Genomic DNA, 106988 nt, shown 5'->3' on the forward strand with positions numbered 1-106988 from the left:
AATCGTCCCTGGCCTGGACATAGGGTGGGCTTGGCGATCCTGGGCAGCACTTTGTGCCTGCTGTGACCAGACTGTGACCAGCACACAGGAGATTTACTCCACACACCACTGCCAAGCACAGACCCTCTCATTCCCCAGATCAAAATAACCCTCCTCCTTGTCACCCACCCCCCTCTGGGACTCAGCCTCAGCACACCTCCCTCCTGTGTGCGAGGGGAGCACAGCCTCCTACTCACCAGTGATCCTGCCATCAATGGGGGCCTGTGGCATCATGGGGAAGGAGGAGACTCCCTCAGCCCTGCAGCTGAGCTCCACACAGTGAGATAAACTAAGGGACTCCTGCCTGCTGAGGGGCCAGCTGGCCAGGCCAGGGGCATCCACATGGCTCAAGGAGCTGGCAAGCCCCAGGGCTGGTGGCTGCTGCAGGAGGCCCCGATCCCCTCTGCAAGCAGAGGAGCACCATCGATTCTTTGGGCCCAGAGCCTCCCCCAACCCAGACCCCCTCAGTGACATGCGCAGGAGCCCGTGGGGCTGCACTCCTAGTGCTCTCCCCACACCCAGCCCCTGGTTAGAAGGTAAGGGAAGCACTGGAGGGTGTGGGTGAGGGCCAGACAGCCCAGGTGCTAACCCTAGCTCCCAGACAAGTAACTTAGATTCTCAAACCTGCTCCCTCATCTGTAAAATTGTTCACAATGCCAAGAGGTGACAGAGCCAGGTCCAGAACCCAGGTGCCCTCTTCATCCACCCAATAACTATTGATGGAGAAACTTCAATGAGACAGGCATTGTTCTAAGAATGTTGGGGACACATCACTAAACTGAAAAGAGCTTCTGCCCTCATGGAGCTTTATATTCTAGTGGGGTAGGGAGGGGGAGGAAGACAGATGATTAAAATAAAAAAGGAAATAGAAGTAGTATACAATATGGGGGGAAGGGATAAAGTACAAGGCAAATAGGGAATTCTGGGAAATGCCTCACAGACATGATAACGTTTGAACAGACACCTGAGGAGGTAGACGAGTGAGCTATGTGGGCACATAGAGAAGAGATTGCAAGGCAGAGGGAACAGTAAGTGCAAAGGCCCTGAGGCAGGGGTGTCTCTGGCTTGTTCTATGAGCAGGGAGGCTGGTGTGGCTGGAGAAGCATGAGCAAGAGGGAGAGGAGTGGGAGAGGACAGCAGAGGGCAGGGAGGTCATTGTATGGACTGGGGCTTTGACGAGTGAGATGAGAGCCACTGGAAGATTTTGTGCAAAGAAGTGACGTGACCTGACTTATGAATCTCTGGCTGCTCTGCTGAGAATAGATCATAGGAGATCAAGGGCAGAAGCGAGGAGACCAGTGAGGAGGTTCTCCAGAGGAGGCAGGGGCTGGACTCTGGGCAGCACTACAGATGTGTGAAGTGGTTGGATTCTGGGTAGATCTTGAAGGTAGAGCCAGCAGGAGTTGTTGACAGTTGGGATGAGGATGAGAGAGAAAGTAATCAAAAATGACATCCAGCGTTTTGGCCCGAGCAATTGGAAGGTTGCAGCAGTGAGTAAGGACTGGGAGTGACATGAACAGCCCTGTGTGCAGGTCCCTGGAGACCCTGAGGAGAGCAATTTCCACGGAGAGATCAGGAGAAGAGAGGGGTGCCACATAAACAACCCTCTGCTGGAGAGGAGAGCAGAAAAAGGGGGAGATGAGAGGCAAGGCCCCTCGGCTAGAGGACAGTCCCAGAGGGCAGGGGTGAGAGTTGGGGAGCTTGGCCCACACTGCTGCCTCTTTCATCATTTTGCCTGGAAGAAGCTCTGCCCTCTGATGAGGCCAATCTGGGGGAGGGTCTCAGAGGTCCAAAGAGAGCCTCCTCACCTTCCAGGCAGCAGGGGAAGGGCTGAGTGGCCACCCTCTGCCTGAAAGCTCTTCCGAAAAAGGGCCCACATGCCACAGCTTGCCGCTGGGTCTTGATGTACTGGAGCAACTCATACAGAATGTCAGCTGGGGGCGGGGCGGGAGGGCAGGCTGCTGACCAGGTGACAGCTGGCATGTCCGTCACAAGATTTGTGCTGATGGAGATGCTAGGCAGAGGCTGTAGGATGGAAATGGGGAGGGGAGACGGAGGGAGCAGGAGAGCTCCCCACCCCCACCGCCCGCTCCCCCGGGTTTGCATCAGAGAAGCCAGTGAGTGACCCTGACCTGAACCCAGGGAGCGGAATGGGAAGTCGTCCTTGGTGAGGATGCAAAGGGCTTGGCCGTTCATCTCAAAGTCCTGCTCCCTGGTGTGCTGCAGAGAATATTCCTGCTCAGCCAAGCGCAGCCAGTGCAGCTCGTCCTCGTTGCTGGAGAGCATGGGCTGGATGGGGTTGACGGAACCCCAAGGAGGTGCCCAGAGAGGAGGGCTTGGCTACGGGGTGCCTGTGACTCTCTGGCTCAAATCGCCTCACCTCACAGAGAAGACAGAGTTCAGCCTTCAGCATCCGAAGAGGCACTTCCAGCCTGGTCGGGTGGCCCAGTGGCCAGACAGCCTCACAGGCTGTCTGCAGTCTGACTGCCCTTTGTTTCTCCAGAGGCAGAACTACCTGGCTTGACTCTTGGGCTTGCAGTTTGCAAGCCGCAGGCCTGCGTGGGTGTTGGCATCTGGAAAACGGGGCTGGTGGTCGAGAACAGTGGACCGTGTAAAAGCGGCAGTATTTGGGTGGGCGGGCTGTGTTCATCCCTGCCCTTTCTCTTGAGTTCTCCCCAAACTTCCTTCTTCCCTTTCCATCTGAGCCTCTTCCTCTTGTCCCCACACCCCTCCCCCAAGAGAAGGGTCTCAGCCTTTCTGCCAAAAGCTATGTTAGGCGCTGGGGTCAACGAGGAAGTTACAACTTTTGAAGTTGCAGGCTGGAGGGGCAAACAGTGACCTGGAGCCCTTTCAGAGACAAGGAGCCGGTTTACATGATTTGAAGGCTGGGCACCTGCCCTAAAGCTAGGGCGCCTGAAATAGGGCCGGGCACGTGACAGAAGGCCAAGCGGCCCCGCCCCCGCCGTCCAGAATGGAGCCCGGGTCTCGCGGAGCTTGAACTCCCGGCTCGGCGTCTCTTCCCGCCACCGTGGCAGAGTGCCCAGAGCCCGAGGGCAGGGCGGCACGAGGCCCGGCCGCGCCCAAGGCCAAACTGCCGCCGCGGGCTGGACTGACCCCGCCAGCTAAGACCCGTCCGCCCTCCGGGCCGTGCGCCAGGTAAGTTGGCCCGGCCCCGGCGCCGCGTCCCCGGGCCTCCGGGCGAGACCAACTTTTGAGGCATAGGGGTTCGCTTCGAGCCGCCCCTGCTCTTTAGGAAGAGCTGCGCGCAGCATCTTCGTCCAGGGGAACTTCGGTCCCTCATCTCGCCCCTGCCCACCGCCCGGCTTGCTCGGGCCGGCTGGGGTGAGCAAGGGGCCCGACTTGCGCGTCCTGAGGGGACTCGGGGAGGGGGAGGAGCAGAGTCCGGGTTGGAGTCGCAGGGCTCCTCCTCCTGACTGCTGGGAATCGAGGGGGCGGGGTGGGGGTGGGGTCGTCTGTGCTGGGTCCCGGGGCTGGACTCGCTGCGTTGGGACTCAGCCTCTCAGCCTCCTAACCTCCCCTCCCCGCCCCCCTCACAGTAGGTTCCAATAATATTTAATTGCGTCTCGGGCTTAAAACTCATCCGTAGTCTCGCAGGTCCCTTGATTCAGCCAAGTCCCTCCGTGCTCCTTCCTCTATTAAAGTACCGGGGAGGAGGGGGCGGGGGAGGGGACTGGAGGGACCCCTGAAGCTCTGGCCCCGGCCGAAAAGGCGCTTCTGATGTTTTCATTTCCCTTGCTGAGCTGCTGCTTCTGGGTTAAATTCATTTTATTGCCTGTTCATTTTTAAAGCAAGACTGTCAGATCTCAAGACTGAGATCAGGGGTCTGAGCTCAGAGTAGGTCAAAGGCACTCACAGGTAGGTAGGTGAATAAAAATAGAAGGAGGGTTGGCAAGTACAGCCAGGACACCTGTGTTCATAGCATACTAATAAAGGCCAGAATCTCCTCATTTATCTCTGGTGGGAAATTCTGATGGTGTCACAGGATCAAACTCAAACCGCATCCAAACCAGGTGACTTCCCCTGAGCATTCAGTGAAAGGAAGTATCTGTCCATGGTAGGAGTGGCTGGGCAGTTTTGAATGGTCGGATGAGGGGAGTTTGCCTAGAATGGAACCAAAGATCTGCTCACGTATTCCCGTGTGAAGATGCACATGGACATCAAACCTATACCGTTCCTATCAATGCTCAGTCTCATGTTTATTCTTCCAGACACACTCCCAGCATCATTTATTGGGAGCAGGAGCCGTTGGGGTCCAGCGAGCTTCCCAACATGAGACAAGCACTTTCCTAGAGCTTCCAAACTGTTCTTTTTTTTTTTTTTTTTCCGTACGCGGGCCTCTCACTGTTGTGGCCTCTCCCGTTGCGGAGCACAGGCTCCGGATGCGCAGGCTCAGCGGCCATGGCTCACGGGCCCAGCCGCTCCGCGGCATATGGGATCCTCCCAGACCGGGGCACGAACCCGTATCCCCTGCATCGGCAGGCGGACTCTCAACCACTGCGCCACCAGGGAGGCCCTAAACTGTTCTTTAAAAATCGTTACTCTGAGGTTTGTGAGCTGTATTTTCATTGCGCTTCAAAGACTTCCTGTTTATCTCCCTGTCTCTGGTAGCAACGTAGCATTTTGTTTGAACCCTTGGCTTGTCTTAAGGAGGCCCTGGTTTCGGAGGTTTTGATTAAAAAGTTCCTTGTACTGGGCTTCCCTGTTGGCGCAGTGGTTAAGAATCTGCCTGCCAATGTAGGGGACACTGGTTTGAGCCCTGGTCTGGGAAAATCCCACAGGCCACGGAGCAACTAAGCCCTTGAGGCACAACTACTGAGCCTGCGCGTCTAGAGCCTGTGCTCTGCAACAGGAGAAGCCACGACAATGAGAAGCCCGCGCACCCCAATGAAGAGTAGCCCCCACTCGCCGCAACTAGAGAAAGCCCATGCACAGAAACAAAAACCCAACACAGCCAAAAATAAATAAATAAATTTATTTTTTTTTAAAAAAAGCGCCTTGTACTACAGGGTTTCTTGATCTGCAGTTGGACTTCTGATTTTAAAATACCACATTCCAGTTAGTAGGAAGCAAAGATGTAATTTGTTTCCACAGAACTTTTATGTAGTATTCCAGGAAATAGAGGCTTTGATTCTTCCCATCATCTGATGATTTGAGCCCACCTTCGTGACCAAACACTTTTACATTATACTGACTAGAAGGAATAATCACAGAGAAAAAAAAATGGGTTGGTGGTGGGATCTTTATTCTCATCTGCATTTGAATCTTTTGGAACCCAACTGAATGTATTTGTATGGTTTGCACCATGCATTTCTCTGTCTTCTCTTCACGAGTTCCCTCAAAGAGAACACTCTGGACCTCGATGGCCACCTTTATTCACATAAAGGATTTTTCCATTTGGAGGTAAACATGTTGGGAGGTGAGGAGTTAATATTGTGTAGAATCAATGTCCCACATTTTCAGAGGGACCTCAATCCAGAACAAAGAATGAGAAGAGAACTCTAATGGTACCAGCTCCATAGACTGGGAGAAAGTCTCTCTGCCAGTTGGGGAAGTCACTTCATGAGTCTTTGTATTCTTTAATCAGAGATATAACCAGAGGACCTGTATTTTATGCATTTTGAAGAGAAAAGAGGCTGAATTTGGCTTCTATATTTACTTTTTCCATTTTTCTCATGTTAATATATTTTTTAAAAACCAACAAAAACCCCTTTGGATCCCTGCAATAGCCCAAAGTCATACTGCCTTGGCAACAGTAGCTAGTCCACTGGAGTCTCCAAATATCAAGACAGAAAATTTTAAATGCACTTCCAGGGACTTCCCTGGTGGTCCAGTGGTTAAGACTCTGTGCTTCCACTACAGGGGGCATGGGTTCCATCCCTAGTTGGGAAACTAAGATCCCACATGCTGCATGGCTTGGCCAAAAAAACAAAAACATAAGATGCACTTCCAATAAAATGTCACATTTTTAAAGACATTAGAACTGACCTTCCGGGCTTCCCTGCTGGCGCAGTGGTTAAGAATCCACCTTCCAAGGCAGGGGACACGGGTTCGAGCCCTGGCCTGGGAAGATCCCACATGCCGCAGAGCAACTAAGCCCGTGTGCCACAACTACTGAGCCTGCTCTCTACAGCCCGTGAGACACAGCTCCTGAGCCCGTGTGCCACAACTACTGAAGCCTGTGCACCTAGAGCCTGTGCTCCACCACAAGAGAAGCCACGGCAATGAGAAGCCCATGCACCACAAAAAGAGTAGCCCCCGCTCACCGCAACTAAAGAAAGCCTGCACGCAGGAACGAAGACCCAATGCAGCCAAAAACAAATTTAATTAATTTTTTTTAAAAAAGATCCTTTGGCTTACAGGATCTTAGTTCTCCGACCAGGGATTGAACCCAGGCCCTCGGTGGTGAAAGCGCCTAGTCCTAACCACTGGACCACCAGGGAATTCCCTAGTAACTAGTTTTTAAAGCTAATGAATTTCTTCTTTAACCCTACTTATCACTTAGCAGTGTGTATAACATTCTGCTTTCCCCCCACCCCCTCAGGCTCTGTCTCTCTCAGGGCTGATTGCAATTCCTACAAGATGCGTTCACTTTATTTTAGTTTTTTAACTTTTAATTTTATATTGGGGTATAGCCAATTAACACTGTTGTGATAATTTCAGATGCACAGCAAAGCGACTCAGCCATACATATACATGTGTCCATTCTCCCCCAAACTCCCCTCCCATCCAGGTTGCCACATAACATTGAGCAGAGTTCCGTGTGCTATACATTAGGTCCTTGTTGGTTATCCATCTTAAATATAGCAGTGTGTACATGTCAATCTCAAACTCCCTAACTATCCCTTCCCCCCACCCTTCCCCCCTGGTAACCATAAATTCGTTCTCTAAGTTTATGAGGCTGTTTCTGTTTTGTAAATGAGTTCCTTTGTATCATTTCTTTTTAGATTCTGCATATAAGAGATATCATATGGTATTTCTCTTTCTCTGACTTACTTCACTCAGTATGACAGTCTCTAGGTCCATCCATGTTGCTGCAAATGGCATTATTTCATTCCTTTTAATGGCTGAGTAATATTCCATTATGTACATGTACCACATCTTCCTTTAACCATTCCTCTATTGCATGGACATTTAGGTTGCTTCCATGTCTTGGCTATTGTAAACAGTGCTGCAGTGAACATTGGGGTGCATGTATCCTTTCGGACCATGTTTTTCTCTGGATATATGCCCAGGAGCGGGATTGCAGGGTCATATGGTAGCTCTATTTTTAGTTTTTTAAGGCACCTCCATACTGTTCTCCATAGTGGCTGTACCAATTTACATTCCCACCAACAGTGCAAGAGGGTTCCCTTTTCTCCACACCCTCTCCAGCATTTATTGTTTGTGGATTTTTTGATGATAGCCATTTTGACTGGTGTGAGGTGATATCTCATTGTGGTTTTGACTTGCATTTCTCTAATAATTAGCGATGTTGAACATCTTTTCATGTGCCTCTTGGCCATCTATATATCTTCTTTGGAGAAATGTCTATTTAGGTTTTCTGCCCATTTTTTGATTGGGTTGTTTGTTTTGATGTTATTAAGCCTCATGAGCTGTTTGTAAATTTTGGAGACTAATCCCTTATTGGTCACATCATTTACAAATATTTTCTCCCAATCTGTGTGTTGTCTTTTCATTTTGTTTATGGTTTCCTTTGCTGTGCAAAAGCTTTTCAGTTTAATTAGGTCCCATTTGTTTATTTTTGTTTTTATTTCCATTATTCAGAGATGGACCGAAAAAGATATTCCTGTGATTTATGTCAGAGAGTGTTCTGCCTATGTTTTTCTCTAGGAGTTTTATAGTGTCCAGTCTCACATTTAAGTCTTTAATCCATTTTGAGCGTATTTTTGTGTATGGTGTTAAAGAATGATCTAATTTCATTTTTTTACATGTAGCTGACCAGTTTCCCCAGCACCGTTTGTTGAAAAGAGTGTCTTTCCACCATTGTATAGTCTTGCCTCCTTTGTCGTACAGATGCGTTCACTTTAAATCCACCCATTTGCCTGTCTTCTCTTCCAGGTAGCTATAGAGTCCACTGCCTCAAATGGGGACCCCAGGAACAGCTGTTCCCTGCAATACATCTACCCCTAGCAGCCCAGCGAGTACCTGAAGGCCTTGGTGGCCGTGGGGGAGATTTGCCAGGACTATGACAGGTATGAGACTCCCCATCTCTGTGGGTTCGCATGGCCCCTGACTGACCCTGGGCAGAAGAATGGAAATTAAGTCATTGCTGAGGCTCATGAGGGGACAGAATAAAGCCTGGCCCCAGACGTGTCATCTTCTCCCTACCTAAAGAAACTGAGTTTATACCAAGCTCACACTGGGCACCAAAAAAATCCTCTTAGCTTTCTTCTCTTACTTGGCTGGCAGGACCACTGGATAGTGATTTTGGTTTCCCTTTTGTAAGGTTTCAGTATGTGCTTTGCTACGCAAAGTTTGGTGCATGGACCAGCAGTGTAAGGTCACTTAGGAACTTAGAACATCAAGCCCCACTTGAGAATCGGAATCAGCATCTCCAGTGTAACACGATTCCCAGATGATTCGTGTGCACTTTGGAGTTGGAGAAGCACCAGTTTAGTGGGCAGCATTCTGTCTGATCCTTACATTAACCCTTCTGTCATGGATGTTGTTTACCAGCAGAGGAAAACCATGCAGGGAGGTAAAGTGCCCTGCTGCACAGCCAGAAGCAGGATTTAAACCCAGATCCAGCTCATATCACAGCATAAGCTCGTAATCATGGATTTCACTGACCTTAAAAGCTATTGGTAACTTTAGCAGAGGGTGTGTGTCTGCCCATGTGCACATGTGTGTGCCCATACCAGTGTGTGTGTGTTTGTATGTGTGCATATAGAAACACGATTTTGAGATCAGATGAGATCAGATCAGTATTATATTTATTTTTACTTGGTGGAAAACATTAACCTTTCCCACCAAGAGAATTCCCTGTAAGAAATGATTTACATAAGTCACATTAAACTGGATTTATTCTGCCTTTCCAGTATTTCCAGACTGAGGTGATGTTGTGCACACGTTTGATCCAGAAGGCTCTTTGAGGTAGAACTAGCGTAAATATAATTATGAGTCAGTCTCACTTGACTGCCTGGCATGATGGTAAAAGAGGGCTACTTAGTAATGAGCAGCAACTAACTGACCTGTTAAACCAGGAAAATAAAGTGACTCTGTCCTCTAGTTTCAGAGAGAATTCAGGGATAGCCTGAATTTCTGTTCCTTCTAGTCTCATAATTGGTGATAATCATATTAAAAACTTGATACCCCAGCACCATAGGGAGTGACACAACCTAGTGACCAGAAGGTGCAGAGAAACCAACAGGACAGGTAATAGGAAAGTTTCCATCAGTGTTCTTCCCGCTGGCGAGTCTCTGGATTCAGCTTGGTCATCGCCGGTCACTCAGATGGGTTTGAAGCCAGTTGGGGATGAATGAACAGGTCCAATCAAATCAGACAGCTCTAAACACTAGGTTCCTGCTGACACTTCCCCTCTTACACATTTGGAATAAAGGGCAATAATAACATTTTGTGTGTGTGAGTGTGTGTGTGTGTGTGTGTGTGTGGCCATGCCACGCGGCTTGTGAGATCTTAGTTCTCTGACCAGGGATTGAACCCGCGCCCGCAGCAGTGAAAGCGTGGAGTCCTAACCACTGGACTGCCAGGGAATTCCCAATAATAGCATTTTAAATTATCTTGTTGAAGTAATAGTTATACTTGCGATATTGTCTGTAAAGACAATTGGAATCTCAGCTCTGATTTCTTCAGGCCCCAATTCGGGGAGGATTCTTAGAGAGGCTCATGTCATGGAGATTATGCCAAGGAGGGAAAAGATGGACAGATTACATCCCCACTGTCAGAAACTCCTCCAAATGTCCCCAAGACACCAACACAGTAATTCTCTCCTTCTGTCTATCACACACACAATTTATTGAGGGGACAGTCCTTTCCCTGATGTATATCCCTGGCAGCTTTGTCATAAATTAACTGACCTCATATGTGTGGTTTTTTCCTGTGCTCTCTATTCTATTCCTCTGGCCCGTGTGCTTCTTTTTGTGCCATTTCTACACTGTTTGGTTACTGTAGCTTTGTAGTATGGTTTCACGTCAGTGAGTGAGTTTCCTCCAGCTGCTGTTTTCCTTTCTCAGGATCCCCTTGGCTGTTCGGGGACATTTGTGGTTCCATGCAAATGTCAGGATTGTTTGTTCAGCCTCTGTGAAAAATTCCATTGGAATTTTGATAGGAATTGCATTGAATGTGCACACTGTTTTGGGTAGAATGGACATTTTAGCACTACTAATTCTTTCCATTCATGAGCACAGGATATCTTTCCATTTATTTGTGTCTTCAGTTTCTTCATCAAATATCTTAAGGTTTTCAGTGGGCAGCTCTTTCACGTCTTGGGTTAAATTTATTCCTAGGTAGTTGGTTCTTTTGATGTTATTGTAAATGGGATTGTTTTCTTGATTTCTCTCTCTGATGGTTCATTATTAGTGTAGAAAAACACAACTGATTTTTGTGTATTGATTTTGTATCATGCAGCTTTACTGAATTCATTTATTGGTTCTAACAGTTTTTTGGTGATTTAATACAGAAAACTGGAATTAGAAATCCCACTGTTTCTACCACATCCAGGTCATACACAACACCCAAGACATAGTGGCTACTAATATAATCTTCCCACAGTGTCCCTTAAAAACATGTGACGTCCTACAAGGGTGAATTGCATCATCATTCTGGGTGAGCAGGATCTGGGTAGGGCTTGGCCTCTATAGCAAAGGTTGTTGTCTTCTCTACATTTCTGTCCTTTTATTGACATGATTGTTTTGAAAAGTAATTTATTTACCAGTAATTTCAAATGTATAGAAAATTTAAAATAGCAGTACAAAGTACTCAAATTTGCCACTGTACACAAAACACTTCAGTGTCCCCAAATAGGGACACTCTTCCAGGGAACCAGCACGAAACCTCCACATGAGGAAAATATTATGGTTTCCACATTATGATCCAATCCACAGGCCCACTTCAACTTTCACCAGCTGCCCCAACTCTAAGGATATGTCTCTTTTCATTCTGATCCTGTTTTGTTCTTCTGAAACCATGAGTGATACTTTCCCTCATTATCACAACCTTGATGGATTGAAAGTACACAGGATGCGTAAGATCTGGGTGACCTTTTCTGTATTGTAACATGTATCAGCACTTCATTCATTATTTATTGTGATTAAATGTACATAACATTTACCATTTAAACCATTTTAAGTACACAGTTCTATGGCATTAACCACACTCATATTGTTGTACAAATATCCTCACCATCCACGTTCAGATCTTTCCCATTTTCACCAGTGAAATTCTGTAGCCATTAAACACTAATTCCCCTCAGCAACTGCATTCTATTTTCTGCCTTTGAATTTGACTTCTCTGGATACCTCATATAAGTGGAATCATATCATTTTTGTTCTTTTGTGACAGGGCTATTTCACTTATCATAATGGATCAAGGTTAATATATGTTGTAGCACGTGTCAGAATTTCCTTAGTTTTTAAGGATGAATTTTCAGTGCTTTTTGTGTATACCACATTTAGTTTATCCATTCATCCATTGACACTTGGGTCGCTTCCACCTTTTGCTATTGTGATTAATATTGCTATGAAGATGAGTGTACCCGTATCTGTTCCAGTCCCTGCTTTCAATCTTTTGGGTATACCCTGATGTGGAATTGATGGATCATATGTTAATTCTATGTTGAAGTTTTTGAGGAACTGCCATACTGTTTTCAACAGAGACTACATCATTTCACTTGATTCCTTTTAAGGCAGAATAATATGGATCAGCCTCCATGTCACTTATCCATTTACCCATTGGTGGGCATTAGCATTGTTTCTACCTTTTGGCTGTCGTGAACAGTGCTGCTATCAATAGATGTGTACACCTGTTTTCAATTCTTTGGGTTCTATATCTAGGGGTGGAGTTGTTGAACCATAGATAATTGTATATTCATAGAGTAAACAGAGGTTGCACCATTTTCCATTTCCATAATAAGGTTTAAAAGTTTCAGTGTCTCTGCATTGTTGCCAACATTTGTTATTTTTAATTTTCTTGATTATACCCATTTTAGCATGTGTGAAGGCATTATTATTGCATTGTGGTTTTAAGTTGCATTTCCATCATATCTTTTCAGCTGCTTGTTGACCATCTGCATGTCTTGTTTGGGGAAGGGTCTATTTAAGTCCTTTGTCCACATTTAAAATTGGGTTATTTGTCTTTGTTGATGAGTTGTAAAAGTTCTTGATACACCTGGATAAACACTTATCAGATATAAATGTAATGTGAAATTATTTTCTTCCATTCTGTGGGCTGTCATTTCACTTTCTAAATTACATTTTTTTGATGCACAAAGGTTTTTAATTAAAGGAAATTAATTTTTTTCTTTTGGTTGCTGGTTATGAAGGTTTATCCCTGTTTTATTGGAGATTTTACACAGTCATCCTTCAGTATCCATGAGGGATTGGTTCCAGGACACCCCACAGATACCAAAATCCATGGATGCTCAAATTCTTATATAAGATGATATAGTATTTGCAAATAACCTAGGTATATCTTCCTGTATACTTCAGATCATTCCTAGATTGTGTATAAGAACTAATGCAATATAAATGTTGTAGAAACAATGTGAATGTTATGTAAATAGTTGCTGGAATGTGATAAATTCAAGTTTTTCCTTTTGAAACTTTTTGGCATTTTTTTTCTAATAGTTTTTGATCTGGCATTGGTTGAATCCATTGATGTGGAACCCATGGATTCAAGGGGCTGAGTAAAATTTTACTTTTTACATTTAAGTCTTTTATGTATTTTGAGATGCTTTTTGTATGTGGTATGAGGTAAGGGTCCAATTTCATTCCTCTGCATGTGGTTAGCCAGTCACCTAGCACCATTTGTTGAAAACACCATTTCCCCCCATTTTAATGCTGTTGACTGTAGTCTGAAATCCGTTCATCATAGATGAATGGGTTTATTTCTAGGATCTCCATTCAGTTGCATTCATCTGTATGTATATCTTCATGCCAGTATCACAGCGTTTTATTTAATGTTGCTGTGTGCTGTGTTGATTTTCTTTCTAAAAATTGTTTTAGCTCTTTAGGTTCTCTTGAAATTCCACATTTCAGGGTGTCATATTCTGCTCCCTTTCACATGGATGTACCCCAGTTTGCTTATGCATCACCTACTGAAGACATCCTAATTCCTGTAAGGTTTAGACATTATGAGTAGAGGTTCTGTGCATAATAGCATCCTTGTTTTTGTTTGGATACAGTTTTCCAGAGCAGTTGTGTGAATACTGGAGGCATCATGGATGGATCTCAAGGTGTGAGACCTGTTTGGCTTTGGAAAATACTGCCAACCTGTATCTCAAGAGGCCATCTGTGCATTCCATCAGCAATGAAGAAGAGTTGCTGTTGTTCCCCATCCTCCAGTAATCAGTATTGTCATTTTGGGAGGAGGTTAGCAGCTCTAATAGGTGTGTGGTGCTGTCTTGTTGTTTTGTTTATTTATTTTTTAAACTTATTTATTTTTTTATTTTTGGCTGTGTTGGGTCTTTGTTGCTGCGTGGGCTTTCTCTCTAGTTGCGGCGAGCGGGGACTACTCTTCATTGTGGTGCGCGGGCTTCTCATTGCAGTGGCTTCTCTTGTTGAAGAGCATGGGCTCTAGGCACACGGGCTTCAGTAGTTGTGGCACACGGGCTCAGTAGTTGTGGCTCGCAGGCTCTAGAGCACAGGCTCAGTAGTTGTGGCTCACCAGCTTAGTTGCTCCTCAGCATGTGGGATCTTCCCGGACCAGGGCTCAAACCCATGTCCCCTGCATTGGCAGGTTGGTTCTTAACCACTGCGCCACCAGGGAAGTCCCTGTCTTGTTGTTTTAATTTGTAATTCCCTAATGATATACGACATTGATCATATTTTTGTCCACTTATTTATTATCTGTGTATCTTCTTTAGTCAGGTGTCTGTTCAGATCTTTACCCATCTGTAATGAAGGTGTTTGCTTTATAGTTGTACAAAATCTTATCAGATATGCATCTTGCAAGTATTTTTTCTCCCAATTTGTGGCTTGTCTTTTGGTTTTCTGAGAGTTTAAAGTTTAAAAATTTTAAAGTCCATGTTCAAAATGTTATTTCTTTTGTGGATAGGCTTTTGAGGTTTTGTGTTAAAATTCAAGTCCAAGGTTATGTAGATTTCCTTCTATGTTTTCATCTACAATTTTTATAGTTTTGCATTTTAAATTTGTCTATGGACAATTTTGAGTGAATGTTGGTGTAAGTTGTAAAGTTTGTGCCTACAGTCTTTTGATTGCATATGTTTTCCAATTAACTATTCTGTAACGGTTTTGGAGAAGTCATGGGATATGTGGCTCCATTTCAGTTTGAATTTCCAAATTTAGTGGTTTCTACAGGCTTGCCAGCTGGGAGCGTGGGCTTCACATAACTGAGAGGTTGCGGCCTGCACTTCCCAGCTGGCCAGCAGGTGGCGCCAAGCCTGCCTCTCTGACCGTTGAGGTGCATACGCATTCCCTCTCTCCTGTCACAGCCCAGGGTCTGAGTGTCCCCTCCCTCCTGTCACAGCCCATTGCCTTTCGACAATGTTGAAGGTGACCTGAAGGTCCAGAAATCCCCTTACCCTCTGTGTTTGGGAAACTGCTTCCCTCAAACACCCTTCACCGCAAAGACTCTGCTGAGACTCAGGATCCCCCCTTTCCTGACCAGGCCACACAGACCCAGTCCCTCCCCCAGCACATCAGCCAGGAAAAGATGTGCTCCTTCCCAGAATCAGTCAGAACAACAGCTGGTGACCATGCATTCCCCTCCTCCCCAGCCCAAACCGTAGCCACTGTCCTCCACCTTGGGCAGAAGCCCTGCTCAGGGCATCTCCCCAGTCGGGGCCTCTGATCCACGTGCCGTCAGGCCACCTTTCATGCCAGCCCCATACCCAGACCTTTATACTTGTGTTTACACCTCTCCATGGAGAAACCTCCTTTACCCCAAATATCCAGATGTTTACAGACCTTGTCTCTTTTCCTCCAGCTTTTCAGTCTCAGAATTACCTGACTATCACCACTCACAGTCCCTGCAGAGCCCAGAGATTTCTCCTTGAAGGAAAGGTTCTGGAGAAATCAGAGGGATAAATAAAGATGCCCAAGAAGGTGAAGAGTGAGTGTTTTCTGGTTAGAATTTTAAAGTCCTCCAACTAATAGATCATTTGCATTCTAATAATATGTTGTTTCTGAATTTTAATGGGGGAAATTCTTTATCTCATAAATATGCCAAGTGGGAAGTCCATTTAAAAAAATGTTATCGAGGTAACTCTGAGGGTTTACAAAGAATGAGGACACAACGTCCTTTGCTCAGACACTGGCTGAGAGCTTCCCACCAGGAGCCTCAGCCCCTCGGAGGGCGGGGTGGCCATGACCCTCCTCCCACAGGTGGGCCTCCTCAAGTGCATCCTGCACACGGGCCCAACGCCATCACAGAATCCTGGATTGGCCAATGGCAGGCAGCTGGCTAGAGATGCGGACAAGAGAAAACTGCCCAACAGCCTGGGACCACCCTGTGGCATGGCCTCAGGACCCTGGTCCAGCCCAACAGCACCTCTGCGTAGCCACACACCAGACCAAGAGCTCTTCTGGTCTGGGATAAGGCAGGAAACCGTGAGTTGAAAGGAGGAGGAGATAGCCTCATCCACCAGAGGGCAGACAGCAGAAACAAGAAGAACTACAGTTCTGCAGCCTGGGGAAGGAAAACCACATTCACAGAAAGATAGACAAAATGAAAAGGCAGAGGACTTTGTACAAGATGAAGGAACAAGATAAAACCCCAGAAAAATAACTAAATGAAGTGGAGCTAGGCAACCTTCCAGAAAAAGCATTCAGAATAATAATAGTGAAGATGATCCATGACCTCGGAAAAAGAATGGAGGCAAAGATCGAGAAGATGCAAGAAATGTTTAGCAAAGTCCTAGAAGAATTAAAGAACAAACACCTAGAAGAATTAAAGAACAAAACAAACAGAGATGAACAATACAATAACTGAAATGAAAAATACACTAGAAGGAGTCAATAGCAGAATAACTGAGGCAGAAGAATGGATGAGTGACCTGGAAGACAGAATGGTGGAATTCACTGCCATGGAACAGAAAGAAAAAAGAATGAACAGAAATGAAAGACAGCCTAAGAGACCTCTGGGACAACATTAAACACACCAACATTCACATTATAGTGGTTCCAGAAGGAGAAGAGAGAGAAAAAGGACCGGAGAAAATATTTGAAGAGATTATAGTCGAAAAATTCCCTAACATGGGAAAGAAAATAGCCACCCAAGTCCAGGAAGCTCAGAGAGTCCCAGGCAGGATAAACCCAAGGAGAAACATGCCGAGACACATAGTAATCAAACTGACAAAAATTAAAGACAAAAATTTTTGAAAGCAATATAAGGGGAAAATGACAAATAACATACAAGGGAACTCCCATAACATTAATAGCTGATTTCTCAGCAGAAACTCTGCAAGCCAGAAGGGAGTGGCATGATATATTTAAAGTGATGAAAGGGAAGAACCTACAACCAAGATTACTCTACCCAGCAAGGATCTCATTCAGATTCTATGGAGAAATCAAAAGCTTTACAGACAAGCAAAAGCTACCAGAATTCAGCACCACCAAACCAGCTCTACAACAAATGCTAAAGGGACTTCTGTAAGTGGGAAACACAAGAGAAGAAAAGGACCTACAAAAACAAACCCCTAACAATTAAGAAATGGTAATAGGAACATACATATTAATAATTACCTTAAACATGAATGGATTAAATGCTCCAACCAAATGACACAGGCTCGCTGAATGGATACAAAAACAAGACCCATATATATGCTGTCTACAAGAGACCCACTTCAGACCTAGGGACACATACAGACTGAAAGTGAGGTGTTGGAAACAGATATTCCATGCAAATGGAAATAAAGCTGGAGTAGCAATACTCATGTCAGATAAAATAGACTTTAAAATAAAGAATGTTACAAGAGACAAGGAAGGACACTACATAATGATCAAGGGATCAATCCAAGAAGAAGATATAACAATTATAACTATATATGCACCCAACATAGGAGCACCTCAGTACATAAGGCAACTGCTACCAGCTATAAAAGAGGAAATCAACAGTAACACAATAATAGTGGGGGACTTAACACCTCACTTACACCAATGGACAGATCATCGAGACAGAAAATTAATAAAGAAACACAAGCTTTAAATGACACAAAGACCAGATAGATTTAATTGATATTTATAGGACATTCCATCCCAAAACAGCAGATCACACTTTCTTCTCAAGTGCACATGGAATGTTCTCCAGGATAGATCACATCTTGGGTCACAAATCAAGCCTCAGTAAATTTAAGGAAATTGAAATCATATCAAGCATCTCTTCTGACCACAATGCTATGAGATTAGAAATCAATTACAGGGGAAAAAAAAGTAAAGAGCACAAACACGTGGAGGCTAAATAGTACATTACTAAACAAGAGATCACTAAAGAAATCAAAGAGAAACTGAAAAATACCTAGAGACAAATTACAATGAAAACATGACAATCAAAAACCTATGGGATGCAGCAAAAGCAGTTCTAAAAGGGAAATTTATAGCAATACAAGCCTACCTCAAGAAACAAGAAAACTCTCAAATAAACAATCTAACCCTACACCTAAAGGAACTAGAAAAAGAAGAACAAACAAAACCCAAAGTTAGCAGAAGGAAAGAAATCATAAAGATCAGAGCAGAAATAAATGAAATAGAAACAAAGAAAACAATAGCAAAGATCAATAAAATTGAAAGCTGGTTCTTTGAGAAGATAAACAAAATTGATAAACCTTTAGGCAGACTCATCAAGAAAAAGAGGGAGAGGACTCAAATCAATAAAATTAGAAATGAAAAAGGAGAGGTTACAACAGTCACTGCAGAAATACAAAGCATCATAAGAGACTACTACAGGCAACTCTATGGCAATAAAATGGACAACCTGGTAGAAATGGACAAATTCTTAGAAAGGTATAACCTTCCAAGACTGAACCAGGAAGAAATAGAAAATATGAACAGACCAATCACAAGTAATGAAATTGAAACTGTGCTTAACAATCTTCCAACAAACAAAAGTCCAGGACCAGATGGCTTCACAGGTGAATTCTATGAAACATTTAGAGAAGAGCTAACACCCATCCTTCTAAAACTCTTCCAAAAAATTGCAGAGGAAGGAACACTCCCAAACTTATTCTGTGAGGCCACCATCACCCTGATACCAAAACCAGACAAAGATACTACAAAAAAAGAAAATTACAGACCGATATCACTGATGAATATAGATGCAAAAATCCTCAACAAAATACTAGCAAACAGAATCCAACAACACATTAAAAGGATCATACACCATGATCAAGTGGGATTTATCCCAGGGATGCAAGGATTCTTCAATATATGCAAATCAATCAATGTGATACACCATATTAACTGAAGAAGAAAAACCATATCATCATCTCAATAGAAGCAGAAAAAGCTTTTGACAAAATTCAACACCCACTTATGATAAAAACTCTCCAGAAAATGGGCATAGAGGGAACCCACCTCAACATAATAAAGGCCATATGCGACAAACCCACAGCATATCATTCTCAACCGTGAAAAACTGAAAGCATTTCCTCTAAGATCAGGAACAAGACAAGGATGTCCACTCTCGCCACCGTTATTCAACATAGTTTTGGAAGTCCTAGCCATGGCAATCAGAGAAGAAAAAGAAATAAAAGGAATACAAATTGGAAAAGAAGAAGTAAAACTGTCACTGTTTGCAGATAACATAATACTATACATAGAGAATCCTAAAGATGCCACCAGAAAACTTCTAGAGCTAATCAATGAATTTGGTAAAGTTGCAGGATACAAAATTAATGCACAGAAATCTCTTGCATTCCTGTATACTAACAACAAAAGATCAGAAAGAGAAATTAAGGAAACAATCCCATTCACCATTGCAACAAAAAGAATAAAATACCTAGGAATAAACCTATCTAGGGAGACAAAAGACGTGTATGCAGAAAACTGTAAGACACTGATGAAAGAAATTAAAGATGATACCAACAGATGGAGAGATATACCATGTTCTTGGATTGGAAGGATCAATGTTGTGAAAATGACTATACTACCCAAAGCAATCTACAGATTCAATGCAATCCCTATCAAATTACCAGTGACATTTTTTTAACATATTATTATTTTTATTGATATTAGTATAGTATTTTTTATAAATTTATTTATTTTTATTTACTACTTTTGGCTGTGTTGGGTCTTCGTTGCTGCGCACAGGCTTTCTCTAGTTGAAGCGAGCAGGGGCTACTCTTTGTTGCGGTGTGTGGGCTTCTTGTTGCTGAGCACAGGCTCTAGAGCGCGCGGGCTTCAGTAGATGTGGCGCGTCGGCTAAGTAGTTGTGGCTCGTGGGCTCTAGAGCGCAGGCTCAGTAGTTGTGGTGCACAGGCTTAGTTTCTCCGTGGCATGTGGGATCTTCCCAGAGCAGGGCTTGAACCCATGTCCCCTGCATTGGCTGGCAGATTCTTAACCACTGTGCCACCAGGGAGGCCCACCAGTGGCATTTTTTTACAGAACTAGAAGAAAAAATCTTAAAATTTGTATGGAGACACAAAAGACCCCAAATAGCCAAAGCAGTCTTGAGGGAAAAAAATGGAGCTGGAGGAATCAGACTCCCTGACTTCAGACTATACTACAAAACTACAGTAATCAAGACAATATGGTACTGGCACAAAAACAGAAATATAGATCGATGGAACAGGATAGAAAGCCCAGAGATAAACCCATGCACCTATGGTCAACTAATCTATGACAAAGAAGGCAAGGATATACAATGGAGAAAAGACAGTCTCTTCAATAAGTGGTGCTGGGAAAACTGGACAGCTACATGTAAAAGAATGAAATTAGAACACTCCCTAACACCATACACAAAAATAAACTCAAAATGGATTAGAGACCTAAATGTAAGACCAGACACTATAAAACTCTTAGAGGAAAACAATAGGAAGAACTCTTTGGCATAAATCACAGCAAGATCTTTTTTGATCCACCTCCTAGGGTAATGGAAATAAAACCAAAAATAAACGAATGGGACCTAATGAAATTTAAAAGCTTTTGCAAAGCAAAGGAAACTACAAACAAGATGAAAAGACAATGCTCAGAATGGGAGGAAATATTTGCAAATGAATCAACAGACAAAGGATTAATCTCCAAAATATATAAACAGTTCATACAGCTCAATATTAAAAAAACAAACAACCCAATCAAAAAATGGGCAGACGACCTAAATAGACATTTCTCCAAAGAAGACATACAGATGGCCAAGAAGCACATGGAAAGCTGCTCAACATCACTAATTATTAGAGAAATGCAAATCAAAACTATAATGAGGTGTCACCTCACACCAGTTAGAATGGGCATCATCAGAAAATCTACAAAGAGCAAATGCTGGAGAGGGTGTGGAGAAAAGGGAACCCTCTTGCACTGTTGGTGGGAATGTAAATTGGTACAGCCACTATGGAGGACAGTATGGAGGGTCCTTAAAAAACTAAAAATAGAATTACCATATGACCCAGCAATCCCACTATTGGGCATATACCCAGAGAAAACCATAATTCAAAGAGACACATGCACCCCAATGTTCATTGCAGCACTATTTACAATAGCCAGGTCATGGAGGCAACCTAAATGCCCATCGACAGATGAATGGATAAAGAAGATGTGGTACATATATACAATGGAATATTACTCAGCCATAAAAAGGAATGAAATTGGGACATTTGTAGAGACGTGGATGGATCTAGAGACTGTCATACAGAGTGAAATAAGTCAGAAAAAGAAAAATATCGTATATTAATGCATATATGTGGAATCTAGAAAAATGGTACAGATGAACTGGTTTGCAGGGCAGAAATAGAGACACAGATGTAGAGAACAGACATATGGACACCAAGGGGAGAAAGCGGCAGGGGTGGAGGGTGGTGGTGTGATGAATTGGGAGATTGGGATTGACATGTATACACTAATATGCATAAAATAGATAACTAATAAGAACCTGCTGTATAAAAAAAATAAATAAAATTCAAAAATAAATAAAGAAAGAAAGGAGAGGTGTTTGCGGGGGTGGGGGAGCTTTCAGCTGAAAATCGTTTCTGTTCCCACCCCTGCCACCGGCTTGGTGTTTGGCCTCCAACAAGCCTCTTCCCTGCTTGGCCTCGTTTTTCTCACCTGGGGAGAAATGAGTTGGATGACAGCTTACTGAGTTTCCTCTGAGTTTGTGGTGCCTCTGCGAGACCCCAGCCCCACAGGCACCTCCCTCCCACTCAGGCACCTAGTGATTTGGGGTCCTCAGCTGATACAATTTTAATAGGTTTCCATCATTTCTTGAGGGAAAAGTGGAAAGGAGGGTGGTTTGTTGCCGAGACGAATCTCTCAACACCTGGGAAGGCAGGACGCTCATTTCCCCTTTAGCTCCGCTGATAACCCTCCACTTTCATCAGCAGGTGAGTGAGTGTGGCTGTTCTTTCCAAGTATGGTGCAAAATGTAGAATTTCTCCCAAAGAAATTTGACTTTAATGAGAGACTAGATCATAGGAGAGAGTAATTATTTGGATGGTATGCACGTGCCAGGTTAATTTTAAATCAGCTTTTAGGTCAGTCTGTCTTAATTATTCCATTAACTGTTTTCAACTAGCAATTTCAATAATTGTATTAGCACAATGCCTGTGTAGTATAATTGCTTTTTGGATCCTGTTCATTGTGACCTCAGAGTCAGTGCCTGGGCGGTCTCCTTGGGCTGGTGTTAGTATGAGTGTGTGTGTGAGTATGAGTGTGTGTACATGCACGCTGGTGGGGGGGAGGGCTTTCTCCTTATTTTATTTCTACTGTAGGACCTTGTGTGTTTATATATTTTATATATAGTAGTTTGTACCTGCTAATTCCAAACTCCTAATTTATCCCTCCCCACCTTTCCCCTTTGGTAACCGTAAGTTTGTTCTCTATGTCTCTGAGTCTGTTCCTTTTTATGTAGATAAGTTCATTGTATCATATTTTAGATTCCACGTATAAGTTATATCATATGGTATTTATCTTTCTCTTTCTGACTTCCCTTAGTATGATAATCTCTAGGTTCACCCATGTTGCTGCAAATGGCATTATTTCATTCTTTTTTATGGCTGAGTAATATTCCATTGTATATATGTACCACATCTTCTTTATCCATTCCTCTGTCGATGGACATTTAGGTTGTTTCCATGTCTTGGCTATTGTAACTAGTGCTGCTGTGAACATTGGAGTACATGTGTCTTTTCGAATTAGAGTTTTCTCTGGATATATGCCCAGGAGTGGGATTGCTGGATCCTATGGCAACTCTATTTTTAGTTTTTTGAGGAACTTCCATATTGTTCTCCATAGTCACTGATTGATTTAAAGCCAGCTCACCTGACTTAAAAGGCAGGGCTGACTGATTTAAAGTAGTGGGATAGTCTAGGGAGGGGTGATTGCCCTGGGAGACTTTGAGAGAGAAATACCCCCTCTGTAGGGCACTTCATTGCACTTAGAGGGAGAGGAGGTACGAAATCAGGCTGCAGGTGCCCAAGTCGAGTGCAGCCCCCAGGGCTGGGGAGGGAGATAGGAGGAAGGGCTGAGAGTTGGCATTAGAGCGGATGGCCACTAGAGGGCGCCAGAGCACCGGCAGAGCCACCCGCAGCTCCCCGACTGGACCTCCAGGCTGGGCAATAGGGTTGGAGATGGGGTTGGCGGAACCCCAAGGGCGTGCCCAGGGAGGAGGGGTTGGTTACCGGGAGCTTCTGACTCTCCGGCCCAAATTGCCTCACCTCACAGAGGGAAGAGAGGTCTGCCTTCAGCATCTGATGGGGGCACTTCCAGCCTGGTCGGGTTGCCCAGTGGTTGGACAGCCTAAAAGGCTGTCTGCGGTCTGGCTGCCCTTTGTGTCTCCAGAGGCGGAACTCTGGACCCAGAAATACCTGGCTTGACTCTTAGGCTTGCAGTTTTCAAGCTGCAGGCCTGTGTGGGTGTAAGCATCTGGAAAGCGGGGCTGGTGGTTGTGAACATGGAGCATGTAAAAGCGGCATTTGGGTGGGTGGGCTGTGCTCACCCCTGTGCCCTTTCTCTCAAGAGTTCTCCCCAAACTTCCTTCTTCCCTTTCTATCTGAGCCTCTTCCTCCTGTCCCCACACCCCTGCTGGGGGGACCTGACCTAAAGCTGGGTCACATGACTTAAAGGTGTCTGATTGATTTAAAGCCAAATCATGTGACTTAAAGGGTGTGACTTTGTTTTCTTCTGATTTGAAAAGAAACTGGACCATTTTCATGGGCCCCTAAAAGTATCAGGGGCCCTGACACTGTGCGTGCTGCGATGAGTCAACCTGGCATTTCAGTTAGTGTGGTGCTTCTCCTCCCCAGAGCTCTTTATCCCTCACAGGCCCCCAGCTGTGTAAGAGTAGAAGGAGCTCAGGGCTCATCAGGTCCAGCCTGACAGGTAAGAAAACTGAAGCAGAGGAGGGAAGCAACTGTCCGAGGCCACACCTTGACAGTGACAAGGACTAAGCCAACCTCTGACTGACAGGTCCCAAAACAACACAAGAAAGAAAACTAGTTTTCATGTTAAGAAAAAAAAAAAAGACATGCATTATCACTCCCTCACTCATTCCACCACTGTCTATTGAGCATCAGCCATGTGCCAGGCACCATACCACTGCTGGGGACACGGCACAGGGTGAAGCTGGCAGGAGGGAGGGACCCCAGTAACCAATGACTATCTAATGACCATCCTGATCAGCGGCACAGAGGGAAAGTGCACTGTGTTACAAACACAGAAAGCAGAGCAACGTAACCCAGCGTAGGAGGAAGGAGAGGCTTCCATTATTTATTTGGGGACCTAGGAAAGAATAATAAGAAGAAAAATATCTGAATTGACCCAAAAATTATTAAAGGGGAAAAAAAGGAATAGAAGTGACAATTGGCCTTTGTGATGCTACAAAGCTGCATAATCAAGATCTGATGATATTAACCTAAGATTGACAAGTATCACTGGAAAAGAGGAGGGACCCCATGTGTGTGTATTTGACATTAATTCAGTGGGAAAGGATAGCTAATTTAAGATATGATAAAACCACAGCTGGCTCTCTACCTGGAAAAATCTGTATTTGGACCCTCACCTCCCACCAGTCACAGAAATCAATTCCAGATGGATTAAGGCCTAATGAATTGAACAACAGAAACCCAAATAGAAGTGGGAATAAGAAACCATATGACTGAACAAGGGTAGCAGAGACTCAACCATGACAGGAAATGCAGAGACTGCAAAAGTGAAGCACACATTTGACTACATTAATTTTTGCATATGTGTCAAAAGATACCATAAACAAAACTAGAAAAGGATGGATTTCGGGGAGACACTTGCAATGCAGATGATAGATAAAATGCCTGTGATAGGTCAAGAGCATCTCTAAATTGATTTTTTTAAGACAGAAAAACCTTACCAGCAATTCACAGTGCAGCAGAATTTCTCAGCCTGAGCACTATAGACACTTTGGACCTGACAGTCCCTTGCTGTGGGCGCTTTGTAAGATGTTTAACAGCATCCCTGGCGTCTACCCCCTAGATGCCAGCGGCACCCCTCCCCCATTCACGAGTTGTGACGACCAAAAATGTCTGCAGACATTGCCACGTGTCCCTGGGGAAGGAGAGAAAAACCGCTCAGTTGAGAAGCTCTGCAGTAGAGCAAATCCACTAATAAACACGTAGCAGGATGCCTCAATAGTCAGGGACAGGCACAGAGAAGAATGAGATGTCATTTTAATGATAATATCTACAGCTGGCACTAATGCAAGGAAAAGGATGCATGGAGGATGGAAATAGGAATTTAGAGCCTCAAAGGGAGATCAGTCTGGTGATACACAAAGCTGTGTGGTGTAAAACTCAGAGAGTGCTTGATGGTGTCATGCAGGTGTCAGGGGCAAGCCTGCACAGCCAGCCAGGATTTCCAGGAACTCTGGAGACCAACTGCCAATTGCATTTTGTACATGGTTCCCTAATCCATGGTATTTGAGACTATCAGCCTGAAAATTCAAAACTACGATTCCTGAGTGAGAGGGGTCTGTTTTCCTGTGTTTGGCCAGAGGATGACGATGGATTCCACACCCCTCTGGCTGTTCTGCCTCCATGAAAACACAAAAACTACACTGAGAGGGAAAAACCCTGAATTTTGAAGACATGATCAACCACAGATGAGGTCCTGCTCCCAGGTCCAGAGAGATGGGCAGGGGACTTCCCAAGCTGTCTCTGAAGGACCCTGAGGTCACACACAGCCCACAGTAGCACCTGAAACTTTGAAGCCTGTCATCTTTCTGGAGTGCAGTTTGGTTTTTCTTTCATTTCTTCGTGCTCACTCCTACCCTCACCTTTCATCCCCTTGCAGTCAGCTCCTCCAGTCCAGTGATAAATAAAAGGGACTTTTTTAGTCTGCAAATAATAAATGCTGGAGAGGGTGTGGAGAAAAGGGAACCCTCTTACACTGTTGGTGGGAATATAAATTGGTGCAGCCACTATGGAAAACAGTATGGAGATTCCTCATAAAAACTAAAAATAGAGCTGCCATATGATCCAGCAATCCCACTCCTGGGCATATACCCAGACAAAACTATAATTCAAAAAGATATATGCACCCCAATGTTCATAGCAGCACTAGTTACAATAGCCAAGACATGGAAGTAACCTAAATGTCCATCGACAGAGGAATGGATAAAGAAGATGTGGTATATAACTACTAAGGAATATTACTCAGCCATAAAAAAGAATGAAATAATGCCATTTGCAGCAACATGGGTGGACCTAGAGATTATCATACTAAATGAAGGAAGCATTTACAATAGCCAAGATATGGAAGCAATCTAAATGTCCATTGACAGATGAGTGGATAAAGAAGATGTGATACACACACACACACACACACACACACACAATGGAATATTACTCAGCCATTAAAAAGAATGAAATTTGCGGAGAGATTATCATACTAAGTGAAGAAGTAAGTCAGAAAGAGAAAGATGAATACCATATGATATCACTTATATGTGGAATCTAAAATACGACACGAACATATCTACGAAACAGAAACAGAGTCACAGACATAGAGAACAGATTTGTGGTTGCAAGGGTGGGGGTGGGGGAGAAATGGATTGGGAGTGTGGGATGAGTGGATATAAACTATTACATATAGGATGGATAAACAACACTGTCCTACTGTATAGCACAGAGAACTACATTCAATATCTTGTGATAAACCATAATGGAAAAGAATATGAAAAAGGATAGATACATGTATATGTATAACTGAATCAGTCTGCTGTACACCTGAAACTAATACAACATTGGTAATCAACTACACTTCAGTATAAAATAAAAAGTTTTTAAAAATATGAGAAAGAATATATACATGTACAACTGGGTCACTTTGCTGTACAGCAGAAATTAAACACAACATTGTAAATCAACTATACGTCAATAAAATTTTTTAAAAAAAGAGACTTTTTTTGTTCCTTGCATCTTCAAAGAATATTAAGGTGAAAAGGCTTTTCCCATAGGACTTGAACCCCAGGATGGGCCAGGTTCCAAGCACTGGGTCAGCCACCAAAGTCTCCATCAAACCCAGCAGTGGGTCGAAGCCCCTCACACCAAATTGCTGTTCACTGGATCAGCCACCTAGCTCGGGGCCAACTCCCCAAGCTGGGGTCTGGGTTCCAGCTCAGCCCCTTACCAGCCAAGTCACCTCATTTAAGCCACTCATTCTCTCTCAGCCTCAATTTCCCACTCTGTGAAATGGGATAATAACTCTCCTCCATTGGGCTGTTTGGGGGGCAGTGTGCTGCAGAGGTTAGGCACCCAGGCCACATACTGTACAACCCAGCATTCCCACCCCCAAGTAAAGACCTAAGAGACATGGTGAGTGCATCCACTGAAAGACATGCATGTGAATGTCCACAGTGACTCTGTTCACAATAGAAAAGAACTGGAAGCATCCCAACTCTCCATCAGCCAGAGAACGGACAGTCAAATCGTGATGTTTTCATGCAATGGAATGCTGCCTGGCAATGAACCAGAATGTACAAATGACTTCGACTCATGACACATGAATGAAGCTCAAAGATGCTGCACTGGAGAAAGAAGGCAGATGTAGAAATACCATCGAGAATAGACAGTGCTGGTACTTCCCTAGCGGTCCAGGGGTGAAGACTCCGCGCTTCCACTGCAGCGGGGGCACGAATTCAACCCCTGGTCAGGGAACTAAGATCCCGTTAAGCCACACGGCGCAGCCAAAGGAAAAAAAATTCAGAATAGTGGTGGCCCTGGCAAGCAGAATTGACTGGAAAGAAGCACAAGGGAACTTTCTGGGGTGTTGGAAATGGTCTAAATCTTTATCTACATCGTGGCTACATGGGTGTGTACATACATAAAAATTAGTGGAGCTGTACACTTAAAATCTGTCCACTTGACTGTATATAAGTTACACGTCAAAAAAAAAAAAAGTAAAAACATACAACAACAACAAAAACGACCAATGATGGTGCCAGGCCAGCTGTAAACATTGAGACCTAAATGACTCCCTCAATTTCCTCATCTTCAAAACAAGGACAATGACAAAAATAGTACCAGCCGCACAGGACCATCACGAGGACCCTACGAGTTAGTTTAAAGACCAGCGTCTGGCATGCGGTGTGTGCTTTCTGAGGCAGACGGAGCTCTTGTTGGTTGAGGGGAACCCTGTAAAATGCTTGGCACTGCCCAGCACACCAAGGAGCTCAACCAATGCTGGCAAGTGTCATCTAAGACTCCCCCAAGAAGTCTCCCTGACCTAGTGATGGATGAGCCTAAGCAGTTTTCCCCTTACCAATCTAACCAAACCTCTGGGACCAGCAGAACAGCCCATGGCTTCTCCTTCTCTTGGCAACAATCCACTGTATTTTCAGTTCCTTCACATCAACCATCTTTGTCTCTCAAAACTCCAGGCAGATATCACCTTACTCTCCCTGCCCCGGGGGCCTGCTCACTGGGGATTTCCAGCTTGGCTGGCTCCCAGCTTCTGGACAGATATAAACAGAGGTCCTGGCTGCCTGCCCAGGACCCAGTGCCGGGGCTCGAGTGTCTCCCTGAAGAGTCAGCACTCCGTCCCCCTGGCTTCCAAAGCAGGGCTGGCTCGGGGGGCTCCCCGTTGCCCCCGCCACCACCACCAACTGGCTCATTGCTGGGCTTCGCGCTTCCTTCTGTACTCACTGCATCCACCACTAGGAGGGCAGCTAGCTCCACAAGGCACACACTTTGCCAGTCTCGGTCACTGCTGCTTCTCCAACACCTAGAGCAATGCCTGCCACATAGTGTAATAGATGCTCAGTAAATATAAATTGTCCAAATGAGTGAGATGAGCAAATCAGTGTGGGGCTGGAAAGGCCTCTAGGCATCCTGACCAACCCCCTCTGTGGACACCCAGATGGCCCTGACCAGGTCTCTCTTCCCACAGCATCTCTTGCTCAAGAAACTAACATAACTTCTAACTATCAACTCCATCAAGTCACAGCCCCTCTGTCTTGGTTTCAAGACTCCCTCAAGCTGCCCCTCACCCAATCGAAACTACTTCTCACTACTCTTCACCACATCTCTGCAGTTTACTAGGTCGAGTGACCTCCAGGAGCAAAAAGAGCTGGCAATCTTTAGCAACCTAATCTTTGGTTGCTAATCTTTAGCAACCAAATCAGACCTAACAGCTGGCTTGTACCTACCTATCAGGGTCCCCAGGAGGAATACAGATAACAATGTAAAGTGCTCGGCTGGCCCCCTAAAAATGGGAGCTGTCACCATCTGATGCTGGAGGCTCTTGCTCTGATTGAGTGACAGCTGTAGGGTCTGCGGGACATAGGTTCAAATCCCAGCTCCACCATTTTGCTGGTGGGTGACTATGGACAAGCTAATTCACCTCACAGGCCAGTTTTCACATCTGTAAGGTGGGGATAATAAAAGAGCCTACATCCCAGAACTATGGAGGAATTTAATTAGACAGCATATACAGTATGCCCAGCACGATACCTGGTCAAGAGTAAAAACTCAACAAACGGCCTTTGTTATGATATCATTATCCTCTTTGGGGAACCTACCTGGAAACAGGGACTAGCTTGTTTCTCTGTCATGATGACTGTTGTAACACTACCATTGTCCTCAGTTTCTTGCATGTCACTGCCTATTCAGAGTCCCCTCCAATCCGTCACCTCATTGCTTACCCTGGTTGTCTTGGCTGATATTGCTTTTCTTGGTCATCACACTCAGTTTTATGGTTGTCACCAGCAGGGCCAGCACACACAGTTGTGTAGTGACCTGCACAAGGACACCATCTGTGGCGAGGCTGGGGACAGTGGGGAGGCTTGTCTTGGCTTCTTCCCAAAGGAGAGGTCATTTCCATTTGCACAAAAATGCACACGGTCTAGCCCAGCCCCTGAGTTTAGGGAGGAGGAAGCTCTTTGTCCTCAGATGGTTAGTTTGGGGAATCTTCCTTCTGTTTGTTGCTTGATATGTTCCTTTCATTTTCAGGTGATGACATCACTGTCAATACTCACAGCGTCCAGAACATTTACTTCTAGTCCCCATTCCTCCCCACTCCCCCCCGCCTCTCTCACCTCGCCTGCATCCATCTAACTTACTATTTCTAACATGCCATGATCTAGGACAGTGATTCTCAAACCATTCTGACCTCAACCCGCAGTAAAAATTACATATTATGTCATGACCCACACAGCCATGTATACATAAAGAGCCAAAACAAAGTATTCATGAAATCACTGCTACCTTTACTCTTTATGATGTACTCTGATATATATTCTATTTCTTTTCTTTTCTTTCTTTTTTTTTTTTTGGCTGTGCCACACGGCTTGTGGGATCTTAGTTTCCCCACCAGGGATTGAACCCAGGCCCTTGGCAATGAGAGTATGGATTCCTAACCACTGAACCCTCATTTATTATTATTATTTTTAACGGTATTTTTAAAATTATGTATGTATGTATTTATTTATTTATTTGGCTACATCAGGTCTTAGCTATGGCATGCGGGATCTTCATTGTGGCATGAAGGATTTTTCGTTGCGGAGCACGGGCTCTTCATTGCGGCGCGCGGGCTTCTCTCTAGTTCTGGCGTGCGTGGGCTCTAGAGGGCCCACGGGCTCAGTAGTTATGGCACGCAGGCTCTCTAGTTGTGGTGCACAGGCTCCAGAGCTTGTGGGCTCAGGAGTTGCGGTGCGCAGGGCTCTCTAGTTGTGGAGCTCAGGCTCTAGGGCGCGCAGGCTTAGTTGCCCTGCAGCATGTGGGATCTTACTTCCCTGACCAGGGATCGAACCCACGTCCCCTGCACTGGGAGGCGGATTCTTAACCACTGGACCACCAGAGAAGTCCCTCCCTCATTTTTAAAAAATACATATCTTGACCCACCAAACTGATTTCACCTCCACAGAGAGACTGAAAATCGCTGTTGGGACAGCTGCGTAAAGTGAGATCCTCGGATGCATTTCCAGCAGCCACAGCATCACCCAGCAGTTTATTAGAGATGCAGAATCTCAGGTCCCACCCAGACCTACTGAATCAGAATCTGCATTTCCACAGAACTCCCAGGGGATTCATGTGCACATGAAAATTTGAGATGCCCTGGTCTAAGATACCGGGAAGCCACGCTTGCCAGAATGGTATCTATTAAAATAAGTACCTGGGGACTCTGTTATCTGTGAAGGATGTGAACTTGAGCAGGGGCACAAAAAATCTGCTGGAGCTCCCCAAGGGCCCTTTCCCCTATTGTACACCACCAGGGAGTTGCCTAGAGGTGCCTTTCCCCTGCCTGTGACATCTGAAAGTCAGAGGTGGCTCTGTATGTCTTTTCATGTGGTTTAGTCACAACTAGGAGCTTCAAAAGCCAATTTCAAGACACAAAGATGTCTCAATCCCTCTACATCCAACAGTGGGAAGTTCACAGATTTTTCCAGGAATAAGCTCCTGGAAAATGAAGAGACTCAGGACCAAGAATTAAGACTCCTCTAAGGTTCTCCTCAGCAGCAACACTCAGGGTCTTCAGGTCTGACCCGAAGTCCTGTTTTCCTCATCACCACAGCTTGAGCCAGGAATGGAGCCCAAATCCTACCCTCTATTGTAAGCGTTGCCAGACATCTCCGTAGAGCATTCCTGAGCCCCAAGCTACTGGTCAGTCTTGGCATTTGGACGAAATGAAGCCACAGAGTTTCCTTACAGAGCTCCCTGCCCCTCTCCCCAAATCACACTGCCGCTTCCCTCTGCTGCTCTGAGGTACCAGGGCATCCTCCACGCTCTGGGGTTCTCCTACACTCTGGGGTTCTCTCATGTCTGTGAGTCCCCACTTCCCTCTAACCCTGAAAAGATAGGCTCTGTTCCCCATTAAAAGAATGCCAGTCATCTGGGGGCAACAGTGTCATCCCAAGGCCTGTGAAGTCATACACCACATTCTGCTCAATCCTGTCAGCAGCTCAAAAAGCAGGTTGTGTCCAGAAAATCAGAAGGGTGTGAAAATATAAAGCAGTGTTCCAGCCCCTGGGGCAACCAAGCAGAAAGTGACTTGGATGCTTCACAACCCAGGTCAGACGTGCCTGCCCCTAGACCCCCACCCAGATTAAAGACCCCACTGGTGGTCAGCTAGCTGCCTGTCCTATGATTTCCACAGCTTAGGAAGTGCATGTGAAAATCTCTTAGAAAGTTATCCGCAGAACCAAGGTTTGACCTTAGCACGGAAACCTGTGTGATCTTGAGCTTGTCTTTTAGCTTTTCCACCTCTCAGCTCTACCACATAAATACATTAATCTACAGCCTGCTCCATAGTTATGAGTTTCCTTGGGCAAGAGCATTACTTAGGAAAATGAAATGAAAGGATATAGCCAATATGTTTCCTGTGGTTATCTTTGAGTATATTTGATTGTTCTATGTATTCTTATGCTTCTCTGTCATTTCCCTATTTTTGATAATAAGCATGTGCTACTTTTGTAATAACAAAAATTAAATATAATTATTTGGGGGTTCCCCTGGTGGCGCAGTAGTTAGGAATCTGCCTGCCAATGCAGGGGACACGAGTTCGTGCCCTGGTCCGGGAAGATCCCACATGCCGCGAAGCAACTAAGCCCATGTGCCACAACTATTGAGCCTGCGCTCTAGAGCCTGCAAGCCACAACTACTGAAGTCCACACGCCTAGAGCCCGTGCTCCACAGCAAGAGAAGCCACCACAATGAGAAGCCTGCGCACCGCAACAAAGAGTAGCCCCCGCTCACTGCAACTAGAGAAAGCCCGCACACAGCAACAAAGACGCAACTCAGCCAAAAATAAATAAATAAATACATTTTAAAAAAAAGAATAAATTTATTTTAAAAATAAATAAATATAATCATTTGAAAGAGGGTTCTACGTACATATAACTGTTCACTGGTTAGCCCTGTCTGGCTTCCTCACTGGCAACGTCCTCAACTCTTTGTCCTTAGGCTGGAAAGGACCTAATAGCTCATCCAATCCCAGTCCTCCTCTTACCAACCAGGAGACTGCCTGTCCTCAAGCTTGGCCATGTCAGCTGCATTCCCTGCAGGAGAATTCACACTGACCTCCTCTGACTTCCTCACCAAGGAAAGGTTAAAGAAAACCTAGCAAAGGGACTTCCCTGGCGGAACAGTGGTTAGGATTCTGCACTTTCACTGCCATGGCCCTGGGTTCAATCCCTGGTCGAACTAAGATCCTGCAAGCTGCCTGGCGCAGCCAAAAAAAAAACAGCAAAGAGATAGCAAATGGGGACGTCCCTGGTGGCGCGGTGGTGAAGGCTCTGTGCTCACAACGCAGGGGGCCCAGGGTTCAATCCCTGGTCAGGGAACTAGATCCCACATGCGTGCCACAACTAAGAGTTCTCATGCCACAACTAAGGAGCCCACGTGCCGCAACTAAGGAGCTGGCAAGCTGCAACTGAGGAGCCCACCTGCCGCAACTAAGACCTGGCACAACCAAATAAATAAATATTTTTTTAAAAAAAGAAATAGCAAATGGGGGAAGGCAATTCCTTGGATAAGAAGTTTATGCATCACATTTACATTCTGTAGAAACATCAGCCTTTCTCCTCCCCTCTCTCATGGAGTCTTCCCAGCAGCTTGTAGATTTCCCCCCTCACCCAGCAGCTTCACTCGAGCTTCCCATCTGGCTTGGGCCTAGGTGTCTGGGGGTGGTGTGGCTGCCTCGGGATTCACAGGAGAATCAGCTCCCTCCTAGAGAGAGGGAAAACCAGGGCAGTCAAAGACGAGCATCTTGGTGAAGGCTCAGTCATCCTTAAATATATTAAGAATTTTTTTCAAAGGGGAGGAGTGTCCATCTCTGTGTCTACCTTACAGGGAGGAACCATATATGTCTTCAGCTTGGTACCATCAACATCTTGTACACCAGCAGTCCCCAACCTTTTTGGCACCAGGGACAGGTTTCATGGAAGACAATTTTTCCACGGACCAGCGGGGGCGGGGTAGGATGGTTTCAGGATGATTCAAGCACATTACATTTATTGTGCACTTTATTTCTATTATTAATACATTGTAATATATAATGAAATAATTATACAACTCACCATCATGTAGAATCAGTGGGAGCCCTGAGCTTGTTTTCACTTGCCACTCATTGATAGGGTTTTGATATGAGTCTGCAAGCAGTTATTTATTATGGTCTCTGTGCAGTCAAACCCCTCTGCTAATGATAGTCTGTATTTGCAGCCGCTCCCCAGCGCTAGCATCACTGCCTCAGCTCCACCTCAGATCATCAGGCGTTCGATTCTCATAAGGAGCGCGCAACCTAGATCCCTCGCATGTGCAGTTCACAGTAAGGTTCGCGCCCCTCTGAGAATCTAATGCCACCACTGATCTGACAGGAGGCGGAGCTCAGGTGGTAATGTGAGAGATGGGGAGTGGCTGTAAATACAGACAAAGCTTCGCTCGCTCCACCGATGATCACCTCCTGCTGTGTGGCCTGGTTCCTAACAGTCCGTGGCCCAGTACTAGTCCATGGACCGGGGGTTGGGGACCCCTGTTGTACCCAGCGGACACTCAGTAAATTTCATCTTTCCAATTCAAGCTTTTCGTGCCTCTGCCTAATCCTATCAGAAGGCTCCCCTGACAATACTTGACTTGTAAGCTGGAAATCTGAGAGCCCAGGAACCTTGGTGAGGACACAGGGAACCTGAGAGATCAGGATAAAAAGACCTTCAACCAGAAACATATAAAAAAGCAAATGCTATTTTCAAAAGAGAGAAAGAAAGGATGAATTTCTGAATCCCAAGGTCCCACCAAGGGAAGTCTTTATCTTTACAATGTTACAGTCATCCTGGCCCCTAGAGGTGATTTGGCTCAGCCATCAGAATGAGGGGATGAAAAAGTGACAGAATTTTGTAGAAACAGGGGGCTCCTTGGGGCTCATGCCCCGCCACAGGCTGCCACATTGTGAAAAGTAAAAGTGAAACCAGGGAATTCCCTGGTGGTGCAGCAGTTAAGAAGCCACCTGCCAAGGCAGGGGATATGGGTTCGAGCCCTGGCCTGGGAAGATCCCACATGCCGTGGAGCAACTAAGCCCATGCGCCACAGGTACTGAGCCTGTGAGCCACAACTATTGAAGCCCGCGCACCTAGAGCCCGTGCTCCACAACAAGAGAAGCCACTGCAATGAGAAGCCCGTGCACCACAACGAAGAGTAGCCCCCGCTCACTGCAACTAGAGAAAGCCCGCGTGCAGCAACAAAGACCCAACGCAGCCAAAAATTAATTAATTAAAAAAAAAAAAAAAAAAGAAACCAATCCCAGCAAGAGTCATTTTCTCACTCTGGGATCTCCAAGAGCATTATGTTCATCTCTTGGTGTCTGAGGACGATGTGCAGTGAAAGCCTGTCATCTGGAGCCAGCAAAGCAAACTCAAGAAGCCGTGGCCACTGCAGAAGAGGATTCGACACTTTTGGGGATACTTCTCACTGCATGTCTTGTCTGCTCCCCCCCCCACCCCGTCGCCCCACTTGGTACTGTACCCAAGTAACCCTGCCTCAAAGGTTGCAACCCAGCAGAGGGGGCTTGCCAAGCTGGAGAAGGGGGTTCAAGGCCTAGACTCACCTGGGACTTGCAGGGAGCTCCTTGTCTACTCCTCTGCCCTCTTCCAAGTGTGAGGAATGGGGAATTCCAGGCTGTGACTGCCTGGGAAATGCCAGCCAGGGAGCTGCAGAGAGAGCTCAAGGTTCCACATGAAGGCAAGGAAAACGTCTGATTTAAAATTTTTTTAAAAAGTGTATGTGGATATGGATCTTGGAGAGAGAGGAATGGAGAAGGACCTTGGAGGTGGGAAGGGGGCCCAGCTCTGGGGGCTTCTGAGGCTCCTAGGGAAATATGTCCAATGGAGAGGGACTGATAAGGAGAGGAGCCCCTGCGTAGTTGCATCTGCCAGCTGTGAGAGTGTGGCTTGTGCAGGAACTGCATCTGATTGGTGTAGAGGTGAGCAGGAGGGAGGAGGAGCAGTATATGACACAGAGGGGTTTCGAAGGGATTGAGTGAGAGGCTGGAGATGAGTGAGGTGGAGGAGAGTGAGAGGCGGTGAGGGATGGGTGAGGTTTGGGAATGTGCTGGAAAGTGAGATTCCAGCCAGGCAGAAGGTCTGATAAAATGGGTATGGAAATTGAGGTGGTGGAGAAGAGGCAGAGGGCAGGTGGCTCTGTGCACACGGCGTGGTTCAGCTGCCAGGCTCTTACCTGCATTACAGGTGGAGGTGAGGGAGCCACCCGGCTGTCCATCGTGAGCGCACCAGTGGCTGCAGCTGCTGGATCCTAGGCCAGCGCTCTCAGGCCCTCCTTCCCCAAACCCCTAACTTGGCCCCCAAAACTGGAAGGTCTCATGGGATGCAATCTCAAATAGCTCCGGGTGCTGTGCGCCCAGGTTCCCCGGGCGAGCAGGTGTGCAGGGTGCTCTAGTAGTTGCTGTCCTTCCAGGAAATGAAAACGAAAGAGCAAGATCCAGCTTCCACTCCCATCCTGGTCAGCTCGGGGGAGCACAGGGGCTGGCCCCTGCGGGAGGGGAGACCAGGGTGCCGTGGGCTTGCCCACTGGGAGGCATCGGTCCTGCTCGCATCCTTTTGCAGATGGACAGCCCCTCGGGCATCCTGGCACTGGCTCCCAGGGGGACAGAGGTAGGATTCTGGGGGATCTAGAGAGCTGAGGGAACCCCTGGTCCTGGGCTCGTGACAGCGACAGACCAACTTCATGGCATCAACTTCCTGTTCATCTCTGCAGATGGATAGGAGGGGGCCTCCCATGCTGTCCTCCTGGACCAGGTGCCTCTCCCCTTACGGGTGAGTGACATTCCCAGCTCCGACCCGGCCACGGCCTGCCCTTTGGCCAGGTGGAGGCCCCACCACCCCACGCCCGAATGCCAGCATCAGTGAGGCTATAATGCTCTTCTGACCTAGACCCAAGTACTCAGTGGATCCCAGCTGCCACCTTTTCCCAGGCCTCTGGCTGCTGCAAGTGTAATACCCACCCACCCATCACCCGTGTGTACCTGCCTTAGCTCCCTCTGCCTTGAGGAGAAGCCCAGAAAGCTTGTAAGCACTAAAGCAAACCCATACACGCAGAAGAAAAGGAGGCAAGAAGCCTTAATAACCTGCCAAAAATCTGAAAGTGTAGATGCTGTTGGCTTAGCATTAATAAATCATGAGCTCCTAGAAACCAGTAAGAACAAGACCAGAAACCCAATAGAAAAATGAGCAATAGAAATATGTATGTATTTGTACATATCCAAAAGGTACATGGTTATTTATTTCAGCATTGCTTATAATACCGAACGATTAGAAACAACCCAGGCATCCATTAAGAAGGGGCTGATGAAATAAATGATGCCACATCCATTTAACAGAATCCTGTGCATCCTGTCTGACAGAGCTCTCTATGGACCGTGGCAAGCTCTCCAAGAGGTAGTACAGCACGTGCTTAGGAACCCAGACTCTGAGAACAGCCTGCCTGGCTTGGTAACCCAGCTATGTCACTTACCGGCTGTGTGCCCTTGAGCAACTTAGTTACCTTCTGTACTGCCTCTCTCTACTTACTCCTGCCTCAGTTTCCTTAACAGTAAAATAGAGCTAATAATATTGATGATACCTGTCTCATAATGTTCTTATGAAGAGTAAATGAGTTAACGTTTGTAAGACAAGTAGAATGGTGCCTGACCACCATGCTAAGCAAAAAAATCAAGGCACAGAACAGTGTATATTACATGCTACCTTTTGTGTGTATATATATATATATTTACTGGTATTTGTACAGAGAAACTCTGGAAGGATATGTAACAAATTTACAAACATAATTGGGATTCAGTATAGAAAATAAGAGCAAGGGTTTTCATTGTAAACCTTTTTATACGGTTTTGATTTTTTTAACCATATGAATAAATAAATGCCTACTCAAAAGAGTTAAAAAAATAAATAAGAAAGACGTCTTAGGATCTGTTCCCTGCCAGGAAGCCAAAACCTAGGTGATAATAGGCATTGCCTGAGACAGACCTAAAAAATGAGGACATTTCCCTTTGGAAGGACGAAGGCGATGCTATATATGATCAAACTACAAAATTATGACCCCATATGAGCAGGAACAAGTGGAATCCCTCCTTCACAAAAGAAATATGCACAAGTGTTTCATGCTCAATAAAATAACCATATTTATTTCATGTTTTAAATTATTAATTTTTTAAATAACTCTTTTCCTACAAAGAACTCAAAATGCATATACAGAACTTATAATTTATAACAACAAATTTTCTTAACACTTGCCATACTTCTCAAAGGGTGGAGGGAGGAATATGAGGTAGACAGAAAGGTAAAAAGAGGACGGGGCACTGCAGGTCTGGACGTGGGCAATGAGAGTGGGGTCAACAGGCTGCTGGAGGGCCTGGTACCCAGGGAGGGACCCAGGAGAAAGCACCCATTCTGGTGACCTCTGGTTTGGGGATGAGGTTCAATTTCCCTCATAAGAGGAAATGTTCAAGGTTTCCTTACAAGGAGCACTGGGACTATCCACAGCGCTGGTGTTTCCTAAGCAACAAGGCCTCCTGGGTTCCTAAGTTCCTTGGGCTCTACCATGAGGCAGTCATAGACATCTTATCGCTGGCTGACCAGTGAACAGACAAATGGCCAGTGAGTCCGCAGTTCTCCAACAACCAGGCACAAAGCAACGATGGGTGAAAACAGAGGAGGTAGAGATGGGCCTTCTTCCCATCTGCCCCGGTGGGATGCATATTTTCTCAGAGGGTAGAAGGAAAGCAGAACCTGACATTTACGTTCCTTTTACATCACATGGTTATTCCAGAGAAAGCGCAACAACATGTGAACTCCTCCAAAGAAAACTAAGACAAAATGAGCCAGGATAGCTCTGTCTTCTTGTTGAAAATCCTGTTTAAAAAGAGAGCAAGAAAGAGGTTAAATTTGTTTTTTAAGTGATAAAATAATCCAAAGTTAGAAATTTGGTATTGATATTAATTCAATCAGTGCCACAGACAAGCAAAGCATCTAGGGCTGCTTCATGAAGTGTACGAGTGGAAGAATATCTTAGTCTGTTCCATAATGTCCATACCCTCCACAGAACCTTGGGAAGTTTTCCTCTGGACGTTTTCCTGTCTTCACCATCAGCAAATAGGGGCACTCTTTTCAGGGTTGATTAACCTCTTTCTCTGGCTTCCCAGAGCACTTTCTTAGTCCTTTCAAAGAAGTAAGGGAGTCTGCTTTGGGGTTAGAAGAACAGACTTAGATGATGGAGAGGGGTGAATATGAGCAAAGTTGGAAGTGACGAAGACCACAGCAGGTTTCTGGAGCTGTAAGTAAATGCCACTGGTTTTATGGGAGTATCAGGAGAAGAAGGCTGGGGGCCAGACAGAAAGGGCTCTCCCTGGCCCTGCCCTCCTGCAGTCTGTTCTCAACCCAGCAGCCTCGGGGACTGTTGCGATGCAGCCCCTCTGCTCAGTGCTCTCCAGTGGTTTGGCCGCACTCAAAAGAGCCCTTACAGTGACCTCAAGGCCCTGCCACCCACCCCTCTCTGACCGTATCTTTATGGCTTTCTGCATTACTCAGCTTCAGCCACCCTGGCCTCCTTGCTATTCTTCAAATATGCCAGACATGCCCCTGCCTCAGTCTTTGCTATTCACCTGCCTCCACTGCTCTCTCCCCAGGTCCACGGACCCTCCCCTACCTCTGTCAAGGTTTTGCTCAGAAGCCACCTTCAGTGAGGCCTTCCCTTAAAATTGCAAATCCCCCAACACTCCTCATGACTATCTGATAAACTATTCTTTGTTTGTTTGTTTGTTTATTGTTTGTCTCCACGAGATCAGGGAAGTTTTCTCTTTTGATCACTGCCATATCTCCAGCACTTAAATGGAGCCTGACACATAGTAGGTGTTCAATAAATATTAGTTGACTGAATTAATGAATGCGTGATAAACCATTAGCAGCAGGCTAAGGAATTTAGACTTTGTCCTATCGATAACTGGAAATCATGAAAGAACTTTTTTTCTCCCTTTTATAGTTGATATCAGTTACAAGAATTGAATGAATTTCCTTCCAGCAAGGCAGACAAGAAAATGTATAGAGCACTGAGTCAGATGCTCGTATATTTAAATTCCAGTTTTGCCACTTAGTTGCTGAGTAACCTTGGATAGGATATCTAATCTCTCTGAACCTCAAATGCCTCTCCTGAAATACTATTCCACTAATTCATAGAGTTATTTGGAAAATTAAATGAAACACATAAGAGTATCTCAGAGTACTTGGAAGAAAATGTTTAATAAATGTTCGTTTCCCTCTTATCTTTCTAACAAACTAAGAAATTCCTTATACATTACTGTCAGGGTCCCAGAGAAAACAGATGGCATACTCAAATTAGGAATAATTCAGGGAAGGTCAGATAAAGACACTGTCTACAAAAGTTGGGGGAGGAGGCATAAGGGTAGGCTGGCAACAGCAGAGTTGTTGCCACTCCTAGGCCTGTAGGGACAGGGAGGGGGAAGTTTCTAGAACCCAGGAGCGAGTCCTGTGGAGAAAAATTTCAAAGACACATTTAAGATCGTAAAAGCAACAGGAAGACTATATTTTTTATATTATTTATTTGGTTGCACCAGGTCTTAGTTGCGGCTCACGGGCTCCTTAGTTGCGGCACGTGAACTCCTTAGTTGTGGCATGCGAACTCTTAGTTGTGGCATGCGTGTGGGATCTAGTTCCCTGACCAGGGATTGAACCCGGGCCCCCTGCATTGGTTAGTTAGTTAGTTAGTCTCAAGACTAACTATTTTTAAACACACTTTGGGCTTCCCTGGTGGCGCAATGGTTGAGAGTCCGCCTGCCGATGCAGGGGACACAGGTTCGTGCCCCGGTCTGGGAAGATCCCACACACTGCGGAGCGGCTGGGCCTGTGAGCCATGGCCGCTGAGCCTGCGCGTCCGGAGCCTGTGCTCCACAACAGGAGAGGCCACAACAGTGAGAGGCCCGCGTACCGCAAAAAAAAAAAAAAAAAAAAAAAAAAGACCAGGTCCTTGAACCAGAACCCCTCAAAACTAGATGGCAAAATAGAAGATGTTATTTTGAGAATCAAGGCCTATTTGAAAACACAGAACACTTGCTTAAGGCCAAAAAATAAGAAGTCAAGCTATGTGATAGCTCAAGGACAATCAATTTGGTAGACAAAAATACACCTTGGTGAGCTCCTTGCCGGGGAGTTCCAAGAGCAAGAATAAAAGTTTCTTTAAATACATCAGAAGCAGGAAGATATCTGGAGAATCAATGTGACCGCTTGATTAAACAAAGTACAAAAGGTGAATAAATTACTATATGAAAGAAATATACCATGCCAGATTTGAAATTCTGTTATAGTTCCTTGAGGTAAGCCTTAAAGTAGCAGAGTAAATCATGCATTTTACTCTTTAGCATTTTAGAGGCAAACTTAGGAGGATTTTTTTTTTTTTTTTTTTTTGCGGTAGATATAGATCAATGGAATAGAATTGAGAGTCCAGAAATAAACCCCAAAATTTACAGTTAGTTGATTTTCAACAAGGGTGCCAAGGCAATTCAGTAGGAAAAATGTAGTCTTTTCAACAGATGGTGCTGTGACAACTGAATACCCATATGCAAAAGAATGAAGGTGAACTTTTAATTCGTACCATATACAAAAAATTAACTCTAAATGGGTCAAAGACCTAAATTTAAGAGCTAAAAGTCAATCTCTTGAAAGAAAACATAGGTATAAATCTTCATGACTTTGGCTTAGGCAATGGTTTCTTAGATATGACCCCAAAAGCACTAGGAACAAAAGAAAAATAGATAAATTGAAATTCATCAAAATTTAAAACTTGCACTTCCATGAACATCAAGAAGGTGAAAGACATAAAAGGAGGTGAAAGGTGAACTTCAGAATGGGAGAAAATATTTGCAAATAATATATCTGATAAGGAACTTACATATAGAATATATAAAGAACTCCAACAAACCAATTTAAAAATGGGCCAAGGATCTGAATAGACATTTCTCCAAAGAGTTACACAGATGACCAATAAGCACATGAAAGATGCACAACATTAACCATCAGGGAAGTGCAAATCAAACCCACAATGAGATTCTACTTCACACCCACTAGGCTGACTATAATCAAAAAGACAGTTAATAAATTTTGACAAGAATGTGGAGAAACAGGAACCCTTGTACCCTGCTGGTGGGCCACAATGTAAATAGTGCAGCCACTTTGGAAAATAGTCTGGAAGTTCCTCAAAAAGTTAAATATAAAGTTGTCATATGACCCAGCAATTCCACTCCTAGGTATGTACTCAAAAGAACTGAAAACATGCCTACACAAAAACTTCTACACAAATATTCATGGCATCATTATTTATAATAGTCAAAAAGTGGAAACAACCCAAACGTTCATCAAGTGATGAATGGATAAACAAAATGTGATATATACATACAAAAGAATATTATTCAGCAATAAAAAGAGATGAAGTACGCTACAGCATGGATGAACCTTGAAAAAACTATTGTGTTAAGTGAAAGAAGCCAAACATAAAGACAACATATTATATTAGTCCCCTTATATGAAATTCCAGAATAGGCAAATCCAGAGAGACAGAACATAGATTGGTGGGGCTAGGGGGGAAAATGGGAGGAAATGAGAAGGGACTACTATTGGATTTGAGGTGTCTTTCTGGAGTGATGAAAATGTTTTAAAATTGATTGTGATGACTGGCTGTACAACTCTATGAATATACTACAAACCATTTATTATGCTGTTGAAATGGGTGAATTGTATGTTATGTGAATTTTATATCTCAAAGTTATTATTTTTTTAAAAAAGAAAAGTGTCAATTTATTAAGCTGCAGAGGTAAATTTAAAACATAAGTAAATTACAACTTAAAAGGTAAGGGAAAAAAAATCATTACCAAAAAAAAGGTAAGGGAGAGAAAGAAAAGAAAAATGGAAGAATGGAAGAGGTGGTTACATGGGGAAGTGACTTCCTGATTGGGTTGAGGTAAACTTAGAAAATAGGTGGTTGTGATTTGTCCTACTCTGTCCTCCTCTTCAGAGAAAAAATTAGAAGGAACCAGGAGTATTCAGAGTGTTAGCTAACAAAGGAGCAGAAAAGTTGAACTAAGGACTTGCCCAGAATTCATAAAGCACAGTCATCAGTGAAAACTATAGAAGAAGCTGGAGCATGGAAGGGAGGTGGAGAGTATCATGAGCGCCCTGTAATAAATGATACACAGCAAAGAAGTGTTCAACTCCAAATAGTGAAAGGGCAAAGGCCAGAAACAAATTTTGGCTTCAATAACATCTATTGATCATTTTCTGTGGGTCAGTCTCTATTCCAAGTGATTTACATAGATTATCTCTCTTAATGTTCACAACAGCCTATTCTCCGCACCGTGCAGCCAGGCTTCATTCTAAACGTAAATCAGCACATGGCACTCTCCTGCTCTCCTTCCCCAGAAGCTTCCTTTATACTTGGCGCAAAACCCAAACACCTTACCCCCGCCTCTAGGACGGAGGCCAACTCCTGGACTTCAACACCCCCGACTCCAGCCAACCTGGCCTCCTTGTTGTTCCTATCCCAAGGGCTTTGCCCTCCCAGTTTCCTCTGTCTGGAACACTTTCCCCCCAGGTATTCCCATGGCTCACTCCCTCACTTCCAGTCTCTGCTCAAATATCGCCTCCCCAGAGAGGGCCTTCCCTGATGGCCCATCCAAAGTCACTCTCCACCACTCAGTATCCCCTAGAGTCTAGTCATCTGCTTTACTGTTTGTCTCTCCTACATTATGAGTCCTATGACAGCAGGCTCATCTTCCATTCCTGCTCTCTGCCTGGAACTGAGTCTGGCACATAGTAGAAACTCAATAAATGTTTGTTTGAGTGAAATTGGTCTATCAGTGCCTGGAACTGAGTCTGGCACATAATAGGCACTCAGTAAATATTTGTTTGAGTGAAATTGGTCTATCAGTATTTTATTTGTGTTTGTTTCCTTCTTACTTTCAGGAACATTATTGTTGGGACCTTCCATTCTTGTTTTGTCTCAGGGAATGTTTTATTTGAGGGCATGGCTGAGTACTGCCACATTTGGACCAGAGCATAGAAGAGGGCCTGGCACTCCCTGAAGTCAGCATGATGGCAGCAGCAGTGATATACAAGAAATCACCACAGGTACCTGTCCTGTGATGCATTTAAGGGGCGGAAGTTGGGCTCTGAGGGGCAGCCCCCCCTACCACAGAGCCCCACGTGATCATTCTCTAGCTGCTGCCAACTACAGGTTGTTCTGGAGGAAAACTAAGTGGGCTGTGGATTTCATCACCCCTAAGATTTGAAACAGTAATCATTATTCTTTCCTGTTTCCCTTATATCTCTTACAATAATCAGGAGAAACAAAGAAATCAGGGGGAGTTGGGCTTAGATCATAACCTGGTTTGGTTCAAGGAGGATGACCACCATCTAAGGCAAAGGTTCTCCTCCCTGACGGAGTGTTAGATTCACCTGGACTAATCTCTCAAGGTGGGGCCCAGCATCTGTAATTCTTAAAATTTCACAGGTGAATGTAACATGCATCCTAGTTTGAGGGTATGGAGCAAAGTTTCTCACACTTTAATGTGCACTCAAATCCCCTAGGGTGTGTGTAAAACGGTAAATTCTGATTCCAGAGTTGTGGGCTGGGGCCCGAGATTATGCACATCTGACCAGCTGCCAAATGATGCTGATGCTGCTGGTCCATGGACCACACAGTTTGAGTAGCAAGTGTGAGATCTAATACTGGCTTTGACCCAGGTTCACAATTTTCAGATCTAATGCTTGGTAATCCAGTCATCATTAATCTATGTGTTCTGCTAATTCCTGGGCATCCCAGCCACTTGACAGCCATTGGTCTGTTTATTCTTTCCTCCTCCCTGACAGGCCCTTACTGGGGAAACTGAATTCTCACCTCTTGAACCATTCTATGATCGATGCTGTCCCCGATGTTTCTCAGCTGCCTGGCCAACTTGTGGATTATTTCCTCCTGGTGATGGTTCTGGCCAATGCTGTTCTCCTTGGGCTGAGAAGGTGGGTTGTGATCTGCATAAGAATTCAAAGAGAAAACTCCATTAACTCTGTAAATCACTCACCACTAGTCACTAAAAACTGTCTTAGACAAGGAGAGGGATGAAATCCCAGCATCATAATGACTATCGAAAAGCAAAGCCTTGCACTGGAATAGATCAACTCTGTCCAGTAGAAATATAATTCAAGCTACATATGAATTTTAAATGTTCTACTGGTAAAATCAGGTAAAAATAATTTTAATAATATATTTTACTTAGGACAATATATCCAAAGTATTATCACTATAACGCAAAATCAATATAAAATTATTAACGATATGTTTTACACTCTTTATTATATTTAAGTTTTCAAAATCTAGTGTTTATTTTATATGTAGAGCACATCTCAATCCAGATATCAACTAATTTCATTGGAAAACCTTGTATTTTGATTTCATGAAGTTTACAGTTAAAAAGTAAATTCGTATATCCAAGTTGTTCCAAACATACCTAAAACTTCTCCAACAATTAAGTATCAGTTTTTTAAACTTAAATTAATTAAAATTAAATAAAACTTAAAATTCAGTTCCTCAATTGCACTGGCCACATTTCAAGTGCTCTATTATTTTCCAAGTATTGAATTTTTAATATCCAGAAGGAAAAAGTATCTCACTTTATGCTGAAAAGTTGTGTGGATATATACATATCCACACAGAGTTCTGAAAATGAAATTGTAGTCTAAATGACCTAGTGGGGAATTTGGAAAAATCTCATGGTTAATCTTTTTGAAAGAATAATTCCTTCATAAAGCAAATAATAAGCCTCAATGTATTGGAACTCTTAAAAATATTGTTGTATGTTGAGAATCCTTCAGTTGCATTTAGGAAAACTTTTAAGCCAATATGCTTCTAAGGTTTTATAAGTGCTTTTCCACTGCCAGCTATAATGTGAATATTTTATTTTCTCAAATGATGGTCATCCTTTTATAATCTTGATTTTGTTCACTAAAACTAGAAGTCTAGGGCCTTCTAGTTCAAGACTGAGCACAAGCACTGACCTCTCCCATTTCTCCTAGTCCTAGTCTTCTCCCCAAATGAAAGTATAAAAAAGAGTAAAACCACAACAGTGAAGAGAATGGGAAGCAGGGTCAAGAGCAGATGGGAGATCTGTGTATGTTTCTAGGAGGCAGAAAGCAGAGAAGACAAGATATGGACAAGTGAGCCAGACAGAGAAAGTGCCAAGAACCCACGACAAGAAACCCATTTACTCCACCAAGACCCTGAAGCTGGGAAAGGGAGACATGCCATTGACTATAATTCTGATGAGGATCAACTGTACCACTTGGTACCCTTGACAGCCCCAGCCCACTAGACCCATCAGATTTCAGGTAAAAAATCCAGATCACTCTTCTCTAATAGAGGAGAACAAATCTTGTGGAGAAAGCTAAAACTTCTTTATGAATGTTGGTGCCTTGGGTTAAAGGTCTCCTTGTTCTGGCATTTGAGGGACCTGGGGCCAGAAAGCCAGCTGCCCTAACTCATCACCCTAAAGCTCCCCCAACTCAGAGCCCCCACTTGAGTCCCCACTCAGTGAGGAGCCCTGGAGAAGCAGTTAGGCATAGTGGTAAGATTCTGAAGCCAGATCATTTGGGTTCAAATGTAAAATCCACTACAGATAAAACTATGTAACCTGGGAAAGTTATTTAATCTCTCTATGCCTCAGTTTCTTCAACTGTAAAATGGGAATGATAATGTATTATTTTATCAATTCTAAGATTTTTTAATGCCTCCAAAACAGAATGTGTTTTATAGTCTATGGCATGTCATAGTCCAACAGCATTGTTTCCCTTCTTAGCAGGAAACAAAATTATAGTACATTTTACAATTGATGGAATATTAAGCTTAATGAGATACCACAGTAACTACCTTGAAGAGGTGTTATTGAGATGATTAAATGAATTAATATATTTAACCTGTGCAGGACAGCACCTGGAACATGTGGCTACTGCTACCACCTGGGGAAACAGTCCTACTCACATAACAACAGAAAAACCCCACACCAGCTAACCGGTCAGTATTTCTTTAAAATAACAAAAGATCACCAGGCAACTGAGAAGAACCACAGAATGAAAGAGAAATGCCAGATAAACAACCAAAACAGTAACACTGAAGAAAACAGATATAATTCAAGGAACAAAAGGGAATGTTTGCAAATTCTAATGTATATGTTTAGAGAGAGTTAAGAAAATATTACATTTAGGAAACAAAAGAGAATGCTATGAAAAAAGAATAAACCTACAACGAAATCTTTCAGATTTAATAATATGATTGCTAAAATTAAAAATACAATTGATGGTCTGAAAAAATAAAGTCAAGGAAATCACTCAGAAAAAAATCAGAAATTTTAAAATATGAGAGAAAAGATAGGTGATACAGAAAACCAATATGGAAAGACCAGCATCTGATTAATGAGTCACAGAGGGACTTCCCTGGTGGTTCAGTGGTTAAGAATCCGCCTTCCGGGCTTCCCTGGTGGCACAGTGGTTGAGAGTCCGCCTGCCGATGCAGGGGACGCAGGTTCGTGCCCCGGTCTGGGAGGATCCCACATGCCGTGGACTGGCTGGGCCCGTGAGCCATGGCCGCTGGGCCTGCGCGTCCGGAGCCTGTGCTCTGCAACGGCAGAGACCGCACCAGTGAGAGGCCCGCGTACCGCAAAAAAAAAAAAAAAAAAAGAATCCGCCTTCCAATGCAGGGGACACGGGTTCGATCCCTGGTTGGGGAGCTAAGATCCCACATGCCATGGGGCAACTAAGCCCACGCGCCACAACTACTGAGCCCGTGCACTCTAGAGCCCACACACCACAACTACTGAGCCTGTGCGCTCTGGAGCCCGTGCACCACAACTAGAGAGAAGCCCGTATGCCACAAAAGAGCCTGCACACCACAACTAAAGATCCCGTATGCCACAATGAAGATCCTGTGTGCTGCAACTAAGACCTGACGCAGCCAAATAAATAAATTTTTTTTTAAAAAATGAGAGTCACAGAAAGAAATAGAGGGGGGAAATTGTCACAAGACAACTTCCCAGAGCTAAAGGACACCAAACTTCAGATTAGAAAGTCCCACCAAAAAACAGAAAACCCCACCAAGTTCTCAGGACAACAAATGGGGAAATAAAATCCTCACCTCTGGAGCATATCGATATTTCAAAATACCAAGCATAAGGAGATGCTAAAATTCTCCAAAGAGAAACATGGATTAGTTTGATGACTGATTTCCCATCAATAATGGGTACTAGAATATAGTAGAACAATTAATGCCCTCAAGGATTTTATAAAAAATTATTTTCAACCTAGAAGTCTCTGCCTATCTAATTCTCAATAATCTGTGAGAGGTGAAGAAAGACATTTGCAGACATGCAAGGACTCGAGAAGTTGTTCTCCCATGCACAATTTCTTAGGAAGCCTCTTGAGAAAGTTTTCCAGTAAAACAGAGTATGACTAAACCAAGAAAAAGATTAGCAAAAGGTGGATCCAACAGTGTACCATACCTAGAGAGTGATGAGATTAGAGCAAAAGAACGGCTCTAAAATGGAAGTCCCTGAGGAAAGGGAGATTCGGTAGAAGAGATAGCATGGTTGAAAATTTGGGGAAACTTGAAGATATCATAACTACAAATCATGTGAGGAGGGGCGGAGAGGCAATGAGAAAGTCCAGAAAACAATAAAAGTTCATACAGGAAGTTTATGGTCCAAAGTGAAGCCAATTAAAATGTGGCTTAGTTTAAACTGAAGGAATTGTTTTATAGTTTCTTCCAAAAGGGTATTCCTCTGTGTTAAACTTTACAGTACTTTACCTGCATCACTAGTGATGAAATAAAATTCATATTTTATGGCAGACAAGAAAAATTTAAACAAAACTTTTCTTTGCCTGTTTCGGCCTCCTCCTTCCCTTTTAGTGTGTATTGTGAATCTGCGGTAACTAGACTTCCCTAGGAGATAACCTTCCTTGTTACTCTTATAAGGGGCCACCATAACCCATGACCCACTACTTGTAGATCTGGGTTATGTAAATTGTCAACAATATGTCATTTAATGTACAGCCTCCTGCCTCAAAGACTTATATAACTGTGCTTTGATCTTTAACAGGCAGAACAGTTCTCAGAGCTTTCTGAGAGGCTGTTCCCTGGGTTATAATCCTCAATTTGGCTCGAATAAAATTTTCCATTTCTTTCTTAGATTGACTGATTAATTTTTTTTTGTCACTAGGCATAATTTTAAGCAATCACAGCTTTAATCCCCTATTTCATTACTGGGAGGTGATTATTCTCAGGGAACATCATTTCAGTACATATGGACTTCATTGCTGGTAGTGATCACTCCTGAATCCCAGAGCGTTAAGAGAGTATGAAGAGTATTTGCACAACCTTTTTTTTTTTTCTTGTTTCTTGAGGTAGGCTTGTATTGCTATAAACTTCCCTCTTAGAACTGCTTTTGCTGCATCCCATAGGTTTTGGATCGTCATGTTTTCATTGTCATTTGTCTCTAGGTATTTTTTGATTTCCTCTTTGATTTCTTCAGTTATCTCTTGCTTATTTAGTAACATATTGTTTAGTCTCCATGTGTTTGTGTTTTTAACATTTTTTTCCCTGTAATTGATTTCTAATTTCATAGTGTTGTGGTCAGAAAAGATGCTTGATATGATTTCAATTTTCTTAAATTTACTGAGGCTTGATTTGTGACCCAAGATGTGATCTATCCTGGAGAATGTTCCATGCGCACTTGAGAAGAAAGTGTAATCAACTGTTTTTGGATGGAATGTCCTATAAATATCAATTAAATCTATCTGGTCTATTGTGTCATTTAAAGCTTGTGTTTCCTTATTAATTTTCTGTTTGGAGGATCTGTCCATTGGTGTAAGTGAGGTGTTAAAGTCCCCCACTCTTATTGTGTTACTTTTGATTTCCTCTTTTATAGCTGTTAGCAGTTGCCTTATGTATTGAGGTGCTCCTATGTTAGGTGCATATATATTTATAATTGTTATATCTTCTCCTTGGATTGTTCCCTTGATCATTATGTAGTGTCCTTCCTTGTCTCTTGTAACATTCTTTATTTTAAAGTCTATTTTATCTGATATGAGTATTGCTACTCCAGCTTTCTTTTGATTTCCATTTGCATGGAATATCTTTTTCCAACCCCTCACTTTCAGTCTGTATGTGTCACTATGTCTGAAGTGGGTCTCTTGTAGACAGCATATATATGGGTCTTGTTTTTGTATCCATTCAGCGAGCCTGTGTCTTTTGGTTGGAGCATTTAATCCATTCATGTTTAAGGTAATTATTGATATGTATGTTCCTATTACCATTTTCTTAATTGTTAGGGGTTTGTTTTTGTAGGTCCTTTTCTTCTCTTGTGTTTCCCACTTACAGAAGTTCCTTTAGCATTTGTTGTAGAGCTGGTTTGGTGGTGAATTCTCTTAGCTTTTGCTTGTCTGTAAAGCTTTTGATTTCTCCATCGAATCTGAATGAGATCCTCGCAGGGTAGAGTAATCTTGGTTGTAGGTTCTTCCCTTTCATCACTTTAAATATGTCATGCCACTCCCTTCTGGCTTGTAGAGTTTCTGCTGAGAAATCAGCTGTTAACCTTATGGGAGTTCCCTTGTATGTTATTTGTCATTTTTCCCTTGTTGCTTTCAATAATTTTTCTTTGTCTTTAATCTTTGCCAATTTGATTACTCTGTGTCTCGGCATGTTTCTCCTTGGGTTTATCCTGCATGGAACTCTCTGTGCTTCCTGGACTTGGGTGGCTATTTCCTTTCCCATGTTAGGGAAGTTTTTGACTATAATCTCTTCAAATATTTTCTCAGGACCTTTCTCTCTCTCTTCTCCTCCTGGGACCCCTATAATGCGAATGTTTTTGCCTTTTATGTTGTCCCAGAGGTCTCTTAGGCTGTCTTCATTTCTTTTCACTCTTTTTTCTTTATTCTATTCCACGGCAGTGAATTCCACCATCTGTCTTCCAGGTCACTTATCTGTTCTTCTGCCTCAGTTATTCTGCTATTGATTCCTTCTAGTGTAGTTTTCATTTCAGTTATTGTATTGTTCATCTCTGTTTGTTTGTTCTTTAATTCTTCTAGGTCTTTGTTAAACATTTCTTGCATCTTCTCGATCTTTGCCTCCATTCTTTTTCCGAGGTCCTGGATCATCTTCCCTATCATTATTCTGAATTCTTTTTCTGGAAGGATGCCTATCTGCACTTCATTTAGTTGTTTTTCTGGGGTTTTATCTTGTTCCTTCATCTGGTACATAGCCCTCTGCCTTTTCATCTTGTCTATCTTTCTGTGAGTGTGGTTTTTGTTCCACAGGCTGCAGGATTGTAGTTCTTCTTTGCACAACCTTTTACCTTTGTAAAATAACAAGTGGACAAGAGGGTATTGGAAGTCTTGGCCTCTCCACATGCTGGACCATCTGCTTCCAGATTGGAAAACACATGCCTCCCTTTTTCAGAAACACACCACCTCAATGGAACTCAAGGCTTTGTCTCAAACTCAGTGTGACCTCTTCTTCAAGTAAAGGAAAATGGCTTCTTTTAGGAGAGCGTTAAGCCATTAGCTAGTGCTTAAGAGTCAATCATTTTGAACATTTTAATCTTTCAAGTATAAAATCAACAGTAATTGCCCCATCTCAAAGGACACACCCTCTCAGAATCAATTAAACATATTATAGTTGAATGTCCGATTGTTAACAGTACCTAATCTGAATAATAATTTCCAAAAAATGTGCTTACATTTAGCAGGACTACTGGTCAGTCTCAGGAAGGCTCAGAGTCTCTTACCAAGGACACTCTGCTCCTTTAAAAAGGGATTACCAGTATCACCCAGGATTGAAGTACAGCAAAAGGGAATTAGTCACGCAATGAGAATGAAAGGAAGTTTGCACAACTGAAGCGTGAATTCGAGCTACCAGACTAGACTTGGCATCAGTAAGTGTAGACTACTCTTCCAAGAGGTGCCCTGATGAAGGAATGAGAGAGAATGGACAGTAGCGAGAGGAAGCGGTGTGTTGAAGGAATTCTCTAAGTTGGGAGTCTTGAGCAGGTTTGTAGGTTGAGGAGAGGAATTAGCGCAGGAGTGATGGAAAATGGAAGGTAGAGTAGGGCAAATTGTTGAGGTGGAGTCCCAGAGGTTTAGGAGAAATGAGAACGAAAACGTGAGGAAGGATACATTTTGAGTGGGGTGGGGGGGTTCTTTCCTTCCTTTGAGATAGGATAGAAAGAGAGAAGATGTGATGCTCATGTAAGGAAGACTACAATAAGGGCTAAGAAGATTAAGGTGTTTACCCCCAATGACATCAGTTTTGTCCGTGAAGCAGAGAACTCAACCATCTGCTGAGAAAGAGGGGAATCCTGACATAGCTAAAATTAGTCACCAACAGAAATGGAAAAAAAGAAAACTGACCAGAGCTAAAGACCACCATCACCCCCCCAAAAAAGAGAAAGAAAAAATATGTATATATGACCTTGATGTGCATTCTCTTTCCAGCTGGCAAGAGTCCTAAACTTGGATCTAAAGAAAAGAAAATTTTATCCTATCCTCAGATAGGAGAAAGTCTTGACTCAGTTACTTTCTAATTTCCTGTTCTTAGATTCTCTGTGCCTCAGTTTCCTCATTTGTCAAAAGGGACTTTAAGATTATTCTGAATATTAAACAATAATGTTCATGAAGTGCCTGGTATACAATAGGTCCTATGTTATATGTCTTAGTTACTACCACTGGACTTGGTGTTAGACTATATTTACATAGATACAATAATGTAAACCAAGATTGTTGGTTTTTAATTTTAGAATCAACTGATGGAAAAGACATGGAAGAGTTGGTTGTGGCTGGAAGACAGAATGTATATGTTAAAACTCTGGCTAATAAAAATTAAACAGTACAGTTGTGCCTTGGTATCGAGGGCCATTGTTTCCAGAACGCTCTCCCCTCCCCTGGCAGATACCAAAATCCGAGGATGCTCAAGTCCTTTATATGAAGTGATGAACCTGACTGGGTTCAAAAGTAAAGAGCTCTGAGGCCAAGGGTCCCCAGAGCTCCAGGACGCTACACAGAATAGAGTGGGAGGGATGAGATGGGGTCAGGGAGAGCCAGGGTCTCAGTGCATTAATTCACCTCAGCCAAGGGTAAGCTCCTAAGTAGGTGGCTTAAATAGTAGGTGAAATATATGGCCCTTTGATCAAAATTGCAACCATATTTCCTGTCATTTCAGTTTCTGCTGTTGTTTCAAGATAGCTATCTCACCTCAAGCCATTTTGAAATGACACCCTAACAATTAACTGACACCCCAGCAAGGATAATTTGACAATTACCTGAGAAAAGGTGAGGGCACCAGTGAGGGCTGAGAGTTCACGCAAGAGGGAAGGTGCCCAGAGAGAAAAAAGGGCAACCGAGTGGGGACACCCTCCAAATGAATATCATCTACTTCAAAATGGGCTTAGGGCCAGCCCTACCTGTGCCAATCAAAAGCATAATGATTTGCAACTATTATTTTACCTGATTAATTGTCACCTGGGGAATACAAAATCTAGTATCTGCAGTAGAAAGATGGAATACAAGTTGGGTACGTTTCAGTAATGGATGTTGGGAGAAATGAAGGAGCTGTAAGGATGCCAACAAGCCTTGGGTATCCCAATTGGGTAGGCAAAGGGGCAGAGAAGGAAGGACCTAGAGATAGGATGCAACAAAAGATTGTGCCCAAAGCAAGAGGTGTGTTTTGCATTCTGGAACTCAACATAATAACTATTTGTATTTTGTGTATGTCTGACCAACTAAGTGGCAAAACCCTTGAGCACATGTATCTATTTCATAACTGGAACCTAGCTCAGTGCCCTACACAGATATTGTTGATTATGATTATAAAGTTGCATAAGGGGGTGGAGAGAATGGGACAGAAAAGAGTTGGAGGAAAAATGTTGGCTACTCTGTAAGTTGATCTAAGGACAGCCCTACCTTTTCCTTTGTCGTGAAGACAGCTCTCCTTTCATTTAAAGTTGCAAAATAGCAATAATAATGCACATTCACATATTTTAAACTCTTGGTATAGAACCTTATCAAAATCCTGGAGACCCTCTCACAATTGGTGGTGGAAGTGTAAATTGGTACTACCTCTGTGGGGGGCAATGTATCTAGTTATCAAATTTTACAAATGCAAATGTGCTTGAGGTTATCTATTGTAGCATTGGTTTCAATATTAAGTGTTTGGAAACAACCCAAATGTACATCAGTAGGAAACTACTTAAATAAATGATGGTGTATCCACACTATGGAATATTATGCCACTATAAATAAGAATTAGGAAGCTCTGTAAGTATTAATGCAGAGAGATCTCCAGATCATAGTGCTAAGTGAGAAAACAAGTAAAAACGGTGTGTTGAATGTTCTACCTTTGTCTAAAAAGGGAGGGGTATATAAATTTATATTCACAGTTGTTCATATTCGCAAAAAGAACCTCTGGAAGGATACCCAAGAATCTAAGAATGGTGGCTACCTATGATAGGAATTGAGCAGATGGGGGACAAGAATGCAGGAGAGACTTTTCACTATATGCCTTTTCTTATTCTTTAGTTTCCCAACCTTGAAAGTGTATTTTTTTTAAGAAAACACTTATATAGCACTTATAATGTGTCAGCCACTGTTACAAGCCATTTAAAATAAGTAATGCATTACTATTATTATTAACATAAATACTTATTCCCATTTTAATTTTAAAACTATCCCAGAATTGTCATCATTGTACTGAGATTATGCAGAAAAATATCTTTGTTCTTAGGAGACAATATGTGGAATTACTTGGAGATCAAGTTAGTTATGTCTGCAACTTTATCTCAAATGGTTTAGCAAAGAAAAACATCTGTATATGCATTCATGAGTATGTGCCTTTGTGTGTGTATGTGTGTGTGGAGAGACAGAGAGACAGAAAGCAAATGTGGCCAAAAAAATGGTAAATCCATGTGAAGAGTATATGCATAACCATAGACTTATCTGTAGACTTATCTTTTTTGTAGATTTTAAATTTTCCAAGGTCAACATTGGAGGGGAAAAGTATCTTAGAAAAGTCCATAAAACTTAAATAAAACATTTCCATTTAGTTTCTACAGAGTCTTTGGACTGGTTTTCAATGCCCTTAGAATAATCTCAACTTATCTGTCCGTCCTCCTCACTCTTCTTCTTGAACCTTATGCTCTAACTAAACTGTATCTCCATTCGACCAAATCTTACCTGTGAAGCATATCTCAAAAATTACTTTCTCTAAGTTACCTTTTTTGAGTCTTCCAAAATAATGTAATCTCTCACCACTTCGAATATCTATAACACTTTCAGTTCTATTGGATACATCGTAGTCTAGATTTTGTTACGATCATTGCATGTTTTCATTACGTAAAATGACATGATTATGCATATTAGATGTGTATATTAGCATACTTACCTATTGGATACACATTGTCTATAACAATAATTATGGGTTACCATTACTCCCTAAGAACTTGGAATTGAAAGAAAAAATTGTCTTCTGACAACTAAAAGGCAAGATCAATGTGTGTTTAGTGGAAATAGGTGAGATGGACAGTCATTGGAAGGGGAGAGGCTACTAGCTCTCCCTCGAACAAGCCATTCCCTCTGCCTGCAACTTGCACCCTCCTTAACCCCCTCAGGTCTCAGTCTTGGGTTACATCTCAAGGGAAGCCTTCTCTGACCTCCCTAGTAGGTCAAAGCCCCATTACAGCATCTGGACCTCTTCTTAGCACCTATCACATTATATTTAACATTGGTGTGTGTAATTGACTGCTATCTGCCTCCTTTACCAGACTGTCTGCTCCAGGAAGGAAGGGGCTGTTACTGTTTTTGTTCACCATTGTCACCCCAGAACCTAGCACAGTGCCTAGAATATAGTAAGCTCTAGTATTTTTTTTTTTTTGATGAATAAAAAAAGTAAATGTGTCCATCTAGAGGAGGAAAGGGAGAGGTGGTGAGCCTTAGAAGCACCAAAAAGAAAAAAAGGCAAAATGAGCATCCAGGCACTCTCAAAGGGAGAAAGAAGCTGAATAACTGGACCCTCTACTGACTTCTACAATTAATATATCCCATTTACACTAACTATACATATGTGTATGCATACATATATGTGTGTTTATATATATTTATTTTATTTTAAATTTTTGGCCATGCCACGCGGCTTGTGGGATCTTAGTTCTCCGACCAGGGATTGAACCCGGGCCCCTTGCAGTGGCAGCACAGAGCCCTAACCACTGGACCACCAGGAAATTCCCCTATGTGTGTGTAAATATTTTTAATTCTGCCCTTTCCTATCAATACTTATTACATTTTTAGAGGTGGGCAGGGCCTCTTCCACTTTTAATCATTTTTGTTTTCCCAAGAGTGTCTAATTTATCTTAAATGACGTATCAGGATGGTTGCTCTGGACTTCCCAAAATCCTACCCACCACCTCAACTTTTCTAAGAAGTGTCTTTAATCCCCCATACAAATACTATGGGTTGTTTTTTTCCCCAAAGAGTTATGTTCATACGTGTAGTGTAGATGTCCCCAAAGTAACAGAGATAAATTTGGGCTTCAGTGCAGTGAGTCAGTTTCCAGCCTCCCCAAAGTAACAGAGATAAATTTGGGCTTCAGTGAGGGCAAAAGCCACTAAGGGGCGAAAGGGACCTTCTCGATCAGCTTCTTCATTAAGAGTTTTACTTTGGGCAGTACTTGCGGTGTCTATCTTAAATAACCTATCTATCTAATCTATCTCTATCATCTATCTATCTCATCCATCATCCATCCATCCAATCAGGTTCCCAGCAGGATAGCTTCGCAGGGTCGTCTGCGTGACCTCCCACACGTGGGCGGGCTCCGCGCCCAGCTGCGCTGTTCAGACCCGCTCTCGGGCTGGCAAAGCGCTTGGGGCGGGGCTGGCGGTAGAAGTCACGTGTGCGGCTGTGACCAATGGGAAGCGCAGACGGCGCGCGTTTGCCGGAGGCGGTCTCCCGCGCCGGAGGTGGTGCGTCTTGCTGGTTCCCTGCCTCAGAGTAGAGAGGGAGGGAGGCGGGGCGCCCGGAATATACTTACCGGAACCTCCGACAACCCTGGCGTTAGCGTTCTCGACGCCGGAATAACAATTCTGTGTCTCTCTCACACCGCACCTCTCAGTCTGCACATCCCCCATTCCTTTAGTGATACCGTAAAATATAAGGGGGGAAAAGCACTGCTTCCTCCTGAGCCTGTCAGGGAGGGAAATTGGGCGGGGGGAGGTGGATTGTGTCTGCCACCACCTCTAATCGGGGCTTCCCTTGTTCCTGTTCGGCGGTCGTTGAATGCACACCGGTGATGCACCAGTCGAAAATGCCAGGCGCAATTAAGATTTTACATACATAGTAAAACGAGAGCTCTAGGCGAGAACACAAACAGGTAGATTAGGTTGTTGGCTGTTACTCCCTAACTCGAAGGTAGTAGCATTATTAATTCTTCACCCTGCTTCTGCCTTTGAGGTGAAACTGTAATTAGGAAAGCTTTGGGGGTAAATGTGGCAACCGCGCACAGTGAATCTCAGTTTCGTGAGGGTTCTGTGAGGCTTAAGTAGTATAGTGGGTGTGAAAACATTGGAAAAGGTTTACAATTAAATGCAAGCTCTAGAATAGTGCACAACTTTATGAATATACTAAAAACCATTGAATTGTGTGGGTTTGAACTTTATGGTGTATGAATTACATCTCAATTTAAAAAAACAAAATATACGTTCTAGAAGGTATTCATAGATGACACAGTCTCAGGCTTTGAGAAATCATTGTTGACACCTGCCCAGATGAAAATTCGAAATTTTAGTCGATTGAGTTCTTTTCTAGAAAATGGATACCATATTTGATGGGGTGGCAAGCGTCTATCAGGATGCTTGAAATTTCCACTTTCTCAGTGGCATGTAATTCTTTTAAATTGGAGAATAGTTTGAGATTAATTTTAATAATTCCTTTCAGGTGTCTAGCATATTTTTAATCTAAAATCTTTTTTTAAAGTCTAAAACCTCATACATATAACCCTAACGCTCTTTAATGCTTTTCAAAACATAACACTTTAATTTTCTGACATTTGGGACATTTAGGAATCACACGGTTTTGAAAAACAAAATTTCACATTTATCTTTCCCTCATGTTCCTTCCTATACTGACAAAATCAAGAAGGAACCTAAACTGAATTTTCCCTACCTTAACAATGCAGATATTTTCAGGTCAAGTTTAAACATTAATTTTTATTAAAAGATAAATTTGATCTATTTCAGTCAATTTGGGATCCTCTTAATTGTCACATCAATGATTCAGGGCTAATAGAAACTAAGAGATTTATACCATGAAGCAAAGTCAGTTTTAGATTTTTCTATGTAAGAACTTTGATGAATAGATTTATGACTCACTACTTATAGTTAATGTTTAATTTTATATCCTCAATATCAAGAAAAATACAAGCTAAGTAGAATATTGAACTTAGTTTAATACAAATAATATCTTACCTGGGTTCCTTGACATGGCTGAAACTGGCTGGGAGCTGACAAGTCGAGTCATGTAAGCCTTCTGAAAACTGTATTTCAACCACAGTGATTTGCAACAATTTGTTACTTTGGGAGAGAGATTCAGAAGTTGTTTAGGTTCACAAACAATGGCATCATGTTTTTTCTTCATGTTTTTCCACTGTTGAAAAAATATATTTTCAGAGGATTTCCCCCATTTCTCAGTATATATTTGGTATGTTAGATGAATACTGATGTTGTAACACAGGCAGCCTTTATTCCATATATGAAAAGGTTTTGGATTTGGGTGGGAAATGGAACAGGGTGATCTCTAGGTTCTTTTTCAACTTAAGTAAACATCTTTCCATGTTGTTTGGTCTTTAGATCTGCTACACCACGCTGCATCCTCATCTCCCAGCAGTTTTTCGTCAGTTTTTTTTTTTTTTTTTTGCGGTACGCAGGCCTCTCACTGTTGTGGCCTCTCCCGTTGAGGAGCACAGGCTCCGGACGCGCAGGCTCAGCGGCCATGGCTCACGGGCCTAGCCGCTCCGCGGCATGTGGGATCTTCCCGAACCGGGGCACGAACCCGTGTCCCCTGCATCGGCAGGCGGACTCTCAACCACTGCACCACCAGGGAAGCCCCGTCATCTTTTTAATAGCTACATTCCGTCAAGGGAACAGTCTAAATTAGTACACATTGAAGAAAAGAGACAAATTAGAAGCCAAAAGAAAAATAGATGAAAACAAAAACAAAAACAAAAACAAAGACAAAAAAACCTAGGGAATTCCCTGGTGGCGCAGTGGTTAAGAATCTGCCTACCAATGCAGGGGACACGGGTTCGAACCCTGGTCCAGAAAGATCCCACATGCTGTGGAGAAACTGGGCCCGTGCACCACAGCTACTGAGCCTGCTCTCTAGAGCCCGCAAGCACAACTACTGAGCCTGTGAGCCACAACTACTGAAGCCTGCGTGCCTAGAGCCTATGCTTCGCAACAAGAGAAGCCACCGCAATGAGAAGCCTGCACACCACAACGAAGAGCAGCCCCCGCTCACCGCAACTAGAGAAAAGCCTAGGTGCAGCAATAAAGACCCAATGCAGCCAATAAATAAATAAATTTATTAAAAAAAAAAAAAAAACCTAGACAGGTGGGGAAGGTTGGAGATGGAATATATTCTTCATCCTATTTTGGTGTGTCTGTGCGTGCGTGAGTTTCCTCCCCAGAATGATTCTTGTATTCCCTCTTTAATCCTCCATAAACACACAGTCCATCTCTACAGACACTAATGAAGGCTATTCTCCTGTGCTCACTCCTCCCCCTTTTTTTTCTAATATTGAAGCACCAATCCAATAATTTGAAGAACTGAAGCTTTTCATTGTCTATTAGTGCATTTAATTATCTTATTCTAAAGGTTGGCCACAGAGTTTCTCTTGCTATTTTACCTTGTAAACCTAAGCAGTTACCAGAAAGTAAAGGAATGGATGAGAGGTCAGACCCTAAAAAACAACTAAAGAGGTAGCAGGGAAGGTCTTCAGGAGCCTCAGATGAGTACTATCCAATAAAAATTTGTGAACCACATGTGTAATGTTAAGTTTTCTAGTGGCTACATTAAAAAAGTGAAAAGGAACAGGTAAAGGTTTTTAATAATATATTTTATTTAACCAAATGTATCCCTAAATAAATCCCAGTGTTATCATTTCAACAGGTAGTCAATATAATTATTAATGAAATATTTTATATTCTCATTAATGTAAGTCTTCAAAATCTGGTATGTATTTTACACTTGCAGCACATCTCAATTCAGACTAGCCCCATTTCCGGTGCTCAGTAGCTACATTTGGCCAGTGGCTACTGTACTGGATAGTAAATGCAATAAAGCAGTATTGCAGCTTTAGAGGAAGAAGCAAGAATTGAAAAGAAATGGCTTTTAGAGAAAGACAATAAGCAGCTATCTCAGCTAGAAAAACCAAGGTGGGGGAAATCATCAAGTAAAATTCTGATTCATCATTTTTCAAATGTACCACATTTTCCAGTGTAGAATGCTATTACAAATTTTGATTATTGTAATTTGGGCCAGATTAGGGGAGAGGGAGTTGTGGGATGAAGGGTAGCGTGTGCCTGGGCATTTTTAGTGCCTTAGGCTGCCTGACATTTTAATTATACTCATCAGGCAATCTTCTAACCTTAATTTGATTTCTCAAGTAAACTTTTCAATGGGAAAAGGATATCCTCTACAGCAAATGCATCAGAGCCAGATCAGCCCTGGATAAAATTATTAAATTACTAAATGGGCAAAGTTGACAATCAAGATGTAGTTTCGGGGCGAGAGTCTTACCTGAAATAGCTTGCTAACAGCCTTACCCATCAGCACATTGTGAAACTGTCATTTTGTACTGGGTGTTCACATGACATTGCTAGATAACTGAGAATAAAATATCTAACCACGGTCTTTTTTTAATTAATTAATTTATTTTTAAATTTTGGCTGTGTTGGGTCTTCGTTTTTGTGCAAGGGCTTTCTCTAGTTGCAGCGAGTGAAGGCTACTCTTCGTTGCGGTGCACGGGCTTCTCATTGCGGTGGCTTCTCTTGTTGCAGAGCACGGGCTCTAGGTGCGAAGGCTTCAGTAGCTGTGACACGCAGGCTCAGTAGTTGTGGCTCGAGGGCTGTAGAGTGCAGGCTCAGTTGTTGTGGCGCATGGGCTTAGTTGCTCCGCGGCATGTAGGATCTTCCTGGACCAGGGCTCCAACCAGTGTCCCCTGCATTGGCAGGCGGATTCTTCACCACTGCACCACCAGGGAAGTCCCAAACTGTGGTCTTCTTTTTTTTTTAGAAATTGACATTTTAAAAAATAAATTTATTTATTTTATTTATTTATTTTTGGCTGCGCTGGGTCTTCGTTGCAGCACTCAGGCTTTTCATTGCAGTGGCTTGTTGTGGAGCACAGGCTCTAGGCGGACGGGGTTCAGTAGTTGTGGCACGTGGGCTCAGTAGTTGTGGCTCACAGGCTCTAGAGTGCAGGCTCAGTAGTTGTGGCGCACGGGGCTTAGTTGCTCCACAGCATGTGGGATCTTCCCAAACCAGGGCTCGAACCTGTATCCCCTCAATTGGCAGGTGGACTCCCAGCCATTGTGCCACCAGGGAAGTCCCTAACCATGGTCTTTTAATATTAACAATCGAGAATGTTGGACTTTATTTTCCCCAAATAGGTTTGTATTTTAATACAATTATTACCAAACAATTCTACAGGATATTATGAGATATTTATTGAAAAATAATCAATGCTAATTATACAGCCATCTTTCAGTATCCATGGAGGATTGATTCCAGGATCCCCCTTGGATATCAAATCCACAGATGCTCAAGTACCTTATATAACATGGCACAGTATTTACATATAACCTATGCACATCCTCCCATATACTTTAAATCATCTCTAGACTACTTATAATACCTAATACAATGTAAATGCCACGTAAATAGCTATAAATATAATGCAAATGCTATGTAAATAGTTGACAGTCCACAGCAAATTCAAAGTTTTGCTTGTTGAACTTTCTGGAATTTTTTTTTCCTGAATACTTTCCATCTACAATTGGTTGAATCCAAGGATGCAGAACCAGTGGATACAGAGAGCCAACTATATTTTTCATCTAAAATTTATTTTTAAATATATCTAAGAAAAACACTATGCTCTTTTATATAGTTGTTAGTATAACTGCCTTTAGAAAATGCTGTGCCTACCTGAAAACTTTAGGAAATCACAGGATTCTCGAAAGCATAATAATGGGAGGCACATGGAAGCCTAAGCAATCGTTGATCTGATATATGTTGTCTATTTAATAATCATTGGTTTATGTTATTAGGTATCTTATTTCAAAATATATTTATGATATTTTTCACTTAATAAAGTTGTTTTATCTACTTTGTTTAGAGGTTGTTCTGATATAAAGTTTTAAATATATGTGAGTGAAGTTTTTATCATTTCTTGCAGCAACTAATTCATCTATGGATTCATATTTTGCTGTCTATGTGTGGTAGGCTGAATAATGGTCCCCCCAAAGATGTCCACATCCTAATTCCCAGAACCTGTGAATATTGTCCTTTACGTGGCAAAATGGACTTAGCGGATGTGGTTAAATTAAGGCTGTTGAGAAGCAGAGATTATCCTGGATTATCTGGGCCTGGCCTAGTCATATAGGTCTTTATAAGAGGGAGGCAAGAGAGTCAGAGTCAGAGAAGGAGATGGAAGCAGAGGTCAGAGTAATTTGAGAAAGGGTCTATCATCACTTCTCAGCCTTTTGGCTAAGATCAAGTGTAGAAAGGGTCTATGAGCCAAGGAATGCAGGCAGCCTCTAGAAGCTAAAAAATGCATGGAAACTGATTCTCTCCTCAAGCCTCCAGAAGGAATGCAGCCCTGCCAACTCATTTTAGACTTTCAACCTCCAGAAACATAAGATAATAAATTTGTGTTGTTTTAGGCCACTCAGTCTATGGTAATTTGAAACAGAAGGAATAGAAAACTTATAAAATATGTTAATTTGAGCACATATTATATTATTGCCAGTACATGATAATTTAAAAAGTGTTCATTATAAAATAAATTTGGGAGATGGACAAGAGTCCATATTATAGTGTTTTCATATCAATAACTAGACAGTTATAATAACTAGGATTGTTGAACTCTAAATAACTACTTATTGGTGGTGGCAATACATTAATTATTAAATTATTTATTTAATTTATTTAACATTAATTTATAAATTAAGCTACAAATCTTTATAGCGAGCAATGTATGTTATCAACAATGAAAAACATATATGGACCCCCTACTGAATGCCAGGCATTACCCTAGAAGCTAGCAGTCAACAAGACAGAAATGGTGCATTCCCTTGTGGAGGTGACAGTCTAGCAGAGGAGATAGGCATATATACTAATTAGAGTCATGGCAGGTATTATGAGAATCTACCATGGGGAGTGTACCTAACCTAGTCTGGGTGGTCAGGAAGGATTTATCTATGAATGATGTTTAAACAGGGACCTAAAAGATGACTTGGAATTGACCAGGAGGGAAGATGAGGGAGGGAAAAAGGTCTCAGAAAGCTGGGACACCAAATATAAAAGCCCAGCAGCAGTAAAGAATTCAAGGCATTTGAAGAACTAAATAAAAACAGTGAAGGCTTTTCAATTCAAGGTAGATGAGATCTTCCCCACACCACTTCCCTCAAAAATAAAAAGGAGGGAAAAAAACCCAGAAACACAAATTTCATCTTTATTGAACTGGTAATCACCCCAAACTACAATGCATGAAAATGGAAAATGGATGGAGGGTGATAAAGGACTTAGCAGACCCAAGAAAGTTCACGTCTAAGTGGTGGGGAAGACGAAACCAAGGAGAAGCAAGGCAGGTCACCAGAAGGGACCCTGGAAAGACTCAGGAATTGGAAGCAGGTAAGACACAGGAGGAAATTAGAGGAGGGGAGATGGAAGGAGTGTAGTATTGAAAAGAGAGATTTGTTTGAAAGTGTGTTTAAGAAGTGGTCAGATCCCCAGGTCCCGACTCCACCTGATATAATCAGGCTACTACTTTTACCTTCATGTGAAACAAGAAATGTCACCTCTGGAGAAAGTAAGCCTGAGGAGTTCTAGATGTGGGGACACCGGCATACATCAGAGTGGGAGTGAGACATCTTACTGAATACAGAGAAATTAAGTCTGAATCTGAAAATGAGACACCCAACAGAAGAGCAACACTCTTCTGTTGCTCACATACAGAACTTCACAGCCAAGTTCTACTCTCAAGCAGAAAATAAAGTGTGCTTCTCAGGAAAAATTAACCATGCCACAGAAAAGAGCCCTGACATTTAGGGGACCCATAGGAAAAGCCTACAGTGAATCCCTTCAATTGACAAGACTCAAACACACACTCGGGACACCCAATCAGCTTTTAGGACTCTACTCTTAAAATATAAGTGGACAAAAATCATCAGATACTTCAACATAAAAAAATTTAAAACCTTCAACATGTGAGAATCGGGGGAAAGGAATCACAGGAAATAGAGACAATGAAAGGAGCATAAAAATACTTCAAAGAAAGCATAGTATCAGAAAAATATATCCATGAAACAAGAACAGGATGCTACAAGAAGAAATAACCTAAGAGCAACTGGAAATAAAAATACCGTAATAATTAAAATTCAGTAAAAAATTATATACTGAAAGATAAAGACAAAGAAATCCTCAAAGTAGAATGGCCTTGGAAATTGTTACAGGTCTGAAAGAATCATGAGAACATTCTGCAAGCTAACTGATCTCTGTTTTACAATTGGTATTATAGGGAGATAAAATGGTGGGCAGATGGGGAACACTACCCTAGATTTAAAGAGGCTAAAGAAATAAAACAACCAAATGCGATATGTGAACTTTGGATCCTGGTTTAAAAAAAAAAAAAAAGGCTATAAAAAAGTGTTCTAAGGTCCTTGCATTATCCAAGGAGAGGTAAAAGTATAAATTTAAATTTGTTATACTTAGAGAGTTATACTTTTTATATGATATAAAATTAGATATATGTGATTATTGACCTCATTTCTTTACCCTGCATCCACATCTCTGCCATGGTTTCATGAGACTGGGGCAGGAGTGACAGTGTGCTAGTTTTAAACCTAGGCCCGAGGAAGCCTGATGTGTTTCTGCTTGCCCTTTCGCACCTCTGCCATCTCCATGGGAAGAGTTTTCCCTGGGTAACTGCTGCCCTTCAGACTGAGCATCAGAAAGAGTGCAAAACAAAAGACAGCAAAACATCAACAGGCTAGAATTAGAGATTCTTTTTTTACCCTGCCTTTCTCCCAGAGAAGGAGAATTAGCGCTTCTTTATTCCACTCCCTATTTTCCAAATTTACTAAAGGAGCATAAATTAGTTTCATTCTCAGAAAGAAAAAAAAAAGTTACTAAAGAAATGAAATCATGAATTCTTTTTGCAGAGTAATGCATATTTGTTTCTCCCAAGAAATGAATTTATCAGAGTGCCTTGCACACAGTGGATGGGCAATAAATATTTGTAGAATGAAAAAAGGAACTCCCTTAACTCACCTCTCCTGGCTTCTGCTGCGATTCTTTGTTCTTAGCCTTTCTCTCCCTTCTAAGACTAGCTTCCTCCCTCTCCCACTCCCAGTTTCTCTCTCCCTTTCTGATTCTTCCTTCTCCTTTCCTACCTCTTTGTCATTCTCTCTTTTCCTTCTCCCTAACTCTAATTTTCTCCTCCTATACTTCTCTCCTTTCCTTTTTCCTTCCCCCTTTTTTCTTTTTAATTTGATATTGCCTCCCCCTTTCCTTTTTCTCTCCTTTCCCCTTCTCCTTAATTGGGATTTCTCCTTCTTAGCTAGACATAATAAATAGTTATTTATTATGTTTATTGAAAGTGTATTATTTATAGAAATTTATCCTGTTTTTAGCATTTAAATAATTTTAAAATGTAAAAATATATCTGTATGTGTACTTAATTTTTAGGAGCTATTTTCATAACACATTAAAAACTAAATTAAGTTGCTTTTTAATTATGTGTGACTCTCCTTTGACTTTTCAGTGGTTCAGTGGTTCTGGGTAGAAGAGTTTCACCACCCTTATTATTATTTTTTTTTTTATTATTCTTTTTTTTTTTCCTTTTTTGGCTGCATTGGGTCTTCATTGCTGTGCGCCGTATTTCTCTAGTTGCGGTGAGCGGGGGCTACTCTTCATTGCGGTGTGTGGGCTTCTCACTGCGGTGGCTTCTCTTGTTGCGGAGCACAGGCTCTAGGCAGCGGGCTTCAGTAGTTGCGGCTCGTGGGCTCTAGAGCGCAGGCTCAGTAGTTGTGGCGCACGGGCTTAGTTGCCTCGTGGCACGTGGGATCTTCCCGGACCAGGGCTCGAACCCGTGTCCCCTGCATTGGCAGGCAGATTCTTAACTACTGCGCCACCAGGGAAGCCCCAACCACCCTTATTTTATACCTTTTCAAAAAAAGGAAATGTTCAGGATTTCCCTGGCAGTCCAGTGGTTAGGACTCTGCACTCTCACTGCCGAGGGTCTGGGAACAAAAATCCCACAAGCCACGCAGAGCGGCCCCCCAAAATAAACCTTAAAAAAAAAAAGAAATGTCCTCCAGTGACCTTCAGATCTTCAAAAGTCTCCTTACTTGGACAGACAATATTTTCACATGTAACCAAGGTCATCTTTCGGAACTTTTGGAGCCTAGGCCAAATTCCACTTCCTGACCCACCTTGCCGTATATATTTCTCTCCAAGTAGAATCAGTTTACAATGAGCATTTTGGGCAAACTTGAAAGAAAATAAAGCACAATCATGCGTTGGTCACTGATCCTCTTAAGACCTTAGATTCCTTCTCATCAAGTGAAAAACTTGGCACTGATGATTTGTAAGGCCCCTTTCACATTTGGCATTTCATGACTGAATCCTAAAGAATGGAATTTCTAAAAGGGAAACATGAGACCCAAAGGGTAGATTTTCTAAGGAATCCTAGAATTTCAAAGCTTGAAATTGCTCTCTTCAACCTTGTTCGTATATTACTATCATGTGATTAAAAATCAAAGAGCAGGGCTTCCCTGGTGGCGCAGTGGTTGGGAATCCGCCTGCCGATGCAGGGCACATGGGTTCGTGCCCTGGTCCGGGAAGATCCCACATGCCGCGGAGCGGCTGGGCCCGTGAGCCATGGCCGCTGAGCCTGTGCGTCCGGAGCCTGTGCTCCACAACGGGAGAGGCCACAACAGTGAGAGGCCCGCGTACTGCAAAAAAAAAAAAAAAAAAATCAAAGAGCAGCTAAGGAAGGACGCAGTAATTCCTAATAATTCCTTCCAGATCCAGCCTAGGAGTGTGTGTGTGTGTGTGTGTGTGTGTGTGTGTGTGTGTTTGCAACCTCTTAAGAATTAGAATCTATGAGGGTACTTACTGTACCATTAAAAAAAAAAAAAGTGCTAAGAGGGGCTTCCCTGGTGGTGCAGTGGTTGAGAATCCGCCTGCCGATGCAGGGGGACGCGGGTTCGTGCCCCGGTCCGGGAAGATCCCACATTCCGCGGAGCGGCTAGGCCCGTGAGCCATGGCCGCTGAGCCTGTGCATCCGGAGCCTGTGCATCCAGACCCTGTGCTCCGCAACGGGAGAGGCCACAACAGTGAGAGGCCCGCGTACTGCAAAAAAAAAAAAGAAAAGATGTTAAATTATCTTTAAAATAATAACTATTGTCTGTGATTATGAATAAAAGGAGGAAATATTGAAAATATCTTGTCACTATAAAATATTTTTATTTTCATTCAAACTGCATCATAAATGCTAAGGAAACATATATATATTTTTTATTGGAGTATAATTGCTCTACAATGTTGTGTTAGTTTCTGCTGTACAATGAATTGAATCAGCTATATGTATACCTATACCTCCTCCCTCTTGGACCTCCCTCCCACTCCCACCATCCCCATCTATGTCATCACAGAGCACCAAGCTGAGTTTCCTGTACTTTATAGCATGTTCCTGCTAGCTATCTATTTTACGCATGGTAGTGTATAAACCAGTATATTTTGATATACAAACAATTTACAATTGACATTAAGGAAGTCAATTTTATCTCACAAAAAAGTCTTTCAGTGTTCCTTTTAAAGATAATGTTGGTTTGGATGGAGTGTGTATATAACATTAATACTAATAGAGCCTTAAAATTTTCTAGTGCTTTGAGGTTATAAAATACTTTCATATACATTTTGATTATGTTTTCTTCCTTCCACATCCTCATGGCAGAGGTAGGTCAGTTATCTTACAGATTGGGAAACCCAAGCTTATGGGTGACTTGCTCAGTTAGTAACTGGTGGAATGGCTTCAAACTGAGGACATCTGGCTCTTTTTCCAATGTTTTGTTTTTTGTTTTTTCACCACATCATACTGCCTTATGAATCTGATGCCACTTCATGTTTCTATACTTCCTTTTCATGTACCTTGTACATTCACAAACGCTGGCTTATTTCCAGGTAGGCGTCACAACTCCAGATAAGCAAGGAGAACAGTTTGTTTGGGCTCCTTGCTGACAAGCAGAAGAAACCTTTCTGAATTTGCCTAGTTCCTATTATTTATCTTATTGTTTATCTGTTTGTTTTTCATTACAAAGTTTCTCAGAGAGCAAAGGTAAGGGGCCAGGACACGTGCTTTGGTAAACAGATTTTGTCTTTTTTTCAGTTATTGAAAGTTTGGCGGAAGGAGGAAGTGTGATTTGAGCAAAGTAAAAGAACCTGGAAGTTTTATGTGTTGGCTCAGTGGGTGACTGGAATCTGTTTTGTGAGCCTAAATGTCACTGGTTCAAATCCTAGTTTGAAGAATGTATATTTGGGGGCTTGTCTTTTTGTTTGCTTTTTCAAATGCAGTTGTTGTTGGTTTTTTAAAATATGTATTTATTTATTTATTTGGTTGTGCTGGGTCTTTTAGTTGTGGCAGGTGGGCTCCTTAGTTGTGGAATGCAAAAACTCTTAGTTGCAGCATGCATGTGGGATCTAGTTCCCCTACCAGGGATCCAACCCAGGCCCCCTGCATTAGGATTGCAGAGTCTTAACCACTGCACCACCAGGAAAGCCCCTCATAAATGCAGTTTATTTAAAACACATGTAAGGATAAAAAAAAAAAAAAACTTCCCAGCATTCTCAGTATTGGGTTCAAGAATGAGACTTGTGGGGACTTCCCTGGTGGTCCAGTGGTTAAGAATCCACCTTCCAGTGAAGGGGATGTGGGTTTGATCCCTGGTAGGGCAACTAAAATCCCATATGCTGTGGGGCAACTAAGCCCACGGGCCTCAACTACTGAGCCCTCTGAAGCCCACACACTGCAACGAAGAGGCCACGTGCCACAACGAAAGATCCCGCATGTCACAACTAAGACCTGACACAGCCAAATAAATAAATTAAAAAAGAAAAAGAATGAGACTTGTGTGTTTGTAAACAGGGGCACTGTGAGTGGTCAGAGCTGGTGCACCAGATTGGAAGGTCAGAGTCTGTTTGTAAACTGATAACAAGAGTAATGAGAGATGAACATATCATCACTTTACACACAGCCCCTGCTGAAGCCCCGGCTAACATGTACATTTTCTGACTCCCCATTCTGAACCCCACAGAACTTCTATTTACAGAAGTTTATTTGATTCTTGAATCTCAAGTTGAGCATTCTATTCTATGTACTTTTAAAAAGTCATAGAGGGACTTCCCTGGTGGCACAGTGGTTAAGAGTCCGCCTGCCAATGCAGGGGACACGGGTTCGAGCCCTGGTCCGGGAAGATCCCACACGCCGTGGAGCAACTAAGCCCATGAGCCACAACTACTGAGCCTGTGCTCTAGAGCCCGTGTGCCACAACTACTGAAGCCCACGCGCCTAGACCCTGTGCTCTGCAACAAGAGAACCCACTGCAATGAGAAGCCCGCGCACTGCAACCAAGAGTAGTCCCCACTCTCCGCAACTAGAGAAAGCCCACGCAGCAACCAAGACCCAATGCAGCCAAAGATAAATAAATAATAAAATAAAAATTTTAAAAAGTAATAGAATTCTGAGATGAATTGTCTTGGCATGTGGGTGGGAAAGGGAGGGAGTTCATGCCCCCAACAAAATCACAATGGGAAATGTTAACAGATTACTCTCCTGACAGTTATTGGAATTTAACCATTAAGCTTCAAGAAATTGTTTTAGTATCCTTACCTTTCATCATTCCATTTTACCCCTTTTCTCTAACACTCAAAATACACTCTACTACCGACATGTCCATTACCTTCTAAAAAGAGGACAATATCTAAATTAAATTCCCCAATTATATTACAATGTGGAATATCTTTCAAAAGTTTTAAAAAGCATTTATTTTTCTTTTTAAAGTAATTTAACCTTAATATTGATATTTTCCCAGGAAACCAAATGGATACATTTGCAAATAGCTCAGTGTGAAGAAAATATATTTCAGCTCTTGGGTAGGACTGGCCTCTAGCTCCAAACTTTTTCTTTAAAAAAATTTTTTAGCACAAAAAAACCCACAGACACAGGAGACAACACAAAGAAAATGTTTGCCTTAATCACTTATTCTAAGGCAAACACCCTTGTAACTACCACCAGGTCAAAAACAACTTCCCTACCTACCCTTGGAAGCCCCTTCTGTAGTCACTTCCCAGTCACAACTGTTTCACCAACAATGGCAGTGAATAAGTAACCATTATCCTAATCTTTACAGTAAACATTTCACTTCCTTTCTCTTACATGGTTTTACCACCCAAATGTTCTCCCACAGACAAAATAGTTTCCTCCCTACACAAATATATACACTTTTTAAAAACTTGAGATATCTTTTGTCTTTTTTTTTTTAACTTTACAATTTTTCTCCTGAAGAAAAGAGGTCTTTTGACCTATAGGGTCTCCAGTCAGGACTTTGCAGATTGTGTGATCACGGTGCAGTTCAACCTGTCCCTCTGTTCTCTGTTGCCTATGAATTGGCAGCTGGATCTCAAGTCTAGACCCGATTTAGGTTCGATCCCTGTAGCAGCATTTTAGGTGGTGGTGTGGTCTTCCCTCAGGCACATAATGTCTAGATCTCTCTTTTTATGATCTTAGGAGCTGTTGATGCATAATGCCTATATCTATTAATTCACAGAGGTTTGCAAAAGTGGGATATTCTATCATTTCTTTTTTACTTAATAGTGGAATATTTTGATGTAGATTCACTTCCCCTTATCTCCTATTTGGTTACCCAAATAACCAAACTTAACATTTTTAAGTGCCCTTAGAGGAGAGATCCTGCAATCACCATCTATGTAACTCTCTTGGGGTCCTACACCTTTGGACTGTGGCTATATGTTTGTTGAATTTGCAGATGAAACAATCCCTATAAATGAGACTAAAAGGCATGGTGAAGTTTTATGTAAAGCAGATGTACATTAATAAAGATTTAGTAGAAAATTCCAGCCACTAGAAACTTAAAATTCTTGCCTCTCTGGTTGATTATGTACTCAAGGTCCAGTCTGTTTCCTGCTGGTCATAAAGCTTTGTGACTTTCTTGAAGAGATTGTTAATGAAGGTGAACTGATGAAAGTGAAGTGAAAAAGATTCTTGTGAATCTACTTTGGGTCAATATACAGGTTTCTGGCCGCCCTCTAAAAAGTCAAAAATTAAATAATTTACATCTGTATTTATATTTCATCTATATTTGAGCACAATTTTGGACTTCCAAACAAAAGTAATTATTCTTTCAAAAAGTCTCATTTGATATGTCTGCAGTGATGTAGAGATTATACAACCTAAAGCATTTAAAAAATTGTTTTTGCAAATGTAATTATTTTGAGAGAGTTCAAAAATCTTGGGATTTGGGGGTTGTTTTTATATTTACTACATATGAAGTAGTATGCAGAAAGGATAATTAGTTTTTTATATGATAATTGATAATAGCTATTACTTTTAAAATATTTTCATTCTAAGATAAGTCAACCTTAAATTAGTTAGTTTGTGTTAACAGCTGATGACATTTAAGGAGCCACCTGGAAGTGCTCAGTTCACCTTGAAGTGCTCAGTTCACCTGGAAGCAGTTAGGTGGAGCTGCCGAGCAAGAACTCTGGGGTCAGATGGTCTGAGTTAGCCCACCAGCACCACTTAGTAGTTTAATGACCTTAGTCACTTTACTTGTTTATGTCTTGTTTTCCTCATTTGTGAATCTGAGTAGTAAAATCTATCTCCCAAGTGTCAACCAAAAAATAATGCAGGAGGCTGCAGATAAGAAAAGTTTATTTGGGGTCTTAAGAATTGCAGTTAGGGAGACACAGATTTGGGTAACCCTAAAGGAGTGTTCCTGGGAAGAAAAAGAATCATAGGCTTACAAAGACAAAAAGCCACGAGGTTGTTAAAAGTTGCCTTGCGAGAATTGTGATTGACTCCGACTCGAGTCATACAATATTTGTCCTTAAGGAATCATGAGTTTTGGTTTTGGGGTTTTTTTTGCGGTACACGGGCCCCTCACTGTTGTGGCCTCTCCCGTTGCGGAGCACAGGCTCCGGACACGCAGGCTCAGCGGCCATGGCTCACAGCCGCTCCGCAGCATGTGGGATCTTCCTGGACCGGGGCACGAACCTGTGTCCCCTGCATCGGTAGGCGGACTCTCAACCACTGCGCTACCAGGGAAGCCCAGGAATCATGAGTTTTTTTAAGGTAAGGGTCCAATAAGTAGACAGACTTGTCAGGAGTTTCTGTCAGATGCTCTGGATTACTTCATCAGGTCAAAAGATAAAATTACAATGAACAAATTTATAGCTTCAGTTTTTTTAAGTTGTTGCCCTTAATGAGGCAATTTTACTATACAAGTATCTGGCAACCATTTGCAACCTACTGGAATGAGATATTTTCTTATATTCCTTCCATTTCAAACCTAATCATAATCATTAGCCCCAAATTAGTTTTTAGACTCTTAAGTAATGAAAAAGAAGTTGGCTCAAAATTTAAGAAATCGTGCTATTATTAACTTAATTGGTTTTCAACAATTTTAAAACGAAAGTTTGCATAATCAGTATAACTTTTCATTTAGTATAACTTTTTATTTAACTAGTATAACTTTTAAAAGTACAAAAACCAGTAGAAATCATGACAGAAAGGACTGATGCTATTTCTTTCCTTTTACGCTTTATAGGTCATGGACTATACATAGATAATTTTTTGAGTGTTGAAATATTTTACTAGTAACACAACTAATTTTCCAATAATTTGCTTCAGGTTGATTAAAAATGTGTAATTCAGCTTTGTTTGCTATACTATGTAGTTTCCTTAAACTCAAGGTTTGAGAAAAACGTGGAGTTTTCCCCCCTCCTCTAGGTCAGAATGCATATCCAGGAGAGGGATTTCCAAGCAAAAGGTGTTTAAGGAACTCCATTATTCTCACTACCTCCTCCCCCCAAACGTAGGTAAAGATCCGGGCTCCACAATTTTCTAAAAGCATTGGCTGTCCCGGGGCTGCGCGAGCTTGTTTCACAATTCAGAGAACTACTAACTTTTCCTTTCAGACTTTTAATAATTGAAAGAGGGTATCCGCAGCTCAGAAATCGATCTACCGTGGCTGTACAGCAGTGAGAGCGTCCTCCGTGGGACGGTGGGGCGTGTCGGGAAGGAAAAGGGACACCCTGCGCCGCGCTGCCCAGGGGGCTGGCCGGAGCCCGGCCTTCCCGACGTGCCCCGCGCGCCGAGGGGGGACTCTTAACGTGAAGCGCCGGGTGACTCAGCTGCGTGGCCGCGCGGGCCGGGGCGGGTGCTGGGGGGCGCGCGCCGCTGCGGCCCGGGCCGTCCAAGGGGCGGCTGCTCGCGGTGCCGTGTGCGCGCGCCTCCCGGGCGGATTCGGCCCCCGAGCGCGAGAGCGCGGCGGGGAGCTTCAGGTAAGTGGCGGCACGAGACCGTTCGCCTTGAAGACCCGGCGGGCCGAGTGCGGCAGCGGGCCTGGCCCCGGAAGGTGCCTTTGTGTCGGGGGTAGGAGACCGACTCCTCAGGACGCCGCTCGGGCGGCAGCCCGCCGGGTCGGACCCCCAGTTTGAAAGCTCGCGGGGCTACAGTCATCTCGAGGCACAACGTTGGCAAATGGGTTCCAGGCGCCAGTTTCCGTGCTGAGGGTAAAGCTTGGTAATCCGGGGAAGAAGGGGGGTCGCCTTGTGTGGAAATCGTCAACACAGTCGTGGGGACAGCTAAAGTATAACTTGACTTTCCTGCAGGCCTTTGGTGTTTTTAATCCCGACAGAAGGGGAATGATGAAAGCCCCGGAGGGTTTATTGATAAAACATTTGCAGATGTGTTTTTTCTGGCAGTTAATTGAATTCATTAAAAATTAGGTAGTTGGTCGGACTTCTTGCTCTTTGCACCCCTGCTTCAGTCTTCCTTCTTTGCCACCCACAAATTACTAGCTTTCATCAGTGCCTCTGAGCGCAAAAGAGCTGGGGGAGCCTGAACTGGTAATTTTCTTTTAAATCCTTACTTTTTATAGCGTTCAGTGTCTTCAGGTTTAAGAGCCTAGTTCTGCACTATCAAAAAAAAAAAAAACTCTTCTATTTTAGAGTTTGTGATTCTTTCTGAAAATTCCTGGATTGATCCGATTTATTTTTAAACGAGAAACCAGTGAACAAACTAACAGGATAAACAGACTGGGAAACTGTTTAACCAGTTTATGAAAATGAATTTTCCAGGCTCTTTAATTGTGCCCCGTTAGCTGTTAAACAACTAGCTGCAGCTGTTACCTGAGAAATTAAAGTTCTTTTTTTTAATGGTCCCCCAATGTTGTAGTTATAGCAGTTGAATTTGAAGAATCTGGTTGAAGAACTCCACCCTTAACTCCTCTTCCACACCCCCCGACCCAAATTCTGGGACAGTAGTTCTCAAACATAAGTTTGCTCCTTAAAAGTGCCAACACCCCTCCCAGAAATTTTTTTTATAATTTTTAGAATTGTTTATACAATTTTTAAGGTTACTTTCCATTTACAATTATTACTAAATACTGGCTTTACTCCCCGTGCTGTACAGTACATCCTTGAGCCTTACACCCAATAGTTTGTACCTCCCACTCCCCCAGCCCTATATTATTCCACCTCCACCTGGTAACCACTTGTTTTTTCTCTGTCTGTGAGTCTGCTTCTTTTTTGTTGTATTCACTGGTGTGTTGTATTTTTTTTAGATAACACATGTAAGTGATATCACACAGTATTCGTCTTTCTCTGACTTTTCACTTAGCATAATGCCCTCCAAGTCCATCCATGTTGCTGCAAATGGCAAAATTTCATTCTTTTTTTATGGTTGAGTAGTAGTCCATTGTGTGTGTGTGTGTGTGTGTGTATTCTACATCTTCTTTATCCATTCATCTGTTGATGGACACTTAGGTTGCTTCCATATCTTGGTAATTGTAAATAATGCTGCTGTGAACATTAGGGTACATGTATCTTTTCCAAATAGTGATTTTGTTTTCTTCAGATATATAGCCAGGAGTAGAATTGCTGGGTCATATGGTAGTTCTGTTTTAGTTTTTTGAGAAACCTCCATACTGTTTTCCACAGTGGCTGCACCAATTTACATTCCCACCAGCAGTGTACGAGGGTTCCTGTTTCTCCACATCCTTGCCAACATGTTTTATTTGTGTTCTTTTTGATGATAGCTGTTCTGACAGGTGTGAGGTGATATCTCATGTGGTTTTGATTTGTACCTCTCCCAGAAATTTGATTCTGGAGATCAGTGATGGGTTTCTGAGTCTGCATTTTAAGCAAGCACACCCTCCCTTGGTCTGTTATTGGTGATCCAGGGACCACACTTTGATAAACACCAAAATAGGGCTGGCCTGAGAATTTTTAGAACTGCCCAACTTCCTTATCCCTTTATTGATTTACTCTCCCCTGCCCCCTAACCAATCATAAGCCAAGAAGATCTGACTCTTTGGAAGGAAACTTTAGAAAAGATAGTGCTTTCTTGGACTCTGACACCAGGGTAGGAAATACTTTCATACATATTATAATATTGCCTTAGAGATGGTCCGTGCCTGTTAATCTGTCCTTTTACCTTCTGGGAGCTGCTTCCAGTAGCATCAGCTCATAAGTTATGCCATTAGGCCAAATCTTCCCCCCTCCCAACTAATTTAGTCTCCTTTCCCTTAGAACCAGGACAGCCAGTGCCTTGTACTTCCCATTGCCTTGAGCTCTCCGATTTCCTGGTATGTAGCAGTACCAGTAGCATTTATGAGGGCTTTCAGGTCATCTGAACATTAATTCAGTCATCAGATACCCCAGTAATGCCTGTTTTGTGCGAAGCACCGTAGTAGGCCATTTTAGCAACAACATTGCAAAGATGTCATAGAGTTGCCTTGCTCCTTTGAGGTAGATATGAGGGCTGGATAACCTGTGCTCCCAAAGCTTTTTGTTTCTTAGTTCTTCAAATAGATGTGTAGGGATGAGATTAGAGTTAGACTGTGTGTTTCTGACTTTTTTTCTGTCTTTGGTTTCTTCTTGGCATCTCATTTTTCTTACTAATCTTTTTCTGTTGATTCACAAAATACCATGTCTTTCCTTCTATAGCCCTGGGCTTTCCGATTATTGTGTCTTCCTCTGCCCCTGAATCTGAACATGCCTACTCCTCCTTGGCTAACTGGGGTAAAGTTTAGGGAAATTGTTGGCATACTGAATGATTTCTAGTTGGAAGACCCAGAGTCATGGAAATATGAGGCTTAGAGCTATAAGGGAACCTATTACAAATTTATCTATTGCAATCCTCTTGCCTTTTTTTTTTTTTTTTTTTTGGCGGTACGCGGGCCTCCCACTGCCGTGGCCTCTCCCGCTGCGGAGCACAGGCTCCGGACGCGCAGGCCCAGCGGCCATGGCTCACGGGCCCAGCCGCTCCGCGGCACGTGGGATCCTCCCGGACCGGGGCACGAGCCCGCGTCCCCTGGATCAGCAGGCGGACCCTCAACCACTGCGCCACCAGGGAAGCCCCTCTTGCCTTATAAGATGAGGAATCTGAGAGATGAGACGGCAGAGTGAGGACTCCTGGCTCCTAGCCCAGTGTTCTTTCCACTAAATCATCTCAAGAAAAATGCTTCAAAAATGGAAAAGGCTTAGAGAAGTTCAGTTATAAGTAGATAAAGAAAACTGAGAGACTTTCACATGAGTACAGAAGCAGTATTTGGAAAAATGGAGATTGAAGGAGAGTATTTTCTAACCACATAAATCAGGAAGATTGGGAACACTAAAATAAGGAACTCTGAAACTTGGAATAAGTAGTAATAGAACAAATAAGAGCAAATAGTTATCTTGTAATCCCAAGAAATGTTATGAACTTGGTATTTTTTTTTTAATTCGGTAAAGGCTAAAGTAAGTACATTGGTGAATTTTTATTAAATGTTAGATGTTTGAGCAATGTCCGGAATCTTTTGAAGTTGTCGCATAACTGTACTGTTGTCCTTACCCAAGTTATTAGGTATCTCTGTGGGAGACAGAATATAAGACTGATCTAACTGCTAATCTGATTCAATATACTTCTTATGAGAAATGAGATTATTGGAATAGTATATGCATTTCTGGAATCATAGGAAGGAAAGAAGTATGGATGAAAGAAAAGAACCCTTTGCTATTTTTGCTTAGAGTCCCCAAAGTAGACATTTTTTTTTGTTTTTTTAAATATATTTATTTATTTTTGGTGGCATTGGGTCTTTGTTGTTGCGCCTGGGCTTTCTCTAGTTGCGGCGAGCAGGGGCTACTCTTCGTTGCAGTGCGTGGGCTTCTCTTTGTTTCGGAGCACAGGCTCTAGGCGTTTGGGCTTCAGTAGTTGTGGCACGCGGGCTCTAGACCACAGGCTCAGTAGTTGTGGCACATGGGCTTAGTTGCTCCGCGGCATGTGGGATCTTCCCAGACCAGGGCTCGAGCCCGTGTCCCCTGCATTGGCAGGTGGATTCTTTTTTTAAAAAAAATTTTTATTTTATTTTATTTATTTTTTTGGCTGTGTTAGGTCTTTGTTGCTATGCGCGGGCTTTCTCTAGTTGCGGTGAGTGGGGGCTATTCTTTGTTGAGGGGTGCAGGCTTCTCATTGTGGTGGCTTCTCTTGTTGTGGAGTGTGGGCTCAGTAGTTGAGGGGTGCGGGCTTCTCATTGCAGTGGCTTCTCTTGTTGTGGAGCACCGGCTCTAGGCACGCAGGCTCAGTAGTTGTGGCTCGGGGGCTCAGTAGTTGTGGCTCATGGGCTCTAGAGCGCAGGCTCAGTAGTTGTGGCGAACGGGCTTAGTTGCTCCGTGGCATGTGGGATCTTCCCGGGCCAGGGTTCAATCCCGTGTCCCCTGCATTGGCAGGCAGATTCTTAACCACTGTGTCACCAGGGAAGTCCATCCCAAAGTAGACATTGTTGGATTGTTCTTGTATATTCATGAAAGTAGAATTAGAAATAGTAAGGACTTAGTAATTAGTAGACATTGTTATGTTCCAGACACTGTGCTAAATGTTTTTACATCCATTGCCTCATTTAATTATCTCCATTTTATAGCCAAGGAATCTAAGACACAAAGAGCTTAAGTTTGCCCAAAGTCATACACTGTGTAAGTGGCAGAGCCAGCGTTCAAATTTAAACTGACTCCAAAGCCATTACAATTTATGCTCAATGGTGCCCTCATTATACTTCATTGGGCAGTGGTTAAGAATGTGGGCTTTGTAGCCAATTTTAACTGGGTTTAAGTCTTAGTGCCTTCATTTACTAGCTTGGATATTCATCAGTTTCTATGTCTCTGAAAAAGAGGTTGTAATAGTACCTACCTCAGAGGGTTATTAGGATTGGGTTAATTTATGTAAAATGCTTTGATTTGCACCTGACTATTGTGAGTTCCCAGGAGATGCTGGCTGTTAACTTTTTTTTTTAATATTTTAATTTAAGAAGATATTTTATTTAGATTCAGATTGTCCTTTCCAGCGTTGAAATATTAAGGCTTTTATGATAAGTATAGATATAAATTAAACTTTATCTCTGTTCTTACTATAACATGGGGGCGGGGCTTACTAACATTTTGGAAAGCACTGGGGTGTAGTAGAAAGATCTGTGACATGATTTGGTTAAGAAGATTATTAAAGAAAGTTCACCTTCCTTAGAATAAAACAGCTAATGATCTACACTTCTATATGAAGATCACAGTCCATACCTTAAAACCATGTAAGACGCCTTCAGTGTTTTTGCCCTAAATCTCTTTTTCTGTGGGAGAGGGTAAAATTTAATTTTTGCAGTTGCATCTGTGTATTAGTTTGCTAGGACTGCCCTAACAAAGTACCACAAACTGTGTGGCTTAAACAACAGAAATTTATTTTCCCACAATCCTGGAGGCTGGAAGCCCAAGTTCAAGGTGTTGGCGGGGTTGGTTTCTTCCAAGGTCTCTCTCCTTGGCTTGGAGGTGGCTGCCTTCTCCTCCCTGTGTCTTCACATGGTCAGTCTTCCCTCTGTGCCTGTATGTGTCCTCATCTCCTCTACTTAAAAGGACACCATTTGTATTGGATCAGGGCCCACCCTAACGACTTCATTTAATCTTAATCACCTCTTTAAGGCCCTATTTCCAGTCACATTCTGAGGATTTAGGGTAACGGACTTCAACATGAATTTTGAGGGAAACACAATTTAATTTAGCTCATAACAATCCGTTTAGGGCATTAAATGTCAGGTAATCTGAATGTTCCATTGCCCTTATTGTTGAGCACCCTCTGACTTGGGATTTGAGCATCATTCTTTATCCTGTGCCTACCCACCTGTCCTACCTTCTACCTGTTCCTTAGAACCATGCTTGCTGTTGAGTACCCTAAGAAGCACACCATGCCTCCACATTAAGCCCTTGTGTTGGATTTAAAGCTACCAAGATTATTCTGTCATCCTATTGAATAACCTGCTTGAGAAACTATTTCATGTTTTTAACCTGAATTCCTAATTTGTCTTATATTCCTAATATTTCTTCTTTAATCTAGATGGAAAAATGTCCAAATCTCTTTAGTAATATATCATTTTCTTCTGAAACTTTAAAAAATTTCTTTTAAACTGTCCTAAGCTTTAAAAATACTCCAACATTTTCTTGAAGAGTTCCCTGTTTTTACAGATACATTTTCCTTTCTCATTTTAAAAGTAATAACACATTCATTTTAGAGACTTTGGCATACTCAATAAAACAGTTTTTAAAAATCACATATGATAAGCCTACAATTAAGGGAGAATAGTTGTTTATATTTTTAATCTTTTTTTCTGTGACTATATTTATTGTTTCAACCTGCCCTTTTTAAGTCTAGTTTATCAATACTGTTTCATGCTATTTTAGTTATTATTCTAAAACTGTTTTAGCCTTTCAATGTGGTGAATTATATTGATTTTAGAATGTTAAGTCAACCTTTGCCATATGTATTATCCTTTTTGATGTATCTGGGTTTGATTTTTTAATAATTTGTATAGGATTTTGTGCTTATGAGAAAAAGTCATCTGTAATGCTTTTTGGTAATGTTCTTGTCAAGTTTTGGGTCAGTATTATGCTGGCCTCAGAAAATGAATTGGGATATAGACCCTCTTTTTCTGTTCTCTGGAAGCGTTTGTATAAGATTGATGTAATTTCTTCCTTAAAGGCATGGAAGAATTTGCTAGTCAGGCCACTTGGTCCTGAAGTTTTCTTTGAAGGACGGTTTTAACTATGGAGTATGGTTCTGTGTAGTATTTATATATCATCAAAATAATCTATGTCATCTATCTACTTGTATATAAATATACACACGTATATATTAAGCTGCTTATTGAAGGGAGTTGGTGTATACATTGTGGAGACTGGACTAGGCCATCAGGAACGGCAGGCTGGGACTCTTGGGCAGGAGTTGAAGCCGCATTCCAGTCAAATTTCTTCTTCCTCAGAGAAACCTCAGTTCTGCCCTTAAAGCCTTTCAGTTGGTTGGATCAGGCCCACCCACATTATCTAGGATAATCTTCCTTACTTAAACTAAAATGATTAAAGACTTTAATCACATCCACCAAATACCTTCACAGTAACACGCAGATTAGTGTTTGATTGAATAACTAGGACTGTAGTCTCGAGGGTTGCCGTATAAAACTGACCATCACAGCTTCTCTGCAGTCTTGGCTATCTTACTAGTTGTCTAATGCCTTCAAACAGATGGGGGTTTTTTTTGGTTTTTGTTTTCTGTTTTACCCATCCCATTCTGATGGATGCATTATTCCAGGGCATAGGACTTGCCAATGCGTGGAAGTCACGGTGGGTGTGGGGAGGAAGGCAGACTTCAGCTTGGCACAAGGAAAAAATTTTTTTTTCCCTTGAGGATTGCTGGCCACCAGTAGGGTAGCTAAGCAAGAGATTCTTTATTTTGGGATATTTTTAGGTAGACTGGACTGAATTAATAGAAGTGTTTTTGTAGTTCTAGATGGAAGGTGATTGGGACCCAGATTTTTTTTGAGATTTATGATTGGTAAAATTGGGGGGGAGGGAATTGGGAGCCCATCATCAGGTTGCCAGCCTTTTAGGACACTAAAAAAAAAATCTATCATTTTCTGTCACCATTATGTTGTAAAAGAAGAGACATTTAATATCAGAAAAGAAGTAAAGATTTAATTTAGGTACCAAGAAAGCATTACACTAATATATACCATAATTTTCAATTCACATTTTAATATTTTTGAAATCAGGCTTTAATATAATAGTGCTTTCCTGAAACACTGTTATTATATTGATGTCTTAGTCAATGTCACGTGCCTTAGAACTGGGATAATAATTGTGTGTGTGTATGCCCGCCCCCATGTGTTACATCATCTCCACTATCCTCATTTTTGCTAAGAATCGGTGAAAACTTTTGATGCTAATTGATACTGGTCCTTGAACCATCTTCTGACACAGTGATTTTGGATTGTCCCCAGAATTTTCAGTGTTTGTTCTATTGCTACAGTACTGATCCATGGATCTGTCCCCTAAGACCTTCCAATCTTTTCTTACTGTACAAAAACTTAGCTCTTTCTTATAAAATGGCCTACTGTATTGAGTAATACGTTTAAAATTTTTTAAATTGCACTCCCTTGTACTCTTTAAAGACATTATTGCTAATAGTATATCTCTTGGATATTTCCTGGAAGTTTGCCATTAAGTAATCTTTAACAGCTTGTGTATCTCCTCCTATAGAGGGTTTTAGATAATAGCAAGCAGAAGAGTGCCCTGGACATTAGGGACCTCATATGTTGACTGGCTTTTTCTTAGGAGTCATGAGCTTTGCCTGGTCTGTTATGTACCTTGGATTGTTCCTAGATTAAAGGTGTCATTAGAATGACCATAACTAGTTGAATCCATCAAAAGATAGAAGCACCTGTGTGGAAATTACAGAATTTGATCTACCCTGTTTTTAGGTAATAAAGTTGAAAGTTACAGCAGAATTAGGTAAGGTCTTAATTTGAACTCGGGGAACTCAGATTGTAAAATCACCCCCTATCTGGAGTTAATTGATTTAGAGGTCATCTCAAAGCAACTATTTAAACAGAAAAGGTGCTAGGTGTGCCTGTTACTGGCACAGAAAGGTCATATGTCCTGGCTCCAGATATTGGGCTTGAAATCATATCTCCAAACCTGTGAAACTTACGTAGAATTCATGAAGTAAATCAGACCTATAAGGAGAGGTAACACAGCTTAAGGGTAACATGCATTTGACTCTGGAGCCAGAAGCCTGGGTTTTGAAGCCTGGCTCTACTATTTATTAGCTATGTGACTGTGGGAACTTAACCTCTTTCTTCCTCAGTTTCCTCATCTGTAAATGGGGGTAATAATAGTACCTACTTCATAAAAGTTTTTTTTTTGAGTATTAAGTTAAATAATATAAAGTACGTAGAATAATATGTAGCACATGATATATGTTAAATCAGTGAAGTTTAAGTCCATCTGGACTTAAGATGGAATGTTTGTGGTGATTCGGCATATTGAAGAATCTCAACTGATTGATTTGGTTCCAGTGTAAAATGTGTCCTTGAGTAACTGGGTTTAGATTTGATTATTAGTTTAAGGATATAAGAAAACTTTTCATTTTGAAAGGGTGTTGCAATTGCAATATTTAAGAACTTCTTGAGATATACTAGATTCAAAAGTTTACTTTTTTAGAATTTACTAAAGGTTTTTTGAGTACTTAAAGATTTGCTTGGGAAGCAATTAAAGTGCTAAAACAAGAAAAGAGAACATATTAAGATGAAAAGTATAGTTTAAAATGTTTGGCAATATCAAACTTAGGATCGTGGTTTTAGGGGATTAAACTGTATTTGTCTTATTTTATATTTTAAACTGAGTAGTGAGTAAAAATGTTACTGTTATTTAAGTCTTTTTTAAATAGGTAATTTGATAAAGTTGTAAAGGAAACTGTTTAAAGGCCTTTAGACAGTTATAAATTGAATGTAAGTTCTTAAGTCTTAATTTAAATCCAGGTAACTGTAATATAGTCTCTTCTGGCACAAAAGCTGTTCTTGGGCATAAGTTATATTGACAAAAAGGTACTAAGGGCGGTAAGTTAGGGATGTCAAGTAGAGAAGACAGGAAAATATATCCAAGCGGTTATAATCTTGTCACTACTGTCCTTGTGCTTTTATCTGCCAGCTTGCTAGCCTGGCGTCAGCAATTCATAGAGGAAAATGAAGGAGAAGGGATGTGGAATCAGAGGCGTTCCTGCCTTTCTGTGGAATTGGAATGCCCTCTTCTCTCCTTTATCTCTTCTCTTGTTACGGCTTTCTTCCAAGGTAGACATGAGGAAGAGAAATGGTTCTGGCAACAGATATCTTCAAATGTTATGCCTTGCCCAACTTGTGTAGTTTTTTTGCCTTAAATTCTATTTCCTAGCCTATTAATGTAGCTTCACCAAGTTCTTAGGTATTTCCCTTTTCTCCCCATCCTTTGCACATTTTTCTGTTGGGTTAGTTTCATGCATTTTCATAAGCCCTTGAATATTGTGAAAATAACTCTTTGTAAAAGTCTGTTGCAAATACAATTTTTCAAGTTTTTTTTTTCCTTTATAGGATTCCTTGCCATACAAAAGTTTAAAAAAATTTTTGTAGTCAGATTTGTCTTTCTCTTCTTTTTTAGCTTTTGGGTTTTTTGGTCTTGATTAAAAAGGCCTCCCTACTCTAAGTTTGTAATCTCCTAGAATATTCTTCAAAAAGAATATTGTTGTGATTCAGTCTCTCATTCATGAGATGAAAGGGTATACCAGATGAGTTGTTCCCAAACATAGCTAGTCCACAGGATCAGCTGAGGAGTTTGTTAAAAATTCACATTCTTGGGACTTCCCCGGCAGTTCAGTGGTTAAGACTCCGCACTTCCGCTGCAGGGGCACGGGTTCGATCCCTGGTCGGGGAACTAGGATCCCACATGAAAAAAAAATTCACATTCTCAGATCCACCCTAGACCTACTAAATCAGAATCTCTGGGGAATAGGGCCCAAGAATGTTTTTAACAAGTTCCGCTAGGTGATTCTGATTATCAGCTAGACTTGAGAACCACTGGACAAAATAATCACTAAGGTCTCTTCTGATCCTAAAATATCACTTTTCTGTATTATGTAACTCTTGTGTTTCACATTCTCAACAACTAGGATTGTAAGCTCTTTGAAGGTAGGCAGGACTGTGTCTTAGGTACTACCCTTCTTGCTGTCAACCCACTGAGATCCTTTCATGCCTAGACAATTTCAATAACCTCTTACTCTTCTAGTCCACCTGTGGTTGTATTTATCTTAAAGCAACATGTTGAACATGACACTTCTCTGTGTAAAAACTTTGGCTACAAGACAAAGTCCTAACTTTATTTTACTTTATAACTCAAGGCCTCCATAAGCTAGCTCCAACTTGGTTTTCAACCTTATCTTCTAGGGCTGTTGTATACAGCCATCTAAGTTGTGCGTTGTACAGCTCCTTAAATGATGGTGTGCATGGGGTTCCCTGAAGTCGTATGGTATGGTGATTCTGATTTCTCCCACCCTTCACTCTAACCTGGTTGCTCTCCCCACAGCCCACACTCCTTCATATAGTATAAAGCCTGTTCATGCTTACTTTCCTGCTTGTTATACACCATTCACCCTGTCTAAAATGCTCTTTCCTTTTTTCTCTATCAAAGTTCTACCTATTAACATCTAAGAGTGGAGTATTAAACAGCCATTAAAAAGAATGAGGAAGACTTCTAATCACTCCTATGGAGTGAGTTTGAGATATATTGTTAAGTAAAAATAGCAAAGTACAGAACTGGATATGGTATTCCATCTTTTGTATAAGAAAAAGAAGAATTAAGAACTTATATGTATAAACACACATTATGCTTATTTCTATAAATAGAAACATGAAAGATAAACAAATTAATAAAACTAGTTATCTGTAGGGAATAGCTAGGAAAATATTGGAGGGAAAGGGGAAGGGAGAGACACTTCTCTGAGCATTCCTTTTTTGTAACACTAACTTTTGAAGAATGTAAATGTTTTACATATTCAAAAATTAAATTTAAAAATAATGAAAAATAAGCTATAATTGAGTGTTAGAAAATGAACCTAAATTACAGGACATACAAAGAAAAAATAAAAATAAAATAACTTGAATGTAGCACACTGACTGTACATCCCTAGTGGGGTATACTTTAAGGACAAAAAGAATTGACCCCCAAAAGACTTAAACTCAGTAGGTTTATTGTTAGTAATATTAATGTTATAATTTAAAAACTAGTTTATGAACCAAGATTTTCATTGTGAGAGAAAAGATATAGTACTAATATAAAGTAAGTAAAAAAACCATAATGTTGAATTTGAGTTGAAAATATCAATATAAACTCTTTCTTTTTTTTTTTTTTTTTTTAATCCCCAACTTTGCTTCTAGACCATTTCAGGAGACGATGACATCTCAATAGCTATGAAGACACCTAGTGCTCAGATCCTGATTTATAAATGCTTTTGTCCACTAAAAGGAACAAAGGCTCCAGGGAGGAATAGCTGATTCTAGGTCTGGGTCAGAGATGGTAAAAGGTGAGCTTAGACAAATCTTGTACAAAATAAAATAGAATAGAATAGAATAAAATAAAATAAAATTCCTCTCACACACACACACACAAAAAAAATAAAGCTGCTATGAACTTTCATTAAAAAAAGAAAATTCTTGTACAGGAAGTAGCCTCATCAGCCAGTAGAATTAGGGTTAAATGACACAGATGAAGGCTTGAAGGGAACCATATTAGCCATAACTGGGACTATTTATTTATTTATTTTATTTGGTTGTGCTGGGTCTATTTGGTTGTGGCAGGCGGGCTCCTTAGTTGTGGCATGTGGGCTCCTTAGTTGTGGCATGTGGGCTCCTTAGTTGTGTCATGTGATTTAGTTGCGGCATGCATGTGGAATCTAGTTCCCTGACCAGGGGTCGAACCTGGGCCCCCTGCATTGGGAGCAAAGAGTCTTAACCACTGTGCCACCAGGGAAGTCCCACCTGGGACAATTTGAACCAAAAATTGGACAATTTGAAAAAAAATGATGGTAATGGATTGTTATAATACATTAGATTAAAACAAATCTTTGAGTTCATAATACTTAAAAGGAAGATAAATGGAGAGTGAAGAAATAGTTCTACTTAACAGAAGAATGCTAGACAATAAATGTAGGAGGAATGATAAAATTAGAAAGTCATCATTTTGTAGTCCCAAATGTAATAATTGATTCAGGCAGGAATCATCAATAGATGCTAAAGCCACTGGGTGAAAAGTTATTGGGAGATAGGGTATTAGATCTCTCTTTACAATGGATAAACCTATAGTCACCACTTTAACCACATGATCAAGCTTATCCCCTGTAGTGGGATAGCCTGGCATTATGTGCCTCTGATGTGATGGTATTTGGAAGGACTCAACTGTCACCTATACATGTACATATTCTTGTTTAAGAAAATTAAACTTGTATCTAATCACGTGGAAACAATCAGATGGATGTTAGAACTGACCTAGACTTTAAATTTAAAAAAATTTTATTTTTATTTTATTGAAGTATAGTCTATTTACAATATTGTGTTAGTTTCAGGTGTACAGCAAAGTGATTCAATTATGTTTTTTCAGATTATTTTCCATTACAGTTATTATAAGATACTGAATATAGTTCTGTGTTATATAGTGAATCCTTGTTGCTTATCTATTTTATGTATAGTAGTTTGTATCTGTTAATCCCATACTCCTAATTTATCCTCCCCCCCTTTCCCCTTTGATAGCCATAAGTTTGTTTTCCATGTCTGTGAGTCTGTCTCTGTTTTGTATATAGGTTCATTTGTATTATTTTTCAAATTCCACATATAAGTGGTTCATAATATTTGTCTTTGGCTTACCTTAGTATGATATTCTCTAGGTCTAACCATGTTGCTGCAAATGGCAATACTTCGTTATTTTTTATGGCTGAATAATATTCCATTGTGTGTGTGTAGATATCTACCAGTCGTCTGTTGATGGGCCCTTGGGTAGTTTCCATGTCTTGGCTACTGTAAACAGTGCTGCTGTAAACATTTGGTCAACTTCTCAGGTAGCTCTCATGTGGCATTCAGGTTTTAAGATAAACATAAAAGTTAGAGAAAATCACCTCTAGATAGTATGGTTGGGAAAATGAAGTCTTCATATGAGACAAAATCTGAGCTGGGCTCTGAAGTAAAGATAAGATTTTCTCCTCAACTTTTTATTTTGAAACTTTTCAAATCTACAGGAAAATGGAAAAAATCATTACAATCAGTAAAATCTTATATATCCGCCAGACTTACCAATGATTCTCTGCCTCATTTGTGTGTGAGCCTGTGCTCTCCCACCGCACACATTTTTCTGAACCACTTTAAAGTTACAGACATCACAACACTTCACCCAGTTACTTTAGCAAGCATATTCTGAGAACATTCTCTTAAAAAACACAACAATACTGTTTTCACATCTAAGAAAATGAACAATTCCATAATACTAATATATAACCCATAATCAAATTTACTCAACTGGCCTCATATTTTCTTTCAGAACCTTTTTTTTGGATCCATAATTCAATCAAGGCTCATTCCTTACATTTGGTTGTTCTGAGTCTTTTAATCTTGCATATTCTATACCACCACCACCCCCCGCAATTTGGGGGGGATTGTTTTGTTTTACATGAAATTGACTTTTTTAAAAAGCCTAGGTCCGAAAAGGGAACACTCCTACACTGTTGGTAGGAATGTAAATTAGTGCAGCCACTATGGAAAGCAGTATGGAGGTTCCATGCTAAAAATAGAGCTACCATATGATCCACTCCTGGGCATATATTCAGAAAAGACAAAAACTCTAATTCAAAAAGATACATGCGGGCTTCCCTGGTGGCACAGTGGTTGAGAGTCCTCCTGCCGATGCAGGGGACACGGGTTCGTGCCAGGTCTGGGAAGATCCCACATGCCACGGAGCGGCTGGGCCCGTGAGCCATGGCCGCTGAGCCTGCGCGTCTGGAGCCTGTGCTCCGCAACGGGAGAGGCCACAACAGTGAGAGGCCCGCGTACCGCAAAATAATAATAATAATAATAATAATGAGAGCTGTCTGTCCTCTAGTTAGGAGAGAATTCTAAATTATGCATATTCCTGTCTTCCAGGATTTCTCCCTGATCAAGCAGACAGTTCAGGATACACAGTCCGAGGATGAATGTTCACCGTGGCACTGAGAGCGACAGGTTATTGCGGCAGGAGGCCAGCTGCCTGATGGATGAAGCCTCAGCTGCAGCCCAAGAAAAAGAAGCAAATAGCCCGGCTTCTTCTGGTCTTCAAAATCTTGCTTATCCTCTAGGTCCCAGGAATGATGGTACGATGATTAGATCTTGACTTAATGTGGAGGGCTTTCTGACACCTCAGCACCTATTCTGCCCAGAAGGCATAAATGTTCTTAATAAATAAAATATCCAGTTAATTAGCTTCGCTTATATACCACAGTTATATAAATCTGACTATCACAAAAAATCTCCACTTATTTAATCAGTTTAGTACATCTAACTTGGTAATGGTGTAAGAAAAACAGTCTCGGGCTTGGAGTCAGAAGACAGATTCACATTCTAGCTCTGCTCCTTACCAGCTGTAACCATGGACGAGATCCTTAATCTTTCTGAGCCCTGCTTTCTTAATCTAGAAAACAAGGCTGTTAATCATTCTTCTTACCTCACGAGGCTAGAAGACTGTTGAGTTAATGGATGTGAAGGCTCTTGGTAAATTGTCAGGTTCTTTTTAACTTTTACTGAAAACAGTAGCAATTACCGTTTATCGAGCACTCACTGTGCTAGAAACTTTACTGTGTTTAGATCGAGGGTGGCAAACTGTGGTCAGATCTGAACCACTGTTTTTGTAAATAAAATTGTGAAACACAGCCATCATGCCCGTTTGTTTACATACTGTCTCTATGGCTGCTTTCCTGCTATGGTGGTAGAGACTGTGACCCACAAAGCTCAAAATATTTACTTTTTAGCCCTTCACAGAAAGTTTGCTGATCCCTGCTTAGATTAATCCTCCTGTTACAGATGAGGAAACTGAGGCTTCAGAAGCTTAGGCATAACTTGCTCAGGTTCACACTGCCAGGAGGTAGGGGACTGGGTGGGATTTAAACCTCTGTCTTTCCGGCCAGCGTTCGCTGTTATTTTATATATATCAACGGACAAAAAAGCAGAGTGTGACTGCCACCCTAGAGTGCCCCATTACGGAGAATTTATGCAGTGAGTCTCTTTTCCTACTCACCCACTTAAGCAGGGTGGAATCTGAGGCATCCTTCAGGAATCAACCCAATTTAATTGCATCATAGCTGGGGGAAAATCAAGTGCTCTAAAGAACTGAATAAGTTAGGTGCCTACTTTCATTTTTAAGCATAGCACTTCGAGTGTTGAAAGCCTGTCTTGGTGATTAAAGCATTTCTTGCTACAAGCTTGCCCATGGATTGTGTGGAAACTTAGCTCTTTGTAAGTTGAAAATTGATCAGAAGCTCTAGGATATGATCCCTAAACAGGTTTTTGGTCTAGATTTTGGTTTCCTTTTCTCTAGAAGCAAATGGGGAAAAAATTGAGTGTACTCTAGCTAACAATGAATTATTGTATACAAACTTAAGATACATGAAGGGCGGGAGTGAGACATTAAGTTGTATCTATAATATTTTATTTCTTTCCAATGTAGGAAAATGTTAGCTAGCCAAATCTAGGTGATGTATACATATTGTATTAACTCTGCTTTGGTATATTTGAAATTTTTCATTAAATAAAAAAACATTATTTTAATATTTTAGGAGAACCCCCTATTTAAAAGAATCTTCTTAAAAAAAGTACAGCTATATAATAAAAAAAGCAAACATCAATTTAAAATAAAGAATCTTCTGGTAATCCTTTTGAAAATACTTTTCCCTGATTCTCTTCTGTGTACATCCAGATTTCAGGTATTTAGTTTTAAGCCTGTTTACATGATGTGGTATTAATACATTTTTAAGTGCTCTCACATACTTTCAGTTGATAGTCAAACCAATCCTGTGAGGTAGGTGGAGTGAATGTTATTTTCATTTTACAGATGATGAATCAGGTTTAGAAAAATCAAATAAATTACTTAAAGAAAATGGCTCTTTGGTGATACTAGGACAAAAACTCAGATTCCATGAATGAATCCTAATCCAAGACCATCTGCACTGGAACTTTTCTGTTGAGAGCAAGACCTGCCTGTTCAAAAAACGGTGTTGGTAATGTTAGGATTCTCCTATGCGTAATGAAAATGCATTTTTCAGTGAATTTCTAGGAAAAGTGACAATTAGAGACTATCACTATCCTTTCTGGAAAATAACATTTAGAAACGTTTTCTAAGAATGTGAAAAACAAATAGTTTTGGCTAACAGAGTTATCAAGTTCCTTAAATAAAACACAGGAAATATGAGTGTTATTTAGAGATAGAAGTGAAAACGGAAATAAAGCGATGCCTCTGTGAAACAAGACTAGGGAAGGTTAAGCAGTATGGCAGAGGATTGCTTGTTTTCCACAGAAATGCTTCTCTAGTGTTTAATTATTTTTAACCATGTGTGTAGTTTACTTTAAAATTGTTTAATCGTTCTATTTTAAAGTGTAGGCATTATTGCCTTGATTCTCTCCTCCCCAGTGCGTGCGCGTGTGCACGCGCGCGCGCACACACACACACAGAGAAGGAAAAGTTCAGGGGGATCCAGTATGAGTCTCTAGTTTGTGTTTTTTCTTTACGTGTTTTAGGCAAGAGTTTTTGCATAAGGATACTTAAAGTTTGGGATTTTTTGTCTGTGTAATGGTTTTTGTTCTTGTTTTTTTTTAAGAGGACAAGGTTTAGTTTTCCCCGGGGCTTTCTGCTGTCGAGTTATTTTGGTTTGTTTGTGTGATCTTTTAGACCTTCCACTTGACTCTGCCTCTCAGCCAGCAAATCCTCAGTTCCCTCACATGATGCCACTTCCTGAAGACATCAAAGGCTCTTGCTTCCAAAGTGGGAATAAACGGAACCATGAACCCTTCATCGCTCCAGAACGATTTGGAAACAGCACTGTGGGCTTTGGCAGTAACGTTCATTCTCAGGCACCAGAGAAAGTGACACTTCTCGTAGATGGCACACGTTTTGTTGTCAATCCACAAATTTTCACTGCTCATCCGGATACCATGTTGGGAAGGTAATTGATGATAATTTCCTTCCAAATTCACTCTGTTCTCTGTGAATAGAAATACCTGCTGTTTGCCTTGCATTAGATTTGAGAATAAAAACATTTCATTGCTTATTCTACCTTCATACTTTTGCGAGACAGAGGACATAAAAACCTTATATAAGGGCCTCCCTGGTGGCGCAGTGGTTGAGAGTCCGCCTGCCGATGCAGGGGATACGGGTTCGTGCCCCGGTCTGGGAGGATCCCATATGCCGCGGAGCGGCTGGGCCCGTGAGCCATGGCCGCTGGGCCTGCGCATCCGGAGCCTGTGCTCCGCAACGGGGGAGGCCACAACAGTGAGAGGCCCGCATACCGCAAAAAAAAAAAAAAAAAAAAAAAAAAAAAACCTTATATGTGTTGGTGATTTTGGGGGGTGAGTACTTTCATTTACAAAGCCAGTATAGTGAAATAACCCCCCCTACAAAAGGGAGTGCAAAAAGGTCCAAATGGTGTCAATTTCTAATGCCTCCACTACTATTCAAGTTTTCTGAAACTGGATCTTTGTATCTGGCTGTTTTGTTTGACGATTGCTCTCTTAATTCTTCGTGTTCCTTCCTCTGTGTTGCTTCATTCAGACTATAATCTTACCCTCCCTCACCATCTCCTGCCTCCAGCTTTTTAGGGTTAGAGTTTAGGAATGGAAGGAGTCTACTGAGGAGGAGCGCTGTCCAGGAAGTACTTTTAGAGCCTGGGCTGGGAGTTAGGAGATCTCTTTCTGGCCAACAGTAGACCTTAACATGAAGAGCAGATTGGGATAAGAGTAAAATAATTTGAGTGTATACACACACAAACATTTGGCTTTTGAGGATTTCATCTAGTACTTGAAAGTGGATCTAACCTCACTCCGACTTTGAACTAATTTGAACTGAATTAGAAACCAGAATGGACCACACTAACTTGCTGAATTTTAGGCTGAGTGGACTATAGCTGTTCAAATATGTGTGTACTTAAACATATACATACAAATTCATGATGAACCATTTTTAACCAGAGCCAAACCTATATATTTCTTTTTTTTTTTTTTTTTAAACCTATATATTTCTTAAACATCTGAATTAAGATTAAGATAGAAGATTAAAACATTTTCTAAATTGGCCCTGTATCAGACTTGACTTCATGTCCTCAGTCTTGGTATCGCCACCATTTCCCCCCAGGCCCTTCCTTCCAGAAAGGCACTCCTCAGGGTAGGCTGTCTGTCTGAAGTAGGTTGCCTACAAAAGTAGCGCTCAAGAAAAGCAAAGCAAGCATTTTCTGGGTAATAGACCCCTTTATCTACATGGTTCATCAGCTGAGTCAGCCGAGGTCATGAATTCTGAGTTTCTTAGGTTTGTTCTGTCCTGTGGCTACGTAAAGTATTCATTAGCCTGGCCAGTGAGCTTACACATGTGGGCCACTGGTCACAAGGGGGACAAACTAAGAAGCTGAGAATGGATTAATGCAGATCCATGCCACTACTGGATGAATGACTCTGAGGGGGGATTATATTTACGGCATGTTGTTCACTATTTTGATTCATAGCTGTCTCGGCTACACTTCAACCAGAACATTCCAGAAAAATGTCAGCATCCTTTGAAGACAACTTTTATCTAAATGGATTTCTTATGTATGGTGTAGTGATTTGGAAAGCACTTGAGTCTTTTTCAGACCTTGGAAAACAGCCAGTTCAGGGTGGAGGATAACAGTTTTGAACAGTTGGACAGCAGGGCTTCCCAACAGGTTAAGGAAGGAAAAGGCAGTGAGTCCCCAGTGGGCCAGCTGAAGATACCAGCACCTGCCCTGTCCTGGCTTCTCCATCCACAGCTCCTACAGAGATGTGCAGCAGGAGTAGTAGAAGTCATGGGGCCAGTTTTACTGGAGGGGATCTGAGAGAGAGAGGAAGGATGGGAAAAGATGAATATAAAAGCAAGACTTCCTCCCTGTGCCCTCATGAGCTCTGAATTCATGCCCAGAGCAGGCCTGCCTCTCTGAAATATGTCAAATTGCTGATGATCCTAATACCTACCCTCCTTTTCTACTTGACCTGAAATTCCCGTCATTAGTTACTCCTTGGATTGAGGAAGGGCATTTTTTCCAGAGTTACACCATTAAAATCTACCAGGAGAGGGAAAGCAGTAACATCTGCACCTACTAATACAGATTCATCTATCAGATTAGATATTGAAAAGCAAAACTCAGAAATATCAAGGATGGTGTGCTGGATAGGTACATGTTGATGGGTGAGGAGGAGGAGACACTATCTTCCTGAGCTGCCAGTGCGTGGGCAGGTTCCTGGGTGCTGCGGAGGGCGTGAGAGGCGACTGTCACACACTCCAGACGCTTTCCAAGGGCCACCTCTCCAGGTGCTGTTCTACTTTCTTTGCTGTCACAGAAGTTCACTACGGTGAACTGTGAGGGCTTGCTGCTTTGTTCCTCCTTGCACTCAAACACTGAAAGCAATTGCTGCCTTCTTTTCCTATCTGAAGGGAGTTTCCTAAGACTTGAGTGTGTTGTATAGGGGTTGAGTCCTAGTGCTGTGTTTTTAACTTACACTGAAAGAGTGGAACGGAGTCTTCCAGAATGAGGTGAAGAAGGGAGAAGTCTCATCTGTGAAGAATCCTGCTGCAGCGGGTAACATTGTTGCCTGGGTATCTTTCAGGATGTTTGGACCAGGAAGAGAGTACAACTTCACACGGCCCAATGAGAAGGGCGAGTATGAGATTGCCGAAGGAATCAGTGCAACTGTATTTCGAACGGTGCTGGTGTGTAGTGGCCTTCTTGTTACATCATCTTCCGTGGGGGCGTGCATGGTCAGAAGCCTTGAGAGTTCCATCAGACTGTGTTCTGACTTCAGGGTTTCTCATTTCTAGTTATTGCCTTTCCCGCTTTATTTTCTGTTTTTATAATTCTTAAGTCCTTCTTGCTTGTGTGAGCTCAGTCAGGTATCAAGTTGTGATTAAACATGTCAAGATGGCCAGGAGCCACTTTGCTATCTAATGAGTCACCAACTTGGTGATAGTTCTAGTAACCCACCACTTTAATAGAACCAGGAATGAGTAGGGGGTTGAAGAGGGAATTTTTCATGTTGTTCTTTGCCTACATTTCTTCTTCCTAATTTATAGGATTATTACAAAACTGGTATCATCAATTGTCCTGATGGCATCTCTATCCCAGACCTTAGAGATACTTGCGATTATCTCTGTATTAACTTTGACTTCAACACTATCCGATGTCAAGATCTGAGTAAGTACAGGAGAAGCTGCCAGCTGCGTTTGAGCAGCTGAACTTTGAGTGTGCTTGGAATTGACATTTTTAATTACTAAACAGAAAGCGTTTCAAGTGTGGGTTGAAAATCATCTGTAGAGGCAGAGACGTGGTACTAACCATTCCCTCTCTTGTTTCAAGCTCTGTGAGAAGTGGAGTAAACAAGAGAACATGTAGTGGGTTCTAAGTCTAGCTTGACCCTGTGAGTCACCAAGCTAATTGCTTCCCCTCTTGGGACCTTGGCATCTCAACTCTTTAACAAATAAGGATACTGATCTCAGATATGAGGGAAGGTTCACTAATAAAGTCACACAACATAAATTGGCTGGGTTCTTCTTACAGTTTATCATTATTAACTTAGTGTTTAAGTGCTTTATATATGTGAACTTGCATAAGTTTCACAATTAACCCGTGAAAGATAGGTAATAATCTCACTTACCAAATGAGAAGATGGAGAAATTAGCTTGTTCAAAGCTCTAAACATTAAAGCTGGGATTAGAACTGATTGTCTGAATATAAACTCCATGCACTTATCATTACCTAGGCTTCCTGAAATGATTTTAAAATTCTTTGAAGTTCATGGTACATTTCCCTGCATATTCCATGAAGTTCTCTAGATGTGTGGTGTCTCTACTGAGTCTAGTACACACTTAGAGCAAGTCCCTTGGTGTCGCCAAACTTGAGATCATTCCTCTTCTGTGGTACTCTATGAAGTTGTGGTCCAGAGCATCTTCAGAAGAGGTACTATAAAGACTCATCCCCAAATGATGGTTCTGTCTCTTGTAAAATTAATGTTTATGTTCTGACATTGCATGTCAAGACATGTCAAGACATGTCAAGACTGACATTGCATGTCAGTTGATCAGAATGCTCAGGGTTTATTAAACAGGAGGAGATTGGTAGAATGTGAAAAATATCTAACATTATAGCCTTGGAGTAGGAGACATACCCTGCCTTTAAATGGGCCACTTCTCTGGAACTTATCAATGATAAAAGCTGTTACCTCATAGTCTTTTCACTCCAGTAATACCTGCATTTGAGCAGAGAGGATGTTCACTTGCCTTTTGTCTCCCAGGTGCTTTACTGCATGAACTGTCTAATGACGGTGCTCACAAGCAGTTTGATCACTACCTCGAAGAGCTGATCCTGCCCATCATGGTGGGCTGTGCCAAGAAAGGGGAGCGAGAATGCCACATTGTCGTGCTGACGGATGAGGATTCTGTGGACTGGGATGAAGACCACCCCCCACCCATGGGGGAGGAGTATTCCCAAAGTAGGAGCCCCTTGCATGATGTACCTGTTTCCAGCAAGAAATGTGCTGCCCAGAGTGGCAGCTAAATCCTAGAACCAGTGTGACTGTCGCTGTTGAGCCGGTGATGAGCACACTCACCTGGATGAGGGTCTTTCCTGCTGGGGAGCACGGGGAACATCGTTATACTTCCCATGTCTGCCTCTGGTGTCTGCTGCTGTGTCAGTACTGCGGCAGCACATTGAGTGGTGGTGTCATTCTTCTCTCCATTTGTTTCACTTTAAATCCTTTTGAATTGGTAGTAATTCAAAATTCAGAAAATACAAAAGGATATACATTGAAAAGTTATTCCCACCCTGCCTCATCTACCCAGTTTTCCTCCTCAGTTTCTTTTATATTCTTCCAGATTTATTCAGTGCACATACATAAGCAATTACATGTTCTTTTCCCAAATGATACCATATTGTAGAGACTGTTCTATATCATGTCTTACATTAAAAGCTTCCACAGTCTTTTTTATGGCTGAATAGTATTCCATTGCATGATTGTGCTATAATTGATTTAACCAGCCCTTTTGATGACCATTTAAACTATAAATTATAAATAATGCTGCAGTGAATATCTTTTTAAACAAAGTCTTTCACACATGTATGTCTCTATAGAATAATATTCCTAGAAATGAAATTTCTGTGTCAAAAGCTTTGTGCTTTTATGATTTTGATAAAATTTGCCAAATTCTCTTTCATAAAGGTTGAGCCAGTTTATACTTACAAGACAATATATGATGGGTTTGTTTCCCATATGCTCACCAAGACAGAGTTTCACTGAACTTTTATCTTTGCCACTCTGATAGGAGAAAAACAGCATCTCACTTGAGTTTTAATTTGCATTTCTCACTTCATGAATGAGATTGAACATCTTTTTAAGAGCCATTTTCATTTCCTTTTCTGTTAACTGTAATCATGCCTTTTGCCCATTACAAAATTGGATTGTTAGTCTTTTCCTTAATGATTTGTAAAATCTATTTGTGACCACTCTCTTTATAGATATCAAGGAAATTAGCCCTTTGTAATATGAGTTGCAAATATTTTTCCCAGTTGGTTGTCTTCTTAGCTTTGTTTGGTGTTTTTGGATAAGCAGAGATTTTTTTTTATGTAATCAACTGTATCAGTTTTTCTTTTATGACTTCTAGGTTTTATGTCATATCCAGAAAGGTCTTTCCTACCCTGAGACTATAAAAATTTCTTGTATGGTTTCTTTCTTATGGTTGATTTATTATTTAACATTTAATCTGTGATCCATATGGACTTTTTGGCATCAGGGCTCAGGTCATTAGTCTGAATCTGTTAGCTCATCTCCTTCCTCTTACAGAGGTATTCACTCCGTGACTAACCCCAGATTTTTTTTCCCCCAGTTCTTTATAGCTCTAAGCTCTATAGATTTTTCAAATATATTGAGAATCGGGATGTCGCTAAAACAGTGTTAAAGGAACGGGGCCTGAAAAACATTCGCATTGGAATTGAAGGTAAAGAACATCCCCGTCAATATTCAGCTTGCATGGCTCTTGGAATAGGTTGGATCTATGGCCACAGCTTTTGTCCTTAAAACCTGGCTTCCGAGGGCCTAGAAAATAGACACACATGGAAACTACATTCCTACCCAAGTTCAAAGATTCCTATTTTTGTTTTAGTTTGCCCTTACATTTCCTTGTCATTTTATTTCCAGTTGAAAATGCTTTAAAGCAGCTGTAGGAATAAGTCCCAGTTTACTGCCTCAGGGTAAAGAGCAGTGAGGACTAGGCACTGGGGGGGTAAATGTAGCAGGGCTTGTGGGTTCACCAAGTGGGAGGGCCAGCTGTTTAGCCAACAATCTTGGTGAGGATCTTTCTGGGATCTGGAAGGGTCCTTCTGAAAACTATAACTTGGAGACTCATTTTATTCCACTACATACCTTTGGGGAGTGTCTGGATATATTGACAAAACTGCTTTAAATGATTTGAGCAATGGCTCCCAACCTGTGGTCTCCGTGGAAGGGTATTGGAGACTGATTCCCGGAGAGTGCTGAAGGCATTCTGGTCTCCCCTCCATGGGTCTTTGACTCTTGTGTTTGGCTACTCTGGCTGTCTCAATATTGCTCACAGAACCCGTTGTGTCCAGCTTAGGTTGGAACTTAACGTTGGAAGAGATTTTTGAGATCATCTGCTAAACCTCTTTCTACTGTGTCCTCCTTTATGTCTTTGGAAACCACAGGGACAGAGTGACAGGGATCACTCCATTTCCCACAGCAGCCCATCAAACTGTCCTACCATGAGAATATTCTTCCACATATATAATAGATAACCTCCTCCCTCTTCTGTCATCCTTCTAGTTCTAGCCTGTGAAGATATATGCTCTGCATAAGATTTCTCCCATATCCCTGTGACAGACTTTCAGATATTTTAGGCAGCATCCCAGTTTTTTCTTTAGGCTTAAACATTTCACATTTCCTTAACTACTTCTCATACAGGTTGCCCTCTAAGCAATAGAATTAGAGGACTAGAGTAACCATGCCCCAGTAGGATTTTTGTTCTATAGTATTGAAGCCAGTAAAATAAAGGCTTCTGAAATTAGTAGGAGGCTTCTCCCTCTTCCATTAGAAGGGGGATACAATTTTTGTTACTTCGCTTCTAAGGACAAAACCTACTAACCTGAGCAGGAGAGAAGCAAGCATGTAGGTGGCTGGGCCTCAGAGAACGTGGTCACTTCCCTGTAGTTTTCACATAGTCTTGGGATTTGGGAGGAAATTCATGTGGTTAGGAAGAAGGAAGTATGGAAACCAGAGTGAGCAATTTGCTGGGGTCATGATGGCTTTTTTCCCGTTTCAGGTTATCCTACCTGTAAAGAAAAAATTAAGAGGAGACCTGGTGGCCGGTCTGAAGTGATCTATAATTACGTGCAGCGCCCCTTTATCCAGATGTCATGGGAAAAAGAAGAAGGAAAGAGTCGCCATGTGGATTTCCAGTGTGTTCGAAGCAAATCCCTCACTAATCTGGTAGCTGCTGGAGAAGATGTCTTGGAGGACCAAGAGATACTAATGCACCACCCGCCCCAAGTGGATGAACTTGACCGGCTAAATGCCCCACTTTCTCAGATGGCTTCTAACGACTTTCAGGATTAGGGGCAGCTGTGGGCCCCTCTGCCGGCCTTTTCTCTGTCTGGGATGCCCACAGCCAATCCTCCCCATGGTTTGTCTCACACTAAGTAGGAGACATGCTTCTCCCCCATCCTTCCCTTTTCTGCCATAATTAACATGTGTCCTTTTCAGTAAGTCTGTGCCTCTGGCAGGAGATGAAAAGGCACTCACTGGTAATTAAGCTACCAACTTTGCAGCAGCCCTGGTAACTTGAAAATTTGGGGTCTGGTGCTGTTCACCGAGTCTTTGCATAACTGCAAAGGCAGGAAAGGAGGTCAAGACTCCTATTGCCTCATATTCAGCAAAGCAGTTCTCGTCCTTTACACTCTGTTCTTGGCTTTTGTTTGTTTTATTTGGTTTTCTTCTAGGCAAATTACTTAGCAGCAAAGGGACCAAACTTAGAAGTAGACAATATCTTCTACAAGCAGGCACTAATTGGATGCCCATTAGAGGTTAGTGAAGATACCATCCTGGTGGCCTCTGTGCCCAGGTTGCATCTGGGAAGAAATAGGCTCTCATTCAAAATGTCCAAAGGAAATTCTTAGGAGCTTCAGTTCAGTTTTTTTTTTTTTTTCATTATTGCAATGAACAATCCAAAACCTCACAGATTCTTTGACAGGAAGGATAATGTATAACAATGTTTATGAAACCTTTTCAGCCTCAAGGTTTTTGACCCTAAACAAATTATTTATTTGGAGTGAAATTCACACTTTGATTATCCTGGCTTGGAATCTGGTGTGAAGCCATAGGTCTTCACCCTAGGCCAGCATGCTGTGGGGGTGGCTAGGAGACCTTAGATATGGCTTAAAAGGCTTTCAAGATGAGGGCAATGATTTCTTAGGAGTGCTCAGTTTCTCAGTAGAAAGACTAGTAAGAGCTTGGTGGGTAGGACTGGGGGTGAATCTGGGTGAGAAAACGTCACCTGCCTAGACTTTGTCTCAGTGCAGGGTTTTTCATTGTATATTCTTTTCATACTATGGAATATTTTTAGGTATCAGGATATTTTAATTTTTGAAATAGCCTGTCAGCTGCTCACACTGGGTAAGAAAACCATACTAATGTCACCTCCAAAGGAAGAATGAGTTGAAGGGAAATTAAGCCTAGTCATTTTGATTGATCTGTCAGCTCTGGGTTAATAGTACATGGTGTGTGACGACCCAGATCACTCCTCTGGGTACTGTAACCACCTCCCCTGATGTCTCCATGGCTGTTAACAGTAGAGCTAAATTTAGATTCTAGAGTCAGATGTGTCTTGAGATCTTTCCCATTTTATGGTAGAGGTTGGCCTTCCAATCACCTACCCTGAGCATGTACAAAGAGACACATAGTTTCCTTCAAGTTCTCTAAGAACAGGACTGGTTTTCTTAAATTCCATTTCCACAAGATACTATAGGGCAAGCTACTTGATGCCATTTTATGACCGCCCTAGTCAGAATTCTCCAAAGGTAAAGTCAGATTGGGTGTTGACAGCTACTCTTTCCAGGCTTGAAGAACAAGAGTGTTCTTAAGGCGTGTATTCTCTGTGCATGTGACCAGGGCCAGTGTCACAGGGGACATCAACGCTGTGTTCCTTATTCAGAAAAATTAGTAGTAAGGGGTTAAACCGAGCCGTACCCCAGCTACAGAGTTATTCTGATTATCACTGGCATCTATTTGTAAGGCTGATGGCCAGGGTTAATGTTTAGGGTTAACGTTATTTTGTAGCCAGGGGTAGTTTTATTCCTGTGAAAAGAATTGGCTGTTTGAGGTCAGGTTTGGCTTTGACCTTACTGGTACTACATTCATACCCATGACCAGCCAGGATAATTGTTTAATGGTGCTTCCTTTACACTTTGTGGTTGACTTCCATGCCATCACAAAGGAAATTTAACTTTTGTGTAGACTATAATAAGTATGTATAATTTATGTTTTATAGCTTAATATAACATTTAAGGGTAGACATGTCTCCACTAACACTCTAAAACTTATTAGTCATTGCTTAGGTAAAAAGCTAGGTATGAAAGTGTGGCATGTACTTAACACTTTGTTCTATGTAAATGTTTAATTTCCTCTGACTTTCAAAAACCAGGTCTTTTTTTCCCCCAAAATTGGGTTAACGTGCTTTCGGCCCCAACCCTTAGGGTTCGGGTGAGCTGGAGATCTGTGGAAGTAAATCTGCCAGTGTTGCCAGGTGGTGGTGACGGAGGGAAAAACTGGGCCCACAGGTTCCCTCTGGTGGAGAGGACATTTCTTCTGTACCCCACGCCCTTCCAGCCTGGAGCGCAGCATCACTGTAATTTGGTGGCTCCTTTCAGCCACAGCAGCTCTGTTCCCAGGGCCAGGACATCCCGTGGCGGCAGGACCTCGCAGTTCTCGCAGGAACAAGAGCTGGGTTGCAGTCATTCCCTTCAGAGTCAGTTACTGGCCAGCCGGGCAACAGGTATTTCTAATTAAAAAGGTGAAACTCAGGTTTGGTGGTTTTTTCCTAAGTGCCTAAATAAGTAAGCCAGGCTGATTATACAGAAACATTTTCATAAGAAAATGTTTTTACCCAGACTGTCTTATTCAGAGGTATCTATCTCAGCAGGCCAAGATAAACCTGAATTTGAGGTTTAGGATCTGAATTTGTGTCTGCATCATATCATGTATTGTTGATTAGGAAACATTTCCCATTAAGGAATTGGGAGCAGGAAAGGAGACAGTGTTAAAATGTGTCTGATATTACTTAATGGTTTCTCCAAAGTGGAGAAAAGGTATTAAAAGGATGACAGTAAAAAAAAGGTAAAGAAGCTAGAAAGTAGCTGGATTTATTGCATGATATGCAGTAGCCAGTATTATTTTGAACTAAATTCCGTGTGATACCTAATGTATACAGGTCTATGAAAATACTGTGGCATAAGCCCAGAAAGGATGGATAGTGTTCCAGCAGGTCCTTCTGTAAAGTAAAAACAATCAGAGCACAGGCTTTAAATTGTCAAAGTGTGATGGGAAGCCTTTATCGAGTAATAGTCAATAGAAAGTTAAGAATCAGTTAGTGACTTATTCAGTGCCACTTCTTGCCATCATTTTGAAATTGTTAAACTGGGCATAGTTCAGAAAGCAAACCTGATACCTTTATGGGAGATGGAGCCACATCCGTGCTCTGGGTAGGATCACCTCTGCAGGAGAACATTACATTTTCTCTTAAAGGCAAAATGCTTGTAGGTTTTGCCTCTTTACTTTGTATTTACTTTTAAAGTTGCACTTGTTCACCTACCAGTGTTTACGAAATCCTATATTTGGGATGCTTTTTCTATAATAAAATGTTATCATTTGTGTCCATGTTGTTGTTGTTTTTTAGCAGAAAATAATATTGGAACTCAAGATGTTAAAGGGAACGGAGAGTAGCAGCACGCGGACTGCCCAGGAGAGGCTCTTTCCTACAGCAGCCAGCGGGGATGCAGCTGGCCTGGAGCCTGTATGTGCTTTTCCCACCCTGCTATTTCTTATAATTCACAGGTTCCAGAGCCATAATGGTCTGCTCTCTTGAGTTTCTGGTTAACTTGCATTCAAGACCCCTTGAACACTCAAATCCAACCAAGTAGTACCCCACAAAACCAAACGTAAATTTGAAAGGTAAGATGACTCACAAACTTCTATGTTCTACTTTTGGTTTCAAGCAAGTGAGGAAGCATGGCAGGCATGAAAGGCAGCTAAGAAGGTAGGGCAGGGTCCAGGCAGGTCCCTGGGAAACACTGCTGTGGGGCACCTTGCTCATCCTCTGCTCTCTGATTCGGCCCTCTTCTAGTCAGGTGCCTCCCGAACTCCCCTCAGCACAGTTGGCCTGAGAGCTTACTGGTGACACTGACAACTTGAAGGGGTGTTGAAGCAAGCCAGGGCCTCCCTGGCAGGCCTGCCTTTGTCAGCACAGAGGTTAAGAACATGCTCTGAAGGCATGGCCCACTGAGTATGTTCAGTGCCAAGCGCTGCTTGGTCACAGGGACATGCTGACTAGGACACAGTTCTTCCCTTCAGAGGGCTCTTATAATTGCACAAAGACAGATCCATAAATAGTCCAGGTCACTCAGGAAGCGCATAAGGATGGAGTAGCCAGTTTTTACTATGAAAATTAGAGTTCACAAGAGGGTTCTATACATGACACATGAACCAAACTGTGAAAGACAAATACTAGTTGTTTTGGATTCATGAATCCAAAAGGAAGTATTCCAGGCCAACTCAACTATATAAGCAAAGATGCAAAGGTGAAATAGTTGCTTATTGTCATCAGGGAAGAGGATGATGGGGGCAGGGGAGGATAGTAATGCAGAGATAGATAGGCCAGAGTAAGGAAGGGCCCTTGTACCTCAAAGGTGTTTGGTCTCATTATATAAGCTCTCAGGAGCCTGAAGGATTTTATGCAGAATAACATGATCAGACTTGAAATTTAAGAGAGTTTCTTTGGCAGCAGAGAGGACAACAGACTTGAAAGGGGAAGGACCAGGGACAAAGGTCAGCTAAGAGACCACAATGGACTCAGCAAGGAATGATGAAGACACTGGTAGGATGGACAGTCATGCCCCAGAATTATGTTTACTGATGGGAATCATGTAAGAATTTCTGGCTTGGACAGTAGGTAGAATGAGCTAGAAAAAAGGCTGTGGAGGCAAGAGGAGCTCCGTAAGGACAGTTGGCACCTGTAAGAGGCCTTCCAGGTGGCAACTTCTAATAGGCACTCGGCTACATGGGATCTAGAGTTCCGGGGAGGGATCCAGGCAGGATGGTCATTTTGAAGATCTCACCACAAAAACGGCAGCTGAAGCCACAGTATGGGGGAGATCACACGAGTGAAAAAAAGGCAAAGGCATTGCTCTGAGGAGCACCAGCATTTGGGCAGTGGCAGAGGAACTACCAAGAAGGAAGTCGGAGAGGTGGGAGCAGAGTTTTTTGTTTTAACTGAACAGTGTGAGTGCAGCTGGGTGGTCAGGTAGATGAGGGCTGAAGAGAAGCCAGTGGATGTGGCAGTTAGGACGCCAGTGAACAGAGGAATGATTATAAAAATTAGTACTAGCACGTTTTGCACATGGGATAATTAATACTAACGTGTTTCACACAAGGGGAAGAAACCAGACTGAAGTGAGGGAAATGAAGTAACGAAAGTGAGTTTTTCAGGAAGCAATACTTACTCATAGCTCCACGCCTCTGTCACAGCACAGGACCGTACCTACCAGCCTCCCAAATCCTGCACTGCTCACCTTCCCCTCTGCCAAACCCCTCTGGGAAGCTTCCTCAACCTTCCCAACAACTCAGTGTTGGCTTAATAGTACTGTTACGGCAACACTGACATACTAATAACTTTATAGTTGATACTGCAATTCTGTTAAGCCAACTTTGTGGCTGGGAACTCTCTCCTCAAACTGATCTGTGGTTCAGAACCACAGTGGGCTTCCCTATTGCATCCCCCGTGTACCTGGGATTGAGCTCTGTATTTTATGAATGCTTAAGTATTATGTGGGCAAGATGTTTTTCTCTGAAAATATGCCTAAAGAGCAGTGTGGAGGCTTGTTTTTAAGTCAGTGTTGGTTTTGACAGATCATTCCAGGGAGATGGTTGCTAACTAGGAAAGGAAAATACCATTCACTGAATCCTTTTGCATTCAATTCAAAACACCGTTTGGGTTACACACAGAGGCCCAGGAGAGAGTAACAGGAGACAGTGATCCAGGAAATTTGCTTTCCAAGGAAATAAATGATTCAGAGAAATAGTAGCAGCAATCAATGGCAGAGGATTCCTACACTATACAGATGAGTGTTAAAATTAGCAATCTGCTATTCACAGCCTGACCATTAATCCCAAAGGATTCCCCTCTTACTTTTGAAATTCTTAAATAGGTACTGAAGAAAATTCTGATGTACTCCTGAATCAAGGAGTCTGAATGACATCAGCATTCAGTTTCATTTTAGTATGCAGTACAGTTCAAGTTCTATTATTTTCTAACTTTTCCTAAGAGACAGGACAGAGAATTATCTGTGAATAGGACCAACACTGAGCCAATGGTTCCCGACATGTTTCTTGAAACTCATGAGCCTTGGAAAGACTACATTGTTAGGCTGCATTTAACTAACCTCTGCCTGCAGTTCCCGCCCTGGTTGGTCTTTGCCCCTTCCTCTTTGCCTGAGGGTCCTTTTCCTGACCCAGAGAAGGAGCTAAGAAGTGGGACCCATAAGACTCCTTAAATCTACATCCAGAGAGCCCTGCTCTGGTGGACACAGGGAGCTGAGAAGTCCATCCTGGGAGCTTGTGAGATTCCTGGTCAACCCCAGGCTGAAAAAAAATGGGGCTGAGCTACAAACAAACAGTTGTATAAAGGGTCCACCAGTTGACAGAACTTTCGTCGGCAGGTCTCCCCTTGGCCTAACTGCACTTACTGCAATAGTGCCCACTGCCCAGTAACACTGAGCCAGGTGAAAGCACAGACGTGAGGCCAACAGAAGATAGTCTCTTTACATGAACTCCAGTCCAGAAGACTTGTTCTCAGGGAACAAAAAAGCAGGTCCCGGGCTTCCCTGGTGGCGCAGTGGTTGAGAGTCCGCCTGCCGATGCAGGGGACACGGGTTCGTACCCCAGGCCGGGAAGATCCCACATGCTGTGGAGCGGCTGGGCCCGTGAGCCGTGGCTGCTGAGCCTGCGCGTCCGGAGCCTGTGCTCCGCAACGGGAGAGGCCAACGACAGTGAGAGGCCCGTGTACCGCCAAAAAAAAAAAAAAAAAAAAAAAAAAAAAAAGCAGGTCCCATCTTCCCTGAGATGGTAAAGCATTTTGCCTAAAGGTGGTCTTCAGTGTTTAACGGTATGCAGACAAAAGGGTGAAGCCATCAGCACTCTGGCTCTTTGAATTACGAGCCACAGACTTATACTATTGTTTTCACACAGTTTATTCAGACATTTAAAAGTTAAAATGTGGGCATTCCCCCCCCAAAACAAATTATCCCCTGCCACTCCCCAACACACAGACTACCTACCACCCTCCCATTACCTCTCATTGGCCATGCTTACCACACAGTCTTGCAAACCACATAGGGGTCAAGACCCCAACTATTTGGTAATCCAAAGAAGCTACAAAGTTACACAAAAGAATCTCACTTCCTTTTCACTAGCAAACCATGAATGAAAGAATAAGGGGAAACACATTACCTTCATCCAGAGTTAATATTTCCCTAATACTCTTTTTTCTTCCTCTAAGACATTAAAACCCAAAGCAGTTTCATTTACTACTGTAACTTTGATAGTCCATTTTTCTTTTCTGAATGGCTAAGCTAGGACATTCCTTTCATAGCTGATGTTAACAACCTCAAGACTGGCAGAAAGCAGTCTCCCAGCTGTGGCTTGGCTACGACACTCTGCAACAGGCAAAGTTACCACATAGGTGCAAATGATGCTTTAAGAGTTATCAAAATTTTTAAAAGTAATAATGCATTAATATGGAGCCTCCACATTTTTCTGATGCAGCGAAAGTCCTCTAAAGGCAGTGGCAGCTGTGAAAGAAAAGGCACTTTGTGCTAAAATTCAGAGGGTCTCTCTTGAGAGCACCACAGCAGAGAGGCCTGGTTAGCCCAGGCCTGCATGTGACCCTTTAGGGTGAAGAGGACCATCCCCCAGGAAGGCATCTGCAAAGGAAAAATTTGTAATCATGATTCCAAGGCAAAATGGTTACTTAATGTTGGGAGAGGAGAAATACTAAGAGGATACAAATACAGTTGCACCAAAG

The 106988-nt window shown here is 42.2% G+C and overlaps 2 protein-coding genes and 1 long non-coding RNA gene across 6 annotated transcripts; 2 read left to right on the forward strand and 1 right to left on the reverse strand.

Annotated features, from left to right (window-relative positions):
• The first annotated feature begins 3103 nt into the window (after positions 1-3103).
• LOC309814103 lies at positions 3104-47975 on the forward strand. Of its 2 annotated transcripts, none has more exons than XR_014295620.1 (4): positions 3104-3195; positions 8119-8252; positions 44740-44886; positions 46845-47975. It is a non-coding gene; the product is annotated as an uncharacterized lncRNA (long non-coding RNA). The 2 variants fall into 2 exon arrangements; XR_014295621.1 differs by lacking the exon at positions 3104-3195 and adding an exon at positions 3294-3381.
• Positions 38614-58584, reverse strand: PXT1 (peroxisomal testis enriched protein 1; the record flags this gene model as incomplete). The annotated part of the gene is made up of 3 exons (XM_082639487.1): positions 38614-38718; positions 44768-44898; positions 58416-58584. The coding sequence occupies 3 exons, from the start codon at positions 58582-58584 to the stop codon at positions 38614-38616; spliced, it is 405 nt and encodes a 134-aa protein (XP_082495613.1).
• Positions 58585-73677: 15093 nt separating this feature from the next.
• On the forward strand, positions 73678-102566 carry KCTD20 (potassium channel tetramerization domain containing 20). Of its 3 annotated transcripts, none has more exons than XM_082639484.1 (8): positions 73678-73811; positions 88532-88737; positions 91305-91578; positions 94244-94346; positions 94707-94827; positions 95924-96121; positions 97512-97622; positions 98961-102566. In XM_082639484.1, exons 2-8 carry the CDS (start codon positions 88578-88580, stop codon positions 99251-99253), a joined length of 1260 nt encoding a protein of 419 aa, XP_082495610.1. In that variant the 5' UTR covers positions 73678-73811; positions 88532-88577; the 3' UTR covers positions 99254-102566. The 3 variants fall into 3 exon arrangements, with proteins under 3 accessions (XP_082495610.1, XP_082495612.1, XP_082495611.1); XM_082639485.1 differs by lacking the exon at positions 73678-73811 and adding an exon at positions 85805-85929; XM_082639486.1 differs by lacking the exon at positions 97512-97622.
• Positions 102567-106988: the final 4422 nt, after the last annotated feature.

This window comes from Mesoplodon mirus, assembly GCF_964341445.2.
Source record: "Mesoplodon mirus genome assembly, chromosome: 12".
NCBI lineage: Eukaryota > Metazoa > Chordata > Mammalia > Artiodactyla > Ziphiidae > Mesoplodon > Mesoplodon mirus.

Coding starts and splice junctions, on each gene's coding strand:
- KCTD20 (XM_082639484.1), top strand. CDS start 88,578: ATGAATGTTCACCGTGGCACTGAGAGCGACAGGTTATTGCGGCAGGAG. Junction 96,122..97,511: donor GGGGGAGGAGTATTCCCAAA/GTAGGAGCCCCT, acceptor TTTTTCCCCCAG/TTCTTTATAGCTCTAAGCTC. Junction 97,623..98,960: donor CATTCGCATTGGAATTGAAG/GTAAAGAACATC, acceptor TTCCCGTTTCAG/GTTATCCTACCTGTAAAGAA.